General features: G+C 44.5%; 6 protein-coding genes across 7 annotated transcripts in view; 3 read left to right on the top strand and 3 right to left on the bottom strand.

Annotated features, from left to right (window-relative positions):
• Positions 1-1,932, bottom strand: part of gtf3c4 (general transcription factor IIIC, polypeptide 4) — a 7,552-nt gene extending 5,620 nt beyond the window's left edge. Inside the window, exon 1 of the mRNA XM_079178512.1 lies at positions 1,613-1,932. Coding sequence (XP_079034638.1) covers positions 1,613-1,927 — 315 coding nt within the window. The 5' untranslated portion in view covers positions 1,928-1,932. The remainder of the gene's footprint in view (positions 1-1,612) is intronic.
• Positions 1,933-33,421: 31,489 nt separating this feature from the next.
• Positions 33,422-38,269, bottom strand: barhl1b (BarH-like homeobox 1b; the record flags this gene model as incomplete). The annotated part of the gene is made up of 3 exons (XM_079179468.1): positions 33,422-33,713; positions 34,979-35,201; positions 37,819-38,269. The coding sequence occupies 3 exons, from the start codon at positions 38,267-38,269 to the stop codon at positions 33,422-33,424; spliced, it is 966 nt and encodes a 321-aa protein (XP_079035594.1).
• Positions 38,270-72,075: 33,806 nt separating this feature from the next.
• On the top strand, positions 72,076-82,150 carry stom (stomatin). Its single transcript, XM_079178499.1, has 8 exons — positions 72,076-72,228; positions 72,679-72,705; positions 73,032-73,141; positions 73,480-73,552; positions 76,948-77,030; positions 77,180-77,383; positions 79,596-79,730; positions 79,859-82,150. Exons 1-8 carry the CDS (start codon positions 72,168-72,170, stop codon positions 80,045-80,047), a joined length of 882 nt encoding a protein of 293 aa, XP_079034625.1. The 5' UTR covers positions 72,076-72,167; the 3' UTR covers positions 80,048-82,150.
• A 44-nt stretch (positions 82,151-82,194) lies between these two features.
• Positions 82,195-100,828, bottom strand: gsna (gelsolin a). Of its 2 annotated transcripts, XM_079178551.1 has the most exons (17): positions 100,674-100,828; positions 93,405-93,605; positions 91,724-91,878; positions 91,223-91,384; positions 90,848-90,997; positions 90,679-90,768; positions 90,239-90,371; positions 89,404-89,708; positions 89,035-89,168; positions 88,377-88,467; positions 88,156-88,182; positions 86,601-86,771; positions 85,881-86,055; positions 83,651-83,772; positions 83,427-83,504; positions 83,277-83,337; positions 82,195-83,160 (listed from the first exon to the last, which is right to left on the bottom strand). In XM_079178551.1, exons 2-17 carry the CDS (start codon positions 93,598-93,600, stop codon positions 82,991-82,993), a joined length of 2,220 nt encoding a protein of 739 aa, XP_079034677.1. In that variant the 5' UTR covers positions 93,601-93,605; positions 100,674-100,828; the 3' UTR covers positions 82,195-82,990. The 2 variants fall into 2 exon arrangements, with proteins under 2 accessions (XP_079034677.1, XP_079034678.1); XM_079178552.1 differs by lacking the exon at positions 88,156-88,182.
• Positions 100,829-106,805: 5,977 nt separating this feature from the next.
• LOC306710839 (serine/threonine-protein phosphatase 2A 55 kDa regulatory subunit B alpha isoform-like) lies at positions 106,806-119,482 on the top strand. Its single transcript, XM_079179543.1, has 10 exons — positions 106,806-107,112; positions 109,135-109,203; positions 111,966-112,063; positions 112,407-112,572; positions 113,226-113,338; positions 114,197-114,374; positions 114,505-114,669; positions 116,394-116,563; positions 117,293-117,384; positions 117,805-119,482. The coding sequence occupies exons 1-10, from the start codon at positions 107,106-107,108 to the stop codon at positions 118,082-118,084; spliced, it is 1,338 nt and encodes a 445-aa protein (XP_079035669.1). The 5' UTR covers positions 106,806-107,105; the 3' UTR covers positions 118,085-119,482.
• Positions 119,483-119,882: 400 nt separating this feature from the next.
• Positions 119,883-131,563, top strand: bnip3lb (BCL2 interacting protein 3 like b). The gene is made up of 6 exons (XM_079179202.1): positions 119,883-120,330; positions 123,584-123,806; positions 126,528-126,606; positions 126,982-127,085; positions 127,372-127,521; positions 128,761-131,563. Exons 1-6 carry the CDS (start codon positions 120,270-120,272, stop codon positions 128,807-128,809), a joined length of 666 nt encoding a protein of 221 aa, XP_079035328.1. The 5' UTR covers positions 119,883-120,269; the 3' UTR covers positions 128,810-131,563.
• Positions 131,564-144,179: the final 12,616 nt, after the last annotated feature.

Raw genomic sequence — 144,179 nt, 5'->3', positions numbered from 1 at the left:
AGTATCATCAGACCGAGCGGGGCCTCTTTGGGCTCCATCATCTGCCGCTCCCTGCTCAGTGCCCCCCCCCCCCCTATTTACAAGCACTTAATCATATCTATAAATGACAGCAGGAAAGCAACTCTGCCTGTCTGCCACTGTGCCGAGCGGATTATAAAATTCAGCTCCATCCAGCGTTTTATCTGCCAAGTGGATTTTTGGAGTGGAGACGAACCTATAAACAATCATGTTTACACGCCAGAGCAGCTGCGCCGAGACACATTCACCACAGCAAGACTGTTTTTTCTGTTTCCATCAACATTTGTGTTCCGTCGCTTTAATCGTCTTTTCAGTTCAGTTTAGTAAATAACGAAAATACAAAAAAAAAAGAGAAAATTCTGCCACCGCCAAACTAATAGCACACAAGAGAATAGCAGCTTGGCTGCGTTTCTGAGGCGTGTTTACACAGGTTGCTTTAACAAGGAGACAAATAGTGGCAACACTGCTCCAATAGACTCACAGATGCCATTTTGTAATCACCTAGTCTTTAGACACGCGTGTGTTACTTATTAGCAGTGGTATTACCTTACATTTATGGGCACTTTTGTTGCAAAATACAAGCATGTTGTTCAAAAACTTTGTTAAAAACGACTTCACATGAGAAACACTGCACCGTACGCTACTAGGTTCATGTCGGTCCATTGTCCCTCTCTGGCTGAAACAGTTGGCCGCCCATAAATAACACATCTGCATGCAGTCAAACGTGACGGACATAACAGCGGACAACCGAAACAGAAATGCACGTTTTACTTCCGTAGACAAGACAGCACCCTTTATTCCAGTTTGTACGTTTCTCACCACTGAACAATTGGTGCAAATACTATGAAAAATGAAATCTTCAGATAGATCTCTTTAGCCTGAGGAAGTGCCAACCGGTCCCGGGACTGAGCTTCACATGTCCATAATGGATGAAGATTAAAGTCCCCCCAGAATATGCATATTATTGTTTTAAAAAAAGAGTTTAAGTTGATGTCAGACAAAAAACAGACTGATTTCACTAACAGCTTTTCATTTGTCATTATGTGACTATGGTTTCCAAACTGGTGGAGGCATTCATTGTGTCATCTGACTAAGTGTAACACAATGAATAGTTACTGCAGATACCTGAGGATTACTTTTTTAAATCATTGACTTACTTCCTGACAGACAGCTGCGCGTTGTCTAAGGATTGCTATAGAGGCTGAGGACAGTTCATTTAGATGAGTGGAGGATACAGTCAAGTGTGGCATTTAAAGAATTGGTGGCGCTCCCCTTTAACCGAGTCACTCCCTGCCAGAGAGTAAAGGAGCGCCATGCTAACAAGCTCAGCAGTCTGCTGCGGTTGTTGTTGTTGTTGTTGTTTCTGACACTACATTGTATAACTATCAGAGACTTAATGAACGCGGTAGTCGACCACGTGACGACACAGAGCTTCAATAGCACAACCAGCTCCAGGTTGAGCCCTCAGTCTCAATGTTTACTTGCTAAAGTTCTCCCGACAGTCGCACTTGCTAAGCTAACGCCACAGAGCTACCTGGCTCCATCCCGTTTCCTGTACTAAGGAGGAACCAGGTGGACGTTGGTGGATATTTACCCGCAGTTTCATCGCCTCGGTCGGGACGGGGATCGAGGTCCGGTGCAGCGTCAGCTCCTGCTTGCTGCTGAGGACGTCGCACACCAGCTCCATCAGCGACACGGAGCTGGTGGTGCACACAGCCAGGCGGTGGTCCTGCGACCAGGCGAGCGGCTGCAGCCCGCTGACCGGGGCCATGAGCGGGACGACGGGGTCCCGCTTAACCGGCACCTCCTCCGGGCAAATGTGCAGATCATCATCGGCCTCTGGCTCGGTCTTAATGACCACATCTATGGACTGTGTTGGTGCCGAAGCTGACGGACTGGCAGCCGCCATGTTTTCCCCCGTTGCGGTGGAAGTGACGTCGGCGAGCGCGGGAGGAGATGAAGGAGGGACTTCCTCCGCGGAGTTAAATAGTTCACTGTGTTCACTGTGTGCGTCGACAGCAATAAAGTTGACTTCTTCATGAAACTGACACATGTTTCAGTCACAGAGATCCACATAACCGCTGCAAAGACAGTAACCAATAACAAAGTTGAAGACTTGACAAATCCTAAAAGATTGTCCTCATCTCTTACTTATCTAATATTGTATTCGTATAATAATAATAATATATTCCAGTGGTTTCCAACCCATCCCAAGATAAATCTGCTTTAAGGATTAAAGGGATATACAGTATATTCACTTAAATATTGGATACGTTCACCTCCTCGGACCTTTAAATCTTCTTCAAATTGAGTAATATGAGAAAATCTTTGGTTAAGCTGCTCACAGCAGGTCTACACTCTCACGCAGTAACCTGTGATGAAGGGACATTACGTCATTTTAGGGATTCACAAGCCAACAGGGCAACCACTGATTTATTCCATATTGTGGTTTTACATACCTTATTAAATTAAAATCATAATGAATTCCCATCACTTGAAAAAAGAAAGAGGTGATCATCAGTGAACATATTACAGTGATCAACTGTAATCTGTACCCCTCGTCTTTTTTCAACTGGTTTAAATGTCTTCCTGTTTAGCTGATGCATGGGTCTATATCCAGATAACAGACATTAATAGGCTCTGCCTTTATATCGAGCAACAAACAAGAAACATGCTGAGAGCAGAAGTTCAGCTCATTTCCATGTGAGAAGCAGAGGAACGTGTGTTGGACGACTTCTGTTTCAAACATAAAGAGAGAGTTGTAGGTATGTGAACATATGAAAGAGGTGTATCATTTCTATCATAGGGGATTGTGTTTTGCCCTTTAACCCTCCGTAGCTATAAAAACGCGGTAAATACCATCCCTGATCTCTGAAATGAACTCGCCACTTCACTTGAGTGCCAATCAAACTATTACCCGACAGAAGTCTTCACAATCAATAACCTTCCTCAGATATGTTAATGAGCGTTGTAATTACCCACACGCAGCATGGATATAAGCAATTTATATATTTTACATTTTGTATACTGTTTTTTAAGTGTCTTTGTCTCTTTTTATATTCCAATTGCATCGCGTTGTTGTGGGCCACAAACCGAAGTTACAACTAAGATATGATAAAAAAAAACATGGATAAATTATTTTATTCAAGTGCTAAGACAATTAAGTTTAACTGAATTAAGCTGAATGAATATATAAACAGTTAAAGGTATCTGTTTGTTGGTAAATCCCACATTTATATACATGTATGTGTGCCATCCAACCTTTAATGTGTGTGCATCCTGCAATATTTGCATTGCAATATTTGTCTCCATAGATTTTTACCACATTCCCTGTTAAATTTTAGTACTGAAACCGTTGAAATAAAAAACAAACAGTTAAAATGAATGTCTAATGCAAACTGAACACGTCTTTAAGTTTGCTTGAGGTAGAATAACGGTTGTGTTTTGAGTCTCAGAAGGAATCAGCACTCGCAGCCTTGGGCAGTGTGTCAGGACTTGCACATCCACGTTTTAATTAGAGCAGATTAGATGAAACTTTAATGTGTTCCACGGGGAAATTTTGCATTCAATGTGACACATTCACTCAGCGAGATTGGGTCCGTGTTGAAACAGCGCTGGCGCTCCACAATGACACATTCACCACTCCGAGAGAGAAGAAGAATGAGCCTAATCCTTGACAGGCGCCACATCAGTCATTTCATCTGTCCGAGCGCAGCCGCTCGTCAGCGAGAGAGATCATTAATTGTCACATTTCATCGTCAATTACGAAGAAATATGAAAACTGTCCCGTCCGCGCTTGATGGCTCAGATACATATCAGCATGCTTAATGCGACGAGTCCCTGGACGCTCCTGGACCGGTCAAAGGTGGAGCTGCTGCAGTGGGACGCAGAGCCAGAGATTCCCAGGCAGACAGTGATTTGTTACAGCCCGCACATGAAAAAAGCTCCACGCTCACTAGCTGCCTGACTTCTCAGCAAGATGACAGCGGGATTTCAACAGGCAGAGTTATTTGTCACAAAACAAATTGTTACAAATCTGTGAGACAAACACAGAATAGCGCGCCCACCGTGTTTTAATCGCTCATTTTTCTGTCTTTTGTTTCGATAATCGAAATGAATAAATGAACCGTGGTACGTTTCATTCTTAATGAAGCGTGTAGCGAATGAATATTTCACACACCTGCTGTGTGTCTTTGGTGGGTTTTGACTGGGGACCCGATCCCAGCCCGGGAACGCATGAATGTTGGATGAAACATTCATCAAACGCTGTCACAAAAACTTTATCCTCTCCCGTCAAACCACACATGAAGAAACGGGAGCAGGCCCCGGCGCAGGCCAAAGTAATCCCAGCCATAATTTGATCCCCGGCCTTTGGTTTACTTATTGTGTGTTTGTGGAATTATTCAGGCTGCGCTGGAGTCGTGTCTGAAGGCATCAAGGTTATGTAGTGAGGGTTTATGGATATGGATGGGGTCAGCTCAGGTCAATCCCCTGCATCTCTGATATCCACCTGCTGTCTTGTTATCGCCTGCAGGTTCCTCCTCAGCCCTCCAACCCTCGGTAGACCACATCCTCCCGCTGTCTGGCTGCTCCGAGTGACACCGGAGCCGCTTACATGTATCTGGCGAGGGAGCCCGCAGGGACGTTTTGATGCACGGTTCATCATACATGTTTTAATCATTCAGTCCCTCAGACACCTCCCAGGAGGGGGGCCGCTGCAGCACATTACCGAGTACACACAATTAGTGATATAATCATGATGATGATAATGAAATGTATTTAGAGCATATCAGCGTGGTTCATTCTGTTCGGGGAGACATTAGCAGGACTGCAGCCCTGGAAAAAGCCTCGGCGCTCGGGCTTCTGGCGCCCCCCCCCCTCCCTCCCTTACTCCCTCCCCCTCTGGAGACCGGCAGAGCCCGGCAGGTTGCCACGTCAGAGATTAGCAGTCATAGCAGTCGACTTGGCGCTCCTTCTGGGCCGTCAACTGCGAGAGCCTCACCTGACAGGTGTTGCTCTCAATCAGTGCTCCTCGCCCCCCCCCCCCCCCCCCCCCCCCCCCACCAAGCTGTCCTTGGAGTGGGATGGGACAAGGAGGCCTCCCCTCCCCCCTCTGTACATCCTGACAGTCTCTTCAGGCGATGCTCTGAGATGAGAAAAGAAAGAGTAAACCCCCCCCCCCATGAGAAACTATTGATATCACATCAGTGACATCAGCGGGAAACACAGTGCTGCTCTTTTTCTGTATGTTTTTTTAGTTCCCCTCAGGGATGTTCAGTCACCTGTTAAAGGTCAAGGTGATAGCATGTCAGGATCAGAGGGAGGGCTTCAATACAGGAATAATGGTGCATGCTGGGAACTGTTTTAACAGATTGTAAGCCAAAAATAAACCCATGATCACAGGTTAGAAATAACACCAGAGGGCCGATTGTGCATTTGTTTCTGAATATACACTGATTTAAGTTCTGTTAAAATATTGCTGAGGAAACCTCTGACATCTACCTCAATGCCTCCAGTAGTGAGGGAGAGTAAGCAGAACTTGGTTCATAGAGGAAAATGGCCACTTCACATTATCTCTGGTTACTCACGAGCTTCTAGTTTGGTATTGAGTCCTTTAAAGGAATATTGAAGATAAAATTATATAAACACAAAACGTGGGCGGCTGCATCGCTTGCAAACGTTTTAAGTTCTTTTGTATAACATTAGTGCCAAAACAGCCCAGACACATTTAGCTGGCCCGTGTCACATGACTGTGGAAATCTATGTGACATCTTTGTGTGAAGCTGCACACTTTTACACACTTAGCATCAAATGTGAGTGAAAGGAAACCTAGTGTGGTGTGGCTACTTTCCACCGGAAAAAATACAAGAAGATGCTCTATTTGGGACAAGAAAGTGCCACACAGCAGCAACAGAGTAACCTTTTTATAATAATTATTTAGTCATAGTATTTTTGTAAAATATAAAATACTAATTTTTACACTTATTAGCACAACCATTTGATTTATTTTGCAATAAATGTGATATTAATGGCCGTATGTGTTATGTGAATTACCTTTAAGGGAAATTATCTTTTCTTTTTTCTTCTTCTAAAAATGACCATTATTTTGAGAAATCATATACCTATTTAAGAAATGATCAGTATCGGTATACATCATTGTCTTTAAAATTGGAACAAGAAGTATCTATATAATATCGAATCTAAAAAGTGTGATATCGCCCATCCCGAATGTTCAACTCTCCTCTAGCTGCTGCTGTGTAAATCAAACGCACTCTTGCAATAAGGCGGACTATTCAAACGTGCCCTGCTCACTCTTTTGGTGCTGATTGATCATCAGCTGGTGGCACCACGTGGCTTCCACTAGGTAAGTAGCTAGCTTAATTGCTTCTTGCGCTAACATGTATGTTGAGTGGGCGTTTGCTTTGTCCGGCCGCTGTTGATATCCTGAGGAAGTCTTGGTATTTCTGCTCTTATTAGCATTTTTTATTTTTTTTTTAATTGAAGACATTTTGTCATATCACAGTGGGTAAACACAGGTGTGTTAGCAGTGCAAATGAATGATGGGCTGAATTACATTTAGCTGCTGTATGGTGCATGCTGGCTCACTGTCTCACTCGTTAATGTTATTGGTAACACCTGTGCTCACAAGTTCAAACGCCTGGCCTATATTCAGCTCGAACCCGTGGGCTGTTTATTTATTAATTATGAATTGTTTGCTGGTGGTAGCTCAGCTGTTTTCTTGTGGATGTTGTTTGCCATTAAGGATTATGACGCTTTCATGCCGGTAATTTGCATAACATTGAAATATGAGTACTTTAGTTTCAGTGTTTGTTATGAGCTAAATTAGCTTTGCTAGTTGCTTCCTGTTAGCTGTTAGCACACTATAACCTTTGGTTTCTAGTTCTCGAGTTATTGTAGGAATATGAATCATTTCATATTGTCTAGTCTAATAATTGGTTACCTTAAATATTGGAAACTTAACACTAACATTTCATAAGTAGAGACTGTCTTGGACTGTACGTTTCTGTGCAATGTTTGGAGGTGATTTGTTGGAGAAAAAAAGGCCACAAAGTGGTTGGTGCTGCTGGGTGACACTACAGTAGACTTCACATAATAACTGCCGTCAAATGCAGTTTTGGAGAGAATATTGTTGTCACTCTTCAAACACTGCAGCAAACACTCGCTGCGTCCTTTGTTGGTGCTGCTCACATACCATTTCACAAGCTGCTACCAACTGTGGACAAGCGCTTTTTTTTTATTGAACTCCATGGAGGAAGCCTACTAAAGTGAGTTTAACATGAGCCCATACTGTACATCTTTGGATCTTTTTTCATATTTATGTCCATGTTAACAGAATTAGTTTACTGACATTATAAATTAAAAACATGTCTTTTGTCATACCGGTCTTTCTGTATAACTGAATTTAAAACTAGCTTTTTTTCTTTTCTCTTTCCCCATATTTAAAAAAGTAATGGAAAATAATGAGCACTGGCCAATCAGTAGATCACCTGTGGTCATTTTGCATGATAATATTTCTCTGCAGGACTCTCATATATATATTTATATATATATATATATATATAAACTTTCTAGTACTGCTGAATCAAGGGACTATTTCTTTAGTTTACAAAATCCTGCCACTGCCTATTAGCTTGAGGGTATTTTTACCTGAGGCCAGGCCCTAATCTGTAGGTTATTAAGTGAAACATGCAAACCGATTGGGTGGAACTCCGGAGGAAAAGCATCCTTTCTGTTCGGTTCCCAGCGATAATGGCTGAATTATTCATCCTGTATGATGATTAATTAAAAAAGGCCCCGGGTCCTGTGGCAGGTACAGGCTGCCGAGGCACATGCTGACATTCCCATGTGATGTGCTGGATGTCCCCTCCTGCACCCGCCCTCCTCCATGCTTTCCTCTGCACGTCTTTAGGGAAAGTGCCCTCACACGCGTTACATGCCCGTGCAACCAACACTTTAACCTACTTCACAAATACACGAGGTGAAAGACGAGGGCCTGGTAATCGTGAGTAAAAGCAGGCTGGGGGTCAAGTTCAAATAGTTTTCAAGGCTCTAGCCTGTGTGGGGTCTTTAATATTCCAGTTGGTTCATATATAGATCAGATGTTGATGATTCTTATATAGGACTCTACAGTGTTGCAGTGTGTTATTGAAAAGAAAATGCAGTGCAACAGGGTTTAGGCTCCCACATCAGATTGGGTATGATTTCAAACTATTCATGAATACATTTAATCACCCAGTTGTTTTTAAAAACCGACATCGGCAATGAACCATTGTCTGTAGTCAGTAGTCCATTGTCAAAGAGCACAAAGCCTGTTCAAAATCTCACGTGTCACAGTGGAATTTAAAAAATAAATCCAATGACATACTGTTGCAGCACAGTTGGAGAATTTGAATATCCGGAGTCTTGTTTTCCTGCTCCAGGACGCTCTTGGAAAAGTCATTTCAAGTAAGTTAAAAAGAGCCTTAAATTGAAAAAGCAACAAAAATCAAACAATCAAATTGTGTTATCTGAGAGCTAAAAGGACGTTCAAAGGTATAGAGCTACAGTACGTGGACTGTGATAAGTGGTTACAGGTCGGTCCGTGTTGCAGGAAACCGCTTCTGTTTGTTGTGAGTCAATACAGAACAAGGGTCTTAAACCACAGCGGTTTAAAGGCGGGGGTGAGATGGTGTGAAGCATCTCAAACAACAAGCCCCCTTTTCGTTGGACCTGTCTTGGTAATAGATTTTCTTGGCCTCTTATCCACATCGATGCATCTCGCTTCCCTGACTCAGGTAGGCCGCGGCTGCTGTGTCCTCTGACCTAGTGTGGGCAGCTGGCAGTGGGCAGGACATGCCCTGTGGCAGTGCCAGGGGAAGGCCAGGAGGGCTGGGGTCCAGGCCTGCTCTTGTCTCTGCTCAGGCCCCGCTAATGGAATGGGGCTGGGCCGCCCATATGGCACTTGTGAGAAGAACTGGAGGCTCTGGAGGTTGGCACGCCGAGTCACCGGGCAGTCTCCCGTTAGAAATGAAACAGGACAGGCGATCACCCCACGACCACCGAACGTTATGGATGTGCTCGCTGATGGGGATGGAGACACACCTGCACCAGAGGCCTCCATCTGCCCCTAAAGGACCATGACATGGCTTTTGGGATGTTTTTATTCCGTTGACTCTACATTTTAAAAACCATTTTGCAAACCATTTACCAAATCTCCCTTTTTAAGGTTTAAATTATTTTCCTACTTTTCAGCATTTGGGTTCTGTTTTGTTACAGTAGGAAAAACAACTTTCAGACACTTGAAACGTACATTGCGGTTGCACGGTAATTATTATTATTTATTTATTTAAATTAATTTTATGATACTATATTCATCCCGGAAGGGGAAATTTGTCTCTGCATTTGACCCGTCCCTGTATTTAGGGAGCAGTGGGCTGCCTATGACAGGTGCCCGGGGAGCAATTAGGGGTTCAGTGGTTGGTGCATGTCGACGTGCCAAAAACCATGTATTCAAAAGGATATTGTGGGAAAACCTAAATCGGGAGACAAACAGTTGGAAAAACAACAGAATTGTGAATATAATAATGTGCTATTGGTCATGTCTTCAGTACAAATGTGACAGATAAATCAGAGTTGACTTCTAGTTTCACACCAACAGCGGCCTCCTGGGGAAAATGCCGTTTTTTTGTTTGATCAACCCGCCCTGTGTGGGTTTTTGCGATCTTTATACTTCCTGGTTCATGATAATGTGGATTACATACAAATTGATTTTTTGGGAAATCTACGAATTACAGCGCTTTTATTTTCATAGGTAAAGCTTTGATCGCTGTGTGAGAACGGCCTGAACAGACAGATCATGTGCAACGCATTCATTTGGTGCAACAACGGAAATGCAGTTCTGTGCTGTTCAGTGCCACATTTATCTGGACACAGCATCTAGTAAGACATTTTTAGTCAGACTTCCTGCTTCATTTGCAGCAACTACTCTGTGAAGGCCTAACATTTGTTTCTGTGGAGCTGGTCAACACTTTGGTTAATGAGCCAACAACTCGAGGAGAGCGTCCTCTAAGTTTGAGGTCAAGGAGGAACCGGTTTGCCAGGACGTACGCGGCGTTAGCCCCGCGTTCAGGAGCTGGCCAGATAGGCTGTGTGTAGGCAATGAGGTGGACGGGAGGGAGAGCGGCGTAGCCCACCAGCCCTCTCTGGCACCGGACCCACCTGGCTCCTCTCTGAGCTGCGTGGGACCAGGAGAAGGAGAGCCACATGGGACGGCAGGAGAGAGGAGAGTGTGTTAGAGCGGTCTGCAGTGCTGCAGTGCTAACAAATGTGTTCACATATGCACTGTGATAATGCTGACTGTACCACACAGGCCGATGCAAACGGAACTAAAATTACCACTTCAGGGTGACACTGGCAATTTGTACTGCAGACCTAAAAAAACAAAAAGAAGGAGAAATAGCGAGGGTAATTACAGTCAGCGGAAAAAAAACAGTTTGACGTTGGCCTGCCCTGGTTTTCCTCCTAATACTCAAAAAGTGAGGCCAGACTTTTAAAACAGGTCACTCTTACTAACCCTCCCTCCCATCTCCATTTCTTCCACCTCTCTCCTCCTCCTCCTTCTCCTTCCACCACCCACCTCTCTGGATCTGGAACAAAAGCCACCTCCGCTGCCGCCACCTCCCCTCCCCGTCTCCTGCCTTTTCTATTTTATTGGTGACAGCTGCCGCGAAACAAACTCGCGGAGCGAGAGAAATGATGTGTCAGTGGAAGGTCCTTTAGCCCGCGCTGCTAATCTGTCACACGCCGTTTGTTGTTTACTGTTTCCTCCTGCTCGCCGACTGGCCGGCGGTGTGCGAGGCGCATTAATGGCGACAGATGCTGACCCGCGGAAGTGTGAATCTTGCCGATTCCTCCCTGCTGTCAACCTGTAAATTACAGCTATCGGGAGTAATTAGACCCGATAAAACCCTTCCAAGCTTCACCCCCCCTCGACACACACGCAGACCCACGCACACACACAGCTCTGGCCTGCCAGTGACCATTTTGTGTGCCATTTTGAGAAAGATGGCCCTGACTGAGCTGTTTTGTTCAAAACTATTTCAAATCATGTAAAATTAATTTAGGGCGTATATTCATGATAGCGGCCTCTGTAAAATACTCAGCACTCTTCTCTGGTTTAAGGATTTCGTCTCCTGTTATTGGGTCAAAGTCTGACATCTCTCCCCAAAACACTCCATGACTTTGAAGACTCTAAGATCGATGCTGGCAGCGGCTCGGGAGTTGCAGAGGTGAGTCCGTCCACAGCATCCGAATCTGCAGACGTTGCCAGTCGTCCTCTACTTATCCTCGCTGAGGTTTAGCGGGGGACAGCGGGGTCCTGGACACGACCAGAGAAGCCGGTATCGAGGCCATCTCTCCGTGCCCTGGCATCCGTGTTCGGCCTGCCACCACCACGGCGGCCACCACTGCCAAGCATGCCCTTAAAAGCAGGGCCTGTGCCCCTTTAAGTAACTCGCGCGATACCAGAGGTCACGCAGCCAGGTCTTGTCATCCTCTCCCTGACTCTCTGCCCTCGTCCTCCTCCTCCTCCTCCCACAGCCCTCGGTGCCCACTTCCTGACCATCGGAGCCAATCACTTTCCACCCCTCGCCTACTCCGCCGCCAATGCAGAGCGGCAATCTGTCACCCGGGCACTAGGAGATGCCACCCTGCCGGCCGCCTTCCGTACACTGCGGTAATGGCTTCTGGCAGCCCTAGAAAGATAAGTAACCGGCGAAAAAGGCAGGGAAGCGGGACGAAGAGGGAGGGAGGGCCGAGGGCCACAGAGCAGAGGACCCTCTCTCACATCCAGTCTGCCCCCGTCCCGCCGCTGCTCGACCCTCCTCTCCCCCTTTCGCCTCACCCCGCTTTGGCCCGGTCGCTTTGCACGATACTTCAGTGAATAAATGAGTCGTTTTAATCCGACTGACAAGCTGGCATTGCCCAGCCCTGCCCTCCATCTGTACTGGCGGCCAGCGCAGCAGCAGGCCCCAGGCAGCCCGATGTGCCAATCCAACACACAGCTTATCCTGGCTGTAGCTTCAGGGACAGAAGGGTTAGAGCTCTATGCGGCAGCTACCCTCTCCACCAAAAGAGCTATTTATATAAGAAAGGGATTAGCCAGTGGAGGCTTTTGATGAACTGGAAACAAATTATAAATGTGCTCCTGTCTTGCCCTAGTGCACATTTGAAGTCCTTGTCTTTTTAAACAAAAACTGCACTTTATTTGCTGCTTTTCCGCGTGATCAAATAATTTAGTGCAAGTGTTAAAATTGATTTTACACCCATGTTGTTCTCAATGAACAGATTTTCTTTTCAGTTCAGGGTTGATACATTTTTATGTGTTCTTTCCACAATTGCGCTCTGCAACAGATGAACACGTTCTACTCTGCAACAAAGGCAAAACTCAAACGAGCCTCATTTCCATCTGTCCCCATAACTGAGGGGTTCATTTTTTGCCCTGTCATCCTCTGCACAGCGAGAGGCCAAACGCACCATCACTCACGCTGACCGCCGTCCCGACCGAAAAACCCAGAGGGAGAGAGAAGAATCTTGGCCACAGGAGGTGCTAAACCCTCTGCTCCATTTCCTCTCTCCACAAGCTCCCCTCCACTCCCCCACGCGTCCATGTGTCACCTCCAAGTCGTTTGGGAAGGGCCCTGGTAACATTTGAGTGCCCAATTAAGCGCAGGGGCTCAGTCCGGGCCCCCCTCTGGGTTCCGTTCAGGCACGTCACTGATGAGCGGGCTGCCCTCATCCCTATGAATCGCTCGCACACACACACACTTCTCGCATTCTTTTTCATGCTTACTTCCCCCGTCTGTTCTGCCTCTTTTTCACACAAACACGCTCTCCTCTCTGGTTAAAGATCCCCCACAGATCTGATTGCAGCTTATCTTTGGAACAGGAGGTTACGACTGTTTGATCCATGGCTGCCAAGCCCGTTGCCAGTTATGCGCCGGGGCCTGGATGCTGCTTATTAACCGGAGGGGTCGTCCCACTGCGCCGCTGAGGATGCGAGGGCCCCGGTGTTTTGCCGCTTTTGGTGAAAGATTAAGCACTGTTTTCTTAAATTAGCCTGGAAAACATGAAGCAGAAACATAAAAGGAAATCTTCTTTATCCGCAAGGTCAACTATGCGCTCATTATCACCCAGATTGAATAATTACTGAACTTAAGAAGTGTAGAGAAAAAAATCAAACCACTCTGGTTTAGCGCAGTGAGGCCTTTTGAAGTGTTTAAAGGAGTGCTTATTCCCTTAACTGGAGTGAAAGAGCATCGCTGGATAATTTAGGTTACAGACTCGACGGTGACAGCTGGGCAGCATTGAAAGCCAACCAAATCGGCATAAATCACTGACTCTTTTTTTCTTCTTTCAATAAGTAGGTTAATATCTCAGAATGGTGTTTTTAATGTATTATTCAGCGCCAAGGCAGAGACAGTGTTAAGGGACGGCAAGTGTTTCTGAATGCAGATGGGAGGTGGAGGGCTGGGCAGGGTTTGGCATCTCCCCGCGGTCGCCTCCGAGCACGCCGGCCCTGTTACGGGAGCGCGGGAGCGACTCTCGGCCCTCTCGAGCCCTCTCTCCATATTAAACAAGTGCTTTGTAAGTGTGCCGTCATTACTATTCATCACAAATAAATACTTAAGCACTGAGAGCTTAGCACCCCGCTGCTTTACAGTTATCCATTATTTCTGTCACCTGGTCGTCCTTTTTCTGTCCCCTCCCCTCGCTGCCCCCCCCCCCCCCCCCCCCCCCCCCCGTTTGTGACCGGATGTTCCGGTGCCCTTCAACTCGGTAGTGTGCTGGGAGGGAGCTGGTGGCTGGTGCCCACGTGCCAAGCCGCCCTGCTTTGTGTCCCATATTCGGTGCCCTCACCTGAGGCCTTGCCCCAGCAGGACAGCAGGGCCAGAGGCTGTATTGTGCTCTCCGCGCTTCCCAAGACGATGCCCTTCCACTGTTTTCAACACTCTGCCCCTCCACACTTTTTTCTCTCTCTCTTTTTGCACAAACACACCCACACAAACAAACATCCCCCCCAAGTTCAAACACGCACCAAGTCCACTCCTGCCCCAGACACGGGGGCAAAAGTCCACTGCACCTTGTCCTCTACGGCGCGTTTTTGGAAGGTGATCCGATCCTCTTTTTTTTTTTTTTTTTCTCTGCCACTGCGCTTGGCGGGCTGGCTGGCTCCGGTGCAGCGCGACGTGCGCTGGCGTGGACTGAGGCTGGGCCAGTGTGCTCAGAAGCTGATGAATTGCAGGCGAGATGCGGGGCGGCAGCCGGCGAGGAGCGCCGGCGAGCGGCCGTCACGCGCTATCACCGTCTGCCCGTGTGATGGGGGAAATCGGAGAGACAGCGCTGACAACTTAATTTAACACCAGATCTGGAGGAAGCCAGAGTGCCACAGCGCTCTGGATAATTGATAACTCTGCCACTCCACCACGCCTCGCGCCCACAACGCCTCAGCTCATCATCTACCCGAACCAGTGGTGGACACATTACTGCACAGATTTCTAAAGCTTGTCAGGTTGTTTTGCACCATAGAAATGCTTTCTCACACCAGAAGCAAGGGGAGGGAAGTGAAAAGCATGGATGAACTTAATGGTGTGTTAAGTTTCTGCTTTTATAATTTGTATTAACTGCCAATACAGTACTTTAGTTTCAGTACTGGTATTATGATAATACCTTAAAACTTTGGTTTGAAGAATATGAATATCTTTTTCTCCAAGCTCCCTCTCTTTTTAACCAGATACCACAATGACACCAGCACATGCACTTTGGCAACACACAGTAAGGGCTCAAATTAGCTAGATTTATCAGGAAATGTCTGCTCATAGAATAGGTAATTAAGACTAAGAACGATTGCTTGATGGTTTTAGATACTTGGTGTTTAGTCCCCCCCCAAAATGATTGAGAGTCAATACTCAGCCCCCAGTTCCATGCTTTTTCTGCTGCATTACCCCGTCTATAAACTAGTGCACAATCTCTGCCTGGTCCTGTCTTGAGAGCGACTCCGCTGCGGGGGAGCGCACTGCCTGGATCTCCTTCACAGGCTGTTGGAGGCTGCCGAGCAGGAGCCCGGTTGAGTGGTAATGCCTATTAATTACTAATACAAACTGCTAATTAGCAGACCAAACACTGGCATCTGTACAGTTTGTTTTCCCTGCAGCGATGATATTGAGCTCGAACACAAAGAGGCAGTAGAGCTGAGCTGCCTGACGCGCATCACAATCAAACGGGACTTAATGCCATGCACCACAGAGGTCACGCGAAGGGCAAATCCACATTTCACGAGGATGAGGTGCACCTGATCAAAGCTGTTTGAGTACTTTTAGACCTCACTATATCTCATGCGGAAATATGTAGTATAGTATTGCATTATTTATCTTATAGCTGTAGTCGGGCAATACTTGCTACTACTTACAGATTCACATTTTACAATTAATAGGAGATAAGCTCATGAAACCATTTTTTTAATTGGAATTAATTTTCAGGAAAGCATGATTGTTTTTGATCACAATGCATTTTTGACATGGTCTAAAAGCGATTCAGTACTTTCACTTGTAACCGCACTTCAGTATAGCTACTGTACTCTCACTTAATGAAAGGATTTTAAGGCTTTGAAGGCTTTGAATTGTCCTCCCCTCACTGGTAAAGAATAGGGCTGGTATCCGACCTCAGTGCTCCTTTCACACTGGATGAAATGTGTCCGTAGCCTCGAGTATTAAGAACTCAAGTACCGACTGCTGCTAGCGTCAAAGGTGGCCACATTTGTAATCGTGTTTACGTATTCTTTGAACAGAAAGTTCCTGATTTACTGCAACATTTGTCCATTTGTATTCAGTGAAAGACTGGCTGCTTGTGTTCAGACATTTATCATGTCAGACCTTCTTTTGGGGTTTTGTGAAACTTGTTATATTTCACAAATTGTATTTTATTTTTTTACCAAACCTCAGGTGTCGTATATCATAAAACAATATCAAAACATTTCTAGCACCACCCAGCCCTGTTTTCCCAGTGAGGACGCTGAAGTCACTGTGAGATGCGTTTGGCACCTTGGCCTTAAGTATCCGGCCCCAGGCCCCACCCAGCTCTCCACAGCCAAGACAAGACGCCACCCCCGCTCCTCCACCCTCTACGCTTCTCACACAGAAGAAAAAAAATAAATGAGTAATCGGCCACAAAGTGTCAGCCAGCCTTAATCCCCTTTTAATTTCCTTGTGGGGCCTGCGCCAGGGCTCTGGCTGCAGCGCGAAGCTGGCCGCTGATGGCAGCATAGCCGCGGTGACAGGCAGGCAGCGCAGGCCTGGAGGTGTTTACTGGGATCCAAGCAAAGAAAATACAATAACCACACACTGACACCACTGTTTGCCTTACACTTGAGCGGGATTTAGGTTTCCCCAGCACTCTGTCACCAGTATGTGTGTGCTCATGTCCCCCCCCACACACACACACACACACACACTATTTTCATGCCACCAGAATGTACTATGGACATATGCATGCTCTTTTCTTTTTTTTTTGTTCTCGCTGCCTCCCTCATGAGGGTGCACACAAACACACACCTACATGCATATATTAAGCATGTGCTGGAGCACTCAAGCACACCCCTGGTAATACTACCCTAGATGAGGCTATTTATATCTTAATTTATACGGGTTGGTCTCAGCGAAGGGGTCGCCGCCACACAGCTGCCCAATCCCCGGCAATCCCACAATGCCAAGAGTATTATCTCCTTTTTGAACAGCAATTTATTTTCCTCCCTCCTCGATGTTGTTCAAAAGTAAAGGTCCTGTCATTAAAATGTATGCTTTTTTTTTCCCTCAATGCACCTGGAAAAAAAAAGTCAGCCGGCGCAACCACATTCACTTCCCGTTCACGTAATGAAAGGCGTAGACAGCGAGACCGGCAGCGCGTCTTTGTAACACATTTGCCCGAGAGGTGGGTTCAGTGGAACAAAATGGAGAAGGTTAACGTGATTCTGGCAGATGAAGGAATTTTTTCTTGACATTTACACGCAGCAGGGATTTTCTTCCCCTCGGAGCTCCCTCATAACACTCGACGACGCAGCATATGAGCGGTGGCATATGCATTAAGCGTACAACATATTAAAAGCGCCTGCTTGTTCCAGGAAACACAGAGGAAGCCATACGCTATACATATTTTTTACTGGTAGCCGGTTCGATTGGCACCGATCGCAGTGAAGAGATGAGCGCAGAGAAAGGTTAACGCAAAGGACTGAAAGTTTTTTTTAAACGGAATCCGTTGATATTCGTATTTCACAGATGTGCAGTATGTGCAGACGTGTCTCCCAATAGACCATATAGTCTTTACTGTTGCAGTGTGAATGGCATCAGCTGACAGGAAGTAATCATGGACCCAAGCTGTTGCCTACAATTCCATTGAAACGTCCATGAATAACAAGAAAACCGTAGAGCAGACACAGTTTGTCCAGCAGAGAGCACTGACGAGTCCATTTTTAACTGTTCAATATCCCAATTGGTACGGATTTGTAATATATGACCAAATAACAGACAAAATCCATATTGCTTATGTTATGTTGCGTTTAATTGTGACGAAAAGAGCCAAACTGTAGCCTACTGAAACAATAAGTATATAAACCGGCAACAAATTTGGACATCGGCTAACTGCGGTAATATCCTGAATATCGGCCAAAATACACTATTTTAAGATGTCGCCTTGCTTCAGGAAAGTATTTAATAGACTAAATGATCGATTGATTGAATGAGAAAATAATAAGCAGATGCATCTGCGGTTAAAATATTCGTTCGCTGAAGTAGGCTACCCAGCCTCACCAATGTGAGGATTTGGGCTTTGGGTGGGACAAAAAGATGGAGACTCTGGGTAGCTACTTGTGACATTTCAGGCTATAGATTAAGTCCTTCTGTCGCTAATGAAAATAATCATTAAATTCAGCTCCACCTGAATATTAACTGAAATTACATGGAAGCATCTGCTGTGTTGTTTTGATCAAACCCTCCAAGTGGAAAAGAGCATATTCAAAGTGTCTTCTGTCTATAAGAGGTGTGCAAAGGTCTTAATGGCAACATAAGGGGTTAGCCTAGATTTCCAGTCCAGTCTCATTTAAAGCTAATTCCTGTGTGGGTCTGGATGTTTGATCCCTTTGCCCATCTGAAGTAATTAAAGGGTTATTAGTAAACAGATATTCACGCTCGCTCACTCTTGCCAACTGTTTCATGCCATCTGCTGCCGGCGCACGTGCTTTGACATTGGAAATATGCTGCGGAACCGACAACGCATAGGGAATGAACCGAGCTTTCATCAAGTCTAAACACAGTCAAATAGTGTCATCTTAGTGTGTGTGTGTGTGTGTGTGTGTGTGTGTGTGTGTGTGTGTGTGTGTGTGAGAGAGAGAATAAAATAGAAGCAAGAGCAGGAAATTATAAGCCTACGTGTGCTATTTTAAACCTGCTTGTTAATTTCAAACCCTTTTAACTGACTCTGCTTTTGATACCAGCCGACCACTATTCTTATATTTCATCTCCTCTCCCCCTTCTTTCTCTCTCTCTCTCTCTCTCTCTCTCTCTCTCTCTCTGTCTTTCTCTCTCTCTCGCTCGCTTTCTCTTCTCTCTCTCTCTCTCTCTTTCTCTCTCCACCCCCCCACCCCCCGCTCCAGCCCTGCCCTCCTCTCTGTTTTTATCCTTTTTTTATTTTCAGTAATATAGAAGGGATTAACCCTGCTGGCCCCTCGGTGGTTACTGTTTCATTTTATTCTTATTAAAATCTTAAGAACCTGCTTTATTATTCCTGTTTGATACCACCTCAATAATCCTCTCTCTGCCTGCCGGCGTGCGTGTGTGTGTGTGTGTGTGTGTGTGTGTGTGTGTGTGTGTGTGTGTGTGTGTGTGTGTGTGTGTGTGTGTGTGTGTGTGTGTGTGTGTGTGTGTGTGTGTGTGTGTGTGGCATGCAGCCACAGACCCATAGGTGTGCTGTGTGATGGATGTGTGTGCTTGTGTTTGGGGCTGGCAGGAAGTCCAGGACACATTACACACACTTTTATTTTTAATCACGCGTCTGCAACGTATAGATGCACAAACACAATCTTAACGCTGGGTCTGAGATCCAGGAGTTTATCTTTTTGCACATATAAGACCTGTTTTAATAAATCGCTAGTGTCACAAAATGACACGTGACTACATTTCAACCCGTTGTCTCGCGTGTGTTTTTCCTGTAATTCACTACTTCTGACAAACACACCTTTTTTTTCTTCTTCTTCTTCTTTTTCCTCTCGGCATCCGCGTCGAGATGGCTATTACCGCTGATGGGTCTCTCGTGTTTGCTGTGATCTTTCTTACAGCGCGCTGCATTGATTTTGTGAAACCTCTGATAAATCTCAGACAGGAACTAGACAGGAGTGTTGTCACAGCAAAGCTTCCCTGGATCACGCAGTGATTCTTCTGCCGCAGCGCCGCTGACCCGGGGAGGTTTATTTAGAGGAGCGGCGCAGAGTGCCACTGTAAAGGTGTCGTCTGTGAGTGTTTTAATTACATCTACGGCTAAATAGTTCAACTCAACCTCCACTGAACATCAGCTGGAGGGACGGGAGGGCGGTAGTCATCCATTCAGTTAGAATTATCATGGATTTCTTGCGTTGAGTTGCGATTTTTCATGTGAAGAGCAGGAGTCAAGAACAAGGGAGAGGCCCTTGCAGCAGCTGTTGCTCTGTGTGTTTTCAGTTCGCCATATATGAGCAGGCAAATTGCGGAGGGGGGGGTTGAGAAGGAATTACGGTTTGATTTCATCCTACGAGAGGAATAGCAAATGTGGCGTTAACCTATCATTTAGTATGCTTTTGGAGAGCATCTGTCCAAGTCCGTCTGTAAGCTCCTCAACCTGGAGACCAATCATCTCTTCATTAAAAGTGTGATACTGTTCAAGCGTCTCCACAGGCAGCCAGGAGCGCAGAGGATTACACTATCGACTCAGAGAAAGGTCAACTTTATTTGATTCTCTCAAAGGTTGCTATTTATACGTATTTATCGACTGCCGTTTCTTTCTTTTTTTCCCGTCTCATAACGCACTTCGGGGTGCGGGAATCGGGCGCACACATTCATCATCCTCTCTTCTTTGTCCTCCCGCTTCGAAGGGCCGCATCACAGAAACGTGCGCATTTGTAATTTCTCACTTACCATATGCATTAGATTCAGATGAGAGGAGGATTGTTGGGGACAAAGCTGATCACGCTGTGCGAGATGAATCAGAAATTGAACCAAAGTGTTTCATTAAGAGCTGTTGGCTGGCTGCTAAGACAACACGGAGGGGTGTATTCCCCCCCCCCCTCCATCTTTTTTTAAAATCTCTCTTTCTATCCTTTTTCATCACTCTGTCATTGAGTCTTTTCAGCCCTTCACTTCGTCCTCACTTCTTGCTTTCCATCTCCCTTCCTCTTTCCCTTCTCCTTCTGCAAGGCCTGTGAGAGCACCTCCTCCTTGCAAACAGAGACATAACCAAATCCCCCCCCCCCCCCGCCTGTGCACCGGGGTCACGCCGTCAAAATGACTCTTTTTATTACAGTTCATAAACAGCGACTCCCTCGGCGGCCCCGGGAAATTTCACATAAACTTTGATCAAACAGACGTTAGCCTCCCTGGTCCTCAACCACCTCTCTCCACGCGAGAAAACGGCTCCGCTCAATCACAGGCAGAGACAACACGCCGAAAACAGTGCAAATAGCAAGGCAGTCACTGATATATCAAGTCATTATTGACCAGAACACCGGGGGAATAGATCTCATATAAAAACAATAAGTTACTCTTTCTTTTTTCCCTCTCCCCCCCTCCCCTCTCTTGGCGGAGGCGGAAATGTAAGGCGATGCACTGGCAGTAAACTTTGTGGCTTAAAATTAATAGCTTCGAGGGGAGCTCAGGTGAGCGCTCAAAAGTGATAAAAGCATCCAAAATAGAAACCAGCAGTTGATTTAACTGTGTGTGCGTAAGATGCTGGAAGCCGCGCGGTAGTTCTCCCTTTCTCTCTCGCTTCCTCATGCGCTCCATCTCGTTTAGTCGAGCTGTCAGACCAGCTTCTCTCCGCGTGGAGGCCTCGCGGTGCTCCCTGGTTGGTAATCGTGGTCCAGGCTCGCAGTAATGGAGATGAGCAGCAGGGAAGCAGCAGCAGTGTTGTTGTTGTTGTTATTTAGTTGGATTCTTCAGGGTGGAGTTGCCACAGCTTTTCTCGGTTTGTTGCTCAAAATCCGGAATAAAGGGCAAAGGTCATGCTCACTTTTCTCAGGTCTCTCATTCAGAATATCATCTGACGCTCCATACTGAGAAACTCCTGTTTGCGGTCTGTGAAGACAAAACATTGTCTTCAGGGGTAATTTAAGGAGAAATATCATATAAAAAATAACGTTTACCCCCAGAATCGAACAGTTTGGGCACCAAATCTGGAAGCATCAACGAAGTTTTGGAGAAAAGATTCCTCTATATTTAGTTAAAAATCTCAGTTTCTCTGAAATTAATAACCATAAACTCCTATTTTGAGGATACAGTAGGTTCTTTTGTTTGATAAATAATATTGATTTTACTGACCTGCCCCAGGCGTGTCCTCTGCCCATTATTCTAAATCCCCAAAAACACATTGTGAGACCTAAAATATATTTTTGTCTTATAAATGTTGTTTTATAAAATGTAATGTGAGAAATAATTGACCATTATTAGTCAATTTCGCGGTTTACATGATCATGTCTTTCAGTACTTTTACAGCACTACTGCCTGACACTTTTTTTTAGTTTTTAATGAACACACCACCTTGTTACTACACCACTACCTTTCCACCACAGAACTTGTGTTATTTATTCCAGAGTTGTTCTAATGTCGGCCCTCAAAGGGACAGACTCTCCCTCCTCCGCTGCACATCCAGCCTGTCCGTCTGCAGCCAGACAGTGACGACAGTGTGTCACTTCTTTCTATAGGAGCCTCAGCAGAGCATGATGCAGCAGAGCTATAGTTACTCCCCCTGTATTGTGTATGTGTGTGTGTGTGTGTGCGCCTCCTCCTCACCACGACTCTGCCTGGGTCCTCATATCAGCCGGTAAATCTTCCTCCCCCACCCCCCGCCGACTCCTCACCTTTCCCTCCGCTGCATCTTATGACTCAACCTCCCCTTTCTTTAATACTCCGTTAGCCGCGTCAGTTACTCTATCTCTCTAAGCACCCCCCGGCCCCCCCCCCCTCAGCTCCTTCACCTGTCTCCTGGCCTCCTCTCGCTGGCTAATCCTCTCACGGGCCAAATTGAAGCGGACAGCCGCTCCACAGGGTCAGTCGGCGACGCGGCGTTAAAACGGAGAGCCCTGCTACCGAGTGACACGTCTCTCCATCCATATATATATATATCTCTCTACACTCAGCCACTGTTATTGTCTGAGCCTCTCTTTTTTTTCTTCTTTCTCCTCCCGGGGGTCAGAATGCGACCTGGAGCCAGAAGCAGTCTACAAATTGTCAGAGAGAAGCCCAGAAGAAGAAACGTGGGCTCAATGCCTGTAGTTCATTATGACTTGGGATGTGAGTCAGGCAGCAGTATGTGTTGACATTGTCATAGTTATCAGGGGAACATCTGTGTACGGCCTGTCACAGGTGTGTGTGGGTGTGTGCAAAGCAGAGAGGGACATGTTTGTGTGCCTGCATGCATACATACGTATACCGCATAGACGCCTGTGCGCTCTGTGCCTTTCTTTTTTTTCTTCCTGTTTTCATGTGTCCATGTGGAGGCTGATGGTTCCAGGTTTGGATGGCGGCGTCTTGGCACCGGCGGAGGTCTGCTGAGACCTGCCTCTGCGTAGGATCAAGGGGGTGCAGGGGGTGCAGGGGGCTGCTGCCGCGCCCAGCCAGCCTGACTGCACGCCAGCTGCAATCCCTAATGCCTCCGCCACATCCTTGGCAGGCTGCGCCCCTAACCCTTTCCTCCCTCCCGGCTCTCCGTCTTGGCAAAAAAAACAAAAAACAGGACGAGCTTCCTCTCCTGCATTCATTTCATTCCTGCCTCCTCCTCTTCACACCTCAGGATGTGTGACATACAATAATGCCATCAGATGATGGCGTTTGACCAGCGGGCACATGATGAGACACCGTCTCTGCTCGGCCTCCTAAACCGGCCAAAGCAGCGAGTTTATGGGTAATTACGCTGGAAGCAATCGCATAATGTATATAAACCGACGAGCAACATCCTAAATCATGCTGCAATGCTGCGCAGAGAAATGTCTGATTTCTATTTTTTTTATAGGGAGCCTGTTTATCTTTGTACTTGTGTCAATGTTTACAAATATGTTAGAATTATTTTGTACGGCTCATGGTGTTTGTCCTTTACTGTGTGTAAGAGGATGCTGATATTCTCAGGAAAAAGTGTTATGAGAGCAGTCAGGAAAAGTTGATTCCCATAAACAGGCTAACTTGAGACATCTGTTGTTCGAGGCACTTGAATCACTATTTACTGTTTTGCAAATTTTCCACTGCACATCACAACCCGTGTGTTTTTTTTTGGTTTTGTTGTTATTCTCTGGCAAGTGGGAGAATTTGTTGTGTTTTCTCGGGGTGTTATTACGGTGGAGTTTGGGGGACTGTCAAAGGGACGACACGCCGCACAGTTAAACTGGGACTCTTCAGTACCCATCAGGCCCCTGTGAGTCTCTGTGAAGACGACACCACAGAAGGCGCCTTCCAGAGAAAGCGTCACATCCAGTTAGCAGACATCCGGCGCGCTAAACAGGTTAAACTGCTGCGCCTGGCACAGCCAATTGTATTGATAGCCGTTTGAAGCCGGTTCCCTCTCCTACTCTGCGTCACGCTTCACACGGTTTATTCGGCTTGCCACTCCAGACGAAACTTCAAACCTGGGAGAGTGTGTTTCCCTCCACTCAGGTGGATATAGGCGTGGGTGTCTGTGGGCGTCTGTGTTTATATATGTGTGTGTGTGTGTGTGCAGAGCTAGGGGCCTTTGCTGTTGTTTGTTTGTGCTGCCTCCGTTCTATAAACCAGGCCTCTGATCTCCCCGGCATCATGCCTCAAAATTCCTCTGCCGCTCCTGCTCCATGTAAATATATATCGGTGTCAGTTTGTCTGATGATGAAATGAGCATTAGGATCCGGAGCAAGGCAGGGAAACCACGGCGCTGCTTTCGCGATTAAAGCCATCCTCTCGGCAGCGTGAGATCTCCGGCTTCCGCGCGTGTTAGAGAATAAAGTTTTCTGCAAGCAGAAAAGTGTCGCGGCACATCTGTGTTTCCTCTTGACTCCTCGGTCTATTCCTACTCTTGCTTTACCGCTCTCTGATGTCCCCCCCCCCCCCACACACACACAAACGCTCCACCAGTCTTTCCTCATCGGCTTGTTAGCCCGAGGTCCTCGCCTTGGCCCGGAGTTATGGCTCTGTCGGGCAGCTGCTCGGCCAGCCCTGGGGGTCCTCGGAGGCAAATGGCATGTCAAGGAGTGGTCACTGAGGTAGATTGTCTTCCCCACAGTCAGCCTCGCCGCCACCAGTCTCACTTGTCCAATTAGGGGCCTTTTGCCCCCCCCCCCCCCCCCCCTCCCCTTTAAGTCCCCAACCCGTCTACTCTAGACTGATGCTCCAACATCTCTGGCCCCTAGACGAACACACCTGACGCCCTGCAAGAGCACAGGTACATCAATATTGTGTGTGGGCAAAATGGCAGCGTTCCTGTCTGTGCACAGAGCTGATATTTATGTGTTTGTACTTATTATGTTGACTACCATGATCCAAAGTGGAATGGCCTGTGTCTTAATTCATTCATTCATAATTTGATTAAATTCATTAACAAATTTGATAATTGGTTGGACAAAAGCACTTTGAAGATGCCACCTTGAACTTTTAACGATGAATTAGCTAATGACTCAAATCAGCCCTAGTTTGAAACAGTAGCTCACTGTGGTGCATCCCAGTCTTCAGTGATGGAGAGTCTGGCACTGCAGTGACTAATTAGTCAAACTACAAGAAGTTTAGATTTTTACAGTGACAATCATTTGCAGATGACCAAACTTTATTGGCGAGTTGCTTGTCCAATCACGGAGCTCGGAGACGGATTCAGCGGATCTGTTGATGCAACTCTAATAGCTGTGAACTGATATATAATAACAGATGTTTATTTGTGTGCCCCATTAACACATCTGTGTTGGATCCCCTCTGAGTGGAGAGCCCGGTGTGGTAGAGATACATCCGCAGTGTAAGGCCCGCCCGTACTTTGATAATGACAATAATTCAGTGAGATCCCGTACTTGTAAATCAAACCGAGGCCGTGTTGTTCTTCCCGCCTGCCGTCGCTGATGGAATCGATTGTCGCGTGCTTGCTTGCTCCCCTGTAGGCTACAAGCAACATCAATCATCTCCTCCCCGCCAGAACCCACAGAGTCGCTCCCTCGGCAGTTCTGCTACTTTCCCATAATTTATCCTGTGCTGAGACGTCGACGCTCAACACAACCAAATAGTGAAAAGAAAAGAAAGAAAGAGAAAATCATCAGTTTAAATATTTTGGGGGTTTTTTCTGGCAGCTTGTAAAAACAACACGTGTTGACATGTTTATTCCCATAATACAGATCATGGATGTAGATGTATTATTAGTTTAATATTCCACCTACGTGATAATAATTTGACCTAACCTTTGTGTCCTATAAGGATCTCAAGGAAACGCTTTTAATAAATATTTGTTTCCCGCTGAAACCATTGGTCGATAAAAGGATTCATTGTTAAGTTAACCGCCTCATCGTGTACGTAAATGTCAAACTTCTATCTTGTCAAACGTGCGTTTTGGCTGCTTTTCTTTTCTACTTGTGACTTCTTCTAGACTAAAGAATCGTTCCATTAACTGTAGAACTAGTGGAGAGATCAATCCACAGAATTATTACTACTTGCAGCCCTAAAGTTTTGATGTATGCCACAAATGTGCCATGTGGATGTCAGAAGAATATTGATATTCAGTGGTAACACCCAGCCCCACTAGCCTGCACGCTCCATCTTGGTTACATAATCAAAGTGATGCATGATGCCCATCTTTAACTCCGATCGCTTTGTTACTCATGCACAAGCACAACCAGCGAAAGCAGGAACATTAGCCATCGATACCTTTTTTTATTTATCTATTTTTGAAACCACCTGCACCCCTGAGCTACGCCCCCCCTCCTCCCCTCCCGTGTAGAGAGGGTTTGGGGGAGGAAGGCCTAATTCAAAAAAAGAAAATGCGTGGTCCTTCTCTGCTCTCTGCTCTCTGCCCTCCACCAGGAGAGCGAGTGTGAGAGAGAGCTGCCAGACATCACACGGCAGCACCGTTAAAAATACATGTCGACCACTCCTCATCATTTATTGATGGCCTCTCCTCCCTTTATGTTTATGAGGTGAGAGGCCTCCCTGTGGCCCCGGTCAGTGACCCCCAGGGTCCAACCAGGGGTGTCCAAGAAACTGCCTGTTCCCTTTAATTTAGCCGCCTTTCAAATGAGACCAGATCACGGACAGTCTTCACATTTATAAGCTGCATGCTGGGATCACTTATAAATAGTAAATCGCTGCTGTGTTGAAAAACTGCCAAGTTTCTGTAAGAAAATCTGCTTTTATTTCCCCAGTGTTTGGAGAATCAGCATTATTAGATTGTTCACCGTGAATGTGTAACGGGATGAAAATGTATTTTTAAATAGTTTAAAGACTTGTTCTTTCTATCTATTAAGGGCCATGTAACCCTTCAGTTTATAGAAATTTAAAAACCACAAAAACGTCAATTAAGCTGCAGTGGTGAAATGCATCCCGTTGTCTATCAGACGCATTTATCGTCACTGTGAATCACAGGATAGCAGTCAAGCCAACTCGTATCTGTACATCAAAGAGTCCGTGTCTTCACACGGAGGGGTTATTTTTCACTCTCTTGTTTTTGCGCTTGCTGAATTTATCACATTGTGTCTACCGCAGATGAATAGCTTTGCATTTTCTTTCGGGAAGAAGCTGAAATAAATGGCCGGTTTTGTGGTGGGCTTTGCCATTTCCTTCAACGTCTCTAGTCTGGAAGTCATTCACAGATCAGTGTGGGATTTACTCATCGCTCGAGGTTGTCGTCTGGTCCCAGAGGCATTTCCAGGGCCGGTCGGCCGGTGGGGGTCAGGGCCTCGGGGTGTGTTGTTTTTTTCTAAATTCTTTTTTTATTGCCATGTCGTCTGGCCAAAGGGGCTGCCGAGAGCCCCAGTGTGGCAGGCGGCGGAGCCTCCCTTAACACAACAAGGTATTGATTGAATAAGCTCTATGTCATCTGATAGTAATGTGGTTACACAGACCCCCTGCTGCTACAGCCGCCGTCACTCCCTGGGAAACGGGAGAGGCAAGGATTTGTTCGTCAGTGGATGAGTTCTCCTTCTTTTTGGAATTCTTCATGTCTCTGTTTTTTATAGCAAATAAATAAATATAAAAATCATCCAGTAACAGCAATCTTCTGATTTATAAATGTATGTTGTTGTCCTTGTTTGACAATTCTAATGAGGGACCGACCCAATTAACGTTTAACAATCAGGAGTCTGAACAATACAGTTGTTTTTTCTTCAATTTTCAACGTGGCCTCCCGTCTCCATGCACATCGCCAAACTCAAGCCTGTTGTTTCACAGTGACAGCAGGTCTCTGGTTTCAAACTTCAGTACTTTCTGAGTACCACCTGATATGGGCCTTTAACGCCAAATACTGCAAGTTAGCACTGAATACTTGGTTACATTCTTATAGCGGCATTTATTATACTGAATAACAATTTAGCTCGTTTTAGACTGTATTTGATTACGGCAAGGTTATTGCTTATAGTTATTGAGATACGGCTTACTTTTTTTTAATAAAAAAATGCTTTTATGGTCTTCAATATGAAATATACAATATAGTAGTACAACACGTGATCATTTTTTGTAACCCTGACCATGATCAAGTAACGTTAGCTGATCAATCAGCGTCCCATCTTTCAAAAAAATAGATTAAAAACATCTGAAAACATGCTGGCTTGTCCTGTTTACTAGTGAAAAATTGAAAATACAGAAAAATGTTGATGATTAGCTCAGTTGAATGAATGAGGTCATTTCAGCCACTGACAGTGTGCAGGCCTAACGTTTGAAACATTTCACTTATGATCTCAACAGTTACAGTTTGATAGTTAAGATTTGTTTTTGAAAACTTCTTTGAAAAGTGTCTGTTCTGTCTTTTGTTCACTATATACACGTGAAGTTTCCGGCGGTTTTAAGGGTGAGGGGGTCATCTAGAAGCATATCATGCTAATTCCAGTCTGTTAGTCGGGATACTCACCCTCCTCTGCAGTCCACAATGAAAGAATGAGAGGTTTCCAGTGAAGGCTCTATAGATAAGTGTGTGTGGTTGTGAAGCAGCAGCCCCACCTCTCCCTCCCTCTCTCTCTCTCTCTCTCTCTCTCTCTATACCCCACGTCTATCCCCCTCTTCTCCCGCTCTCCTCTCCTGTCTGCCTCCCTAACCCTCCTTCTGATCCGAGAGGAAAGCTTTCATTATTTGCTGAGATTGGGATGTCAATCCCCGCGCCCCTGACCCAAGTTTGTAGTTCTCCCCCGTCATATTGGGGAAATGATTAGTGGGGTTATCTCCCCTCCAGTCGGCGAGGCTTTCATTCCTCCTCGCGGCCCCCCGTACCTCCAGGCAAGGAGCGCATCTCTCACACACCCCCCCCCCCTTTTTTTTTTTACACTTGCTGATACTTCATCATGTACTTCATCTCTCTAAATGTCTCTGTTCATTGCTGAGTCAGATTCATTTCAACACTACAGCCTCTCTCTTCTCCTTTTCTCTTCCGTCTTTTCAGCTATGGAGCCGCAGAAATGTTGGTTATAGTGAATGAAGCTGGCTGACTTTTTTAATTTCAGATTTTAATATGAAGGACAATAAAACATATTTAGAATGTGATGACTGTGCCAGGGTCCGTACACATAGTGTTCCCCGCCTGCTGCATACTCTTAAATATCACAAACCCATACATTCACATTAGTATTTTTTTACCATATAGACTGAAGCAGATGATGCTATATTTAAAACAGATATTTCTAAAACGCCAAACACTTAGTTTGGAGTATTCCACACGGGTGTGTGTGTGTGTGTGTGTGTGTGTGTGTGTGTGTGTGTGTGTGTGTGTGTGTGTGTGTGTGTGTGTGTGTGTGTGTGTGTGTGTGTGTGTGTGTGTGTAACAGAATGGTTTTGCTCTGTTTTGAAACACTTCAGTGTGCTATGATGGCTTCAAAGGTTACTCCAAAATGCCCTAAATACAGGCGGTATGTGGGATATAGAGGCTATAGGCACGTGGGAATAAATTGATGTGATGTCTTCTCTGACTAACAGCCGGTATAATAGCCCATATAAAGGCCCATTTCGCTTCTGCGCATGGAACTACAGAAATCAGTGCTTTTCGTTTGTGGCCATTGTTCAGGAAAAACGGCAAAATAGGCCATGCGTTTCTTGAACATTTTTAATTTATCTATTTTTCATCTCTCCCCCCGCGGATTGTTTTAAGCAAAACGCTGCCAGTGTATCGAAACCGTCCTAATGCACGCGGCAGATTTGCCTCATTGGTCCACTGGAAGGAATGAAAGGAAATCTAAAAGCGTTCACACCACGAGCACGATGCAAATTACGCTTTGATTCACTCTTAATTTCATCAAATGCTTGTTTTTTGTTTAGTTTTTTTTTTCTTTTGAATTATTATCATTATTATTAGGAATCCACGGGATTAAGCAGAGTCACTGATCCTCTGGGTCTAAGCCTTTTTTTTTTCTCTTTTTTTTTTGTCTGTCGGGAGCTCAACCAGACTCCATCCGCACTTCATTAACCCTGAGCCGGGGACAATCCACAGTAAGAGCCGGGGGATTTACCAACAGCCTTTCACATGCAAAGAAAAGAGGGAAAAAAAACCCTCTCCGAGTCACCCAACAAGACACACGGGGGCTTTTCCTTATATAATCAGCTGTGCACTTTGCAAGAATAACCCCCTTTTCATTATCTGAATCGGTCACGGATCCTCATGATGGGACTATAATGATCTTTTGGCAAGTTGGGAGGTGTTTGATTCCCCCCCCCACCTTCCCTCCACTCTCTACTTTCCCTGTTGTCAGAGCTCGGCTCAGCCCTCTGTATTTTTAATGCAATTTTCCGCATCATAAACGCGCCAGTTATCAGGCCGTCACTCTGATATGTCACGGCGTGGTCAGCCACTAAGTGGAGGCCCCAGATAACAGGTGCCATGCGTGGATGACAGCAGGGGGAGCTGGCTATCAGACCCATTATCGACTTTCAATTAAAACCTATTAAAGTCTTTTGTCTAATCGTTAACATCCTACACGCCAAGTCTTGTCCGTCAGCCTGAACTCCTTTAACCCCCAACGCGCCGCGGCCGGATAACTTGGGTCCTCGTCGACTCGGAGGGGGGGTTTGGTGAGATGCGCACGGAGGAGGGAGGGGCGGCGCCGGTGGAGCCGCTGACCAGCTGTCCCCACGCTGATCCCCGGCCTGCAGTCAGCTCCAGCCCGGTCACCAGCTGTTGGAGCCGTTTGGCAGAGGAGCGCGCATCCAGCACCCTCAAGGAAAAGAAGGATGGAAACAATCAATTTCCAAATGGGATCATTTAGGGCACTTAAACAATTGCGCGCACATAACATTAATATTTCATCTCCTGCATTGTTTATGGAAAACGAATTGGAGTTGCTGCTGTTAATTTAGGAGAGTGGGAATGGTGAAGAAGAGGATGGGTGGGGGATCAGGGCCTCCATTTTGGACAGAACACCCTTCTGCTTTGTTGGCCCCTCTCTCAAGACATTAGCTGGAATTGATCTTTGATTGCACTTTTGAATGTGGGAGTGAAAGAGAGAGGATCGTGCGTGTATAGGCCTACGTGTGCGCGCTTGCTCTTTACTACCAATTTCCAATCGACCTTTTTCACGCGATTTGCAATCAAAGCTGTTTTCATGCATTCCTTCAAAAAAAAGGACAAAAATAAAACGTAATAAAAAGAATAATATAAGGCAACATGTGTGTGATCAACACAGGATACCTAAAATTAAACTTAGTTGTGGAATCTTTTTCGAAATCTCTGCTTTTCTTTGGAAAAGGTTAAAAAAAAATGGATGTGTAATGGTACCGGTGACACTTTATATTAACTTTTTTTTTTTTTTTCACGCCCTCATCTCAACATTAAACAAATTAAATCAACAAGACTAAACCAAACAGAGGAGGGAAAAAGTCGTTTGACAGACATGTTCAAATTCACTCGAACACGATTCCCTCTAATAGAAACCCGCGAGCCCTTCAAATTGTGTTTATTTTCCGGAAAAGTGGAGATGTTTAATTAAAGCTCCGCCAGCCATCTCCTCAACCTTTGCTCATTGACACTGACACGTGTTCATATCACTTCTTAATAAAAGTACTCCTATTTTAACGGTGGGCAGTCCTCTACAGGCCTCTACGTTTATGTGACTCCATGACTTTTTGCTTTTCTTCTGATTTGGTCTAATATGGGCGTTTATTCTAGCACCAAACCAGTGGTGAAATATCACATTTTCTACATTTCTATGTTTTATTTTTCGAAAGGATGTTAAGCAGAGTATTTATACATCAGTTACCTGTGTGATCATTTATATATAAATTATCCTGAGATATAATGTCTACATGTGATGGACAAATAATGCAACACTATACGGCCTCACACTGCAGCTTTAGAAGACCAATCAACAACAAGTCTCCTATTTGTTGCAGCTGTATGAGTCCCATCACTAGCAGGTGCTGCTGCTGTTTTGCTACTGCAGCGTAAATCCACGTGTTGATTCCAGTCCCTCAAGCCGCGTGGCGTTTCCGTTTCACACACACACATTCAAGCAGCCACGTGATTAAATGAAAGACTTTTATTTCCACATTTATAAAAGTATTTCTCTTTTACATCAAATCCCCCCCTCCCCTTTTCTGTCCAACGAATGCTGTGAATTTCACACAAAAAAAAAATGAACTTCACGAAATGAGGAGAGTTTTTTTGGGGGGGGGGGGGGGGGAAGCTAGGAACGAAAAGAATAAAAATAAAAATAAATTAAATCAAAACGATCCAGGAAATACGAGAACCACTCCACAAGTTTGATATCTGCAATATACATTTTTCACCAAAGGAGAGTATAACAATTAAGGGTTATCACGGCTTCATATGAAGTAACATAAGTATGATGCACAACGTCTGTTCAAATACATCAAATCAACAGGCAGTTACACCTGCACGTGGACCCGAGTCCGATCGCTTTGTTCATTGCAAAAAAAGAAAAAAGAAAACATTACTGAGGTGATTGCGTCCCCGTGTCCTCCTCTGCAGGAATAAAACTGCTTTTTTTATATAAATTACTTCACATTTTTCTCTCCGCTAAAACTTCAACTAAGAACAAGAAAATGACTTTATATAGATTTATTTTTTTCCCCCGCAGCTCTCGTGTTTGTGCCTGTATCTGGGTCCAGGCTTCCCTTCTCAGACTAATATGTTTATTCATATTTTGTATTATTATTCTGACTCGTTCTCCTGTATAGTTTCTGATCGGATAATCTAGTTTATTATGTTAAACTGGATCACCGCGGTCTGTAAAAGACGCACAAAATAGATCAAACTAAGAAAACAAAAAGGTTTCTTTTAAAATCAGTCTCTTTCGAATAAAATGCAAAATATTCTTATTTACAGGTTTATGACTGCTGATCATCTTGTTCTTCTCGTGGAAAGAAAAGTCAAGAGAGCTTTAGAAAGGGCAAAAAAAGAAATATTTACTAATACCTTTGGATCCTCTACATTATATTCATAGTACATGGAAGGATGCTACTTTGCCAATATCCATGAACATCCACGCAGTAATAATAATGATATAATAATAATAATAATAATAATAATAATAATAATAATAATAATAATAATATTACCAATAGGGGGTCTAATTGGCATTGAACTGTTGGTCAAAGTTCCACCAACAATTGTATCTGTTGTTGGGAAAAACACAAAAAATACTGACACTGGGATCAAATAAATACATAACTTAGAGGCTTTGATTCAGATTAAAAAATAAATAAGTTATAAATAAAGCTCATGTCCCCAAAAAAAACAAAAAACAGGGAAAGAATCCTCCCACACAGTCAGTTTGAGTCACTCCTCTCCGTCCACAGGGTTCAGCCTCAATCGGCCGCCTCGCACCATATAAAGGCCTCCAACAGTTTTCTTTTTCTCTGGCTCGTCCCGTTTTTATTTGTATCTGTCTTTGTTTCATTTCTTCTTAGGAGTCCTGCCGACCTCGGCGTACAAAAAAAAAGAAAAAAGGAAGCCAGCAGGGACCGGCTCACCGCTGAGTCGGCCGAGTAAGCACGCTGGACATGGGGGGAAGAGGCGGCGGAGGCGGCTCGCCGCCCCCCAGGCCGTGCAGCAGGATCCGCGGGACCAGGGGTCTCTGCAGGCCCGGCGGGGGCGCCGAGGGGCCTCTGTACAGGTAGAGGGCCGCTCCGGGGTCCAGGTTGGACACCAGGCTTTGCGGGTAGAAGTACGGGGATGGGAACATCCTCTGCAGGGCGGAGTAGTTCCCGGCCTCCGCCAGCAGCTCGAGACCCACCGCCGTCTGCCTCTTCCACTTCGTCCTGGAAGAGAGGAAAGACGCTGATTTAGCTTTGAGCACGCGCGCATCGATACATACACGGAGCATTAGTGTGTGTTTGGATCTGACACACGCCGAAATATCTCCCGTCTGTTTACCTTGGGTCCAATTACAAATCAGCAATACATCTGTTTATTTATTTTTATTTTTAAAGCACCAAAGTCTCCAACCTGCCACTTGTACTCACACCCAAGGACGTCTGTTAGATTGCCCGCATGCACTCCACGCAGGTGAATAATTCATAATAAAGATAATTGAGTAGATATAGTGGTTTGTTTGAATTATTGATATGCACACATGCAACAATGCATTATTCATACGCCAAAGTGTTGTTTTTATATTTATTTATGTCATTTAGCTGCCTGGGAGTCAAAGCTGTGGAAGAATAAATGCTGAAGATTCAACCGAAAACTGCAGAAAACCGATTTCTCTCTTTTTTTAACATTGATGAAGACGGTTTCTTTTGCAAGGAGTTTTATTTATTTACAAAACGTTTCCCAGCTACATGCAGGCTCATTGTGTGTGTGACTTAAATCGGATGCTGCTAAAGTCATCGTGTTGCATGAAGCTGCTGAAAACGGAGGAGATGAACTCAGACAAGCGTCCCAAACCCCCAATAAATAGAATGCAGCGAAGGAAAACACTTGTGTCCGTGATGTGATCTTGTGTTTTCTCTTCAAGTAAAAAAGTGCTAAAAATCGAAATATATATATATATATATATATTCAATTTGATTTTTTTAGCAGCCTTGTATACAATCTCCAGACAATTCGATGATGCTAAAATGAATAGGATCAATTCATCAGCTGTCAATCAATGCTATTGTGGAGCAAAAGTAAGAGCTGAAACTAATTGAACGTTAGTTGAGTGGAATTGACAGAAAAGTAAATCCTGATTAATTGTTAAAAGTCATTATGCCACTGAATGTATCTTAACACGTTCCCCTTTGTGCTCTGGGTAACGGGGTTGTCCACAAACAATGATGACGTTTTATGGACCAAACGATTAATCGAGGAGAGAAAAAAAAAATCGTCAGATTAATCAATAATTAAAATAACGTTTGGTTTCAGCCCTAGTGGCAGAGGCTCATGTGCAGTTAAGTAAAGTGAACTCATGCCACCTTTAGGGTGAGAGGAAAACATGGCGTCCCTGGGTCCATGGTGTCATGAGCCAGCCGTGAGAAACCAGATTCCCCCCCCACCCCCACCCCCACCCCCTCTTAAGTAGCAGCAGCAGCAGCGTCTTTACCTCCGGTTCTGGTACCAGGTCTTGACCTGCGTGTCGGTGAGGTTGAGGGAGGCCGCCAGCTCCATGCGGTCCTGGACGCTCAGGTACTTCTGCCGCTCGAAGCTGCGCTCCAGCTGGGCCAGCTGGTGGTCCGTGAAGGCCGTCCGGGCCTTCCTGGGCTTCTTCATCCGGACCTGAGAGCTGTCCCTGCTGCTGGAGATGTCCCTGTCCCCCTCCTCTTTCACTGGCGGGCAAATAACGGAGAGAGAAGAAGGTGAAAACAGAGAAGTGGCCTCGTGTGTAATGCAACGCGACATCTTTGTGTGGACAGATGAATCTGTGCAGAAGCGTCACACAAGGCAGACAAATATCAGAGTCAACTGAAATACAACAGTGAGTCTCTTTTATTGCCCTGTAGCTCTTCATTAGGGTGAAGCTGCTTACTTTGATCAGAGAATCGATAAGGGAGGAAATAAAATATGACATGAAGTTAGTTGGATGAAGGCAAAAGAGAATTCTAATACAATTCAGTTTCTTCGTTTTTTGTTTTTTATGAGAAACAATTTGACCTGCATGTCCTGTGTGAGGTGCGCCAAATAAAGGCTTGATTGGTTGTTTGATTGATTGATTAGCTGGATTTAATATAATAATAATAATAATAATAGAATTATTGCTCCCCCTCTCAAAGACGCGATAAAGCCTGCACATCTGGAACTTTACGCGGCGCTGCAATTGTTTTTAAATGTCATGTCAGGTCCGTGTTAAAAAAGTGAGGTCAAATAAAACCGCACATTTTATTTGTCGTCATTTTAAATCGCTGGATTTAACACCACGTGAATCAAAGGTGAACATTTTGCGTAACGCGAATTTTATAGAAAGACTCAAAAAAGGCTTCACACATTTTGTCAAAATGTTTTTTAAAATACACGTCTGATTTTTTTCTTTTTTTTAAAACTATTTATCTACACTTGAGAGCCATTGACAGTTTCCACTGCGGAGTGTGAAATCACGGCACTAGTAACAGTGCCTATAGGCTATATGGAGCTATTTGATTTGGGCTTAAATTGTTATGAAAAGCTCTTCCAATATTCGCACTTCCAATCTGATATTCCTCCCGTCAGCAGAGCCGCAGCCTTTGTTCTCTTTCTGCGTGGTGTCATGTCAGGGCGAGCCTTGATATACAGTCCTTATAGTCAATTCTCTGAGAGAGAGAGAGAGAAAAAAGAAAGGAAAGAGAAGGGGGGGGCGAGGCGAGAGATCTTGGTAGTTGAATAGTTGAATCGTCTCAAGGAGCACAATAATCCGCCTAATTGAGCCACAAGGGAAGGACGAGCCTTTCAACCGCGACCGGGGGAACTTCACAGGACCGTGGAAATGAGTGGAAATCAAGAGCCCGCGCGGCCTTGCGCGGTTACAAATCTGATTAGCGCCGGGGACAAATTGCATCAAATCCCCCGAAATATTATAGGAGGCGGATTCGTGGAAATCAAAGCCACCGTGCAGGCGCGCCGTGGGGCCCCGCGGCTCCCTCAATCAATCAGCGCGTCGATGAGCATCTCCAGCCAACATGAGCGCGCACGGACACACACGCGCGCACACACACACACACACACTGAGTTTTGTCGAACGAATTGATGACGTGACGCCGTATCAATAGCTTCCAAGAAAAGTGAACAAGGAATAAAACTAATGTGAGCCCATGAGTGAATGAAACAAAACAAAACAGTAAATATTGAAATAATAATATTAATAATGCATCCTCACATGTATTGAATTCGATATTATATTTCCCCTCATAGCCTACAGCGGTCGTCGTCCTTAACAGGCGCTGCTTCATTAAACTGTCAATGTAGGTGACATGTCTGTTATGGCTGACATGATTGGAAACAGAGAGGCCCTTGATGGCATTTATCTGGAGGCGACCCTGTCATCTCTCCCGTTCTTGCCTCCCTGACATTAACAGATGCTTTCTGGATATTCCGCTCACGCGAAGGCTTTGAAACGCGCCCGCGCTGATTCAAAATGTCTAAACTTAATGAAAATGAACCCAATAGTCCGTCACCGCGCAGGGACAAATCTCAGGTTTCCACCACCGTGATGCTGCAGCAGAGGGCCGGCTCAATGTGCCCTCATTGATGGCCTCCGGTGGCCGGCTAATAGTGTCAGTTTATTGATGAAGATATTTTTGTCACTTCTCCCCCAATATTGTTCAAGCCGAGTTAGAAAATATTCTTCTTCTACATTATATTGTTGTTATTATTATTATTATTATTATTATTATTAGGAAGTCATCTGAAAAAAGGCCTAAAATACTTTTATAAGCGTATATCCTATTTTTATTATGTTTATATGTCTTTGTGTTTTTTTTATTTTTCATTGTCATCAGCTCATCTATGCATCCATTGTGCCTACATTATAAATTGCAGTTTAGCTTTCAATGTAATTTAAATCTATTGTTATTCCAACGTCATGCATTACTCCAGATTGCACCACTTATTGTATTTAGTACACCTCTGATTCTTTTTATTTTTTATTTTATTGCATTTATTATTGAATTGCTATTTAATGAAGTTTGTCCTAATTAGACATTTTAAAAATACTTTAAAAAAAACGTATAAAGATGCACCAAAAAAAGACCAGCTGCAGCTAAACATTGTACAAAGATGGACCTAGACAAGTCAAATATAGAATAGCAAAAGGACGAGCCAGATAGGCTTCAAACTCTTTTTAAAAATGGGAATATTTTTCTACAAGAGCCAAACGTCCCGTGTGAAAGCAGAAGGCCAACTCAGTTTCACCTCCAATCTCCTCTCCGCCGCAGAGCAGCCGCTCTCACTGTGTCTACTCTTCTCTCTCCTTACCTTTATATTCACTGTCTGACGACGAGTTGCTGTGGATTTTCTCCATAAAGTCTTCCGCTATCTTGGAGACCAGCCTGCCCGCCTCCTGAGTCGGCTGTCCATTGCTGGAGTAGGGCGCGCACGCGGCGAGGGGCTTACAGTCCGCGAGAATGTCTCTGATGAGGAACGACGAGGTCACGGTCCTCTGCTGCGACCCCGCCGATATCTGCGCGTGCTGCAGGTGCGGCGGCAGGCCGACGCCGTGACCTTGCCTCTGGGCCACCTCGTCCGCGCACTCCCTCCGCGGCGACGGAGGCGACGAGCAGCCGCTCTCCGCGTCTGATCTCGGGCTGAACTCCAGCGGCGAGCGGCACTCCCCCACCAGGCTGCCCCCTTTGGACACCGGGCTTCCAGGCCTGCGGGACAGCAGCGAGTCGATGCCAAAGCTGGACCCGTTGGTGGACGCCTCCATTGTCTTGGTCGAGGCCTCCTCAAACTACCATTTGGTATTCAGGACAAGTTTTATTTAAGGGAGGGAGGGAGGGAGGGAGGGGGGGGGGGGGGGGTTGTCTAAGTGTAAGTTGATCCAGCAGAGGAGAAAGAGCCCCCCGCCCCGAGAAAAATGTTCTGGGATACGCTACAAATGAAGATTATTCATCCGGTATTTCCAGTTGCCCAACTGGTTCTTTAAAGAGCAAATATCTCCAGGCTAAGTTGTGTTACAGCAATCGTCCATGCATCCGATTTTCTAGTTGTTGTTTTTTTTTTTTTTTGTCAAGTCTCGAAAGATGTGTCCTCCTGAAATCGATCGTCTCTTTTGGGAGAGTCGCAGTCGATTCTTCTTTTGCTTCCTTCAACGCCAACTCCGTCTGTTGTTGAGTTCAGAAGGCTCGCCGGGAAAACGCACTCACCAGCAAGACGCGAAAAGATGCAGAAAATACACAGTGTATTTGTGGATGTTTGTGGGAGCAGCGGCGCACCGGTCTGTTCGGAGGGTAAGAAAGCGTTTCAGCACCATGGACAGGTACGCGACAGACCTGAGAGAGAGGACCGGAGGAAAACGGTCAGGGCAGCTTCGCCATGTGGTCACACAGAAGACGGGAGGAACGTGTTCGCATTCCTTCAAGTAGAGCAACAAAACCTTGACCAAAAATAATATAGACTCGAAGCAGAGCGAGAGCGAGGAGTCCGAGAGCCGCAGCAGCAAAAAGAAAGCAGCAGACGAGGAAGACGCGAGACTCGCAATCGGAGGGAAAAAAAAAAGGAGAGGTAAACTGGGTTAAATAGTCACAACTGGCAAGTGAGAGGACGATATGCGATGGGGGTGGGAGGGAATCCCAAAAAATTGAACTTGAGGAAAAGTCAGGAGCTAGGTTTTAAGAGCGCCTCGTCCACGTGAGTCCCCTGTGACAAGCCTTCATTGGCTGAGGGGAGCTGGAAGTGGACCTCCCTACACGCCCACTCACTCTGCCTCCCTCCCTCCCTGTCTCTCCCATCCTCCCCTCTCCTGCCTGGCTTATCCTCACTTTGATAAAAGAGACACTGAATTCATCAGGAGACTCAGATCCAACTGTTTACAGGCAATTTTCACACTGTTTGCTTTCATTACATCATTGATGAGGCTTATAATGGGGTTATTATGTGGAGCGGCTCTGTGTTTTTCTTCTCGATTCCCTTTCTTGATAGGATTTGTTTCCCACCTCCACAGCTCCACTTTTTCTTTTTTCTTTTTTTCTTTTTTTACAGATTTGTTGTTCAACCCTTCACTTTTTATTATCATCACAAATTTCATTTTTATCATTCAGTTATCAATTTATTAGATTTATCATTTGTATGGTGCAAATGTTTTGATAGGACGAAATTAATTGATGAAACTGACGAAATAACGAAATGATAATACTATTTTCTCTCATTATTATTTATTATTATTATTGTAATTATATTATTGTTATTTTTTATATAATTAGTAATATCTCCTTCTGCTGGTGGTGCTTTTATTGTGAAAATAATTTGAATTCCTCAGAGGCCTCAATTTCTTTCTATTATTGCAAAACATTGTTATTATTAAACTCTGGAATTTTCATCACTTTGCCCTTCAGTCAAAATCCCCAAACAATATTTGCAGATGCACCGCCACCATAAAAATATATTTTTATGTTGCCTTTCAAATAAGAAAATTAGTGGATGAAGAATATAATAAAATAGAATTAAAATCTTCTAGTATTATTATTATTGTTGGTATTATTATTGAGCACGAACACCATCTCGTTGTTGAACATCCATCATTTAGAGCATAATGACTATCTAATAGTCCCTGGTAATTGTATACAATAGTCAGAGCAGCGTGACGCAAAAAAACTTCAAGGCGCGTGAGGCGCCATTGTGCGCACTTTTCACCTTAACATGCGTGAAATGCCATTGTGTGCACTTTTATAGCTCCACTCTGCACAACAGTTTGCCCCGCGCGACGGCCCCGACAGCCCCTAATAATCTAACTAACCCCCCTCTCATCATCGCCGACACCCCCCCTCCCTCTCCTCCTCCTCCTCCTCCTCACCCCATGTGACCACCAGATTGGAGGCGCGCGTCGGTCTCAGACACCGGCAGGTTAGTGAATCCGCTCCCCGCTCCCATGGGGTCCCATCACGGCTGCAAGCTGTCACATATGAGGCGGGGACAACACAGATATAAGGCAACACACACCCACCCTGACTTAGCGGTTTCTTTCTCCTCTGCTGGTGCATGAAAAGGAGCAGTGGTTTGATGCTTTCTCTCTCTGGCTTCTTTTTGTCTCCTTTTCTTTATCCGCGCTGTTCCGCGTGTCCACAGCTCCAGCACTGCTGTAGTAAATAAATCATAAGCTGATTAAACCGACTTCTTCCGCCTTTATGAAACTTGGAGAGAAGCTTTAATTACTTTGATTTGCTTTCTTTTAAAAGACCCCGAAAGTCCTAATTTATTTGATCTTAATTTCTTAACTCTTTACTACCCAAAATGCTTTGCGTTTATGTGTTTAATTTACCCACATTTGTGAAGTACAAAATAAAGTGGTGAGTTTAAACCTCTGTTTACTGACAAACTAAGCAATAGTTGAAAAAAGAAAATGATTGGTTTGAAGGATGCCCCCCCCCCAAACAAAAACACCATGCCATAGCATGCGTGATTATTTATGCAGACTAAAAATACAACCATTAGTTTCATTATTAAATATTCTATTGATATTGTTTTCAATAATACCTTAGTCTTTGAAATGAAAGAAGAGGGAAGGAAAAAGGTTTCAGAACACGAGGGGACATCCTCACATTGCTTGTTCTGTCCAGCAAACACTCTGCGCCCCCCCCCCCCCCCTATTTAAGATTTTAAAATATTCAATCTACAATTATATATAACACTAAATCCTCAAACTGGATAAATAGTTTTAGAGCGGTGTGAAGCATTTCTGCTTCATAAATGTTTAGTTAAGTTAACAAAAATGTAGATAAAACAAATAATTATTCAGCACTAACAGAGTGAATGTACAGGTTTATTAAAATATAATTATTTTGTGCAGTTAAATGTAAATCTATAGGCTTCCGGTAAAGTTTATAAATCCTTTAAAATCTGAGAAATGTGTGTTTTTCGGCAGAGGACATTGCAGCAAGACAGCTGGACTGGTGTGTGTGTGTGTGTGTGTGTGTGTGTGTGTGTGTGTAGTGTGAGGATTTGGCTCATGCTGCTGATGATTTTGGACAAGTGTCCCTCTGGTCAAGCGAAGCTCTTTTTTTTTCCTTTCTCTCTTTTTCCAGGAAGTGGTTTGAATTTGAGGGCCAGTGCAACTGTTACCCCAATGCTGAAATAAACACACACACACACACACACACACACACACACACACACACACACACACTGATGTTGAGGGAGGTTGTTATTGATCCATGTTAAAGAGAGGAAACAGGAATGTTTTCAGGAAATGATGAACTGCTGCCTGTCTCTGTTTTTATCACATGATGAAATCATACGTTATTGATCCACATTAAACATTCGACCAAAGCAAAGTTGGCACCCTTGGGCCATTTCAGTGAAGATAGACAGCCCCCCCCCCAGGACTGACAGCTGTACAGTTTAAGTTAATTCCATGTATTTAGGTCAATATTTAGATTGTATTATGATCAGACAAGTATTAGAACAATTAGGAGACTATCAATAATATAAAGCTTAAAACAAGATCAACATGGCACCAGTTACAGTTTCATCATCATAACCCATACTGACCTGTCTCTGTTAATAATCTATCTGTGCTGTTTTATTTAGTTTTTAGATTTTTTTTCTCTCTTTGCATTATTGGAATCCTGTCCATGAGCTTTGCTGCTAATAATGCCTGGTGGGCTTCCTCAGCTTCCTGGGCTTTCGTGTGTGGCGAGGAAAAAGAGAAAACATTGTGCTACGTCTTTATTTACTCGCTCAGTCGAGCAGGTGTGTTAAATATATATTTAGATATGTGTTGTAAAAATGTGTGTCGCCTTTGAATAAACTTTGGCATCTCCATCGTTTTGGAACATCGAGGAAAGCATGTCTTTCGAGGGGGATGTATGTTAAAAGATGACTCCTCTCAACAAACAAACAGCATTAAAAAAAGCAAAGAAAATGGCAGTAAAAAAAATAAAAAAGAAGGCGCTTGCTCTGGAGCTGGTGCTGCACCCCGGACCAGTCAGGGATGCAAATGATGCACCTTAACGCCATCAGGTACTGGAGTTGACAGAAAATAATGAGAACCCGCTGAATCTTTTATAAGGTTAACACTCACATTTCCCAGTCAGCTGTCACACAAGAAAGAATTTAGCACATGCATGCGGGCGAAATAAACCTTCATCGTCTCATTAATGCTGACAGGGCCCTGGACCGGCAGCTCCCAGCGCCGGCGCCGCCACCACCTTTCGTTTTGTGTCGGTAATTTGCAGCGGAGACAGACCCCCTTCTCCCGGAGAGAACGAGGAGGAGAGGAAGAAGAAGGAGGAGGAGGAGGAGGAGGGAGACATTAAGGAGGAGAGCAGGAGCGAGAGGGAAAGAGGGGAATGGTAGAGGATCGTGGAGCGAGTGCAGAGGAAAAAAGGGAGGGAAGGTGGGCTGGGGGGGTGGGGGGGGTGGAAAGATGGCTAGCGCGCCAGGAGTCTGATTCTCCCCTAATTGGAAGCATTGGGCATTGTCAACGGAGGATTTTCAGCTGCTCACTGACAGGTAGAGCCGTCAGAATGATAGCCCACTTGTCAGCGCAAAAGACCAATAAAAACAAACCACTTTTGATTTAATTGGAGGCCTAACCATGGTGTGTGTGTGTGTGTGTGTGTGTGTGTGTGTGTGTGAGGTAGAAAGTGTGTGTTGCCTGCAGGGCCATGGGGGAGGTGGGAGGGAGGTGTGAAGATGAGTGGGGGGGGCATTTGTGTCGGTGTGTGTGTGTGAAGGAAATCATCACTCTAGCCATCAACGTGCTCGCCCTGCCTCCATCTTTGTCGTCGTCTCCTCTCTCATCTGGCGGCTCTTTGGGGGCCAGTGGTCACCGGTCGCCCGCGGTGAGAGGGGTTTCAGCGGGGAGGGGGGGGGGGGGGGGGGGGGGGGGGGGGGGGTTGATTCCGTCCCAGGGGGGGCTTCCCGAGCAGCAACATCAGAGCAGAGCCGAGAACAGTTTCTCCCTCTTGCTCATCTCCCCTTTGTTTTTCTTCATCCTCCATCAACAGAGTTGGGCCCTTGTCGCCGGTGCCAGCCCTTCAATACGGGATGAGCAATGTTTGACATTTCCCGCGCTGCTCTGTCGACTGACACCCGTACGACCAGAGGAATCCTCAACTTTTCTGTCCAACAGAGCAAATGTCACCAGCAGAGGCCTCCGTGTAGTCCCTGTAGTCTGGTTTGTCTCTGTGTGCTCGTTAAAGATGCATCAGCGGAATGTTGGTGACTATATGAAAATAATTGATGCTAAAGTTCAAATGGAGTATAAAGCAAAACAAAAAGCAGGTTTGGGTTCAGGAGTAGTTTTCTGAGTCTGAGTCCAGCTGTCAAAGTTGTTTATAGCCTCTCAGGACTCCAGGCCAACTTTTTATTTTGGTTGCACTGTTGCACCTAACTTTTTTCATTTAGTGACACCCACATGTAATGTCTGCTGAAGTTGTTGGGTCTGGATTAAGCGTCTTACCGGGACTTGACTGGCCTGACCTCAACCCCGTCATACACCTGTGGGCTGACTCTGAGCCAGGTCTTATGTGGCAAAACAGGAGCAAATCCCTGCAGCCCGACTCCAAAATCAGTTGGAAAAACCAGAAGAGTGGAGGCTGTTTTACCGCAGGAGCAAATGGAGGCCCATGTTTTTGGAATGACATGTTCAACTGTCACATATGGGTGTACTTTTTGTGGTGTCCACATACTTTTGGCTTGTAATTTAGCAAAATGACAATCTGAATGGTTTGATCTTTGCTAATGAATAAAAGAGGGGGAGGGAAGATTACTGACAGTTTTCCCCGGTGCAGATCTTGTGTAGCTCATTAACGCCCCACATTTGGATTCCCAGGGGGGGCCACTCTTCCACCTTTTTAGTAAATATTTGCATTGATGGTGCTGCAATGTGTTTGGATTGAAATGCCACCCAAGTGCTTTGAAATATGTTCATTCGATAACGACACTACTGTCCTGACAGGGTGGCGATTCGTGTCTTATTACCAAACAACACAGTCGAGCGCCGTCAACACTGAAGCAGCAGCTTGAAATTGCAATTTCACTCGTCGTACACTTTCAGCTTATTGTAATTCAGATGATTTAGAATTAGCTTAGCATCAGGGTCTACACCTCTAAACCTTCCCCACACCATCACAAAGAGCACACACTTAATTCACAGTGGTAATAACCAGGACGCCTCAGTTGGCCCTCTGGACTAATCTGTGCGTGTATTTCATAATTACAGGTCCGGGCCTGCATCTGAATGCCCGCCCGTCCTGCGCTGTCGGCCCTGGCGCGCTTCCCCTTGCAGCCAGCGTTTTATTATTCTTGACAGAGTTCAACGAACACATCTGGTCAGAGGATAAGAGGGGATGGAGGGATGGTGCCAAGAGGCGGAGAGGTGAGTGAGGGTGACAGTGGAGAGGGCTGTGGGCAAGGGGAGGACGAGGACCTACAACCATCCATCATCCCAACCGTCCCCTCATGAGGAATGCCAGCTCCTTCCAGCCAGATCCCTCCAAAAGAGGATGGAGGGGATCTGGCTTTAAGTGATTTTCTTTAGTTAGTGATAGGTGTTAGCACTAGGGCTTCAACTGATTATTATTTAATCAACAATTAGTCCATTGCAGGACTGTCCTCCCAGTTGTTTAAATAACAACGTATTTTTACATTTAAGGGACAAAGACGTCTTGCAGCCGTGTGAATGATCTCTGGTCGACACTCGTGCGTGTGAGGAGCTAAGGAGGAAGCAGCGTGAGGTAGTTCTACAGCCACAGAGGAGGTCGGAGCAGTAGGATGGGTTGACACAAGGTCTGACTTAAATATTGAAAATACCACTGATTGTTGAAAGAAAAATGGGGAAAAGTCATCATTGGTTTCTTTTGACCTTGACCACGTTTTCTCTCTACCGCTGCCGATGAAGCTTCCCTCACTCACCATGTAACAAAGTAGCTATTTCAACCCAAACCATGTTTCCTTAATCCTACATTATTTTTGTGCTTAAACATTACCAAACCTTGAACTGTGTACGACCAGAACACACGAATAACTAACACGAATCATCGTTTTGTTACAGTTACTTGCTGGCAGTAATAACCTTTGATAGTAATGTGATTACTTTTTTCAGTGACGAGTGGTGTCAGAGATTACATTTTGAAGTTCGGTACACTTAACAACCCTAGTGATGCTTTGTGACTTTGACAATTTGTGAGTGGATTTGTTGGCTATGCCCGACTGTCGGTTTGATGGATGGTTTAGATCATTTCTCGCCGTGTTCAGGGGACAGACTGCTGTGGGACGGGACAGGAGGTGAGGAGAGGTAGTGAGCCTCCACCAAAAAAAAGGAAACGTGCTTCCCCGTTAATGAAAAGTTGTCTTACTTACATGTTGTGTCTTCTTAGCTGCCAGCTAGCCACTGGTAGCTTGGTGCCTATATTCGGCCTGTAAGCCTTCAGTAGAGGACGGGACTTCTCTGGAGTCGTGTACGCGGTCAGTAAGTGGAGCTAAGCTAACATTAGCTTAGCCCCAGTTTAGCTTAGCTTCAGAGTTGTTTGTTTCAATCAATTTAATTACTTTTGCTCGGTTTCGTTGCCCAACATTTCTGGAAGGTAAATGTTGGTAACGATTTTGTTGTTTAGTTTGGAGGATCTGTTGGCCAATATGATGACTAAGACCCCTTTTTTTGGATTCTTTGAGGAATATAAACACATTTTTCTTTAAAACCCTGTTTTCGTCCAAAAGATTAAGCCAAAAAAGTCTTTACACAAACCGCTGTGCAAGGACTTTGTCTGATAAAATACAATCTAAAAAGCAAAACTATGATATTAATAACAAAATATTTCTGCCCAGGAATCCAATGTTAATTTATACGACTTGGATACTATTATGTTCATTATTGCTCAATCTTTTACTCATGTATTCTATGTAATGTGAGGATAAGAGCCCAAGATGGTTTCTTCAAAAAGCTTATTTATTGGAAAAATATACAATGATATGAAAAGTAGCCAATTCTGCCGTTTGAGAAACTGGAACCAGTGATGGTGCATCTGAGCAGCCAAACCAGTGCTCGATAAGCGTTGTTTTCCCCACGCAAGGTGTCATAGTTCAATGTTATCCTGTCATGTAGACTCCCTCTGAGTGATGGCGTGTTGGTGGGCTCACATTGGGCGGGGGGGGGTCCCCCGCAGCTGCCACAGGGAGACGCACACAAGCTGCTGGACGGTGCAGAGACTTCCCCTCCAGGTCCAGGTTCGTTCAGGTCCCCCCCCCTTACCCCTCTATACCCTGCCGAGGCAGGCCGGGCCCTTGGCCTCCTCCCTCCATGTGGGGATGCGGGGGCATTGGAGAGGTGCTTATGTCCATGAATCACATCGTGTCACCACGGACACGCCCACACACACACATATGAAAGAGCAATGAAAGCGATGTCCAACTGTTAGTGTCCAGGAGACGGATGGCCTCGGCTCCTCTTTAGGGCTGCAACTGAAACTATCTTCATCATCCATTGATCTGTTGACTTTGATACATTAGTTATTTGTTTACTCAGAAAATGTCAGATTACTGAGTTTGAATGGAGCGGTGTTGCGATGAGATGATTGTGTCTCCATATCGTGGCAAAATTCAATTTGAAACGTGTTGCTGAAGTTTTTATTTCTCCACGTGGAAAGAGTTTGTTTGATGCAAGGCAGTTCATCGCATTGCAAGTTGGTCATTTTAGATGTGGTTTTTGCATTATTTTTCTGTCTGTGTGTTCTTGTTTAGGCGGCGATATTGAATTTTCTAGCCTTGCTGTCCTTGCTGAATTGTACAAACTCAATTTTAAACCTTAAATTGTTTGCATAATTCTGCAAATGTTCCTATAAATGTCCACCTCATACATACGTTGTCTAGTTGCATTTTTAAATTCACATATATCTTTGCTCCTACACCTAACTGAGCGGTTGTTACTGCAAAAAAAAAGAAAAAAGTCAGGCCATGTTCTAGGTTTGTCACACACACACACACACACGCACACACACACACACACTGTGTGGATCATGGCAGGGGGGCTCCAGCTTTCCATTCTGGCCTTAAACTCCCCGCTTCCTAATTTGGCCAATATGCAGGTAATATGTGGGGTCGCAACATCTCAATTATCACACCTCCTGTCAGAGGCTCCCAATCCTCTACTCGCCGCTATACCTTCCCCTCCAACATGCCTTCACCCCCCCCCCCCCCCCCCGCCCTCACCCCTCCCGCAGTGACTTTTATTGCTTCATTAGTATGCTCCACATGCTCCGGCGCACACCCACGCTCCGCGAGCCTCCAAACCCTAACAACGTTTGGCAGATCGGTGCGTGATGAGGGGATGATGAGGGACTCGATCTGCTAAAAGCCCACCTACCTGGCGCCCTGGCTCATTTTTTGTCCGAGCGTGCGCCCGACCTGGTGATGCGGAAAGTAAGGGGAAAACAGCTGGGCGGGATGAAGGGTTTCCGGGTGTCACGCCTGAAATCTCGCAGCAGATGAGATGACCTGCCGAGGACTCGGTGTTATTTAAAGTCTTCTGATGCCAATTTTATGCCTGAGGTTTGGCACCAATACTTCAGGTTGAGGTTTCTTTACAAAACTCTTGTGTAAATGTGTAAAAAATGATGCATCTCTGGTGTGAATACTCAATTCAGTGTCAACAAAATAGAGCTTCAATTAAGAGTTGTAACAAGCTGATACAGAGCACATAAGGGTCCGATAGTCGGTGTGGAATAAGGGGAAATAAAATGGGGAAATTGGACGTTAAGGGGTTATTTAATGTTGTCTCAACGCAAGCAGCCAAACAACTTTACCTGTGGCCTATAAAGAAAAATAGCAAAGTTATGACAGTTCCTATATTTGACAGTGTCTGATAAGAGACGCTACAGACACATTAGTACATCAGTACTGGAGTAAAATATTGATGTGGGGTGCTCGTCCCCACACCTGCCACAGATCACACCTGACACGGATCACTCACCTGCTCTCCTGCAGCGTTGTCTGATTTCTGTGTAAAATACCTGTTGGGATGCATGCGAGCATGTTCTAGTTCCTGTCACAACCATCCATCCTACAGCTAAGCAGGTATGTCCAAGGTGTGTTTAGAGTGTGTGTGTGTGTGTGTGTGTGTGTGTGTGTGTGTGCCGGTGTTCAGCGTGGAGAATAAGACCCCAGAAAATGCTCATTAGAGTTGACCTTGGCACTTGGAGCCTGCGTTTGATGGATCGGGTACAGGGCCAAACAAGCCCCCGGGGAGCCATGATCTTATCTCTTATTGTACACACACACCTCCTCCCCCCCCTCCCCCGTTGACCCTGCCCCCGCTCTCCGCTCACTCACACTCCTCTGCTCTACACGCATCACAGGCAGAATAAATCTGTGTCTGACACCACAGAAAAAAAAAGAGAGTGGGGAGGCCTGAGGGAGTAAAGGAGAGAGTGCTTGAAGAGAGATGGGGGGAGATGGGCGGGGGGCGACAGGAGGAGAGGAAAAAAAACACAGAGAGGGCCGAGGAAAACCAATAGCTCACTGAGGTGTCATTACCTACATAAGTCAGATGTGTGTGTGTGTGTGTGTGTGTGTTTAAAAAAACCTGCTATGCCCACGGAGTGTTAAAGGAAAACTGAGGAAATTGGCTGAGTGGGGGAGGAAGGAAGGAGGGAAGAGGGGTGAGGATCAGTGGATGATGAGTCTGAGATGAAAGAGGAGACTCTCAGGTGTCTCTGTAGCGCGTTCACAGTTTGTTCTGTTCCTTTTACCTGTCCTTCTCCACGACACACACATACACATATATATATATATAGAGCAACAAACACACACACACACACACTATTGCCACCGTCACCCTCGTGCCTCCCCTCCTCTGCTCCCAACCAGGGGACACACCAAACACACAAAGAGACATGAGGCAACATCCACCTCCAGGATGGCAAAGTTTCTCCCCCAACCACCCAGCATCCCCATATTCACAGGGGTGGCATCACAGGCTTGTGGGCTCTTTGTGTTCTCTTCTTCTGCTGCTGTGCTACGGGGAGAAAGTGACACTCTGAAGTCTTAATTGAGGTTTACCTGGTGTGTGTGTGTGTGTGTGTGTGTGTGTTTCTTCTTTTCTTTTCCCCCCTCACTGTTGTTGTGTGTTAAAGTGCAGTTAAACTTTATAATCAAGCCTACAGGGTGTGAAGCGAGGAGAGCGAGGAGCGTGTGATGACATTACAAACACGGTTGTTTACCGGGTTGCTAGCAGCAGCAGCAGCAGCAGCAGCTAGCTCGCTACCTGCGCCTAGCGCACAACAACAACAACACAAAACTCTGCCACATTCTCGCTGTCAGTCAACAGCCCTCTAAACAAACCTCTTAGTGTTCCCAGAAAAGGAATTTGAGTCGGATGCAACTATTTACTGAATCATTGGGCATGTTTGAATGGCTCCCTCGTTTTTCCCTTTGCACTCCGTCCCCCTTACCTGGCTCCTGTCTGTCAGTCTGTCTTTGCAGAGATCTGGGAGGGACTGAGAGACTGATGTCTCAGCTCCTCCAGGATCCCACCAGGAACGCCTTTTGACAGTTGCAGGAGCAGATGGATACAGCGCAAAGATGTTGCTGTAATTGCACCTGGTTGCGTCATGAAAAAGTAATAATTTGCTGTCAAGGACGTCAAGGTGTCAGCGTTCGGCAGGAGTTGATAAGGTATTGACTGCCTCCAGAGTGCTCACTCACTCACTCTCTCTCGTAATGCTTTTATAAAGTTGACTCCCAGAGAAAGAGGGAGACAGCAGAGGTTGGGGAACAGGGGAGAGAAAGAGGGAAGCGAAAGAGAAGGGAGGGAGATGAAAAAAAAAAAAAAAGGACGAAAGGAGAGAGAAATGAGCAACGAAAAAATAGGCTAAAGACAGTCAATCTGCATGCTCTGAGCTCTGAGACTTTAATTGCACTCTATTTGCCACTTCGCAAACCCTGTTCATTTATAATACATGCACAGATTGCCTTAAATTATACATAAGCGATCAACAGGCTAAAGCAGCATGCCGTGCTCCCTGCAAGTTGAATAATACACAACTACCACCTGGCTCACTCTTCTATTCACTTTGATTACTGTCGCGCGGGTCGCGACTCGCCACTGATTGACACTCACTGGCAGGAAAGAGAGCGGGAAAAAACCTGTGACTCCTTGGTGCGAGGCGGACCCCGCCGCTCCCAGTGAACCCCGATCTGAGAGTGAACACAAAGCCTCATGGGAAGGTCGACCTCCTCAGCCGAAAGCGAACACACAGGTGTCTGGTGAACGATTGTGTGTCTTTGAGCGGCATTGAGTCGGGGTCAAGACCCTGAAATCAAAGAGTGTAATGTATGGCAGCGGCACAAATGAGTGCACGTACACATAGGAATAGCTTACTTTTGCATTTCAGAGTGCTCTTATTTTGAAAGACTCAGCAGGGCTAGGTGTAGTTTAAAATGTTTGTTTACTAATTGTCATACGGTGCAAACACCGGACCGTATTTTATGATACCTAGTTTGAGAAATAAATGTTTAATGCACAAAAAACTGCAACAAAAGAAGTTCTTAAAAGCAGCGGTACACTAACTTTTGCCATAAAAAATTGTCAAAATTCATTAAAATAAAATATTTAAATCTATAACTATCTGATCAAAGAATAAGTGATCAGGATTAGGTATCGGAGTGAGAATCTAATGCTTTCTGCACTAGATAGTTTATGATTCTGGCTGCTACAAACACATTTTGAAACCATAAAACGATTGATCCTACCAACAAAGACAAGCTGATGCACTGGCTCTGAAGTTAACTTGAAGCTGCTGGTGGCCATCTGACTCTATGTTCTGATCCTACTGTATGTGAGAGGGAATAACTCCAGAGAACATCACAAGGAGGCCATCTCACCACCTCTGTGAATCTGATTGGAAAGTGTTGTCACATGCTCCGAATACAAATGGGAAAAAAAAATAAAAATAAAACAGTCGCTCTTGGTAATGTAAAGTTTTGCTTAACTTTTCTCTGTTGGTGTCAGCCTGCAGTCTTCAGCTTGTGGAGTAAAGAAAAAGGCAAAAAATAAGGAGAAACTGAACTAAATGGGGGAAGTACCTGATGAGATCAGCTGAACAGCCGGTCCGAGAGCTTTCACCTTATGTACAGACATTTGCAAGTCAAATCATCAATCGTCATTGGACAAAACTAAAGTCGGCTTTACCAAATGCTTTGACTTTTTGCAGTTGTAAAATAGAGGTTGACGAAAGCAGCATCTTGTGAAATTCAGTGGCAGTTAAACACTTTCTCTTCAGCGTTTTAGTGCATTTTAGCTGTAAAAGCCTGCACACAGGGTCACCAATTACCTCTAACACCAATTCAGTTAAAGAAATGCCGACTCTTAAGCACACCAAGCGGCAACCTCCGGTGGTAAAAAATATGGCTGAAGTAGTAAATAACGCGGAAGTACCAAAAACTGCAGTTCCTCAATTGGCCACTTGAGGCTGGTGCCAAAAGCAGGTCATTCTCCATAGACCTCTATGTCAGAATGACCAACTTTAAAGCAGAAATAAACCTGTTTCCAGCCTGGTACAAAAAACGGTTTTGGTCACTTTAGCTAATAACCTCGTTCATGACTGTCCAGGGGGACATTTTTTATATAACTTACCTGTTTGAAATATATTCAGACTTAAAGTTAGAGCATAGTTAAGCGGGTGTGGCCGCTTTGAGTGACAGTTGGGTGTTGTGTCAAGTCACTCGCTGCTAGCTTTCTCCTCTGCTGCGTCACCCGGGTCCACAAACGATCCACCTCTCATCCCATTTTTGGATTAGACGGTAGTGTGGCTCGTCCCTGCCAAGATGGCGACGGCCGGATCCACCCACTTTGAGCTTCGGCCCGCCAGAAACGTGACGTCGGGGAGACCACGTCCTGTATCTTACACGAATGACACCCAAGGGGCAACTGGCACGCCGGTGGCTACCACAGCCTTCATTGACAGGACAATCTCTCTCCAACCAGTATTCCACCCAGCTGCTCTGTGATCTTTGGTCGGGGAAATGCCCTCTGAAGTGGGATGAAGCCCCAGGCTCAAGCTTTGATATCCGACTTCCACCTATCCTCTTGATGTCGCCCATTCATATTATTGTGATCGGGAGATAAAAACAGGTTGACGACGGTGCGTTTGACAGTTATTAACATGCAACACGGCATCCACATGTGTGAGAGGAAAAACACCTGCTTCAATCTTTGCCTCTTGAATGCTCCACCCTGGTTTAGCATAATGAGAATGCCCCCCCCCCCCCCCCCCCCCCCCCCGCTTCAAAGCTGGGGTGACGTGAGCTAAAAGCCCTTTCTGAGCGTCAAGCGAAAGCCACCAATACAGCAATGCAGTGGTTATCTGTCCTCATTGTTGCTTAATGAACCGTCAATGGAGCAGCTTGGACCAGCTTATAGACTTCTCATTGTTGCACAATACTCCCAGGGTTGATGGATTCAGCGTCAAGGGTCAGGATTTGCGGAGCTCGAGGCACAATCCTTCGGATCTTTCCCAGAGATCTAAAAGCCAGTTAATCAGCTCTCCCTTCATGATCTCCCTGGCTGTTCATCTTCCCATGGACGCGTTCTATCAGTCTTTTTACCACCAGCCTCCTCGCGCTTTCTGCGCCTTTCTTCTGCTGTGTTTGTGTTTGGGATTTGCACCAAGTGGCCCCCAGATCAGTTGCCCTGACCCCGGCTTGGTGGAGAATGGTCCGGGTCTTAGCCGCAGCCTCTCTTACATTTTAATCACAGCTCTGGGGGTTTTTTTCTGCCACCGCCACACACACCGTACTTTTTTTCCCTTCCGCCTAGGCAAAAGTGATCCGCACAGTCGACGCTATGATGATTCTCTTTAACCTGTACTTCTAAACTGTGGTGAGATGATCTCTCGCAGCACCTCCTGTAATTAAGCCCGCTGTCTTTATTTATCTTGGATCACCTTGCATTAAAAATGTCCCCCCGGATATCAAGTCTACACACACACACACACCCCCCCCCCCCCCCCCCCCCTCCCTTCGTCATTCCAACTGCATCCCGCCCCTTCCTGCGCAGTTTGTCAGCTGAAGTGATTGCCTCCCTCTCCCGCCCCCTCAGTGGCATTTAGCTATTCTCATTTGCATGTACATGCCCTCGCTGTGCGGCCTGTGGGCTGGCGAGATTGATCAACAGTGCCGTGTTTTATTACATGTCAGTCGTAAGGGCTGGTTACTTGCCGCACGCCGCGGGCTCACGTGTGTGTTGCGTACGCCGGTGGGTCGCATGCATATTTTTGACACTTTACAAACATAATACGCATACCTGCACACTTGAGACCTGGTTGAGAGGTATTGGGAACGCACACATCTTCTTGGACTCTGCACCCCGCGGGAGTTGATTGGTTGATTTAGTTGATGAGCGTGTGCATTCTCGCTCGGCGAAGCCCGCGTCTACGGCTGGTATTTTAGCGTAGCCTAAGCCTTCATCTCCTCATATTACATCCTGAGCTGACAGATATTAATATGGAAAATGGGAGGATGCTGAACAAAATGCTGATAATTAAGCGAAGATGTTCTGGGTAGAATCGCTGCTTAAGGGTGTGCACGTGGGACCCAGCACATGGTAAGCCATATGCCTCTGCGCGGTAAGCGCTATCCTTTGGGGGGGGGGGGGGGGGGGGGTTGGGGCCTGTCTCCACACAGGCACTGTACAAATGGAGCCTGTGAGAGTTGAACTGTATGCTCATCATACTTTTATAGAGTCGTCAGAGGAGAAGGATGCTGTCCTCGCTCTGGTTTTGTCGGGAACAAGATGTTGCTTCATGTGACACCAAGGCGGGGGTCAAAGGTCGGCGGGATCTCCTCACTCTGACGTGGTGTCACTTTATGAACGTCGGACGGCGCCGTTATCGTTCATAAAGGCGCATCTCCCTTCTACCAGGTTGGCTGCCTTACCCACCAGCTCCTTCCTCCCTCCCCTCCCTTCTTCCCTCCCCCGGCTGATCTCTCCCTCCATCCCCCAGAGGGGGTGAGGGAAGTGGGGAGGATTTTCGTGCTGCCGGGGGCGACAGGCTCTCTGTGCCATCCACTTACACAAACGGCAGGATCAGCGCTCCACACAAGAATAATTAGAAGATAATGGGTAGTAATGCGGCCCGATCTGTCCCGATTATCTCCTGGCACCGACCGGCACAGCGCCATCTGGTGCCAGATCTCGGGGCAGCGGCTGCTCTGCCACATGAAAAGAAGGTGGGCTTAGGCTTAATCTCGCACCCCATTCTGTTATTGACTGTCTGTATGGTGCTGTACTCAAAAGTGAGCGCGCGTGTGTGCATGTGTGTCAGTCTGTGTCTGCCCCTCAGAGACGGTCGATACATATCAGAGGGAAAAAGTGAGATTGCATTTATATTACATGTATAGGTGACAGCCGGTGTTGCTGAGTGTCTTGGTGATCGACAGTAAAGCGGAGTGTTGCTGAGAGCCCGGCGTGAGTTTCTGCAGAGCTGTAACATGGACAAGTGTCTGTCACGCTGGGCTCTCTCTCAGCTTAACTCCCACCCTGCGTCTTCTTAAACAGCCTCTCTCCCACAGCTCCGGGCCAATTCAATATGACAGTCCATTGTGTGGCCAGTGTGGCCCCGAGGTTTAGTGCGTTAAGGCCCTTTGTGATTCGTGTTTACAGACGCTTTACGTTCCCGGCAGAATTCAAAAAGCCCTCGCTCGCCCCACACCTTTTGCACAAAACCAAACGGCCTAATTCGCCTAATGCCCCGACTATTATCCGTTAGAATGAACGGAGGCGCGCTGCTTTATCAAATGATCCCGTCACGTATTTCACACACAGTCGGTTCCATTTCGGGGAAGTCGTGGTTTTCACACAGCGAGCATGGATTGACTCCTGTCTGTGTGAGGAGAGAGTTGCTCTGCATCAGTATGTTCTCTAAGTGTCAGACGTCAAATATCCTCCGTCTGACTGATGGTAAGATGAGTAGTCAGAGACAGTCAGACAGACACATACAGTGATCACAAACACTTTCCCCCATTTTTAATCATATCATTGGAAATTGAATATCTTTATCTCGTTTGTCAGGCAATTTGAAGACGTCGCCTTGGGCTCTGCGAAAAAGTGATGTTATTTGATGGACCAAACACATGAGAACACGCGGTTCAGATACTTATACGTCACACTATGACCATTAGCATTGTATTATATATTTTATTATATACTCCATTCAATAGGTGAAAAGATCCTGTGAAGAATTAATGAATTAATTTACAAATATAATTCATCTATTTACCAAAACTACTTGAATATACAGAATACACACGTTATGTTACTCTGTATATAACGTAATATATATTCTTGACCGATTGGATGAGTATAAGTAGATAGAGAGGTCTACTTTCTAGCTTTTCTGAGCTTTCAACTGCATATCAAACTCTTCTTGATCACATGTAGCCTGATATTATATGTAATATGCAGTATATTGCAAATATTTTATATATTTACGCATTCAAATATGGAATGTATGCTTATATGTGCATTCTGCTAGTGTTTATAAATTATTATAATAATATGCATCTTCATTATTATTTAATTATTCTTCTACTGTCATTAATTAGGCATACTAGATTCTTTTTGAATATTAATGATAATCATATTATTACAATAAAAAAGGTCAATTTTGTGGAGCCTTGAATCCTCTCATGTGATTTTCGTCAGCAGGAATTTCTCCGTTTGTCATTGATTCCGACATGTTGAAAGCTCGTTTATGTATCTAAAAGTTGATTATTAATTAGAGTTGGTATAATATTGGGTAAAAAACATCCTTGACCGGCAGGTCACCCCTCTGCGGCCAGAAAAAGTGCCAGACACAATAACAAAAGTTAGCACATTGCGTGTTCTGTAACATGACACCTTTCAGGTTGCCCTGATGGAGCACATGCAGTCTGCAGCTTTTATCGGTACAGTTCTGTTCAGAGTTCAGCCTAACTGCCAGCTACCAGTATCACCCTCCCTCCTCCTTCCCTTTCCTTCCCCCTCCCACAGTCCCTCTAATTTGCTCTCCGTACACAACCTTTGCTGTTTATTGAGATGCTAACTCTCTTTATGAGCACCTAATCCCGGGGCAGGGGGGATAATTTATGAAGCATTTACATGAAGAAGCCCAGCTAATTGGAAGCATGTGTCTGGGTAAGCCTCTCCAACGCAGACACACCGCAGATGAGCAGGCCAGGATTCTCGTCGCCAGTCGCAACGTAACGTCTTAATCACCGCTTCATCTCAAAGTCGAAATTATTCCGAGACCGCGCTAGCCAGCCAGGTCCTGAAGCGCGTGTTACGGCGGCGCCATATGTCAAAGAAGCCAAGCTACCGGCGCAGAGGGTCTGGAAAGCTGTCTTTTGTTTGCCTGGACACGTACGGAGGCAGCATTTTTCTCAGGCTAACTGACCCATCAGCAGAGAAGCGAGCCGGTCAGAGAAGCACTCTGTGCTGCCTCTGGAGGCCTGACCCCCCAGTCCGCTGCGTCCAGGGGGGAGGTCAGAGGTCACGGAGGGCAGGTCTTTGCCAGCCAGCCAAGAGGGCACTGGCCATTCTGATGGCGGATGACACCTCGATTATTTATTTACTGCACCCCAGCATCCGTGGGCCTATTCTCTCCGAAGACCCCGCCTCCCTCAAAACACCCTCATCCTCATTTACATCAGGTCGTTTGTTATGACTTTATGATTATATATGGGGCTTTGTCTGGCTGTGCATGTACCTTCACCACTCCCAGCTGGTCCCCATTAATAACAGGGCCCCGGTGTAGACGGAGCTGGAGAGACGGAGGAGCTTGTTAGCGTCATAGCCGAGCGCAGGGGCTCAGCATGTGAGAGTGGAAGGGCCGACAGAACAGGAGGGAGATGTACAGTACACACACACACACACACACACACAAACACACACACACACCCAGTCACCTGGAGTATCCTCTCACACTCCAACCACAAATTTGAAGTACATGACATGGTGTCCGGCATTTGTCCTAGCAATTGCACAAAGCCATCATGGCGTATTTATGTGAAACTACATGTGTAAATATGTCAGTCTGCTGCTGTTTGTTTGTTTGTGTGTGTGTGTGTGTGTTTGTGGGCCACTGGGCATGTGTTGGGGTGAAAGCATAATGAGGCCGACTGGACAGAGTGGGCTGCCATGCAGACGGGCTCCATTGTGGGCCCCAAACGGCGGCAGAAGCCCCTAAAAATCTGCGTCCCGTGATCTGCGCTCCAGGAGTCGGTTTGGGAATAAAGGCGTGGAAATAGGATTTATTTAGCACGCCTCATCAAAAGGGAATTAGCAGGGGTTTGGGGAGGGAAGACGGGGCTCTGTGTAGAGCTAGGATGAATGGCAGGATCATCTCTGTAATCCTGCCCCCCCCCCCCCCCCCCCCCCCCCCCACCCACCCCCCTCTCTCCCCCTGCACCCAAGAAAAAGAAGAGAATCACCCACATTAGCTCTAAAGGTGCCTTCTGTAGCCGCACCCCGAAACCTCAAACCAGTGATCCTAAAAAGAGAATCAGTTTTGTAAGATCTTAGCAGGTGAGCACCTGGATCCTTTCTTCCTCTCCCCCCACCCATCTCCATCTTTTAATTCCTTCCCCTCCCTTCAAAACATGGCCGCGGAGCTGTCAGCCTCGATGATGGCGAGGCTGACGGCAGAGAGCTGGCGCGTCAACATGCAACAAACAACGAGCGAGCGTGTAAACTAAAGCAAACAAAGCCCCTCTCCGCTCCTCCAAAGGCAGGATCCCTCCCACCTGCCACCCCGCACCGCTGATGAAACATACAGTAACACAGAACAGCCATTAAATGGGCGAGCGGTAAAAGCGAGTTGTACAATGTGAGGGGGGGGGCCTTGTTGTGGCACATCCCGCTCTCAGCCACACACACACACACACACACACACAAACACAAGCTTGTTCATTATCATCCCTGCTCGTGTTTGTGTTTTCCGACTCCTCAGCCCCAGACATGGCGGCTGGGTGCATCATGGGGGATTTGTTACCTGAGGAAACAGTGACAGGCTAAAGGGCGCTTGACTGGCAAATCTCTGTCAAATGAGGCAATAAAAAAAAGTTTTGCTCAAGTTCCAGCAAATCTCATCAACATTCCTCACGATATTTATATAATCCCATTTGGTTGGGGGCGGGGGGGAATCAATAATTGACAGGGAGCTCACTTTCCAGGAGTTGGAACAAAATAAGGTGTAACTATCCATTTTTGAAATGTCACAGAAGAAAAAAACAGCAACTGAAGTAATTTTTCCGTTCGTGTTTTCTGGTCAATCTCTCAATTTCTCCTGTTGAAAAAAAACGACCAAGCCGCCAAGGCTTAAATGAGGCTAAAGTCCACACATTTAGACAAATGAAGTTTTAATTGTGCTAAAATATGCAACGGTATTAATCTACATTTTCTGCTCCCATGGGCTCATCTCGCTCCTGCTCTGCGTCTCCCTCCTCCTCCTCCTCCTCTTCGTCTCAGGAGCAGGGCTGATATAATGGGCTTGGCCAGAATAAGCAATTCTGCCGCGCCCGTATATACATCTCAGCGGCCGGGTAATTCCAGCTCAGTTTATGTGTCCTGGAGGCTGCGCCGGGCCCCGGCAGACCCATAGCTCCTTTATGTAACACCCAGGAGAATCTGCCCCCCCCTGCACAGGTACAGGCCTGGGAGAAACAAACACCATCAGTAACCTGTCTGCTGTACACAAGGATGCTGGGCCCACCTTCACCCCTCCTCCTCCTCCTCCTCCAATACATCCATCCCCTTCTTTTCTCTTCTCTCTCTCTCTCTGCACCCCGCAACCTAATCATCGCCGGCCCCCATTCCCATGATTTATCGTCTCGCGTGCTGCTGAAAACCAATAGATCAGGCTTGCGGCGGGGGGCCCGTGAGGCAGAGAGGTACATGGGATGGGAATGGTGGCGGAGGGGGGGGGGGGGGGGGGGGGGGGGGGGGGGGGGGGGACCTGGAGAAAAACCCACCTATGATGAAGTGCTCTGTGACGCAGAGGAAAAGCAACAGCAACATTACAGCTCGCAGTCGGCGTCCTGCCGTCCCCCTGAGCGCATTCCTCTTCCTGCCTTTACTCCGTCTCTCTGCAGCCCTCCCTCCAGTGTCCTGCTCTGTGTCTCTGTTGCTCTCATCTCTTTTCTTTATGAATAGCCTCCTCCCTTGTTGCAGCTTTTCCCCGTTACTCCGCGAGGACTGAATTTCAACATTAGCACAGTGATCATTTCCACAATTAGCTCGGATCAGCTGGCCTGTGCTCGGTGAATCGCTGAAATGGAACAGGGGCCGTGGCCGGGATTTGAGAAGCCATGAGTATGAGTTCCGCCGATCACTCTCGTCTGTCGGGAGCAAAGGAGGGCGTAGTTTGACGTTGTAGGAGGGAGGAGGCCGGAGTAGTTTGACGGGTCAGCAAAACGTCGACCACTAATCACCGTAGACAACTGTCCACTTCCTACCAAGTGAAACCGTCCTTCTTTGAACCATTACCACCGTTGTTTCCTAACCTTAACCATTCAAGTGTCAGGAGGACAGTTACAAACAACGTATGTTGGAGGATCGTCTGGAAACTTTGCGACACTGATGAGCAGAATACATTTTGTTAGATTTTGTTAAGTGCCTCTCAGCCAAAACTGACATTTCATAAACTAGGTTCTACGCTTAAATCAAATTGCTATGGAAACACACTTTGCGAATAAATTATGGCACAAGCGAAGCATGTGAATTAAATGACCACTAAGACTTCTGTTTCCTCTGAGGAGACGAGTAATGTTGGCAGACAAAAGCCTCCATGAAACAAACAGAAATGTGCTAATTCCCTCGCTTTCTCTTCGGGTTTTTCACTCCATTTGAGGTTTGGCTGTCACTCTTTCTATGAACATCATATCGAGGCACCTTGTTCTTCTGAAATGGTTGAAAGCCACTCCACTGGAGAATTGGCAGCACCAGCTTTTTAGCAGCTCAATGTGTCCAGCTCTTTATATTTGCATTACAGTAGTGGTTTGGAAACTCATGTTCATTTTCTTTTGATTGATGTTTTAGTTGTAGAAGCTAAAACCCCAGTATTTGGATTTTTTTTATTGAGATTTAGCTGTTCGATGTAAACCTTCACAGTCGAGCTGTGTGACCATTGACCCGGACACAAGCTCACCAAGTGACTTTCAATGAGAAAACAAAAACATTGCGTATTGTGTTAATGTGTTAATTAACAATATATTGCATTACGGAAATGTGACCGTGTGCATTGGAGGTTGTATGATTCAAAGAAAATTGGAATCCCGTAAGGTTCGTATTCATGTTTGCATACATTAGATGCACATGGCGCATTTAATTACCCTCCCAGCGATGACATTGGCCATCCATTAACACTGTCAAAAGCCCTTCTCCAGAAATGTAAATCAGTTTGCATGAAGAAGCTTAAATTGCCCCGTTAGTTACTGCGAGCAAGTTCAGACTTCGGTTATTTACCTTTATGATGATTCTATGATTTTAATTTTGGACTAAGAATGGTGCAAAAGTTGCTCATCACAAGTACGACCAACAGTCCAAAATCCCAATTTACTGAATTCACAGTGAGTCAAAAAAAAAACGTAACACTTCAGGTGCTAAAACTAGTTAATTGGCATTGTTGCTTGAAAAAATGACTTAAATTATTCATGAATTATGTTGAATTAAGGTGAAAACGTCTGCGTGCTGTCATCATTAGGTTATTGTTGTTACATTTATTTACAATGTTTCAGATTGAATGACTTTCATTGGATATAGATGCTGGGTAAACTATCCAATCAGACACAGCGTCAGACAAAGTCTTATCAATATTCATCACAACGGTTGTCCTTGGTTTCCTTTAAATCAACTCATTGATTCACCGACTAATTGTTTCAACGCTAGCGTAACTTTAAGCTGCAGTTTTTGCACCAAAATAAGACTAAATAATGTCGGCCTATTCTAGACCATCCCAGGTTGTTTTCATTCCAACTTTGTCAAAAAATACGATGTGTGTGTGTGTGTGTGTGTGTGCGTATTGACCTGTTGTCTCCACACCAAACCTCTCCATCCAAAGGTGGAGGTGCAGCACAACAGAATAATCCCCGGCTTTGGAGAAGCGCTCGGACTAATGCAGGTACGGCCCAACACTTGACCTACTGGCCACCTGGTCTCTGCGCTCTACGACGGACACATGGAGCCGGTCCTCAGAGAGAACACTTCATTACAAACATAGATTGGATTATGTCTTCCCAAACAGACTGACCGTGTCCAATCACTCTAGTGCGCCTTTGAATGAAGAATATTCACCTTATGTCTGGACTGGTGGGTTGGGGAAGGTTGATGCGTACGCACACACACACACACACACACACACGCACTGTGAGCGTGGCCCTCCTGGGGACTGGTACATGGGGCTGACGGGGAACAGAGGGGCATAAAAGGGGAGGAGGGGGGGGGGCGAAGGAGCGAGTGAGAAAGAGAAATGTCTTTTAAATGACATCCCCATTGTGAGCCCGAGCAGGACGATGGCACTTTGCAAAACTGCTAACAATGAGCACAGGAGAAATCCCTTATCCTACAGGGGCCCGGCAGCATGCTCGCCATTACCATAGTCATTTAAATACAGTAATCTCATTTTCTGCCTCAGCCGAGGGGGCATGCTAAATTTCCCAGTGTGACGGGAGGAGGGAGGGAGGGAGGGGAGCGCACGGCGTCCAGGGCATGCAGGATTAGTGACTTCTCTCAATCTGTGTTCGTGGCTGAGTTTGTGGGCTGCAGTGGTGGCACACTGCAGAAAGAATATCCGTTTTAACAAGTGATTGCTGTCTAGTATTGAGTCCTTAGAATCGAATCCTGCTTTATTACGATTTTTGTGCTTATGGTCATCATGCTTTGGTTATAATTGTACTCACGTAATGAATTGCTAAGTTATGGGAATGCAGTGACACCGCTGAAAAGGAATCCGGCGGGTTCTGAAGAAATTTCTAGTCAGGGAGATAAAATAAAGGCTAACTTATTTTTTGTTAAATACTACTTGCCATGCAATGAGATATTATTTATGGTGTGTTCTCTTTCAGTTTACGTCGAGTTTCTTGCCCAGTCACTTTTTTCCCAACATTTCAGCAGTCACAGATTACAGTGCTGTCATGACAAACACAAAAGAAGGACAAAGCCTACACAATGAGGCCAGAGTTGTCATCAACCAGAATAATCCTTTAAATCAAGAGACCAAAAAATCGTTCAGTTTATAAAAGATAAGTTGCCTCAGCCCACGGTGACTTCCTCACATGTCTTGTCTTGTCATACCAAAGGCCCACAACCCAAAGATACTCAATTTACAACCATGTAGAACGGAGAAAAGCAGCAAATCCTCACAGTGGGGAAGCTAGATCCACTGTTGTCAAATAAAGAACCACTACAGCGGTTCACGACTGGCTTTTAGTCCCGAGGATGGATCAAACTCCAAAAACAACGGATATCCCGTAATGCAACGCAATAGTATCTTTTCATGAGACAACCTCTTTTCTTTTTTTAGTCTCTCTTGATGTGAAATACTGTTGAAGTTCCCCATTAATATTGTGATGATTGAATGATAGATAGATAGATAGATAGATAGATAGATACTTTATTCATCCCCAGGGGGAAATTTGTTAAAGTTAAAATGTTGCATTAATCATTTCAGCACCGACATCAAGCGTTAAGTATCGAGTGTCTTGTTTCAACAAACTCAAACACACAAATTCTTGGAACAAGTTGATGTGCAATGGCAGATTTGTTCAAGAAAACACAACTTTTAGGACTTTATTGACAAAAAAAGGGGGGGGGGACATTTTTTGCAGTGTCTATGCATGTGCTATAGTGAGTGTGTGTGTGTGTGTGTGTGTGTGTGTGTGTGTGTGTGTGTGTGTGTGTGTGTGTGTGTGTGTGTGTGTGTGTGCGTGTGTGTGTGTGGGTTGGGGTTGCAGCAGGAGCTTTGGGGATATCATTTCAGATCGAACTACAGAAAAGAGGAGCGGGGGAGAAAAAGCTGTTTCCACATAAGCTGTTTTCATTCTTCTCCGCTTCCGGTCCAGTGGAACAGTTGATGAAGTTTAAATGAAGCAGAATTCGGAGATCAAGCAGACACAGGAGCCGGTGCTGATGGTATCCGTGAGGCCCCCCGCGCGTGGGGAAATCGAAACCGGAGGGGGGGGGGGGGGACAGCTGACCTGGATGAAATCAAGAGGAAGAGAACCACGGAGAGAGAGAAAAAAGAAAGAGTGAAGGCGAGGGGGGCGGGGGGCTGAGTGAGATAAGGGGATGAAGTATCCCCTAAATGTGATAATCTCCAATCACCTCTAACATCAATTCTGCCAAGGCCCGGGTTAATGAGCTCACAGCCGATCAAGCGTTATGCACCGGCGCCCCCAACGCCCCCCCCCCCCCCCCCACCCTCGATTCTCCCTTTCTCCCCCCTCGCTGTCGCTCTCATCATCATTGTTGTTCTTTTGATTTAATCCCTCTTACTTCAGCTGATTTGAGCAAGATGGGAGAGAGGGATGGAGGGAAGGGAAAAGCCTATTACCCAAGCTCCTCTGCTCTCAACTATCTAAATGCTAACGATGTGAGGGGGCGAGAGGGAGAGGAGGGGAAGGATACGAGAAGGAGGAAAATGATGATGGGAGGAAGACAACCGGGGGGAATTGGGAAAAGAGAGCGCGAGCGTGTTGGCAGGAGAGGACGAGATGCAGCAGAGGGGGGCTAATCTGTTGCTGCTCGAGGTCTCCGGGAGCAGTTTGGTTATTTTGAAAGCAGGTTAGCCGAGGAGAAAGCCCGGCGTCCCGTGTGCTGACCCTCCGTCCCCGGGGGTCAAAGCACCTGGCCTTGCCTCTTTGCTTCCGCTCGAGCGGTCATGACACACCAACACCAACACCTCCTGTCCTTGTCCGAGCTTATTCTCTCCTTTTTTTTTAACCTGCTTTCACTTCTCTATTGATCGAAACACGAGGCGAGCGCCTCCGCCTGCTGCAAAGAATTAGGTGTTGTGGATGTGATTCGGCCTGGCTGGTGTAGTTGGTCGGAAGAGACTGGGGTAAAAGCTGCGGGTCACCTTGAACTGAGAGTAATGTCTTGTTTCGATCTGGTTTCTCGGCGGCAGCGCCGAGGGCCCGGGGATTGTTTCGTTATGAGTTCTCGCTCTGCCTCCTGAACAATTGTTTTCTTAGTTAGGCTTCTAGATACAGTACCCAGAGGCCCTAAAAAACAACTGAGTAAATATTTGGCAATTGCTCGAGCTGAAAATGATGATTATGAGCCGAGGTTTGGCACGACCACGGGATGCCGTGTCTGCGCCACCACAATTCAAACCCGCCGCTTTAATTGGAACTACAAATTCTCCGAAGAGAGCAGGCGCGATCCATTGTTTCCCCTTGTTTAATTTAGCTCTTTTGTGAACTTTGCAATTACGCGGCGGTAGGTAGCGAGGCACCTGTGTGTGTCGCGGATTAATTGCCTCGCAAGTTCACACGGCGGCTCGGCTGATTTACATGGCGATATGAGGGAGGGGAACACGCTCGCAATGTGCCGCTCTTTCAACTGCAACAATCATTTTGATTTTTTTTTTTTTCTTTCACCGCCTGGCACTCAGCATTTCAATTCATCTTGAATAACACAAGAACAATGGGGGGAATTTGCTCGAAAACACGCACGCACGCGTTTGGGCTCGTTCGCGTCCGCCCCGGGAAGCACAGTCACTTATTCTTGTGCATAACAACTCTACCCCTCAGATTCTCCTCTTTCAAGAGTCCCATTTGATTTCATATTGGCCAATGAAACAGTGGAGGGTGAGAGGCAAGTGAACAATCAATCTTTGTAATGTGATCCACGGATTGAGCGCGGCGAGTAAATGTTTGCACAGGCAGCCATCCAAGCCTGCAGTCAAACGAATTCTGCAGAAAAAGGAATCTATCCAGGGCAGGCCTCTCTCTTTATCTCTCGCCTGCCCGACGGCAGCAGGGTATCAAGCACATTATATTCCAGCGCTCTGTGCATTTTTCATATAGGCTCGCCTTTTATGTTTTATGTACGCCAGCTCAGGGGAGAACAGCTGTGTGGGCGCCGCATCCTCTGTAAGTTTAGAGGGAGAGGGAGAACTCATTTCAGTGGGAGAAGTGGAGCAGAATGCCAAACGCAGCGAGCGCGGTACCTGCGAACAAACAGGAGCTGCAGACCAAGGCCTGCCTCAGCTATCACATTACCATAATACACGGAAACAACACCTCGCATGCTGTTACCGCAGTAATTTGAAAACAGATTGACAGGATTTACAAGTTCTCAGCTTGTCTTCGCTGTGACCTCTGTGACCTCAATCTTCACTGTCAACTTTTGGAGTAAAATCGTACGTTGGAAGCTTATTCGCAGTTGTTGCAGACTTTTCCAGGATAATCTGGTATTATATATAATAATGGAAATTGATTTTTATTTTTATTTTTTCACGTTGCATTTGGTTTTTGTGGAACTGTGTTTCGATCAAAATGGAAAAGAATATATATATATATATATATATATATATATATATATATATAGTGTGTGATTTTATAATTGACCCTACTTGCTCCTTCATACAGAGTTGATAAATCCCTCAGGCCTGTTGGATTATAAAACAGCGTGTGTGGAAGATACTGTGAACAGATCAACAGCAACATTGTGAATTATAAGTATGTGCCATCTATGCAAAGTGTTGTGTTGAAGCCTTTGCTTCTTTCTGCTGCTAAAGCCTTCAGTAGAAACACATGAACACAAAAGTAACAAGACACAAAGTCGAGTTAGATTTAAGGGTCAAATGTTAAAATGTAAAAGTGTTTGTGGCGGATGCAGTTTAAATGAATTCAAACTGTTTTTTTGGTTGAACAACATCAGATTATATTTAGATAAAAAAATATCTAGAAACTGCAGGAATTAACTCTTTCAGGAAGAAAGATTTAGAAACGACAAACTACTAATAATCTGTATGACAACAAGTCTATACGACCGTATTTTAAATTAATTAACAAGACCCGTTGTAGCGTTATAAATTAATATCTATATTTCATACAGAATGAGTGCATCCCTTACAAATATTAGCAAACAAAACCTCATAGTGCCTGACTTTAAATGTTGTTTGTACAGTAATCATTATGGCCTCAGGCATTTATTTAAAAATGCATAGCACTTTATTTTGTACATTATTTTATTCCTTGCTCTTGTCTGAGTCTAAATGGCAAGATTATGTTGATGCATACTTCTTATGTTGATTCATAAAAGTAAACGGTAATACCCAGTGCTTTAGGTATGGAGGTGAAGTCATTTTTCGGAGTAATCTATTAATCTTCATCTGATCAAACCTGAGTGGAGCTAGCCTCAGAGACTCACTCCTCACAGACTGAGCTCCTCTGCTGGAGGTGAAAGATTTCTGTTTAGAGGGACACACTGCCACCCAGTGTTACAGGCTGAGAGGCAGGATGAGCTGAACTTTGACTAAAGTCTGTCCACTTCATGACACCAGCCACTTCTCCTCACCTTCCTCAGCATGAATGATCCTGTCTGATGTCCGTGTAGTCCGGAGAATCGGAAGTATGAGAAGTACCCACCGCTGTGAGCGATACATCTATGGGGAAATAAAACACACTGCTCAGGGAGCTTCACTTCCTCAACAGCCGTATGACCCCAGGCCCTCAGTCCATATAATAAGCCTATCAGGCATATACAAATCTGTCTGGACCAAACTAGCCAGAGGATCAATATTGACCTGTGATACACTTATATGCAGCAGCTCCTGTCTGCCACCTTGTGTTTTACAAACTAGCAGTGGGGAGCGCTCAGGAGGAAAATGGGGAGGAAGTTCACCTGTATGCAGTAATCGTGATTTATTGAAATATGTTTTTCTTCATAATAGAGAGGACCAGCGTGGCTCTGTAGTTACTGAAGTATCTAGAATGGGGTGATTGTTTCCATCCATTACAGTTTTGTTTTCGTCCTGATTATCCAGAGAGAGCTGATGACTTTTTAAAGAACAACTTAAAGAAGGAGTTTGACATTTTGTGAATGGGAATTTTAATTAAATGAGAATATTATTATGTCTGTAAACTGCATTATGCGTCTATGGATTATTAAACAAGTGAGATTCTGAGATTCTGTTTCCAGTCTTTATGCTAAGCTAAGCTAACTGCCTGCCGGTTCCAGCTGCATTCAGCGTACACGCATGAAAAAAAATGATAGAATCAAAAATGAATTATTGATATCATGTTCATAATACATTGTGTAAATAATCCAGCGCCTCTTAAATCACACTTTTGTACAGTGATGTACAGTTTACAGACTTTCTCTCCATCTACGCTCTTATTTTTTAGTGACATTTATTTGCCAAAAAGAGACAAAATGCACAATGAACAAAGTTAAAGATGAGTTTTACTTACAGCACTGTTATTTTTTTGGGTCACAGTTTCTATAGATCTCACGATAATATCGTTATCAGGATATTTAGGATAGTGACAGCAAGTTTTTAAATGTATGCAGACGATAATGTTGTATATCTGGTGGAACTACTAAGAACCACGAAGACTAATATTATCCCTAAATAACTATTACTATCTTAGATATAATATGATCTGTTTATATATGGGACGCTTTCATACTTGAGCTGAGTTTCCTGAGTTTCTTAATCTTCTTAAATATGACGAAATACTATCTCAATAATTGCTATCTTGCTAGCTTATCTGAGTATGAGATATCAAAATCTTAGTGTCGATCTGATTGCTGATGTCAGTGAGACATACAGTGGGCCCTGAAGGCTATAGTCAAATGTTTGCCCCCTTCAACAGGCGTCCAACCTGCCTCCCACAATGAAACCGGGAGCGTTTCAGAGCAGGTATGTCACAGGTGCCAAATGTCTCCCGTGAAGCCTGAATGGCTCCGGTACAGCCTTCCATCTGTTCGTCGAGATTCCTCTAGTTGTATTTTGACAGACTTTTGAAATTGTGTGGCTGCTTTACATCCGGCATTTTCACATGTTCAATGATTTATCCAACAGGTCATCATTTCTGTACATTGCGCACACTATCTCACGATAATTGATCATTACAACACATGGAAGTTCCACTATGTGGTCAAAAGTCATTGTTCCACCGTGCACGTGCCATTTATATATATATATATATATATATATATATATATACTGCATATACAGCATTCAAATATTCAGAATGGCAACTGTTGTCTCTGCAGGGGAAATAAACAGCTGGGAACAAGGTGATGTACTTTATGCGGATTGTCTTGGACAGTTGTTGTTCATGGAGAAATTATGAATTCACACGTCAACCTCCATCTAGTCACACTATCGAATCCACAAACCCCTCCACTGCACCAACTGCAGAAAGGATATCTGACACCATTTGTTTACTAATATTATTTGAATACCAAAATACATAATGGTTCACATATTACTGGGGTGATAACATAGTTGAATGAAACCCAGAAGGATGAACCTTGTTTTTTCCAAAACTAACCCAGTCTGTTTCTGTTTTCCATTTGTTGACTCCTTATCGGCTCTGATATAACAAACTAGACAAACTGAATGTTCATAAAGGTAATTCTTTTTTCAATATAGTTCAATATATTTTTCAGACTTAGATTACACTAGATCAGTTCAATTGACTCATTGGCCACTGCTGTAGTCTGCTGATTGTTGCACTATGAAACTCACTGGAACCACCCCAGTGACCCCCAGTGGTTAACCAATCACCTTTCAAACATCTATAGGGCCGAGATAGGAGTTCTTTAAGCAAATCTGTGAATACAAAAATATGTCCTGTGGTGTGTCTCCATTTACCTAAAATCCTCCTGAAGATACAGCAGAAACATCTGGGATGTAAAGCTATTTTTAAACTATTACTGTAAAACATATAATTTGCACTGCATTCATCATTTTTTGGCATGCTACTTTGCATGTAGACCTGAAGCACCATAATAATTGTAATCTATATCGATTGCATGACTTTCTTTGTATCGTGAAACATTAAACTGGCTGGTGTAATCCCTATCTGTACATGTTCAAAGATCTGAGTGGGCAGCGCAGACTATTTGGCCGCTAATCGATTCTTTTGTTCACCTCAATCCTCATCAGCATGAGGCTGAGCCTCCCATTATTGACCACGAAAAGAAGGAGAGGGACGGAGAAATGGACAGACAGAGCATGAAGAGAGATAGTTAGGGATGGGGAGAGATAACGAGGAGGGCAAAGTACCCTGTAGGATTAGCAAAAAGGGTGGATAATAGGGAGCAAGTGTGACTGCAGATACAGTGGCCTGTCAAGTGAGGGGGGGGGGGGGACTGGGGATGAGCGAATCATACGCTGTAACTTATCCTCCCAGTTCACCAGAGACCAAAGACACTTTGGTTTATGGAGGCAGGGAGGCCAGACTCCAGGTAGCCGCTGGGAAATAAGAGGGCATTTGTTCACGCCTGAGAGGGTCTTCCCTCTACCTAACTGGCCACACTGGCCACCAGACCTGTACACTGGTCCCAGCTTGGTGCTTTGTCAATGTGCTGTGACTAATCCAGGAGGGGTCCCGCATTTTCTCTCACCCTAATTAAAAGAGGATTAGATGGGATGGAGCTCTGGGCCACTCCAACATGCACGAACCACCATCACTTCACTCTCCCAGGATAATCACACTTGCTGGAATTGCCTGGATTTTCTGTGCAGGCCACCACCTGAACTCCACCGACGGGGCTGCCTCTGAAATAGTAGCTGAGACTAAATGAGGCTTACCGATATGGATTGGTCCACACAAAAAAGGGCACTGAAGCAATTCCCAAATACACACTGCAAATCTGCTTTATTGTATAGCTTATGATTATAAGATTTAATGCTGATGGTCATTTTTATAATAATATCTGCATGTGCTGTGAGGATATCTAAAGGGCTTTTAATTACAGTGAGCTGCTTATTTTATTTTTGAATATACGCTGTTCTTCACAAATTTCCACCAGTCTGCTAATTTATTGTAATTTAGGGCAACTCTTCACAGTTCATTTAATTGAACAGCAACATCAGCTCCATTAGAATATAGTGTAAACTTAAGGAATCAATACCACATCACTTGAGGATTAACTGAATAAACAGACTAATCAACCTGCAGGCATGACTCCAGCATCATGTTACAAAAGGCCTGGCTTGTGTGTTCGTGGGCAGTTTTTGCCCAGCACACAGACCTATAGGCAGCTCGAGATGGACCAGCCCACGGGGAGGTCACATAAGGACTATACTGACACCAGTGGTCACTATAGCTGGATTTCCATCCAAATACTTCTTACTGACCTCATTCTCAACTATGTGTTCATTTACGATGAGTCAAAAGAAACTAAAAAGGAAAAAGCTAATATTCTTAAAGGTTTTTCAAACTAATTGTGATGATGTGTTTTTCATAAACACCGAAATTACACAATAACTAAGATAAATGGGATAGTAATGGAAATTTAGTTTTGAAATTGATAATGACAACAACACACATATACCACCAGGAAAGGTCATGCCCATTGTCACTCCCATGACTATAGTGCTCATTGTGTTGCTCTTAAGGTTATTTGTTTTATGTCAAAGTGTGTATTTGCTTTTGTTATCCACCAACAACATATGTGAGCAGTCATCTTCATTTTTCTTCTTCCCATTTGTTATGTAGCCACTATAGATGTTTTTATTCACTTATCCCCTTATATGCTTGAACTGGTGACATTTGTATTTATTTCTCAAACTTGCTCTGCAGCTGTAAACAGGCATGGCTAACGGTTGCAGGCACCCTGTGCCCGTAGACATGTCTGATTTTGCATTGCAATAGGTTTGCACTTATGGACAGCATTTCACACGATTAACCTTTGTAAAACTGGAGTGACAATAACCATCTTCAGTGTCGAATCCTACCACTGACAGTTAGTTTGGAAAGGTTATTATTGGGAGCTGCTTTCAGCTGTGAAGTCATTCTGCACAGTGGCCTATAAATAGCCATCTCATACTAGCCAGTTTAAAGTGCTGGTGAATTTAGATCCCAGCTGCCACAGAGAATACTGCCCCGCTGGTATGTGGGTGGACCTCTGAGGCCTTGACCTCATCCCAGAACATTGTGTTAGTGCCTGATGTTGGGTGTTGGGTGCAATGTATTCTCAAACCCATTTGCAGCTTGAATTGTCAGTCACAGATTTTGGACGTCATCCAGTTCCAGCACAAACTAAACTGTAAACTTAACTGTTGCTTTTTGATCGGTCAATCATGATGTTTTAGAAATGTAGCCTGGAAGAAAAGCAACAGTACCAGGATGGTTTAAGACTGCATTTGAAAAACAAATGGAAGACTTTGCACGTCTTTACTGCTTCTGCAGCAAAAGACGGACCATTAAAATGAATTGTGTGTATGAATTTGGTCTACTCTGTTGAAGGCTGAACCGCCTGCAGAACGTGCCTCCCTTTCTGCGTCACTGCACCTACAAGTCACCCATAAGGGAAAAAACCCAAACAAGAGGGCACCACCCCCCCTCAGCAGCAGCTCACAGGGACACGGCCGCTCCGGTAAACACAGGGCTGCAACCGCTCGGCTGCAACCGCTCGCCTGCACCGTTACATATTATATCTCTCGTATGTTATGGATACCGACAACGAAGAAGTTGCAATGAAAGACTCCAGAAGACGAGAACGTCAATCGGGTAACGCTCGCTTCACGTTACTTCTTAAATGTGCTATTTCGGGCAGCTTGGCCACAGAGGCCGTCGCAGCTTGCGTTGAATTCAGACACCTAACGTTAACGGCTGTGCAGCCATTGGCTATTGTTTTGAAGGAATACTGTTATTCCGTGAAGATAGCTGGGTTAAACCCTTGACGACCACTGTAGCATGTGTAGCTTGTGCAGCTAGCCTAGTTAGCTTAATCTACCTAAATGACTCTTCGCCACAGGGTGGGTTCAGCTGGTGAAGCCTCGTGCCAATCACTATTGATCATGTCAGTGACGTAACGGCAGGGATGATCCGCAGCATCAGCACCAAGGCCACCCATTGACATGTATTGTTTTCATACCATGTATCCGTTATTCAGCCCTCACTACTGCAACGTTACTGTGAGTCGTTCAATGGCGTTCTGACTTATCACTTTGTCTGTAGGTCACATCACTTTACATGACGTTCAAGGTAGGGATCTCATTCATCGCATGTCCGTACCTCACCCTGACTGAGCTAGTGACCTGCTGCAGGCAGGGTGTGTGTGTGTGTGTGTGTGTGTGTGCGCGCGCATAGGTGACACGAGACATGACTAACCACAACACATTTACAATAAGCAGGTGTTTAGAGATGGATGAAAGCTGCTCTGGGGCATGATTGGATTAGAAGTGTGTGCTTTTAGTAAGAGCTCACATCTGAATGAACTTGCTTCTCTTTAACAGCTGTTTGCACGTGCATCAGATTGGGTGTATATTGAGATATTCCCACGCTTGTGTTTGTCTTCTTTCCCCCCTCAGCTTTGGAGAATTCAGACTCTGACATCGGCTTGTGTGGCTGGCTGTTGGTGTCGCTCTCCATTCTCCTCATGCTGATCACTCTGCCCATCTCCGTATGGATGTGCATTAAGGTCAGCTGCTGGTCAACTCCAGTTCATTTCCCACTTTACAAGCAAAGCTAGCTGGTATTATATATCTATATTATTATCTGTTTTTATTACATTTAAATCGTAGGGTTTGTACAGCAAACTCATCGCCTATATTATGTGTATTTATTTAGGTCATCAGAGCTGGTGAATCATTGTTTAGCCTTTGCTTTACTAAAAGTATCCCCAGTGAGCAGTGTGATTTGTGCTTTTTCTTAAAAGTAGTACCCATCAGCATATCTCAATATCTAACTACATGTAGAATGTCACATAAGAGAAGGAACAGACTCGCATACAAGCCTGCGGTTTGTCTCTGTACACAGATTGTGAAGGAGTACGAGCGAGCCATCATCTTTCGCCTGGGGCGCATTTTGCGAGGAGGAGCCAAAGGTCCAGGTCAGTGTCTTTTTTTTCTTTTTTTATACACACCAAATCACACCAAATAAAATATTGTGACATTTTTTACCAAATACCTCTGTCAATACTGTGATGATAGTGAAGGGTTGGCACATATTCACACAATGAGATTTTGATTCATCAGTAACATGGATATAATGACCAAGTGGGTGAATTAAAACAATAGAACAGTCCAGTTAGTTCAGAATCATAATAAGGCCTTTAAAAACCCAAGGAAAGACAACGCTAAGGCAATATCTCCTCTGATATCAAGATATCGATCTAATATTGCCGTATTGCCGTCCTACTTCAAACGTGGTTCACGTGTCTGTGTGTCCCCTCTAGATTATGTTACACTAAGATGCTTTTTCTTTTTAACGCTGATGGCAGACCGACTAAGATCTAAACCAGGCAGCAGAAACCACAATAAATAATATGACGGAGCACAGATATGATGCCAGAGCTGTAGATAGTGTAGAGTTCCGGTTTGTTTATCATACCAACTTTTAAATATAATCGGGTACAGTGCATCAGTGAGCACATGATCAAATATTCTGCTCATCTTGTTGGTCCTTTGTCTTCAATACAGTCCATTCAGACCACCTCCTGCTCGACCGACGTGTGTCACGATGAGTGTGATCCACAGCACCTTGTGTAGCTGAGGTTTACGTTGTGCCTATAGCCTACTTCATGGTAGTCTAGACTAGAGCTCATCCCTGGTGCTCTGTGTGCTGCCGCTGCTTAACAAAAGTGCTGTGTCGGTGGAACGGAGGTCCTCGGGGACCGCCGGAAGACAATAGCTCTATTGTTTTTTTTTAATGTTCATAAAATGTAACTGATTTCACAAAAATGTAGGATATTACCACTGCTGTCTCCTGCTGCTTAAAAAAACAACACAACATGTGTTGCTGAGGTAGGCTGCGTGTTTATTTGAATATAAAACAGGGGACGTGAGATCCAATCACAAATGAGGAGACGCATCCTGATGCCAGGTGTCCCTGTCTGCCACCTCCAGACAGACTTCTCGACGCAGATTCATCAGCAGACGCTTGGCATTTCCCCAGCAAATGCTCTGCTAAGCCTTCACTGCACCCATTTAGTTCTTGTGCCGCTGAAGAAAACGCGCGTTCGCTTGTATTGAGCTCTTTTGACTGACTTGGACAGCTTTAATAAACCCTGCGGCTGCTTTGTCAGTAAATTTAGGATCATTGTTCTGAAATAGTTTTTTTTTTTTAATACCTACACTTTTCACCAAATACAAATATACACACTAATAACCTCCCTTAAAGCTGAAAGTCAGCCCTTTAACCTCATAGTCGGTGTTTAATTGCAGTGTTGGTGTCCAAATCCTTAAACTTCTGTTCTTTGACAGGACGTTTAGCGGCTTTTTCCTCAGGAAGAACACGAAGAACATGTTCACTTCAGCCTGATGGATACTGTGCTTTTAAGGCTGATACCGATACCCAATATTTAGTATTATCCGATACTTGTCGTCGTCGTCTGTGACTCTTGATTGTCAACAGCCCTAAAATCACAGAGTGTAACCTTTTTAAAGCCCAAATTATAGTGGTTGGTGCCTGCAAGTAATCCCTAAATGTTACATCATGTAAACAAAAGTTTCATACATAATGTTTCACATATCAATGCTCATCAGATATTGTTTGTATACAATCCAAATTCTGTTACCGTCTGTATTTTCAGTATGCACTTCTATTTGAATATTTCATGACAGACATGTTTGCTCTATGAAAGAGTAAAAGAAGACTTAAGAGTCTCCCACCATGCGAGGCTGCACTACAATGCACTGCAAGGCCTAACATCAGCACGTCAAGCAGTTGTGACCATATACACATTCTTAGTTTTGACACTTAACTCTAAGAACGGCTGGGACTAATGAAAATGTTCTTAGTTCTGCAGGTGTTTGAGCTTTAATCGAGCTATTGGGCAAATAAAAACCTAGTGACGGAGCAAGAGAAACAGTCCGGGAATCACCAGAGTCATTACAATTCAACCAGAGGGAGACATGAATATCTCTGCACCATACTTTCACACCCATCCCCTTCCTGCTGGGCCAGGCTGACAAACGACAAGTCAAATACAAATTACAATTACAAATTTAAAAAAACGGAGAAATACGAAGGCCTAATAATAACAAGAAGCAGAAGCTCCACCTCAAAGTTCTGCACAAGTTTAGAAGGGCTCCCAGTCCACAGAGCCTTATTGCTGCTGCTGCTGCATGTGTTTCTGTTCAAGGTCTGAGTGATTAAATCATTCTATTCTCAGCGACGTGACTCCTGTTTTGAGAGGCGGTGGATTTGTTTAAGTAAAACAAAAAAAAGAAATAAAAAAATACCGACTCCCACGAGGAATAATTTGCATGCATCTCATAACTGGCTGTCTTTTCATCTTTGATTTCTTGTTTTACGGGATCTAAAAAAACCAGGCAGTGTCCTCTCAAACTGCTGAAATGTGACTCCTCGGAGTGCCAGGGGACCCCTGTTTATGACAGTGTGGAGTAATTATAGCTCTCCGCCAGCAAACTTCACCTTCCCGAGGAGCTGGAGGAACCGACGCCGTAGCTGAAATCAGCATTTAGTTCCCCGTAATGCCCCTCGCCCTCCCGCTAATAATCTGGCCTCCTCTCTCTCCATCTACAACGCCTCTTACACCGTTGTGACTTGTGAATATTTACTGCAGTTTAAAGCAGGCTTGCTGGGGTAGTTTGTGATAAAATGAAAAGGCTGTGTTTGTGGAACATTTTGCATCTGTATCCACTTCCCCTCTGCCATCAACAGAGGTGTTTATTGGAAACGGGTTTTTTTTTCCCCAGCATTCTTATTTGTGGTATTTTCCACTGGACCACAAGATGGTTTACAGGAGTCTCTTGTGTGTGAGGGCAACTGAGGCCTCTCCTCTCGTCTGACAGGAACCGCAATCGTCGAGAATGCTGGAAACGCCACGAGGAGACTGCCGTTGTCTTCCTCTCCCGCTCCTGAACAGATGGCTGTGATCTCACCATTTAAGAACACAATATCCTGACGGGAAGCCGCCCCCCCCCCGCTAGTCTTTCTTACCGGTGTGGCGTTAATGTTTGCTAAATGATGGCACACCTAGCACATGTCTGTTCCACTCAGGCACATGCCACGTGTTGTCTAATGCACTAATTCAATCATTTGCGACTTGAAACCCGGCGCATGAAAGCTGCGAGTATCCGCAGCTTTGCCTCGCTGTCGGCACAGCTGCAGTCTTACAAAGAGAAGCTCGACGTGGCCTCCTGCCAGAATTCCATTCATCCCGGTGTTTTCAAACATTTGTGAAGACGCTTCCTCATTATTGTGTTTACAGGGGCTTTAGTCTTTGTTTAAAAAACTGTTTGCGTTCTTGTGATTCCGCAGGGCTGTTCTTCATCTTGCCGTGCACTGACAGCTTCATCAATGTGGACATGCGCACCATCACCTTCGACATCCCCCCCCAGGAGGTATGACTCGCACACTTCCAATTACATGAAACAAACACTTTGTCACACTCGCAGACATTCAAAGGACATCAAATTAATTGTAATCACTAAACAATTTCTCCCTTTTTTATTGCCTTAACGTGTGTGTTAAATCCCCGCCCCGCTCTCAGGTTCTGACCAAAGACTCTGTGACGGTGAGTGTGGACGGCGTGGTGTACTACCGGGTCCAGAATGCCACTCTGGCTGTGGCCAACATCACTAATGCGGATGCCGCTACCCGGCTGTTGGCCCAGACCACCCTGAGGAACGTCCTGGGCACTAAGAACCTGTCGGAGATCCTGTCCGACCGGGAAGAAATCGCACACAGCATGCAGGTAGAGTCCAGTAGCTGTTAGCTGTTAGCATTGTGATCCAACACAACACATGCTGCCATAGCTGTGGGGAGGAAGACATACAGTGTGTGTGAGTTGGGGAGTTGTGTGATGCGTCCTTCGCATTAACCTCAGAGCCAAACACTTAGGAATTTATTGTCACTCTTTTTAATTAGTTCAAACTTGACTTTTTGAAAAACGTAACGGATCAAATATGTATATTTGTTGGTAGTTTCATAATTAAACCTTTTAAATACTGCATGCCGGTAAAAGTACTTTATATAAGGTGCTTTCCCCTTATTGGTCAGCTCTTGTGTGACCCTGAAGACATTTGACTTCACATTCAGCCTCCTCTTTTATGCTGCGTGCTGCTTTTCCTCCAGTCGACACTTCTTAGGATACTCTCTGTGAGCTGTGTTCATGTAAACGTTGGAATGCAGAAAATGCTTTGCATGATGCTGTGATGCATATTCCTCGACAGTTCTGACTCATTATGTCAATATGCTGATATTTCTTATATATATATATATATATATGTTGTAAATACGCTGTTCTGAAAGTCTTGACCCCTGCAACAATGCACCCTGAAGCATCATGCAGAAAACCTGTTCATATAAATATGTTAGGTAGTCAGTAAAAATAGATCAAGGCGATAATATGAGCCTCCTGACTGGCTGGTGGAGAAAACAGAATGCAGGATTACAGTGGCACCTTGCCTTGGAGCCAGTTTGCCTGAACTCGGTGTCAGTTAAACTAACAAACTGCAGTTAAAGTGTGTATCCGCTGTAAACCAAGAAAACCTGAGGTAATCCTGTGCTCCGTGTAGAGCACAGCTGTTAGTTTGCCTTTCGGAGTTCAATTATTTATTGATTCATGAAACTTTTACTTCCAGTTTATGTCGAGCTTCTGTCACTGATTTAATATTTATTCCTGATGCACACGCAGTCGGAAGGTTTGTCAGCAATCAGTCGGTAGTTCATTTACATTAAAATTAATTAAGATACAAAAAAATGTAAAATACTGAAGGTTTTAGTTTTGCTGAAATACTGCTCGTGTTTTCAGCCCATGTACATCGTTTACAAAGCGTTCTAATGTGACTTTTAGCACACGGAAAAACTACATAACTCAGTGTAATAATACTAACAGTTATAAATGACACAATGATGTACAGTCTGATTGTACATCAAGACAATATAAACACTTTGCAGTCTGAGGTTTACTCGCGTCACTCTCTTATTCCCTTCCTTCCTTCCTTCCTCTGTCAACATCCTCTTCGGTCTCTTCTCCTCTGCCATGATGTCCATACTGAGAATATGGAGCTAGCTTCTTCTTCTAGTTAGCTGATGGTGTGTGACGTTGTACCGTTAAGCATCACACACTTCTCAGTTCCCAGTTCACCGTCTCCACTGAAGAACGGTGAAACCTCCTCCTCCTCCTCCTCCTCCTATAGTATATTGTGCTGGGGGTTTGCCGCCATCGTCTGGCACAGGACTGAGTTGATAAAGTATTTAGACGTCAACATCTGTTTGAATATGTAATCACACAGATGAAGTCTCTGGTTCAGTGTTCAGACGACTATGAGCGTGTAGTGATGATTGCTTAAATCGCAGAAGCTGTGAACTAACAGTGAATCTGCTGCTGCTGCTCTAAGAGCCTTGATTGAATCACTGTTCAATAAATAACATTTAAACTCAGTGGTCTTTATAGACCGATTCAGAGAGCGTTAGCTTTAGACCTTATAATGATGTTTTCACAGTCGTAGTCTTTGTCTGATTTTAATCAAAAACTAACAAGAACGAAGCTCCTTTCTCCAACAGCTCCACTGTACAGACACCGGACTGCCTTCATGGTCTCAAGGCTCCCGATGTGTAGGTGCTCATCTGCATGAAATACTTGATGCATAACAGGGAAAATAAGTAAACAGTTGTGGCAACAGTTTTGCATGTGTCATTTTAGCTGTGCGCTAATTTCTGTCTGCAGGAGAGAAACATGCGCTCAGGTGGAGCTCCATCTGCTGGACAAATTGGAAAGAGCACGATGGTTGGCTTTGAGAGAGAAAAGAGTTTTGTGCGGATCTTGGTCTCTGATCTTTAGCTTTTTCCTCTGAAGTGTTGACATGTAGCCAGTGTTTGTCAAATGCTGACAAAATGAGATATTCCGACAGACGCTCCGGGAAACTCAAGCAAAACATGTTGAACGCTCTTGTCTCCTCTAGTCCACTCTGGATGACGCCACGGACGACTGGGGGATCAAGGTGGAGCGGGTGGAGATCAAAGACGTCAAGCTGCCCCTCCAGCTCCAGAGAGCCATGGCGGCTGAGGCTGAGGCCAGCCGCGAGGCCAGAGCCAAGGTGAGAGGTGGTTCTGTTCAAACCGGTTTCTATATTTACACCGGTATTCATTCATCGTTTGTAAATGTCGGTATTGATGTCGTGCATGCGGGCGTCCCTCACCCTCTGTGTTGTTTTTCCTCTCAAAGGTGATCGCGGCGGAGGGAGAGATGAACGCGTCGCGGGCGCTGAAGGAGGCCTCTCTGGTGATTGCAGAGTCTCCGTCAGCCCTGCAGCTGCGCTACCTTCAGACCCTCAGCACCATCGCCGCCGAGAAGAACTCCACCATCATCTTCCCGCTGCCCATGGAGATGATGCAGGGCTTCATCAAACGCTGAGGAGGGAGTCTCGAAACACTACTGTTCACATTAGCGATGTCAGTTTCGGTTCATTTTGCTTTCGATAGGCCGACACCCATTGACCAGTAACTAACCGGTTCATTTTTAAGAAAAGAAAAAAACCCGACATGAATTACTAAAGGCGCTGTCCTTTTACTCCGACGCTCTGTTGACTCAAAGAGCTTTGGCGCCGCATTTCAAAGCGCTACATCCAATTTTAATGTTTTGTATTTTAAATGCCTTTTATTCCATCTGCTGTTGGCTTTGCAGACGTTTATTATTATTCTTATTATTCAGGCCTCAGATGCTCCGATCGATCGTTATCAGCTGATATTCATTCTATACAGTTTGATCGGTGGCCTCTATAAAAGCTAACCGTGGACATCACTCGTTCACACACACACACACACACACACACACACACACACACACACACACACACACACACGCATCACTTACACACACATATTTAGGCCTCTGTGTCTATTAAGCATGTCTCTTTGAACCAGCAGTGCTAAGATGAAGCTTAGGAAGTTGTGTTTGTGGCTCCTGATGCACCAAGAACGTTTGGCGAATAACTAACTAATAACTAACTACCAAATGTTAGTTACCACAACAGCTCACCCTTCAAAGACCATAGCTGACAGCCGGCCCGCGTGAGAGGAAGTAACTCTACACCAGGAGGGAGCAGCAGTCTGCTCATTGAAAGTTTTTCTTTTTTTTACTGAATTTTAGGATAAAACTCATTCTAACCTCAGCACCAAACACTGGCATGCTGGCATGAAGATCTGCTGTTGCTCTTCTAGAGGCACCGGATGGATCCACGAAAAAGCTGCAGTGGCGTAATCCTGGTGGATTGCTTTTTGTTTGCTGTATCACAATACTAACCTACACGAGAGGTTGGCAGTTCTCTTAAAGTAGCCCCTTCAGAGAGTAGGGTTTGGACAAAGTGACATGCAAATGATAACACAGAAACACACACACACACATACACACACTACACCTTTTCTCCAGTTGCCAATACTTTTGTAGCAGATTACATAAAACTTGGCTGAGAGGTTGACAGTCAGGCTGGATATTACATGTATATGTTTACAGTATGCTTTCTGTTCATACATAGTATACAATATATTTAGAAAAGTGGACGAAATGTTAGGAACGCCTCACATAACCGTAGAGTTGTCTATGGCTAAAGTGAACACTTATCAGCTGTACAGGTGGCACTGTGTGTTTTCTAGGTTCCTATAATTTCGCCCCCTCCCCCCCCCCCTCCCCCGTCTGGTTTCACTGCTTAGGAGAAGCCTATCTCCAGTCGTTCTGCCAAAAGCCTTAACTTACTGCCATCGATTCATTTTACAGCCTAATATCACGTTTCTATGCACTACGAAATTAACAGTAAGGGACAGTATTTTATCACACGAGCTCTTTCTAGGTGCAAACAAGCCAAATAGTTCAACCTCTTTGTATTCATCTCGTTTCAAACTGACATGTAGTAGTTACATTTGTCCTCCTTTTGACATAGAAAGGACAAAGTGTAAATGTACGTTAAGAGTATTTATTTAGTGTAGGTCTGACTCAGTAGTGTTAATATTTATGTGTATCTATACATGGGTACATCAGTTTATTATAGTTTTGCTGTGACTAGACAGGGTTTCAGGTTCAAAGTAAGCGCTGTCGGCTTATTTATTTTTTTTAAAATACAAAGGCTGTTACATCATTTTAACTCCTGTTTTATTTGAGAAGCCACAACGGAGAGAGCGAGTATTATTTTTGCAACAGCTTGATAGCAAAGAATCTGGAGTAAAGATGGTTACATACATACGACCACATCGTGCTGCTGATCGCCGAGCAGCCACTCGGTCGTGTTGCATCATTCTCGTCCACTTTCTCAGCCGGCGTTGGCGTCTTTTAGCTCACTTCTCTTATGATTTGGCTTTCACTTTAAGAAGAAACCCTGCTCATTGTAGTATGTTCTGTTAATGTTCAACACATCACTTTTATTTGTTTAAGTTTTATTCAGAATTTATGGTTGTGTTTCTGCAGCTAACACAATTTATTTTGTACAGTTTGCTAATGTTTGATATAGTTTTATCCTGACATAATACGAATATACAAAGACTTTAAATAAAGACACTATCAAAAAAACATTTTTTGTTTTCTGGATTTTATTCTTTTCAAATCAGTGTACGTGTTTGTACAAGCAGAGCCATCAAACACTTGACACGTTTTATTGAAATTATAACAAGGGAAACCTTTAGAAAGTGTCACAGAAGACGTATCTGATTGTAAAGCAGCAAAGCGTTGGTTTCCCATTTAAAGTTGGCTACTGTAGCATCACACAAGCGTTCCTGGACATAAATCCAATTTAAAAATTTAAAAAATAATAATAAATATCGTAAGAGGCATCTTAACTGAAGGTGCAAACAATTTCTCTATAAAGGCGTCCTTAAACTGGAACAGGACCTTTTTAAAAAAAAAAAGCAGGTTTTCTGTAAACTAGAGGAAGAAATATTAAGGCATCGGTTGCATTTTCTTGGCAGGTGTCTTTTCTGATGTTGCAGCACACCAAGACTTTGTTTTTATTACATTTCACTAGTGGATAGGTGTTATCAATATATAAAACAAATGTGAAAAAATTGGCTTTAATAAAAGAAGCATAATGGGTTTAGTGCAAAACCTACAGGAAGCCTGAGTATCTGTGAAAGCTCTATTGCTATTGGTTGAGACAAAGTGAATTAAAACATCAAAACATCATCGACCAGCATCCCTCTAAAAAACAACTGAGTTTTCTGGGTGCATTGGCGGCTAAAAAAAGTCTCATGATTGGAGCTCAGTGCTTGCGGCGGAGCAGGGTGGGGGTGGGGGTGGGGGTGGGGGGGGTGGGTGGGGGGGGGGGGGGGGGGGGGGGGGTCAAAGGTCAGGGCCGGTGGGGGAGGTGAGCTCTCACAGGGCCAGTTCGGCCATGGCGCGCTCCAGGGGGTCGCTGGTCCAGTACTCGTGGTCCCAGCCCAGGAACCAGCCGGTGAAGGTGGGCGGCTCGAAGCCCTGCTTGATCTTGACGATGGGCGTCCTGCGGTCCCTGTTGGCCGGATCCGTCTCGATGTAACGGGCCGCTGAGCAAGATGAGGAAAAACACGAATCAGTGCTTGAATCACAAACGCACGCCAGAATAATGTGTGTTTGCTAAACGAGCAGAATCAAAATAGGATTGTATCAAAAATGTTCTTACCGGATGCCATCGCCTCAGTCTTCTCCTCCTCTTGGGCCTCGTTTCCGATCCAGACGAACACCTAAAAATGGGAGAATTTTATACACATTTGTTCCTTTCATTGTGGTGACTCTGCTCTGCATCTGTATGGTGCATCTAAAAGCTATTTACCTGGTCCCAGGAGTCCAAGATCATGACATCATCAGTGGCGAGGTCTTCCTGGGTCATCTCCCCGGGTACCTCCTCAATCTGAGAAGAGGAGAAGGATTTAGTGGAGCTGTATTGATGTTGGGACAATATCTAGGGAAAACTGCCAACTGTGAATTCTCCAGAGTACCATTATTTCTCCTTTAAAAGGCGTGCAGCAGCACTCACAGCTCAAACCAAAGACTTACGATGAAGTTTCCAGTCTTATTGGAGCAGGCGAAGAGTCGAGGTGGGTGAGCGTCCATCTTGTCCTTGAGTCTGGTAGAAGTGCGATATTCCGTCTTTCCTCCCAGAGCCTCCCAGAACTCATCTGTAAAGAGGACAGACACACTTCAAGTTATTATAGTTTTTATATTAACTCGGGATGGGCAGATCGATACTCACAAGCCCTGTGTCACATGACTGTAGAAACCATGTGACGTCAGAAACTTGCATGAAGTCACACACATTCATAACGAACGTGAGAGAAAGGCAAAAGGTAAACGTTGCCTGTGTGGCTGCTCTTCACCAGATAACAAATACAGCAAGATGCACTATTTGTGACAAGAAAGTGACACACAGCAGCAACAAAGGTAACTTCTTCAAACTTAAAAAATATAATAATATATATTTAAAAAATAATGTATTGTTTATTTATTCATAACTTTATATCATTTCTGTAAAATATTTTTACACATATTAGCACAGTAATGTGCCGTATGTGTCATTGATTTTTTTTTAAGGGCTAAATTGCGCTGCCTTTTTTCCCCTCTTTTCTAAAAATGTTATTTTGAAAAATTAAATACCCATTTAAGAAATGACCAGTATATCAGTATTGTTAAAATTGTGTCAAAAAGTACCATATCAAATCAAAAAAAGTGTTATCGCCCATCCCTAATTTAAACAGGAAGGACGCGTATAAATACTTGAAGAGCAAGAGTTTGAGGTTTGGAGTAAACTTATATCTGTCAGTTAAATATAAAGCCACATTCAGGAGACTGCTAGCTTAGCTTAGCAAAAATACAGAAAACCATGGCTGTATAGGCCCTTTTCACAGCAGCCATTTTGACATGTGTACTAAATAACGTAAATGACATGGCCCTGTTCCATTTAGGTTGGCCAGAGTCCTGGTATTCTGCATGAGGGCCCACTGGAATGGCTGTGACACACTAAATAGGATGGGACCATAGTTAAGTTTTTCAATTACACCTGTGTTTACCCGGCCATGACATGTCAAAACTGTTACTGTGAAAAGGACCTATTAAGGAGAAACAGCTGCACTGTCAGAAGGTAAACAGCACATTGTGGTTTCACAGTTTTTAAGCTAGCAGGCTAATGACTAGCTTCACATTTAACAGACATGTGACACTGATACCAGCCTTCTCATTTAGCTCTGCAAGTAAGCCAATAAGCAGATTTCCCAAAATGTCAAACTCTATCTTTAAAGCGTCATTAATGGATATTTTGGTCACTAAAGGGACAGAAGAACTAACTGAAACTGACAAAGTGCCACCTTGTTAAGTTGTTACAGCTAACTCACTAGCATACGGTTGCCTATTTACACGGCAGCAACGCAGCAGCATTAGCATTAATTTGGAGTCACGTCTGATGAATATACTATAATACTAATATAATACTATATTCACCGTTCTGTTAGCTCTGTTTTAAACCCCTGAGAAAATGGTCTCTTTAGCCGCTAAATGCTCTATGTTCACTAGCTAGTAGCTAACTGTGTCTGTGTGCTGTTTGGGGCCGGGCTGGTAGTGTACTAAAACACCCTGTGACCTAAAAGATGCTGAAGTCTCTTTGTCACTACGAGCAACTCCTTTCACACTACATCATTTGATCGACTGTTGATGTAATAAATATTGATACGTGCAGCTTTAAAGATGTACAAAGAAAGTATTGTTTTTTTAATTATTATGAACTTTGATTCCTGATGATTAATGAGTAAAGCTACCATCACCATACACGCATCTCCTTTTTTTATATATTGCATGTATTTTGAATAGGAAGGTCTATACACTACCAGCACAAGCTCACAGAAATACAATGTTGAAGTTCTGTTCTGTTCGGTCCCAGTTAAAAAAATGTACTTTGTTGTGTTTTAGCCTCAGGTCTTCTTTCTTTGTTTCAAATTGTGAGCAGAGAATCCAGTTTCTTCTTGAGCTTTGAGAGCCAACCACAAGATCACTGATAACATCTAAAGGAGTGATGCAACCAAGTCTCCTTTGTTTTAATATAGATGAACACAAGCACCTACTTTAGCTGAGATACAAAAAGAAAACTATCGAGCTTCACACTAAAGCGCTATTTTAACAGCTTGAATGCTATTTTAACAGCTTGAACGCAGTTTGTAACTGACTCGGGAGTATATTAACTGGTAGTGGGTTTCAAAAGGAGAGAACTTGTTATTCTATGTTCATCGCTCTTCCTCACCGGTCTCTCCTCCCTCAGACAGCTCAGAGGTCGACACTCCCAGGATGTCACACAGCTGCTGGGCTCCCTGCTTCTCGGTGTCACTGGCACCCACGCCCACCCACAGGAAGGAGCCTCCGGCGGTCACCAGAATAAAAGCGTCGTTGGAGTTCAGGTTGGATGACGCTGCGTCAAGCTGCAGGGAATGTGGAGATATCGTTGGGTTAACATGCAGAACAAATGCTGTTTTACATTTCCAAATTCTTGCACTTGTATTGTAAGTCTCTTAAATAGACTGTTTGTATTAGGCAGTAATTATATTTGATTGTGGACCTTTATATGGTTGTAATGGTAAAAATAAAATCTTTTTTTCTATATTTTCCTTATTGTTAGAATTATCCCATTTCTAAAAAAAATTCAATAAAGGCTCATTAATTTCCTAGAACAGCTGGTTGCTGTTGACTTTAGCAAAAGTTACTGAAACAGGAATAAATAATGCCTTTGTGGGGACTATTTTTCTAAGCTGCGGATTAAACTAGTGAGTATTTCAAGCAGCAGGAAGGTGCTTCTTGGAATGAGTTAAAATAAACTACAGTGTGTGTGTGTGTGTGTGTGTTCATCATAATGAAGGAACATGTGGAGCCAGTGTGGCTCACTGATGTTATTTTAATAGTCGTTGGACAACAAAGGAGCTCGATGGCACGGGGGAAGAAGATCTAATCATGGCGTGTGTCCTCTTACCTCCACAGCTCTGGTGTGTCCTGCGGAGTTGGAGCGCACCTGGAACAGTCGCGTCTCTGCAGGAGCGGACTGACCTCCCTCTCTGGACGTTCCTCCCTTGTACACCACCATGGGCTGTCCTCCAAACAGACTCATCAGGTGAGCCGGCTCCTTGCCCTGCACCACCCTCACCTGGTGCACAAACGGCAAAAGTTAAAACACAAGAATGAGAAGATGCTTTTTTGTTTGTTTTTACAGTACGTCATGCGTTTTGACGAACCACATCACATCAGACAGATCGTCCCTTGTTGTGTCTCGTGAAGTCAACAATATGTCAAGACATGTCTGCTGCAGTCCCGACTACGGACACAAGGTGGCAGCATGGGACTGAGCCACAGTCTGTGCCACGAGCTGGTGAGAGTTTGTGGAATCAGGACACAGCGATGACGCAGGTTGTGTCTAACAGTATTATACACAGAATAGTCTCTCTGGTCTGCAGCTTCTCTCATAGATATTTATGGCTGCCAGCTCTCCTCCCTAACAAATCAGCAAATTATACTTATCCTGAGAGAATGGCGAAATTATCAAATAATCATAGATGAGTTTACGGTCCAAACTACACACATGCCCAGCACTCTTTGTGCTTCCTCTGGTATGATATGAAGCTGTCTCTCTGGCAGTCAGCAGGATTTCTTGTCAGCCAGTTTTTCTCATCTCTAAATAGCACAAAAGTTGTATTTTAGTTTTGTTGTTTTGGTTGCTAAAAGTCGGCGACCATTCGCATATCCCCACAAAGCCACAAAACACATTGTGCCTTTACCACACAAAAAAAAGTCAAATTCCAAAAGTTGAGCACAAAAGTGTTGGGATCTGTGCAAAACAGCTGTTCTCTACTTTGACAGTGAGCAAAGGGAAACATCTGCAACACTCAAAGGTGACATCTGCAGATGTTTCCACACTGGATGTACTCATTCTGTATAATGCTTCAAAGTTTGACTAAACACACACACAGTGATGCCACCGCACACACACACACAACATGAACATGAAGGTTGTGCGTGCAGAGTTAAGACACACACGAGGAGTGAAGTGCGAATGCAGACCACAGAAATGAATGAAGACTCACATGAGTACAGAGCCAGGGCTAAATGGCTCAAAGCTAACCGAATGATCTCCACAGACCTTTCCACACTCTTAACAGGAGCTCTCATCGACAGGTTAAGTCACGATGCTGCACTGAGATGACGTCAGGGCAGAGTTTGGAAACAGGGCTGTTATTTATGTGGATTCAACAGAGTTGGCGACAGAGGAGGGGGAGAGGGGGGGGTAAACTCCTGCTAACATCCACATCGGAATGTCCTGTTTGTTTTTGACCGAGATGGTTTCACTGTAAATCAGATTGGACTCATGATCGCATTAATTAAGCCAGAAAACTGAGGACAACAGGCCCTTTTTAAAAAATCACGTTATTCACATTTACTTGTGAGGAAAACAAGAAAATATGAACTGGCTCTGGACAAAATCATGTGAGTCCTTTGTGTGAAGTTGAGGAGCAGGGAAGGGAAGGGGAGAATACCTGAGTGGTTATAGGAGCACCAACAACCTGGAGACAGAAAAGGTCGGAAACCAAGAAGGAAGCAGCGGGGGGGGGGGGGCATCAGGGAGAGGAGAAACGGTTAGAGGATGTAAAGATCAGAAAAGAGGTGACTGAGCTGAGTAAGCCAGAGGACGACAGACTGTATCAACATGACGGATGAGATGAAGATTCAAAGCCTCTAAAGGAGCCGTGTGTTTCACCTGCACAGGACCACCGCCGAGCTCGTCATCCAGCTGGGCCCCGAGGATCGCAGACGCCCCGATTTCATCGGGACTGGAGTCCGCCCCCTGCCTGGGAGACAGTTTGAACGCATCGTCATCACCCCGAAGACAATAGGAGGCACAAACCGGCCTCTTTTCAAGGTACAATAAAGGTTGCTTATAAAATTTGGACTTTTTTTTATTATCAGACTATAAAATGACTATTCCCTTAAATCATTGATGTTTAAACTTGAAACAACTATTTTAACATCGTTGGAGATTCAACTAACCCATTTTATTTCTAACAATGCATAATATATATATTTTAAGAAACGATTGTATGTTTTGCATCTCAAGCCTTAATCTACTAATAAAACTCCACTCATAAAAACGTTGCTCTTTAGCGCTACTAGTGGACATAAACTCCACAGGGCACCTTTAACTTCCAAATCTAACACATTTCCAGTTCTGACTCCTCTCAGCAGAGTCTCGATCCTTTTCACAGCTCTTGTTTGGTTCAGGCAAACTTGTATTTTGCTCTTATAATTTGAAGACACCCTACTTTGTAATTCGGCCAGTTACGACAGGGTTTACTCCTCTACAAATAAAGCTTGCCTAATGCAGCTTTATCCGAACCGTTTGTCTCTCGTATTCTCACCACATGTAGATAATGTGTCCCTGCCGGCCCCCATGACTGTAGTTATAGAGGATGATGTAGCTGTCTCCCCCGTAGAACTGTCCGTGTGTGGACGGATCCACCGCCATCTTGTCGGACGCCTCAATACGCCAGATCTGTCAAGTGAAAACTAGAATTACTGCCTCCGCCAACCAGTCAAGTTGCAGTTTACATACATCACTGTCCAACAATGTCATCACTTCATTTTATCTTATTCCACAATTTTTTGCAATTGTCAAAATTAGCACATGAATTCTTGAAAGTTGAAAACTTGACCCCCCCCCCCCCTCCACAGGATGATAAAGTAAAAGCAGCATCAGCTGAGACCTCTATCCATTTCTGTCCTCTCACCTGCTTCTCTCCGCTGCCATCATCCACCATGCCGTGCTGGGCGGCCATGGCGGGGGAGTCGTGCAGGCCGGCAGCGTCGAAGGGCACCTTCTCGATGTTGGCGATGCTGTTGGCGATGTAGGCCACGCCCAGGCCCACCGTCTGGTCCCTGTCCCGCCAGTTTTTGAAGAACTGCTTGAAGAGCGGCGTCTCGCCCATCTCCGGCAGGATCTGGACTTGTGTGTGTTTGGGGTAGCCCATCTTCTTGATGAACTCGTCCGCTGCTTTCATCGCTTCCTTTCGCTCGTCCATGTTGGCGTCTTTGCCTGTAAGAAAAGATAGCGAAAGTGAGAGTATATGTAAAGATTTTATTTAATTAAAAAATGTCAGCAATAGTTGTATGACAAGCTAACTTTGGGAGTGACTTCTATGACTGTAAATAAGCAACATTATCTAGTTTTTCTCATGAATGAAGTGGAGTTAAAATGACATGGGGATATTTCGATACCCCTCTCATATCTGTATGGTAAATATGAAGCTACAGCCAGCAGCTGGTTAGCTTAGCTTAGCATAAACACTGGAAGCAGTGGGAAACAGCTGGCCTGTCTCTCTTCAAAGGTGAATAACATCTGCCTAACAGCACCTCAAAAGCTCACTTATTAGCACAGCTGTATCTTGTTTGTTTAATCCGTACAAAAACCTTTTACAAAGTGTAAAAATAAAATGAGTGTCCGATGTGCTACACCACAGCTCAAATTCCTAAATTACAGTTTTTCAGAGACCTGGCTATGAGCTCTAATTCAACCTGGACTCGCCATGACTGAATGATCTGCTAAGAGATCTGCACTGCACCGACCTTTCCAGACGAAGATCTTGCCATCGGAGCCGTGGTCCAGAATGAAGCAGTCGCCGGACTCCAGGGCGCTCTGGGCGAACGGGTTCTCCGCTGCCACCAGTGCGATGGTCATGCCTCCACTGGCATTGGACACCTGCATCGGGGCAAAAGAAGAGAGAGGTTGATTCGAGGCACCAGGTGTCAGGGCAGGTTGTCCTGGGCTTCTCAACCTGGTAAAGTGGAGATGTGAAGTTCTGCCATGTTTGTATTTCGAGACTATGTTTCATAGTTTGTCAGTAAAATGATAAAGTTGAATTGAACAGATTTTTGGCCTGATCTGATATTCAAAACAAAACCACACACATTTACACATTTTTTATTTTATTTTCATTCTAACTTAAAATAGAAAATGAGAGAAAAAGACAGCGTGTGTGTCTGGGTTGTTCCCACACTCGTCTCACCTTGTAGAGTTTGGCCATCTTCCTGTTTGAAGCGTCGGCTTTGATGTCATCAGAGGCTCCGGGAGGCAGATCTGGTTTTGCTCCTAACACCTGAGGACAGAAGCAGCTCCAGTTTGAACTCAGAACTCAGTTTGAGACTTCATTTGTTCTCGCCACTCAGTGATCTCACCTCTACCATCTTCTCTCTCTCCGTCCCCTCGTCGCAGACGTAAACCCGGGCCCTCCCATTGCGCTCGTTGTCACGGATACCCTTGGCAACCTGCGTAGCCTTCAGCTTCTCGAAGCGGTTGCTCTGGGAGCCGCACCACTGGTAAAGCTCCTGTAGAGCGACAAGGAGAGCAGATTGCAAAGGCAGTGAAGAGAGCTGAACTGCAGAAACATATTGTGTTTTACAAAAGGCAACACCACTTTTCCCTCAACCCTCAAACAAACACACCATGTGTACTTTCGGCCATGTAGTGAATGTCTACTGGTGACAACAGCAGTGACAATCACACCGTGTGATTCTGTGTCCCTAAAGATTGATCTGCTGAGTGTGACTCACAGCTCCCAGGTCCAGGATGAAGCAGTCTCCCTGGTTGAAGCTGTCCCAGCTGACCGCCACCTCCGTTGCCCGGACCGAACGGCGACCTTTGACCTGGAGCAGCCGCTGCATGACCACCTCGTTGGTGACCACGTGCTTGAACCCAGAGGCCACGCCCCCTTTCTGTAAGAGAAGAGTTGCATTTCAAAATACTTGCCTTTTAAGAAAAGTGGCTCCAAGTTACATTTTACAAATACTTCTTATACATTTTCGGATGGATAATGGCAAAATAATAGTATTGTAACAGACTGACTCTTCTATCCTAATGGATACTGTGAATGATTAAATGCAGTTTATGTTTTCAAATATGACAAATATAACCTTAAAAATGTCTAGAAAATCACACTTCCCATTTAAGTTTATGTTTCGGTTTAAAATGCACCAAAAGAAAACAAATCCCACAAACCACATATCTTATTCCATGTATGTGGATGTTCTGCAGCTACAAACATGCCATCTTACCATGTATTTGATTCCAGACTTGAAGTAGCCAAGAAAGGTTTTGGACTCGTGTCCCTGGACCTCGCGGTACTGGATGGGTTTCCCCCCCAGGAAGTCGTCCATTTGGACTGTAAAGATGGCCGCCGAGCCGCGCTCATCCTGGGAGCAGAAATCCCCTGCACCAGAAGAACCACACACGTGCCCCACGTTAATCCCCCCGTCCTCATTCTGTCTCAGCAGTCATATATACCCAGAGAGTTACATTATGTGTTTGACGAATTGCCTCACTGAGGACTCGTTGAGTCAGGAGATCGATGTGCGGGAGCAGCAGCGGGTCAGATCCCAGCAGACACATTAATACATGCAACATTAATCTATTTCTGGCCGCACACAGCAGCTCTGCCGCATGTGGGAATGTTGCATCAAATCCGGTTTATTGGTAAATGCTGTTTCCTTGATCAATGAAGCTAAATAAAAGGACATGAAATCCACAAAAAAAGACACGAGTCAGCTTCTCGCTTCCCTGTTTGCTTTAAGTGAAATCCTTAAAAAAACGACCCAGTCAGACAAACTGTCTTCTTCCAATACTCCGCTACAGGACCAACCTTTAGGTTTCAGCTGCTCTAAATACCAGTCTGACCCGAAGGTCAATTTGGATTTTATTTTGAAAGTGACATTTATGTCTCTGTCTGTCCGTTGAAAACCATGTATGATAACATGGCTGAAAGATTAAATTCAATTTAATGATTCTTAGGTAATAAAAACAAAACAAATCTCACTGAATTATCTAACAGGAAGTTTACCTTATATCTTATTGCATGATAAACGGGCCATTCTGTTTTACTTCTTTATAGCATTTTGCAGATAACATTTCATTTTAAGTCAAATATTGATTCCAGAACTTTAACTTGTTATGTTTTTTGTTTTTTTTGCAATGTTGTATAACTGCTTTTTCCTAAAGATCTAAATACTTAATCCACAAATGACAATTGTTTGTGTTTGCCGAATGGTGTCAAATGTTCAGGACAAAACCCCTTGTACCGACACAAAAACATCATTTAGATCGTTGGAATAAAAAATGTCAGCTATGAAATTCCGCTGCGTCCTTGTCGGCCTTTCAAGTTCGATCACAAAGCACATCTGTCCCAGGACATAAGGCTTGTCACAATTACAGACGCTGATCTAAAGCGGGAACATGAAAACGCAACGGCAGCAGTAAACACGGCTTTGTCTTTTAATGACAGTGTCGTCTTGTTTTTCTAAATTAAAGGACGGAAGGCGACAGAAGGCTTTTGCCAACTTTTGTTTTTCAGTTCTCATCCCACCAGATTCAACACGTCACATGCAAATTGTCACATGCAAAATAAAAAAGGATCCAGAAATGTTTGTCGCTTCTTGCTTTAAACATAGATTTGTTTTGTGCTGCCTTGAAGTAGACATTGTTTTCATTCTCCCAAGGATCTTAGCTGTGTTTTTCATTGTTTTGTGGAGATGACATAAGTGAATTCCCTATTTACTTAAAGTTCACTTTAGTACAGTTGTCATTTGATTTTACAAAAAGACAATAATCACAGAAGGAAAAATCCTGCAAATTAGCATTCAATATAATGTCGTCTTATAGAAAAACAATATTCAATGTTTCCTTTCCCTCTGCTTATTTCTCTGTAGTAACGCATCATAACGTCCGTCTCACTGCACTCACCCAACCAGAAGTGGAGGTCGTACTGCAGGTTCCCGGAGCGTTGTTTGATGGTGTTGAGGATGAGGTAGGCGTCTCCCGTGTAAAATCCCCCGTACAGGTTCGCGGGGACGGGCACCAGGTCGAAGTTCTCCACCCTCCACACCTGGAGGCCCGGCTTCTGTCCGGCCAGCTCGAACTGTGGGTGGTGCGCTGCCATCCTGCCTGCGGGGGGAAATAAACACACACCTGATGTTTATTGCTTTTCTACTGACCGGGCCTAAACATACAAGTGTACCCGTGGCAGCGCGCTGTGATTTTACCCTCTGGATCAGCAGTCAAATACGAGACGGATGAGTCTGTGGAGCTTTGTAATAAACTTTTTAAAAAGGGAGACTGGGACTTCCCATTTGTGAGAGGTTTGCTCTGGAAAGCCGCTCCCCTTAAGGCTGAGTTGTTGCCATAGATACAAAGATAAAGTTTAGGGTTATAGTTAGATATTAGTGGTACAGCAGGGTGAGTCACTGTTTTCCTCCAGAACAGGAAGAGGAAGTCCTGGCAGTTATGACTCAGGCGTAGTCATAACTGGTGAAAGAAACCCTGTGTGTGATTATAGATAGGAAAAGACGGGTGTGTAACCAGACATTTTACTCTTCAACCCGTCATAACTTTGTCCCCCACGTCACATAGCACAGCCCTAATGAACACATCCGCAGTCAGACATCGGTCCAATCGCAACCAAATCCATACACGTTTATGCACACACATAACACACACCTCAGCTGTGTCTGAGAGCCCCAATCAAGAGTTCAGTGTGGGCGTCTGACTGTGCTGCGTCGGATTACAACCCGCTGGCCTCTCAGTAGCATGTGTGGATGTTTATAATTTTTAAGACGGGGGTTGAGCATCCTGTTATCTCCTCTAGTTATGGCCGTCTGGGAGCTGTCTGCAGAACAACAGTTTATGAATCGACAACAAGGCCATCAGCTGATCCTGTTGGTTTGGATGTGTTTCACATGTCGATCTTAGATCGTCTACAAAGAAGTGATTGTTTGACATGAGTTTCAAAAATGTGTGTTACGCTTCATATTTGCACAATTTCTATTAAAGACAGCATGATAAAGAAAGTTTCAGTGGTGAAAAGGAACTCCCTGTTCTTACTTACTCTAAGTACGAGTATTGATATCAAATGTTTGAAAATACTTGTAATTACACTTCACAGCTAAGTTGCAAATATTGCACTGTTGACTCCCCTACATGTGTTAGACAGCTTTAGTTGCCAAGATCTTAAATGCAAACAACATATAAGATCTTATAAAATATTATTATCAATTAACCCAAATGTGTATAAAGTAGTTCAAATTAGCTCCACCCAACCACCACCACCATTAAACAGCTTCTTTTATGTTTATACATCAGTAATAATACAGTAACACTCTGACGGGCTTTCACTTTTAATCCTTGGTTGGTGGAGACCAAAGACGGAGCCAAAAGAGAGTGAACAGTGGACTTGGATCCACTAACAAGCTAACAAGTTCACTACAGCAAGCTAGCATGGATGTAAACAATGTAAGTTTCTTCCAGAAGTTGGCTTTGCAAACGATAAATGAGGAAGGAAATGCATTAAACACATAACTTTGTCATAACGGGCAGGAGGAGCCGGGGATCAAACAGCAAACCTCGTGATTAAAGGACGACCCGCTCTAACCCCTGAGACACAGCAGCCCAGACCAATTCAACATGGTAAGCACATTTACAAATAAGTAAATACAGAATTCTCCCTTAATACATTTTGTTGCAGACACGACTGTACTTTACTCTAGTAAACCATTGAATACAGGACTTTTACTTTTAATGTATTGTTTCTACATTGCCGTTCTGTGGTTAGACTTTAATGTTTGCAATGTCAGATAACGGCAATCAATTTCATAAAATATGCAAAAGTAAACAGATGCGTCTCCTGAGATTTTGCAGCGGACTCTGAACCACACTGACTCCACACCACATATTAATTGCTCGCACAGAAAACAGAGAGAGAGAGCAAACAGTTTCTCTGAAGTGAAGCAGTGTTCCCAGATTAGAACCCGACCTGAAAAGGGCTTCTGTGCGCTTTCATGGTGCATTTCTATCCTTTATTTCACTCGTGTATTTGAATGACGACGTTGCTTATAAGACATTCAACCCCTCAATGTCCTTAACTTTGAAGAGCTGTTAATGAAGCTCAGGTTCGATCGACCTCCAAACCGGAGGTTGTGCAGTTCAGAATGAACACAGCACCCAGTTTTCCACAGGAATGCAGTTTGGACCGGCTGCCTTTCAATCTGCATGACTAACGTCCACACTGGAGCAAGAATTGCCCATTCTTCTGCCCACAAACATGACAGGAATCTGCTCCTGACCCTGGACGAGTGAAGTGGCTCAGCATTCATGGAACCAGCCCAACAAATGTGGGGTTCCCCCCCCCCCCCCTATTTCGGCTCTCCTCTTATGTAACAGACTCACTGCGTAGTGCTTTTTCAGCTATGGAGTGTTTCAGCCATTTGACTTTGTAAGGAAAGGAAACAAATGCATTCAGGTGTCGGACTATAGAGTTTATGCTTTCTGCGTCCGCGAGGGACAGGTACCCCACATCCTGTTACAACAACTTTATTCATTCTATAGGCACAGGAGCTCCTCATCATCAACATCAACATCCAGGGCTATCAAAAGTAAGAAAAGGATTATAAAACCACAATGGGCCACAGTGCTATGTATGCCTGGCGTGCATGAGAGGTGCCCACACCGGCCTGCACAGAATGCACAGCCACGGGAGTTTAAATCAATTGGCGGCGCACTCAGTCAAAACAGCCAATAAAAGTAGCCAAAACAAATGGGTACCCTTGAGTCATGCGAGGTCATGCAGCGTTTGAACTTCCATCACGCGTCCAGGTTTGGCCAGACAGAGAGAAACTGAGGCAGCCGGGCGATTCCGCTGGGATCAACGTAACCTGACGGATGATGTGGAAAGCTGAGTTTTCCTACAGAAGTCTGGTGGAGTTTTCCAGACTGGAGAAGCAAATCTGCAGCCTCTGTGGCCACACGGGGAGGTTTAACTAAGCCTTAAGCGAGCTTTAAAAATGTGCGATCCCTAACTTGTCAAGCCTGAAAACAATGATGCCAACAGATAAATAGCAGTTTTAAGGGAAGTAGGTTAACACTCATATATTCAAAGGATTTTCACAAGGAAAACACTGAGCGCTGATATTTCGGGACATGGAAATGATCAGATATGGAAACTTTCAACACTGACACGTACAGTTTTCAACTGTGGATCGTCTGGCTTAAATGAGATCAATCTAAACAATCAGCAAAGGTTCCTGTTGGTTATTGGACAAAGTGGACTGGATGATCAAGATGAGATGGTTCAGCCCTTTAGGTAACCAGAATCTGTGTGTTTAACGGTGATGTTCGCAATGCTACACCGGAGCACTTCAATGTAGGTTGCTCAACATATATGGGTATGGAGCGCCCTGTTATCGTCATTTTTAAATTCAGGTAAAGAGTTTAAGATTTCAGAGAGTTGGATGACAAGATTGAGACCACTCTTAGCTGTCAGTGCTGGAGCCAGGAAGCGATTAGCCTAGCTTAGCATCAAGACTGAAAGCAGGGGGAAAGGGGGGAAATGGTTTGAACATCTCAAATGCTAAAACGCTTATAAAACGGGACAGCTAACCGCATCCTCCAAACGGCTACTTCCTCAATATCTGAGGAACTATCTCAAACGACAGCGGCGAGAAGAAACAATAACTTCATGTTCCTTGACAACTGGTAATAAATCAGTAACTTCTGCTTGAGTTTATATACAGCCTACCATTAACTCAAACTGACACACCCAGCTATATGAGAACAGCTTGCGTGCAGAGATCTGAGCTGAGCTGACCATGGGGATCCTCATTAACGCTTCAGTTTGAAACCCTGAAGGTGACATCGGGCGTATTAACGTCTAAAACTGTACTCATGCCGCACACATACAGTGCGGGAAAACTTGTCGCAAACACACTTGGAGTCAACTTTACATTATTGCTTCTAGAAATTCAATCCCCACGATAGACATGCTGCATACGTTGCTCTCTGATCGCTTGAAAGCAGATCCTAAAAAGTTGATTAAGAAGTCTATTTCATGCAGCGGCAGCCAAATACCTTTTACTCAGAAGTATTTCACACATTGAAAGACATCCCTTCATATTCTGGAGGCCTTTGTTTCTGTGGCACTAAATAAATATGACTGCCTTTGACTGTGATCTTCTCGTCTGATGGAGAGGAATGTTCCGTACCCCTACTTAATAAAGCAAACATCAGAGCGGATACGCAGCATCCCGTTCACCTCACACTCTGAAGAATCAAAGCCTATCTTTAAAAATGTGATAACAACTGTGACAAAAGGGAGATAACAAGAAAACAAAATCTATCAGGAGTGAGGGAGAAGGTTAGAGGACGATTTGTGATTGTTTTTTATTTTTTGTTTTATTATTGTTTTATAAATTAAATCATTTTGTGCAAAGTTTTATTGAATGAATAAAGCAGCATTTGGCGAAAACAAGCAAACATTAACTGTTAAATGTTCGAGGTTGGATTAAGTGACTCAGGGAGGGGCGGTTTGTTTGACTCAACACACACACACACACACACAGAGCTTAAATAGAACTGGTCACATGACCACTGGATAGTGCTTCTTCTCTGGCATGCTGGGAAAAGCATATGGTGTCTGCAGGCCGCCCTGCTGCACCTCTGCAGAGCCGGAGGTATTCGTCCAGTCTCGGCCCCCTTCACTGCAGTCTCTTTAATCCCAGCCCCCCCCCCGCCTCCAGACAAACACGGAGTGAGTGTGTCATTCCAACCTCAGTTATTCGCTCCCCTCCCCCATATTCACCAGCCTCTCTTTGTGTCTGCCTTCCCTTGAGGCTTCGACGCTTGAACCGTGGAGTCATATGATAACGAAATCGAAGCCCTTCTGATTTGTCTGCTGCTTCAAACAAACCAAACAAACAAGCAAATGTGAGTTTTATCTGTGAAATCTGCGTCTCATGGGCCCCCGTTTGTGCATCAGTTTTCTTTGTGGTGTTATCTGTCCCCGTTTGTACTCGTATATGAAACTTTTTACTTGCTGCCCATCTTGACCCGGCCTCGCTGATGGAGGAGATCACAATGGGAACTTTTTGGTAAAGAAAAAGGATGTATTTTCTGAGTTTCTCCCCCCCCCCCCCCCCAAAAAAAAGAGATTCCTCCTTAAAGAGGAGGAGTTCTTGATGACTCATTTTCTCCACGTATGCTACTCTCAGCCTCTCGGGGGCTGAGCAGCTGTCCTCTACCTCGCTCAGGACCGATAACGCTCTGCTTCCCCTTCATCTGTTTACACAGTGTCAGACTAAGACAATCAAAATGGCTGCTTATGACTTAGTAAATAACCGACCTGATATATGGACGGTTATTAAAGGAGAGAGTTGATGAGGGAAGGATTTATCTGAAACCAGCATATATATTTTTCAACAAAATATCAGTGTTTCATTTAAATGTACGATACAATACACTCTTATTAACAGAAATGTATGCGTATAACAATTTGCAACGTGTTACAATTAATATGATACAAAGTTTCTACCGTTGCCCTACATGTATAAACCCAAAGCAGCAGTAGATGTGTGTCTTGAGTGAGAGGTGTGGCCTTTTTCTTCCTCGGCTGGAAACACATTGACTATTGAAGTCAATGGGAGAAACCCACAACGTTTGTCCTTAATTACAGAGTCGGTAAATATTTTCCACAACAACTCATGATCTCGGTCGCTAACTTCATCTATTTTTGAGAGCTGCTGTCTCATGAAGAAGGGAGTGTCTGAGGTCTTCTGTGATTGCCTCCACTCAACAACATGACCCACGTAACCGTCCACAACACGAGTCCTATGAGTCCTATGAGTGCCACCCTGATGGTTGACATCTGACATCAACTGAAACTATGTGGGTAAGGTGTGTCATATGCTATGTTTCAATATAGTTAGGACGTGATATACACTATAATACTGTGATTCAAATGCATCGAACACAGCTAACCTCGACAGTTTGCTGGGTGTGTAAGCCAAAACATCCACCCGACCTCCTCCCTGACACTTTTCCAGTCACGCCACCTCCACCTTTGCTACCGAGAGAGGAAATGGAGCACCGCCATCGCTCGACAGCCTCAGCCGCATGAGGCTGCCTGTCAAGAGATGTAAATATAACTTGTGTTTACAATTAAATATAGTTTAAAGACCTATGCTGTCATTTTTTCCGTGTGAGGACAGTCTCCCAAATTTGGATTTTCTGGCTCCAGCAGCTGACAAACAAAACGGTGAGCGGGAGCCTTGAAAGCTCAGGCTTCCAAATGTCCCCGTTACCTTACTATGTTTTTCTTTATTTCATTTGAGACCTAAAGGTAAATATGGAGTATATGTTCACATACAAACACTCAAACCCTTGGACAGAAAGCGTGCACACAGCTGTTTGAGGCTCATATCTAAATCTGAAGAGGGGTGCGGTACAGTCGGTGTGTCCGGGCCTCCTGTAATCGCTGACAGCTGAGTGTGGATGTGACACAAACTTTCTGATTGGCCAACAAAGACCTGCCTGTATCTCTAACACTCACACACACACTCGTCACAGCTGCTTTAACTCATAACCACATAGGGGATGTAGTGACTAACTTCCTCAGTGGACAGTTCCGCTGTTTGGTTGTGTGTTTCTATGGCAACCACAGATGTCTCGAAATAGAGAGGAGCATGTTTACAGCTGCTGAGAAAAAATCTGTTTTTAACTGAGATGCTCAAACAACTTTTTTTTGTTTTTCTACTGTAATGCAGCAAAATACAGGATGCTGCATTGGGGTTTGTGGGTCACCTCATGTCAGCCTGAACTCACTCCAAACTGTGCAGGAAGAGTGTTGCCAAGTGTAAGTGGAGGCACACACACCGCATTTTTGAGTCCTCATGCAGGGTTTTCTCACCGCCTGTCCATATATGGCAGCAGCTGCGTTGCACTTTTGACAATAAAAGCTGTTTACACTTCTTTAAATGAGCGCGAGACGACCCCAAGTAAATCGTTTTACATGCAGAGAGAAGCCCAGCATTTCACCATTACAGTCTATTATTCAAACCATTGCTCCATGTCCGGAGAGAAAGTAACGGTACATTTCGTTGTTGCTCCAATTAAGGCATCAAATTACCGTCCCGCAATCTGTGCAACAGCTTTGCGTTGTCTCATTGAATAAAGCGGCTTTTAACGTACCTGAACGCGTAGTAGCTCGTGATAGGTGACGGACGGACGGACGGGTGTACGGTAGACCTGTCTGAGCCGGTAGACGCTTCGAGCTGCAGCGGGAGCAGAGAGGCGTCGAGTCGGCGGGGCTGAGGAGTGCGGAGAGCCGCTGTTTATGCTTCTGTCCCGGGACACTCCCCGTTTGTGACACTCCTCCTCCGGCCCGGCTGCTGCACCGCCCGCAGCGGAGGAGCGGCCGACGCATGGGCGCGCACACGCACACTGATGTCTATATTAATCTAATCTAATCTAATCCATTTTCAAACTTTCTAGACAACGACCGGAAGACCTGCCGGTGTTCAGCTTTTGATGCAATCATCATCATTTTTAGATGGATTTATAAAAGGGGAGCGTGTTGTTCTCTGTACTGGATTGGATGCCAAAGTGTTCATGTTGGATATTTAATAAAACAGATTAAAATAAAATGAAAAATTTGAGATTTAGCTCGGAGATTTAGCTGAGATTGTCTGTCTCAATAAATACAATGATACATGGTGTTTTTTCTTTCAGAGTCGATACTTCCGGTTTTTAACAGAGCATGCTCAGACCAACACTGCCCCTGCCTGGTCCTGGTGTAGCACTAGATGCTCACAAGGCACACCTTGTTAGCACGCTACTGTAATGCAGGCTGCACGTTATTTTCCATGATCTCACAGAGGGTCAAAGGTTGGATGTCCTCGTCAATGGGCAAAGTGTGTGAGATTCAAACTTGTGTTAAAGAAAAGGAGATTAGTACACACTGTTTCCTAGCAGCGAAGACATTTACTGATTACATCATAACAATAAAACCATACTTACCACACAACTGCATGAGAAATTATTTTTGCAAATTCATAATCTGTTTCCTTTTTCCTGTTTAATTTAACAATAATGTGCCTGAGAGCCGAAAAGACTTAGTGTAAGTTCTGAGTAATTACTGAGATGCTAAACTCATCCAAGCCGTCATCTTTGTTCCACATTTATGTGCAAAGAAAGTTCACTTATTTATAATGTGATTTTGCATAATACCAGCCAATCCGGAAGTGACGTGTGCATGTCATTTATACAGAAATACTCTGAAAGCATATTGTAAACAGTTTTTAGGCCTTGAAACACATCCAATGATTACCAAAGTTAAAGGGGAGAAGGAAACACAGTGTATAATGTATGGACTTTGTAAGAACATGTTAATTATCATTTTAAGATGTTTTTCCATCTTCTAAAAACAAAGAGGTGTCTTTTTGAAAACCTGCCCGGTAGGAAACCCAGCACTGCACTGTGTGGCTTGACAACATGTTGATGGTAATAAAGGTATTGTCTATGGATAATAAGAACATGCAGCCATCTGCAGCGACTTAAAGAAGCAAAATGCTTTTCAGAAGTCAGTGAACAGTCCCTGTGGATCTTTTTGGATGAGGTAGAGCCACGCCTCCAAACATGAAATCATGGGCTGCAGACAGTCGGTTGACTGTAGATGAAATGGCCGAGGCTTAAATGTCTTTAAACTGGTCAAAGCTGTCAAGCAGACTCTGGAACCATGGTTTCATCTTGTTAATGTTCCATTTCATTGTCCGTTTATGTGCTTACTGCTTACAGTAATGACACGATTAGTGATAGTTAAGGTCTACAAGCATTCCAAATGAGTAGCATTTAAGTTAATTGTATCAAGATGTCTGAAACTTAGTGAGCCAGACATTGAGGATGCTGGTTAGCCCTGAGTGGTATTACAGCAATATGTAACATATAGTTCTATTTTGAACCTTTTACCAGGTTTGCAAGGTCACATTCAAATATTTCTAGCGCATTTCCCTGGACATTACATTTGTTTAGTCGACGCTTTTATCCAAAGTCACTTACAATAAGTGCATTCAGCCATTTGGATACAAGCCAAAAAAATGCAGGTATCATTCATCAACTTGTGAAACATGCAGAACTGCTTCTATGTGCTACGTTTAGAGACACAACAGAGAAAGAGGTTCTTTTTTTTAATGAGTTTTCACTACCTCCTGCATATCTGACAGCAGAAACCCACCAGTGCTCCCACTGGTCTCGCAGGTTGATCTGAATTGTTTTGGTTTGGTTTGGTTTGGTTTTTACAGTAAATTGATTTGTAAATCCCATTTTTAATCCATCATTGTGATATTCAACATAACAGAACATCTATTGCATAATGATTTGCCAATCACAAATTCAGACACCATCCTTAAATTGTGTTCTTTTTTATGTTTTTTTTTTTTAGATAAAAATAATATACAAACATTTAAAATATGACAGGGAGGGGAATTGATTGAGCCCCAACATTGTCCAGGTGGCCCACGCCTTACTGTAAACTATAAACCCACATTTGTAAATCTTGGTGGCCCTCTGGTGGACAAAAGATAAAAACAGAATAACAGAGGAGAATGTGTGTTCATCCTCACTGGCACATTTACTGGACAAATGTGAGATTATTGACAAGAAAAGTAAAACAAGGTAACATTATCAGCTTATTGCTAATGTAACTTAACAGGATGTAGAAAAGTAGCAATCAACTGTCAGTGGCTTTTGCCCTTTTACTTCCTCTATGTTATTAACATTAAACCATATAAATGTATGTCGTGGCAACGAGCAGCTGTAAAGAACGTAGAATGTTCTCCAAACTATATCTGATCACGGCACATTACAACATGCTGCCTCAGGGCTCAGCAGAGACATTTGTTTACTCTCCATGAGAGCAAAACGTTGATAACATCAGATTTAAGCATATCACACGTTGCCTCGCTGTTGCAGATGTCAAACTGCTCTCACTCATGAACATCGTCCAGGTCATTCAGTTTCTAAAAATGAGGAGCTGTAATTTATGCACACATTGAAAGGCTTCAGTCATGGATGAAAACATCTTAACAAGAAAGTCTTGTTTTTTGGGGGCCTCGCTGTTTCAGACAGCAACACAAGCTGCATTCAGCCTGGCAGGAAGTCCGGCGAGCCTCAATAGGCCGAGCTGTACTCTTGAGATTCGAGCATTGGACTCAACCGAACAACAAAAATAAAACATATTTTCCCAAGAACGCAGATTGGGAGCCTTGAGGATAGTCTTATCTTTATTTGGCAGAACACCATTAGCCAGCCCACAACAGCGTTATAATTCGTTTGTAAGCATTGCAACAGCCTGTTACTTTTTTTCTAATAATTGATGCTTCCCTATTTGTTGTTGGCCATGCTAGCAGCATTGCTGTGGGGATGGCAGTGTCGGTCAGACCAAAATATCACAACAACTAGATTGATTGCCATGACATTTTATTCATGGTCCCCAGAGGATACAGATTTAGATGTATTGTCCCAGAGGGAGATTTATTTCCCAGCCAGTGCAACACAGAAACAGATATAGACGATGCATAAAGTCTACATGAATACTTTCATGATCCTTCCAGTATCCCAGCTCACAACAGTGTCAGCGAGGCAGTTTGTTCAGGCTGCCATGGCAGAGGGCAGAGACGGGGGCTTAAACGGGGGTCGGAAAAAACTTTGGTTTATGACAAAATACCTGCAAGAACTAATGACATCCCCATCAGCCTCAACTGTGCTTTAGTGCTGAGTAGCAAATGTTAGACCGTGGTTAGGTGGCTCTGCTAGTCGCATGCTGCAAGTCGCATGTCGATGTGTCCTTGAGCAAGACACTTAACCTCAAAAATTGCTCCCGTAGTTGTGCCAACAGTGGGATAGAATCTGAATTGTGTAAGTCTGCTAAATGACTGTAATGTAACACACTAATCTAAGATGGTGACCACGGTACCTGCTAAACGTTAGCATTGTCATAATGATGTGCTAGCGCTGGCATTCAGCCCAAATGCCCAAGTGGAATCTGATTTGTGAACCTAAAAGCATTTAAAAGAAAGACTGAGTTTTTCAGGAATAATCCACAGACCTCCCTGTGAACAACTGTCCTTAGAAACTAACAAAGACATGTAGCAGTCCCAGTGAAAACCGCTGACAGCAAGCTTTGTGGCTCATCCTTCAGGATGGATGCATGAAACTCAGGCTGCCAGCTCGTCACAACATCTGAGCCTTTTGACAGGGGGTGTCTCCCCCCCCCCCCCCCCCCCCCCCGGCATTCCTTTTATTTCTTTGCTGGAAGTTTTTTGTGCTGTCACAGTGATTAGGGGCATTTGCTGGCCCAGCAGAGGGGCCCACTGCTGCTGGTGTTTGAAGAAGACTTGGGGGAGGGAGGTGTGGGGGGGGGGGGGGGGGGGGGGTTCTTGTCTTTGGAAACGTCAGTTATAGGATGCCAAATCATTGACAGGTGAAGTGGGTCAGAAAGCAGTGCCTGGGAGTGAATTGACAGCTTCACTGAGTCTAATCAGATATTGCAGTTGGCAGTTTTGAAAGTTCCCCTCCAACTGCACAAGCTCCTGGCAAAGGAAATATTCCTCCTCTTTTCTTTTCTCTCTTCTTCTTTTCATTCTTCCTTTTTTTTTGTACCAAGGAATGCTGGATTTCTCTTTACTTCAGTGGGCTGACTTCTTCTGAACGAGATGAAGGATCTGAAGTGTCCACGTGGGCGGTGAAACTATCACTTGCACATCTGAAGGGCTCCGTATTTGTGGTGCTGGGACATATTGCAAGCTCTTAAATCCCCTCCAGAGGCCACCAACAGACTAATGTGAGGACGTGAGAGATATCTTGTTCGGAAATTCTGACAGCCAATTATAGACAGAGCAGAGCTCCATTTTGGATCGCAATAGTCATGCATGGAAGTAAATATTCAGAATGTGCATAGGCTTATATATACACTGCTATTATATGACAGTGATGTGTCAGATAACTTTATTATCAGATTTTAGTTCAAGCGTGCAGCCACAGCCTTGCTATGTGTAATTTCTCCTCTTTTTCTAGCTTTAGGTCAATAGTCTTGCTACAAAGCTGTTGTTGAAAAAATCATAAGCTGGATCTCACTTTTGGGGAAAAGCATGAAGCCAACAATTCACATTTTATGTTTTTTTGTATTGTCATTTACTGTAAGTAGACACAAATGTTTAGTTAGAATGGAGTCATTCTCTTATTGCTCTGCTTTCCCTTGAAACTTTAAAGGTAACTTTCCTTTGTATGGCCTCATTTATACAAATGTCAGTATGGCTCAGAATCGATACGGTACTTCCAGCGTGTTACTTTCGGTTTGGAGAAGAAGAAGATAATGGTGCAACAGTGATAAGGACGATGAGTAAGATTGGGCTCATGTTTCATCGCGAATGAAAAGTAACTGACTGCGTACACTAATTTAGCTGAGTATGTCTTTTCCTGGATGTATACTGTTTCAGTTACAATCTGACATCAGGTAATCTCTTTAGTTATTCAAGTCAAGAAGATTCTCTTTTTTCTTTTCTCTCACATCTTAAAGAGCATGCAAATGCGGATTTACAGCGATGATAACAACATTTCATTTGTTAAATATAAAGAGATAAGTTGGGCAAACATACATAAAGGCCTATACACAGTATATACTATAGTGTTATGGTAGTGCAAGAGTGCATGTCGGTGCAAAGGAAACAAATACATATGTATAATTAGTTACTGCATAGACAGAGGTGATTTATGTGCATACATTAGTGGAGAGAGTATAAATGCAGTACATACAGTCTGCTTAGACATAATATATTCATTCATTTTGAGAAAGCTTTCGTACAAAAAATACGACCACAACTTTAGAAAGCATCCCTGAATTGGTTGATAAGTTGTAATGTTAGTCTCATTTAAATGGATACTTAGAGATGCCACATTGGTCCTTTCACTGTGACCAAATGTGCAACAAATACGTACTACATTGTATTTTGTCTTGAGTGCTTTTCATCACAAGAAATATGAATACTTCCGTAAAAACGTGGCTCAAGCGGCAGTATTAGGCTACTGCTTCATTCAGTAGGATAGTCTGACACACTCTCCATCCGTTCTAGCTAAGTGTTTCTTCATCTACGTGCACGCGCGTGCCTGTAAGTCTGCCATTATGTGTGCGCGTGCATTCTAAAAAACCCTTTGGTTCACGTGTGGAAAGAGAGGGGTGGGGAAGAAGTGACTTGTGGGATGCGGCAAGAGAGAGAGAGACCGTGAGAGAGAGAGAGAGAGAGAGAGAGAGAGAGAGAGAGAGAGAGAGAGAGAGAGAGAGACCGAGAGAGAGAGAGAGAGAGAGAGAGAGAGAGAGAGAGAGAGAGAGAGAGAGACCGAGAGTGTGACTGACACATAGAGTGAAACAACAGCGAGGGGAGCGGGAAAGAGAAGGAGGAGAGCATTAAACTAAATCGTTTGCGGTTAATTTAGCGCCTGACATTCAGGTTTGCGCAGACAAACGGCGGAGAATCAGCGGAAGAAAAAGTTCAGACCCCACTAACCAGCGCGTGGGAGTGGGAAGCAGGATCGTGACTGACTGAGACAAGCTCCACTGTCTGTCTCGTCATGGCAGGTAATTCATTCTACCAGTACACACACACAAACACACGTAAACACCACGAACAGGCCGGTGTTTTTACAACAATCCGCTCCAACGAGCTCTCTGGACGGCTGCAAGATTTCGCTAGCCCAGCCTAGTGTCAGTTAAGCTAACGGTTGCTAGCTAACACAACTTAGCAGCTAGTGCTAATGTTAGCCAGTCAGGAAACTCGAGTGTCATCGCCCATCTATCTGGCCTGTCTTTGCCGGCTACAGCTAGCTAGCGATAGCTTGTTTACCACCGGCCGGGACCAGTCTAGCTAGCTAACGCTGCAAACCTTGTTAGCCAAACATTGCTATCCGCAACACCAGCCCTAAACCGCTAAGTTGTGCTTCTCAGACTTGTGCACGGGATTTACAAACTACTATTAAGTATCCTGATCTGCTGTTGATGTTGAAGCAAATAGCTCTGCGGTTTTTCGCCCCAGTGCACACATTTCTCAGACATGCCATGACTGGTTTGACAAGCCAGGCTAGCTAACGTTAGCTCAAACTTTGACATTGCCCACATGCAGGCTAGTTCTCCAGGCCTGCTGCAGACTGAACAAGCTGTTACATATTCTGTGCAATGTCTGACTAAAGGGACTGAAGAGTCATGTGAGCCAGTATTGGGGACATAAATATGCATAAGTGGAAATGTTCTCCTCTCAAGTAAGATTCAGATAGTCGAGGTTTTTGGTTGCCCTAACGTAACGTTAGCATTTCAAATTTCATTCATCAGCTGATACTTGTGCAGTGAATGTAGAGTTGTTGAAAATGATATGCGGCTTAACTCCACTGTATCCAATTGAGATTGTTGGCTATTTATTAATTTAGCAAATAAATGGTCACTACTGGCATGTTTAGGACGTGCATTTGGTCCATTTGGGCGGGGAAATGTCACTGGTCTTAGGGCAGAGGCATTGCACCTCATCCTTTTGTTGAAACTGACTGACTGGGATGATTTGAACATTAACACATCTGTTTACTGTGTGCGTTTTCTTCTGCAAGGAATGCAGGCAATCTATGGGAGTGCTACATTTAGTCCTGACCAGCACCAACCCTGTCCTGGCTGTTTGCTTTAAAATCATGATTCATCTCAGAATACAGTGTATGATGAAGCCACGGTGACTCATAAATGTCCTTGATTATACTGCAGAGCTGTTCCACTATGTTATATCGACAAATCAGACCAGTTTACATTGTGTAATAACAAATGATCACGTGTTAAAAAAAAAAAAATATATGCGGAATTTATCTAGCTATGTTGTGCAATGAGCTGAGTTGAGGAATAACCTGTTGAGGCGAATGATGGAGGTCATCAAACAAGCCAGCATGTTTATTCTTGTTGATGTATTTTTAACTTACGAGTCTGGCGTAAGAGCATCTCCTGCCGGTATAACAGTGGCCCAGCCTTAAAATGAGAGCTGTTTCAAGACTGCCATTACCTTTTATTACTATGATCTGGAGCTAAGTACATGATTTGCAATCAACTTGTCTCTCAAAGCGATAAAACCACTGTGCTTAGGCTCAAATTTAGTTTCTCATTTAGTAGATGCATTCATTCTTATTAGTTTAAAGATCTTTGACATCCAAGTGCCATGTTTCTTAATATTATAAATGTTTTTTTGCCTCTTGATGTGCCCATAGCATAGCTGGCCTTGCAGGTATCATGTGTGGAACACTTGAGGAAATATCTACATTTTGAGTTTAGTTCTAGAGAGAGAGACCGCACATATACGACCACACATATTCCGCAACAGGTCTACCACCTCTCCGCAGTTCCAACTTCATTTCAATTATCCCACACTGCCTAAGAGAGCCAATTTGCTGAAACAAGAACTTACAGATGTGCAACTATTTGCAAGTATCAACGAGGTAAAACATTGTGTAGTTAATTACTGCCGAGGCACTCTGTCCCTCACATTGCACGGGAGCGGGATTCTTGCGATGTCACAAGATCACGTGATCACATATCACGTGATTGTATAAATGTTGATTTACTTTTTGTCTGCAGGACCTGGAGGTGACATGCAGTGGTGCTTCTCTCAGGTGAAAGGAGCCATCGATGATGACGTAGCTGAAGGTATGAGCTCTGCCAAGAGCTAGTATTTGTAAAGCACGGATAGGGAGAGTGTGTAACAGCAGCTCAACGTCTTCCACATTTGTTCCTTTCCCGCCGGCTAGCTGTAGCTCAATTTACCTGTGACGAGCCGTGATGCAACTGTGCACTCCCTGCTTTAGGACGGTAATACGACGGGTCTTAACCCCTTTAACAGTCTTAACCCCTAACAGTCAATTGACAGGTGTGGTCATCATGTAGATGACTAGAGAGTTGGTGCCATTTTTCAAAAGGCTCATTATGTTAAACTCCCACGTCATATAATTCTCTGTGGTGCCACTTCTGTTTTCGCATCATACAGCAACCTTTGTTTTTATTGGAGCCGTATGTGTTCAAGTAGTCTTAATGCAAACCGATCTCCTCTTCCTGCTTCACATTCACAACTTTACCACCGGAAAGTCACTGGAAGGTTCTTATTTCTACAGGAAGTGCAGCCTTGTTTATCACTGCGGCTAGTGACCGACTACTAAGTCTTTTGTAGATCAATTTGGAAACAAACGGCAAAATATGGATATATTTTTTCCCCCAGAGGATGCTTTAGTATTTCATGAATGAATGGTGAAAGAGTCAGCAGCCACAGTGAGCTGGGTAGATGAAGAGCATCAGATGACAGGTGCCACTTTGGCTCTGCCTGCATGATGGATTCTGTCCCGACTATAAGGAAGTTCTGCAGCAGAGCCTTCAGCAGGCCAGATGGCTGCTGATGGACAGAGGTTCACAGATTCTGAATAATAGGTCCATGAGTGTGAAGGCTTATCAGACACAGCGGGTAGAATTGTTATTAAACACAGCGCTTCACTGTATTTTACCTCCAATGTGTGCGTACACATGTATCTGGCCGGTGCTGTGCGTTACCTGATAATGTTGCACTGAGTTTGCACTGAGTTGCCAATTTGTTATTTTGCCTACCCTCGTTGATGTAAATGTGGCGGACAAAGTGATACAAACACCACAAACGACTGCCTCCAAAATGCAGCGCTATTGTTGGTCCTTCTGCGAAACTGTGGCTGCACCCAAAGAGAGAAAATATTTCCCTCATGCACCTTTTGGGAGAAAATGTACGTAAGAATAGTTCTCTTGATTGTATTTCATCGCATGTTTATTTTCGCCAGCTATTCAAATTGCCAGGTAATTCTAGGTTATTGGATCGCGCCACACTTTTGAGTGAAGTCTGTTGTTACGAACACACAAAGGTTGGCCATGCAGCTGCAATCTAAACAGTGACAACCAGATCAAGACAGTAATGTTCAGTTCATAATGCTGCGCAGCAGTCTGGTATGTTTCAACCTTTTCACACATTCCGACAGTTAGGGAGGCCCCCCCCCCCCCCCCCCCCCCCCCCCCCGAAACCCGTTTCTAAATGAGAACCGGTTCTAAATGAGTAAAACCATATTGATATGATCCGGGGTTAAGGGTTCTGCTTTCAGTTCTTTAGAAGTTACAAAATGAGAAAATAGCAACGTCGCCAACCTCCCCTCTCTGTCTCTGTGCCTGTCTTTGCACAAGGGGCGGAGCTGTGCTTTACTCTGACACACACACACACACACACACCGAATCCGGCTCACTACAGCATGAGACACACTTCATGTCAGCGAGACCAAAAAGGTCCAAAGTGTGGCTACATTTTACTCCAGTAGATGCTGATGACTCTCGTCTCAATAAAACCCTCACAAGTAAGAGAGGTAACAGCAGCAGGTTATCAGAACATTTGGCCAACAAGCATAACATAAATGTAGAAATGCTCAGTTTTCTACTGTTTGTTGAGCAGCCGTCCGTCCTCGTCCACTGCAGGTAACACTAGCGATGCCATGCGGAGTTTGCAGATAAGAATAGGTTAATGAATGAAAGCTAATCGCGTAGCTAATTTTTTTAACCGTGAAAGATTTTGGAACTTTTTGTATTGCTGCTCAAGAAAGACTAATTGTTAACAAGGACAATAGAGCAATGTTGATTCTTTTGTTAATTGTGTAGTAAGAGTATCGAAAAGAAACCGAACCGATGAGCAGTATCAGTAAGAGTACTGGGATACGATACCCATCCCTACTGACAGTAGAGTGACAGTAACATGGTACATTATCCTTGGCCTACATTTTCACTCTCACTGTTCTTGATTTATGCAGCGTCCACATACAAAGAGGGACTTCCACTATCCATTAATATGTAATGCATCTTAGAGATGCGGGCAGTTGCTTTGCTGTGAGTTTTGTTTTGTTACACCTGTGATGGACATTCCTCTTTAATAATAATGAGATGGTTATTTGCTTCCCTAGTAGAAGAGCAGTTTTAAGTATGTGTATAGTCCAAATATATTGCCCCCTACGTTTGGCCTCAGGGTACAACGTTCACAAAGACCTCCTCCTACAACCTTTTGCAGCATTGTCCTTCTGCTCCAGCGGGTAACAAAGGGTAAAATAAGTGTGTACGTGTGTGTGTGAGCGAGCTTCTGTTTATAAAGCAACATACTACTGCTGGGGGAAGCGTGTGACGCTGGGGGAGAACTAGTTTACTGATCCTTTTCCATCTGCTCTACATGCTCTGGCACCTCTGGCCTACACACGTGTCCATCTAGTGCACTCTGATTCTAGCACAGATACATCCAGGGTTAGTTGGGATTAAATGAGTGGCTCCTCATGGTCTTAAGTATTTACCCCCTCTTCACCAATTTTAAAGGTCTATATCATATGTGCAAGTTTAAATGTCCATGTTTTTTTGTGTTTTTTTTACAGCGGACATCATATCCACAGTGGAGTTTAACCACACAGGGGAGCTGCTAGCCACAGGAGACAAGGGTGGCCGTGTAGTCATCTTCCAGCAGGAAATAGAGGTACAAGTAATATAAAAGCAAGAGAGAGTTGTGTTTAAGACGAGGATGCTGTGTCGGCGTATCTCTAGTGCCGTAGACTATATGAATGGAAACGCATCCAACATCTGCAACAAACAATCGACCCAGATGTGCACATCACCCGGATGAGGAACACACAAACCCTGAGCCAAACTCCTTATCCTCGCTGCTTTCTTAGTCAGACATCTTTGTCACCATTTTCCCCCTTGATGTTTGCATGCCTGAATTTAGAACAAAAGTGGTCATCACTGGCTTCTTCTTGTCCTAACGTCTGCTCCTTTCATCTTTTTGTCTGATATTTTGCCCGTCTCTCTCTCTCGGGCAGAATAAGAATCAGCCTCAGTTCCGGAGCGAATACAACGTTTACAGCACTTTCCAGAGCCACGAGCCAGAGTTTGACTACTTGAAGAGTTTGGAAATAGAAGAGAAGATCAACAAGATTCGTTGGCTTCCTCAGAAGAATGCTGCTCAGTTCCTGTTGTCAACTAACGGTACGTTAGTCATTTCTAATTGAGCACACGTGCCCAGATATTTAACGGCAATCTGTCGTGACTTTCATTTCCAATTCATACCGGTGACATTAAAACCATAATTAACAGAGAAACTAAAAATAGCCCGCTCCACACTTCACAGTCAAATGTGAGCAAGAACTGGAATGATGTCAGAAAACGTAAGGAGAGTTTTCTCTGCAAGACGGCAGAATTGCCGGGAATCTTCCTGGTAGTTTGAGTATTGATGAGTAATGTTTTCTGCTGTCTACCTCAAACACAATATCCAGGCTCTCTCCTCTCTTTTTCTTGGACCATCATATCACAGTGACGCAGTCATCCCATAGAGGATACGTTACTGGTTCTGTGTGTGCAGAGCAGCTTATGGGCACATCTAATGGCTTTATATAGTCTGTGGCTGTAGACCAGCTACTCGAAGACCTTAAGTGCTTCTTTTTATTTTTTTTCAATCAATGCCAAAAGGCACTAATTAACCAACAGCTCTCAATTGTCACTGGAGATTCAAAGTTCTCAGAAATATGCAAACTGAAAACATCACGTCCTGAAAAATTCTTTTTAACCTTTCTAGGCAAAGAGTGTGCATTTGTCCTGGGTGCTATATTTGTTATTTACATATTTATTCTTGTCTTTGACAGATAAGACAATCAAGTTGTGGAAAATCAGTGAACGAGACAAGAGACCAGAGGGCTATAATCTCAAAGAGGAGGACGGACGCTACAAAGACCCCAACGCCATCACAGGACTGCGGGTCAGTCCCTGAATCAAACGCAGCCAGACCAGCTTCCACCTAGAACTGAAAATAATCTCTGCACAATGTATTTGATGCTTGGTATATTGAGAGAGCGGTGCTGCCCAATTTGGAAGGTTTGCTTCGGGAGGTAATGCAGACTGCATCTCATCAAGCGTCGGTATAACCACGTGGGCGGGTCATCTGAGCAAACCGGTTAAGTGGTTACGGTTATTCTGGCTCTTTTGTAGGCTCAACCTGGGTGCTGGCAGTTTGCTGAGATCACCAAATTATGGATTTCAAAGAATCTTACAGGAGTACGTTTTCCTGCCTTAACTGGAACAGGTGTGACAAAACGAACTGAGTCATCTAATAGGACAAGCTAAATGTTAGCCAAGCGCCGTCTTTATGCCGACATTCCTGAGATCAGCCGAAATACCAATAAGACAACACCTTTTGTGGGTGTGACATGGGTGTGTGGTGGCTTTAACTAAGGCTGCCTATCAACGTGCATCTACACAGGTAACAGTTTAGTACGATCTACAAATTATGAATGGGTGGGCCTCTAACTCGGAAGAGAAGCTAAATTTACACTGACTCTGCAGCCAGCGAGTGCAGCTTATCTGTAATCTTCTTATGACCCGTCGTGGAAGCACATCTCTTCATTAGACTGAAAATTAGAGCGTGTGTTAGTGCTAACTTAGTTAATTAAATACATAGACTACTGCGTGACACCCTACATGCTCTGGTAATAAAAAGTCTATGAAGAGCTTTGAGATGGACTAGAAGTTTGTGCCACAAGGAGCTTTCAGGGCTTCACAACGTCTTCCTGTCTTTTATTACGAGTTTCAGATCATGTCCCGTCTGTGCTCCTCTCAGGTACCGGTTTTAATACCCATGGACCTCATGGTGGAAGCCAGTCCACGGAGGGTGTTCGCCAACGCTCACACCTACCATATCAACTCTATCTCGGTCAACAGCGACGACGAGACTTACCTGTCTGCAGACGACCTCCGCATCAACCTCTGGAACCTCGAGATCACCGACCGCAGCTTCAGTATCCTTTTAAATACTCGTCGCTGTTTATAATCCGTGAAACTCCTCTCTGAATATGAGATCGTCTAATGCCGGGCGGATCTAGGCACCGTCCCAAACAGGTTTGTTCCCTAACCCCTTGCTCTTTTAAGACATTGTTGACATCAAACCGGCCAACATGGAGGAGCTGACGGAGGTGATCACAGCAGCGGAGTTCCATCCTCTCCAGTGCAACACCTTCGTCTACAGCAGCAGCAAAGGAACCATCCGTCTGTGTGACATGAGGGCGTCAGCGCTGTGCGACAAGCACTCCAAGTGTGAGTGCCCACTTTGGTCCCTTTTTTAAATCACCATTCCTCGACAGATGGCTTAAGTACCGCATTCATTAAGCTCAGCCCCCCTGATTGGCATTGAACTACACTCTCGCTCATACTCTCTCTCTGGAGACTAGAGGAGGGTCCCATTCACAAACAATGGAGGATGTGCACGCAGCAGGGAGCCACAATGTCATGATTGCTTATATATGTGTTCAGTATTAAGAAACAAAACAACGTGCTTAAAAATAGTACAATTTACTGTTTAGAGGTGAATCTGTATGTGGTGGACATTTGTTAACTCTAGCTCGCTAACATGATGCACAATATTTATTTATTTGCACAATTCAAACAATAAAATTTCAAAACAAACAAACATAACAGAGATAAATGAATATCACAGTGCAGGAGGAGGCAGAAAGCCAACTGGGCTTATTTGAAGCCTCCACCTATATAATATTAAAATTTTTCAAAATTACAAACATAAAGTATGAATAAGACATTACATTACAACGAAAGAAAGGAAGAAAGAATGAAAGATAAGATAAAAAATAATGTAATTGTGTCAAGTGTGTGCGAGCATGTGTGTGGATGTGAGAGTGAGCATTGTCCTGTGTTTGTTCAGTGATGTTGGTTTATACACCTGCAGTAGCTCATAAGCAATAGTAATACAAGTCCCTATGAGTGAAACAATTATAAATGTAATGTAGCAGACAAAACAAGAAAGACATGAACAATAATACATAAAAGACTGTTACAAGACCGCAGTTAGATGTTCTTTTAGGCACCTTTTGAAACATTTTACAGAGAGACATTTTTTAGTTAAGTGGGAAAAGTCATTCCATAATTTGGTTCCCCTGAACCTTATTGAAAATTGACCTCTGCTAGTCAGTAATTTAGGAGGATGAAGATGTGAGGATTGGCGAGTTGAGTATGAGTGAACCTGTGAATTGAATTTGTAGTAAGTCTTGAAATGATCAGGAATATTCCCTTCACCAGAAAGTATCTTATAAATGAAAACACAAGTTTGGGAAGTGTTGATGTTATAAATATTGAGAATCTGCAATTTCTGAAATAGAGGAGCAGAAGATGAGTGTGACTGTGATCGGGTTGCGATCCTAACAAAACGTTTCTGGAGGACCATCATTTTTTGCAGAGAAGTAGGGAAAGTACTTGCCCAAACTATATTATGTCGCTGCATTAAAACGTCTGATATTGCAGTTGTCTCACAGCTAGAGACCACTCACAGTTGCTGGTTGTTATAGTAACACATCACGCTTTCTGACTCTGGAGTTTGTCAGGAGCTCAGCAGTCAGGAAAAAGTCACCGCCGGAGCAGCGATGTTGACGGGGCTCAAAGAAAGACACAGTCTGAGGTGGCTGAGTCTTAATCGATGGCGTATTCACTGTGGTATTACGAGCATCGCGTGTGCTATGTGGCTCTCTGGAGTACATGAAAACAAGACATGAATCCATCACCATCTCCCCCTAAACTGCAGCGTTTTAAGGATGATATCTTCAGAAATCATGCTCTGCCTCTACGGCGTCGCCCGGCTGAATCCCGCGTGTAACGCAGCCTCCGGATTCAGCACCGGCTTGTTCGTGTTTAGCCTTTTCAAAAACAGGAGCAGGCTCACCTGATAATGCACTGTGGAGAAACCTGTCTATGCTGCATTCAGACTGCATTTCATCTTCGTGTTTGTGTCCTGTTTCCTTCCTCTTGTCCAGTATTTGAGGAGCCGGAAGATCCCAGCAATCGTTCCTTCTTCTCCGAGATCATATCCTCCATCTCGGATGTGAAGTTCAGCCACAACGGACGCTACATGATGACCAGAGACTACTTGTCCGTTAAGATCTGGGATCTGAACATGGAGAGCAGGCCGGTGGAGACCTATCAGGTAAGACTGACCCAAGTGTCTATGTGTCGGGTGTAAACGGGTTATGAGCAATTTGTCATTAGCACGTAAAAACACCGGGTGTTTAGTTTTTGTGCTGCACAGCAAATGTTTTTATCACGCCGATAAAGATGTGAGTTTAAAGTCAGCGTCATGCATCACTCCACTTGAATTGAACCTAAACAAACTTAATTTATTAATAGAACTAAAATTCACCTTGGCTTGTAGGCTGAACATTTAGATTTTTTCCTTGTTTAACATCTGAATTAAGTTCACATTGTTCAAAGTCAGATGAGTAATGTTTTCTTAAGGTTTTAACAGAAATTACACTAAGGTAGTATTTATTCTAAATGTGATTTTTACACTAAACATAATTGTATTCTTATTTCAAATGTAATGACCAATGTGCATTTGTAATGTATAATGTTTATACTGTGTTGTAGCTTCTAATTTAAATGTAAAAGCAAAGATTTTCTTTTTTCCCCTCTTTACAAATAGTGGCCACACCTTGTTTTGTTTCTTACTTGAAATTCCACACAGTGACCACTCGGTGGCACCATAAATTCATGGTGTTGCTGTTCTCTGGCCTTTGCATAGACTGCAGTCTGTTCCGATGTGATCAGCTTCTAGATTATGCGATAAGCACATTGACGTTAACGTGCACAGCGCGATGCTCACAGCGATGTGCGAGTCTCCTGGTGGCCCCTTCACACCTGCCTCTGATCCCTCCAGGTCCACGAGTACCTGAGGAGCAAGCTGTGCTCGCTGTACGAGAATGACTGCATCTTTGACAAGTTTGAGTGCTGCTGGAATGGCAATGACAGGTGAGGACGTGCAGGAGGGCGGACCAACCAACCCCTCAGGGGTACAAAAGGCTTTTAGGAATATCTTTTGAAGTTGGACTGTCTTTCTTTACTTTGTTGGTGCTGTGTTTGAAAAATAATGTCACTATTTTTATTTTTACTGACTGTGCCTACAAATTAGTCATAGTCTTGTAACTATTAACTGAGATTTAAATGTGCTGCTCGCAAGACCTACTTTTAGTAGTCTGTCTGAGTTTTAAAAAAAAGAAGTTGCGTTAAATATATTTGAATAAAAGCAGCGTACCAATGGTGCATTTACATTAAGCCTGTTTCTCAGATTTACACCTAAAACACGTGGATCTTGTGATAGTGATCATTATTCTAAGGTCGTTCATGTTAAAGGCTCACACATCTGTCTCGTGCCCCCCCCCCCCCCATCAGTGTGGTGATGACCGGCTCGTACAACAACTTCTTCCGGATGTTCGACCGCGGCCAGCGGCGGGACGTGACCTTGGAGGCCTCGCGAGAAAACAGCAAGCCCATGCAGGTCCTAAAGCCCCGCAAAGTGTGCGCGGGCGGCAAGCGCAAGAAGGACGAAATCAGCGTGGACAGTTTGGACTTCAACAAGAAGATCCTTCACACTGCCTGGCACCCCCAGGACAACATCATCGCAGTGGCGACGACCAACAACCTCTACATATTCCAGGACAAAGTGAACTAACGACGCGGTGAGCTGAACGTGAGATCTGGCGCGGGTAACGTCATGTGTACCCCCCACCCCACCCCCCCCCACCCCTCCCTTGCAGCCTCATCCAGGGTGATCTGCTGTAACGCCAACAACCAGCATCCCTGTCCGTCACTACTGGGTGACCAGACTTTGCCACTTTGTTCTAGATGTGGACAGAGGAAGCCTCGCTCTTGCCCATCATCAGCCTGTTCGTGGCAGAGTAACACCTGCCTTGTTGTTTAAGTGATGTTGTGCCAATTCTCCCACCCCTCCCCCTCCCCACTTTGGTATGGCTTTTTTTTTTGGCCAGCCCACCTGCCGTTTTCTCCCCCTGGGGTAACATGGGTAAACAAGTTTAATTTCCTTAAAATTCTGAATACAGACACCTTTATTTTTATAACTTTCCCCCCCATGGCCCTGTGGTAGAAAATGAAAAACACTTAATTAGTATGTCCCCTTCTTGTCCTGTGCCATTGTAGTGTTTATTTTTCTAAGAAAAAAAAATGCCACTTTTTCTTTTTTGTATACACCTTTTTATTAATTCATCTGTTGTACTGTCATAGTTTTCTTTAAGTCTCTTCACATGTCTCCCCTCATTCATTAAACCATGCGTACTCAACAGTCACAGTCCCCGACTCACTCGCCGCTCTCACTAACGGGACAGCAACACCTCAGCGGTGGCCACCGGCAGTCTGAGAAGCACAGTGCACTCGTCTGTATTCACAGATTGAGGAGTCGTCCCGCCCACTGCTGCTGTGCCTCAGGCTCTGGGTCGGTCAAATAGGTCCAGACTCAAGAAGACACTTCTTTTTTCTTTTTCTTTTTGAATTGGCTCTATGTCTCGTCATCTTCGTGCATTGGTTCCTCTTCCTCCTTTTGTTTGTGTTCGACAATAGTCAGGTATAAGAGATGGCCTATTCAAAGATAATTATTATGATTGTCATATTTATATTAAAGAGAAAAAAAAAGTTAAAATGTCACCAGATTTGTTCCGTCCCATTTTGTGAAATGAAACTGGACCGTACACGTGTTTTTGAGTGATCTTGAGTATTGTCTTCCCATGGTGCACCACAGCTCCGAGGCAGTACTGCGCAACAGGGAAACCCTTTTGATTTGACACTGGACTTTTGCGGCACCAATTTAAGTACTTGGATGTGTTGGAAAATTTAAAAGAAAAGATTTGAGGCATTAAGTCACTTAAAAGTGTTTAAACTACTGCAGACGTTATTACTGCTACTGTGTGTACTGGTAAAAGAAGCTGCACATGGATTTGCAGCAGTTGATGTCTCCACACGTATTTAAAATGTGGACAGGTCAGACTATGATGATGCCGCTACTAATGTATAACTACAATTTTAAACTATGACAGTGAAGATAATAAAGGAAATACTTTTTGCACCCTTGTGATTGCCTGATCGTTGATGACGTCTCATCTCTGTCCTCTAGCTTTGTCCAATGTGTTCCCCATGTTGATGCCTCTCAGGTCCCAAATCCATGTAAACATAAACAAAATTTAATTGATTAGAACACCTTCAGCTGTGAAAGAGATGAGGGTTTTAAACAAGGAGTGCCATCCTTCTCCATTCGGGTTCCTGCTGGTTTTCAATCATTAAGAATTGCGAGCACCTGGTCCGTTTCCACCCGGATTGGTACCACTGGGGGATTACTGCAAACAGCTGATGTGGTGTCTGGTTGGTTGCGAAAATGTGCCACATGTCCCCCCCTTGTCTCCACTGGCACGCATGAGCCGTGTAGCCTACGTGGTCGCACACACGCCCCCTCATATAAAAGCATCAGCTCATATCTCGTTTGATGTTGTACTTTCGATCAATGATCGATGCTAATAGGTCATGCACGCCGTAGCCCGAGCGGGTGTGTTTTTTCCTAACCCGTTATGTAACCCCGCTCCCTCTTTTGTTATCGCCGGGACAGTGTGACGTCATCACCCAGCTCCGGGAAGGTCTGAGCGGCTCGCGGGCGCTGCTGCTGCTTCCAGACCAGCAAACGACTGGAGAACAAACCGCCGCGGCGCGTTAGCTTAGGTAGACTCTCTCTGAAAAAAAAAACAAAGTGGACTTGCGCACGTCTGAATGTGTGCAGATAAGGTTGTGCGAGCTTTGCACTGACTTGAGCCTTTTTTTTTTTTTTATGCAACCCGCCCTGCTCAGCAGCCGCTACGATGTCCGACGCTGCTAACGCGGTTACTTCTACAGACAACAACGGAGACTCCGGGCTTCACGGTAAGCTAAATCACCAAACTACTGAACTGGAACAGCCTGTCAAGTGTGTTTTCTGTCAGGAACGGGTCGGGGTTTCACGTGTATGTGTTTAAAACATGTTTTTTTGAGTGTTCTTAATCATTAAATATAGTTTATTCTACCAGTTTTGTCTTTTCTTTTGGCCGCGAAGCTACACTGACAGGGGGGCAAAGAGAACGCTATGTTCCGTGTTTATTGACAGTGGCGGAGCCAATGGCGTTCCGGCATGCTTGACTGACGGTCAAATGAGCCAATCAGCGACTCACGCGAGGAGGTAGAGGTGGGTTCAAGCTCTGTCAACAAGCTGAGGACGAAACAAAAAAAAAATGGGTGAAGAGAAATTTCGACCATTTACACGTAGTCGCTGCATTTTACAGTCAGTGATATCTAAAGACATAGCAGAAACATGACCAGATATCAAACGTTTGTTCCCTCATTAGTCTTTTCATCTTTAAAAAAAAATATCCCTTTTAAAAGTAATTCAGGATATCTACATAAATCACTGACTAAATTATCATTTGGCAAATAGCATGTTTCCCACAGTGCGCTCACTGCATCACATGGACATTGAAATAGAACAAGCTACATGCCATACCTCGGCTTGCTAAAGCCGTTAGACACGTATACAAAGGGCTGTTTATGAACCCTGCTGCACTGAGTCAGGGGCTCACTAAGTAAAGTTTTACAACACTTAGTGGGTCCGTGACTAGGCATGCTATTTATGGCTACAGTGACAAGGGGACAGGCGGTTTAGACATGAGGGGGAGGGGTTTACAGCACTTATTTTAAGAGATGCATGGATTATCTTTTTAATAGGATCAGATAGCCAGTGATTAATAGTTGTGGAGAAAGCAAGTTGCCAGTAATACGCTGTTGGATGGAAATAGTATTCTACCCTGACTCGTATTCAACAGCATGTTGGCTCATATGAGGTGGAAAGCAAGCAACATGTGTCATTATGTTCAAGTCTGGTATTCCTCTTGTATATCTTTAAAACAGCCCAACATCATTGTTTCCCCCCACTACCTCTGGTGGGGCCCCATAATCCCTTGCTGATTGAGCCAGGAATAACCTAAGTTATGAAGTATATGATTCACTTTAGATTTTATTGACAGTCTCATGCACCAGGACATATTAGGCCATAAAAGCATGCTGACACACCGCTTTTGGGGACAATGAGACCATGCACAGATCCGATGGAGAGGCCTGCAGCGTGATCTGATATGTGAGACTGTGTTATTTCTGGCATTTCCTGGAGCTCTCGCGTCATGTTTGTCTAACACTTGGGAACTTCGGGCAATAGGGCAGCCTCGGCCCTCCTCCTTAGCCTCCGGAATCAGTAGATCAAAGAGGTCACGGCGTGTCCGCTTCCTCTAAACCCACCCAACAGCTGATAACCGGCCCTGTGGCCAGAATGTTCGGATGCTCCAGCGCCACAGCGATGTGGTTTTGGAGACAATGGGCTGTCGCCAGCGGCTTGGCTCGCAGTCCGCTGGGTAATCCGCACGATGAGTGCAAGTGCTGAGTCGAGGCCGGTTTTATCGGGGGGGTTATGACTGGCCGGATGCCTGAACTGTGCAACTCAGTCCCCTGAAAGCTCATGTGGACATGGTGTTTACTAACCGTTATGGGGTCATGTGACCTGCAGGAGGCCTTCCTCTTTTTTTAGGAGGACAGAAGGAAAAAGTGATTTTTTTACGAGGTATATTAAGGACCCCCCCCCCCCCCTCCAAATACTTGCCCTTGCTGCCCCTCCTCTGTAGTTGTAACTTGTAACCCGCCTCTGACAAGCCGTAACTCCTCAGCTGCCTTCATCCCTGAGTTCACGTACAAACACAGTGGGCGTCGTATATCAGTCAAGGTCCACAAGACACCACAGCGCACACGCAGACAGGCATTTACTGCCCTTTCACCACACAGCATCATATAGAGCTTTACTCGTGGACTCCTCTGACTGCCAGGCTCAGGCTGTCGTCTCTTTCCCAGATGAGGAGCAGGAAATCATTTTGATGCCTTTCATCTCTTTCTCATCCAGCCTTCACCTTGGTACACCTGGCAAGACTTTAAAGGCCCCCAACTGTAACGATCTCTCCCCGCACTGACAGATTTCTGACATATTGTCTGGACTATCGCTCTGCAGAAAGGAAGAAAATAAGACGAATACTGTCACCACATAAATAATTCAAAGTTTATTTTTCTGAGTAATACATTTTTTTCCACAATATACATCGAAACACAAATGCAAAAGCATATGTGCAATTAATATAATGATGGGTCATATTTGCTTTATGTGTGTCGGTTTAGGGTCCAACTGTTCAGGTTTGCTCACTGGGACACTTAACTGTAACCTTCAGCTTATTGGAAGCTTTTCGCTCATCCAAAAGCTTCTGGTGTGTGTGCATATATAATCAAAGGTGAAGCTTGGGAAAAACAAATATCAGTGGCGGTACCAAAACATAAGATTAGGTAGGCAGTGCATTATCCCCTGCTGTAGAGGCACAGACGGGCTGCTGTTCTTCCAAAAGGCTGGTTAGACGCACCAGAATGAAAAAGAGGACACGGTTAAATGATGCAGCTCATTTGCACACTTCTGGTTTTCGGGGCCAAGGTAAGCAAATGGACTGCTCCTCAGGGCATACCGGATCTTGGGCTGAGCAGGATATTGGTTTATTGGCTTTTTTTTTTTTTTATATGACTTTACACTGTGTCAGCCGGCCCCGACACTTGTATGTAACAAACCTTTTGAAAAGCAATGCTACATTTTATGTCTAATAATGGTCTTTACTCATGAAGTCCAGCTCTTTTACATAAACTCAGTTGAAGGACTACTTTGTAGAACAGTTTGCTGCCATGCCAAATAGTTAAGAGTTTGTGTCAGTACCTCAAGTTGTACTTAATATCATCTGAGAATGGTTTTCTACCACAATCACTGTAGTGCTTATTTTTCGTATGTGTGTGTGTGTGTATATATATATATATATATATATATATATATATATATATATATATATATATAAAAAGTTTATTTTTGGAATATTAAGATCAAGTGAAAATTGGGAATGAATTCAAATAAAAGCACAGGAATGTAAACTTTTTTTTTAATCTCCTTGTTGCAAAGGAACGATGCGTAATAAATTATGGTGGTTTGTGTTTTCTTGCTTGTGAATTTTTTTTTTCCGCAGCACTGCTGTTCTATGAACGGAAGTTCGACGTTTGTCTGTTTTTTCCCCCACAGGGTCCTGGGTGGAGTTGGAGATGAACAGAGGCACAGCCGGAGCAGCCCTGTCGTCCTCCACGGCCCCGGACCTGCTGCCCCTCCCTCAGGTGGAGGAAGAGGAGGCCATGGTGGGGGGGCTGGAGCACGTCCCGTCCTCGTCCTCGATCCACAACGGGGACATGGAGAAGATCCTGCTCGACGCCCAGCACGAGTCAAGCCGCAGCAACTCCTCCTGCGGCAGGTAGTGTTCGTGGGGAGTGCTGCTGCATATTGGGTAGAAACGTTGTACAAAGACTTCTGTGGCTCCAGAGGAAGCTGTGTGAAGTCTGATGAAGTTTAATTGGAGGGGTGTAATGAGAGAGAAGTGGCTCAAGGGTACATTAACCGCCACCGGCACAACACACCCACATCTCCGACCGAACTGTCAGTGGTCAAATAGTTGCACTATGTGTAATGTAGGCACCAACGTTTTAACAAGGAAGAAGAATATGTGGAAGGAAAAAAAAGACTATCTCGGGTTCTGCTTCATAGATTTTGATCCTTAAAAAGATTTTTTTAACAATGAATCCGGCAATAGTGCAATGCTGAATCACTGGAGTACTCTCCAGTGTACTGAACCTGACCTCTGTTCTCCCTCTAGTTGTACCTGTTATTGAAAAAAAGAATTTAAATGCAATTTTAAGAATTAGAATGCATAAATAACTTAAAAGTGTAATAAACCATATGTAGGTATCAAACTCTTTCTTTTGCTCTGGGATGCACTAAATAATGGCTGTTATTCTTCCTAACATTAAATGCAGACGAGGACACAGGAATCTTCACCTTCCTGTAAAAGTTCAGAGAAAGTCACGAGTTCTTGGGTTCAGACCAGTCTGTGCTCGTAGTTGTGGAAGACTGAGAGCACGTGGTGGAGTTGGTTGCTCCGTTCTAATGTTCCTCTTAACTTTCCCTCCGTGTAGAGCATCCTGCCTCCGAAGTTACATTCTGTTTCAAAAGCCGAATCACTTCCACGCTGTGTGCTGAGATGATCATAAGCCTTGATCCGATATAAAAGCTCGAGGATGTTTGGAAACCTTTTTTCCACAAACTGTTCTCTCCACTTGATAACGATGCCTGTATAAAGGTGTGAGCTTATGAAACCACACAAAGTGAAACACACACCTGCCTCTCTGTTCCCTTTGCTAATGGTAGAAATGAATTTATGGAATTTGAATGAAGGGATGAGCATATATATTAACATATTAGACGTCTATAATACATTTTAACATAAAGGGCTGTTTTTTCACTCGCTCGTCTCACACAACCCATACACTCATTTTAATCTGTGCAGATGTCTGCACTGGCTTTGCACAGGTAGCGTCTCCTGGCGGAGATGATGATGATAATAATGAAAGAATATACCATTTTGCACTACAGCCACCCTGTAGTTGAACATCATCTTGATCCGATCTTGCTCATTTAAAAACATCTTGGTGAGTTTGAAAAAGAATCCGTATTGAAACAGTTATTGTAGTTCAAATGAGAGAACAGCAGTCATGAGCGGCGTGGAGTTAAACTGAACTTTTCATCCTCGGCGTAGCTGCCCAGAGGGCTGCTCGTCTGCTAACCACCCCATAAAAACTCACGGGGGAAAGTGAAACTTAATATCCTTTTATCATGAGAGCCGTTTAATATTGCTCACATAGCTTCTACAAACCCTCAACTTTCCGTAATATGTGGGAAATTGGCCCATTAATCAGGAGTGGCTTGTCTTTCGTAATTGCCCTCTCAGCGCGTTGAGTCAGCGCTGACTCTCACTTGACAGCTGCTCAGGAGTCGAGTCGGCTTCTGCAAATTTAAAGTGACGTCTTTTTCACAGCTTGCCTCCCATTTTAATGAGGACGTGAGAAAAAACACAAACATCCCGACCCTTCAGACTCCCGGCCACATCGTTGTGCGCGCGTGTAATAAACTGGGAGTGCTGAGATACAGCAGAGCCTATCAAGAGAGCCGAGCAGTCAGCTGTCAGCGGGTCACCTGAGGATGTTTTCGAGAACACAAGACCTCTGCATCAACAAGCTGCCCTGAAATAAGCAGGAACGCCAACATCAACACGGTTCCGTGTGAATACTTTTAGAACAACCAAAGTGTCCTATTACACAGATTTAATTAGGAACATGTTTTCTTTACTTGTCCTTCCAAGACACACACACACGCACACACACGTACACACACACACCTCAGAGGTCAGAGTACGAGAGCAGCAGGACTTCACCACTGGGTCAACGTTCCGCTCTGTCCTCGTCGAGGTGTTGTAACGTCACGCTGTAGTGAGGACTCAAGTGTGCGTGAAGTCATCAGACTGGAGTGAAACTGAAAATATACAATACAGAATGACTGTTTTGTCACAGATATATATATATATATATATATATATATCCCATTTTAAACAATTAAATGTAGCAACACTAAATATAACTTATAATAAACTTCATGGACGAATATCCATAAAGCGGCAACATTACATTCATTAGATTCTTCTTAATATCTTTAGAAAAGCTCTTGAACAACAATATTTCATCTTACTGGCTTAAAGGAAACTTATTGGCTCCACTTCCTGACAGAATAATCATTGATACCTGTGAGTCATCAATGATTAACATTTTTTTTAATTAAGTGAATAATTGCTCAATTTCCAGAGCCAAATATGTCGTTGTATATTTTGTCTGATCACCAAAAATCTTAACATTTGTGATGGTGCAAAATGATGAAAGACCATCTAAAGACCATTATTTGATCATCAGAATAGCCGTCCATTCATTTTACATTCATTGATTAAGTGACTGGTCTTCTTATTACACCAAAGCCAGTCGGCAAGTGTCTCAAGTACATAATGTAGCCAGAAGTATTGATGAGTTCATGACTTTGTAAATAAACGAGGCCTCTGATTTGTTGTTGTTTTCTTTTAACGTTTTGCACACAGCCCCCCGCGGCCCCACAGCCCCCAGGATGACGGACAGATCATCTTTGACGTGGACGTGAGCGGCAGAAGAGACAGCCAAGTAAGAGCTCGTGTGCCTCCATCAGTCTGTTGTCATGGCAACCCCAACCACTGGCCCTGAAGTGGTGTCTGTGTGTGTGTGTGTGTGTGTGTACATGAGAATGACAACTGCCGTCTGCCTTTTAGTTTCCATGGAGATGGCTGCCGCACCCGATGTGGATTCCTCTTTGTTTTGCCCCAGCATGTGTTGTCACTATTAGTTTCACTCTCTCTGTCTCTTGATCTCTGCCAGGAAACATGACACACACACACACGCGCCATTTAGCAAACTCTGCCTCCAGGGTTTATGTCCATGATGAGCATTCTTTCAAGTCAAACAAGACACAGTCTGTATGTTTATGTGTGTGTGTGTGTGTGTGTGTGTGTGTGTCTTCAGTCAGAAGAGGACGTCTTGGACAAGGAGAGGGACATGGACATCCTGATGAAGGACGCAGACTGGGTTGCTGACTGGTCCAGTCGACCGGAGAACGTTCCCCCCAAGTGAGTCTCAAACTCGGTAAACAGCAGCGTGATGTTTCCAAGGCAACTGAACACACACACACACACAGCTGCTCGTTAGTCATTATCACGATGAAGTTTGGTCTCGAGCGCAAATGTAAAACCAGCGGCTGGACAATGTGCACCAAACAAGTTTTGAAGAGAAGACGGTTAATCGACGTACAGAGTGAAGCCGTAGAGCTCATAGAATGAAGTACACGACAACAGCAGATGTGTTTGGGGGCGGGGCTTTGCCGTGTCGTGTCTAAAGCGACTGAACATTTTGCAGGGAGTTTCATTTCCGTCACCCTCGACGTTCAGTGACACTAAGCATGAGGAAGACCGGGGCCATGAAGAAAGGAGGAATCTTCTCCGCCGACTTCCTCAAGGTCTTCATCCCCTCGCTGCTGCTATCGCACATCCTCGCTCTGGGGCTGGGGTAAGAAAACAAACACAATCTGACAGCAGTTTAATCAACAATCCACATCAGTTATGTTCCTTTTATTCTATTTCTTCTCATTACCTGTCCTCCTCCCCCCCGTTAGAAGTTCTAATGTGTTTTATTTTGAATATAATATTTAGTTGTACGTAAAGGCCACTAAGGGGAGCTGTAGAACCGCAGACTGTGTCCTCCCTCCGTTCATATCGGTGCGGTCGAACTGGCGGAGCAGCTGCCAGACAGAGAGGCTGCACACCTGCTGTCTGGTTGTTGACTCCCATGAGCCCTTTCTGCCGGCGATAACGCTCGTTAGGACAATCAGATAATGTGACAGGAGGCCGCTCTTGTACGTGACGCGGTACGCGATGAGTGTCGATAACAAAGCTTTAGTCAGTAACAAAATCTCTGTTGGCCATTCAGGTAGTTCATACGGTGACATAATAAGTCACTGTGGGGCTCTCTCTGATATGTAGCTGTTGGTTATGAGAAAAAGGGCTCGCTGTTTATTATTGGTATTTGTTCACAGTATTGGTTTCTGTCTTTATCAACTGTCAAAAGCTATTGATATATTTTATATATATATATATTTATCCAATTGCTAAATTAACATTATGGGGGTCTATTTTTTTCTTAGTAAGTCCTGTAACTTGGACCTGGACTGGAGGCGTCTGGACTTATCCAAAATAAAATAAAAGCATGTTTCATGCGTAGTCAAAGGTTTAGTGACATCTGACTGGAGAATTAGTGCCACCAACTCTCGATCTCAATCTCGATGCTTAACTTAATATTCGCACAGCAGTAGTGGATGGAAACTAGGGGTGGGAATCGCCACAGGCCCCACCATACGATATCATCACAGTCAAACATTTTGCGATATGCTTAATATTGCGACATCAAACATTGCGATATGTTGCGCTTTATGATCTATTTTCAACTGCAAATCTGTTTTGACCTGATAAGATACAGTTTTCACCCAGTCCATCTCACTTCAGTCCATTTCTAATAGCAATTCATGTTACTATTCAAGGATTTAAAGATTATTTATTGTCATTATGCAACACAGGGATGCACAACGAAATTCTGCCGAAGCCCATTTGTAACACAGCAAACGCAAAACAAACACAGTAGTACAGTCCTGTAGTGCATTTTTATAAAATTTGCATCGTCAGGAATGTAAACGGCAGCAACAAAAGTCAACCCGCACGGTGATGTGTAACCTGCTCCCTGTCCTCTCCACAGAGTGTACATCGGAAAGAGGCTGACCACGCCCACCGCCAGCTCCTTCTGAACCTGGAACTGAAGAAAAGTGCCTGAGGAGGGGCCACGAGTCGTCGTCGTCGTCGTCGTCGGAAGTTTTGTTGTCGCGAGAAGAATGTCTTCTCCCTCTGTCCCGCCTGCCCCCCCCGCTCCCCCCCCCCTCGTCCCTGAGATATGACATGTTCTCAGGAGAGATGCATCCCCCCTTCGCCTTTTTTTGTTCTCTAACTGTCTGTAGATACCCCCCCCCTCTCCCGCCTTATATCCTTCACTCATTTGCGTGCGCTTTTTTTTCGAAAGAATGAATAAGGTCATGTTTCACTTTCTCGATGTTTATCAGCGGGTGGGTTTCCAGGGAGGGTCGCAGCATCAAACCAAACTCTTCTACTACACACTGCCCCTTGATCATGTGACAACAGGGGAGGGCTGTCCAGCTTTAGAACTGACCACAGACTGGGCCGCCTACGCCAGTAGCCCAGCACTCGATTCTGAAAAGGGTTTCGACCAAATCCCGCCGTCGGCCACGCAAAACCGAAAATGTGAGCATGCCTTTTTTTTGAAAGTAGCCATTTTCTTTTTAGCTTTTTAATTTATTTTTACTAAAGTGGTGGTTTATTGAGCGGGTGCAATGATGACAGTTACCATAGTGGCCATGTTAAACCGACGCGCGCTCATGAATTGCACTGGGGAAGTCTCTGGCTCTGTCTGCCAGACGGGACAGATTCATGGGACCTTTTTTTTTTTTTTCTGCGATGGGAACTAGAATCTACTCAATTCTGCATCTGAATGAATATTTAGCAACGCGAGAATAACTGGATGTAAGGGTGTAGGTGTGTGTCGTGTCCCTCTCTGCGAGTGCACTAACAGTATTTCTTCACGGTCGGGTCCTTCGCTTGCGGCGCTGCACGTTCCACAAAGGTCCAGGCGTCTGTCCAAACGGTGTCCACGTTGTCTTTCCAGGGAGCTTCCTAGTGTGTCTGCAACATATCGTGGAGCTGGTTTGGTCCCAACAGATCAGTTGTCACTTATCTTTATGATACTGTGGTCATTGTTTCATGTCCGAAGTCATCAAAAAGCATTCGTTGCCTAAAAGCTTTCTTTTTTTGGCATTTGTTTTGAGGATTTTTGAGTAGTTTTATTTAAAAGTCGAAGTATTTCCTGAAAGATGAGTTAAATATCAAACTGGAATCAGTTGACTTTTACTTTCCAGATGTTGGTTGGGTCAGGAGAATTGATTTGTCTTTGTATAGGAATGTGCAGTGGTGGCCCGGCCCTGCTTTCTAACACTCCAACGCGTCCACAGAAATACTGGCACCAAGCTGCAGATGAAGGGAACTGACTCCAGGGTTTTGACATTTGTCGCGGTGACACTCCAGATGTTCAGCCACTTCCAATCGACTGGGGGGAAGGTTTGTTTTTTACCTAAACGGGCTCTACTTTATGTGTAAACACACGTACTCGTCTAGTTCAGTGAGGTCCACAGCGTGATGGAAAAGCTTCATCAGACTTCCGCTTCTCGGCAGTATCTGAGGTTGGACTGTGGCCAGTTTTGTCCCAAGTGGACCTTCCACAGCCAGACCCGGGTCAAACAATATTTGATGTAGAAGTTCAGATCTCCTTGAACACCCATCCAGAGGATAAGAACTCCTAGAGATCTGATATTTGAGTTACTCAGGAGTAAATGAACTTTATTTTTTCCTTCCACTTGATGGTTCGTTTGACGACTGCTTTGATAGATGTACAGGTTTTGACTGATATGATGACACAATGATTTTCAGTTTAAAAAGGTGAACACTGTACTACCCGATGTTGCTTTGGTTGCCTTTTCAAAAGAAACTGCTGAATGATTTTTATGATTGCTGCATTTCACGGAGCAAGAAAAGAGGAATAACCTCTCTGAGCTCTGACAGTGTTTTAAATCAAGGGTTGAGTGTCATAGATGTGAAAGTATCTGAAAACAACACTACGTAACTTTTTTTCTGCTATCGACAGCTACTTGAAGCAAAAGTCCAATTAGCCGCTCTTTGATATCATTTAGCTGCAAATACTATTTGACCCGGCAGGTCGACTCAGGTCCCGTTTTATCTTTTTAGTTTTCATCACATCCAGACGATACATACAAGGTGCTGGACAGAAAAGCATGTAAAAGACGGGAAAATAGAGTCGGCGTGCGAGATGATGCTCCAAAGAACATTTAATCGATGACCAAAGGTCACGTTTTGAGGGTCCAGCTCTTCTTTGAACCGTCACTGGTGGTAATCAAATGCATGTTCACGGATGCGTTATCGAGTGTGCAGACTCTATTTCTTCTGTCTTCTCTTTTAGTTTGAACTCTTATGACGGACTCATTAACTACGACGACCTCCATTTCAAGCACACAGGTACTTTTGTGTGACACAACCCGGTTCCCTGCTTGTCAGCAGTATTGTGGATCCCTCTCTCCTGTTTTAAGTGTTTTTTTTGTTTTGTTTTTCCCTGATGTTGCAGAAAGATTGTGAACGCACAGAGAAGGAGTCGAGTTTATAAGATGTGAAAACAGGAACCCTCATTGTTGATGGCAGAGCCTACTGTGAATAGGAAAGGTGTGCAAAGAGACTTCCCTCAGCCTGCGATGGTCTAACATTAGTTATTGTAATGATGCGTTTGCTTTGATTTTCTTTTTCCCACCACATTGGAAGATTTAATCAAGATTTTGTCATTAAAAATGACCTGAATGAAGCTTTTCCCTGAGTGCGCCCTTTCTTTTTAAATGTATGACAGTTCTGAATAAATCACTGTAAACCTGTTTAATACTTCAGCCTTTTTAAAGATTTATGACTGAATATCTTTATGATTAGAAACAAACTGTGGAATTTAACCATGCTGACAAATCCTAGGGTGTGTCAAATCGTATTTTGCTAAATGCTGCTTTGAATTCCAAAATGTAATTAACTTTTTAATTGAAAACAATTTCCCCTTTTGTTGGTGCTTAAATGTGTTCAAACTAATTATAATTTTCATGTTTTATTCAGTCATTTTTCAGCTTCTACTTTGAAATAATGATCGTTATAAATGATATAAGTTATCAGAACTCTAAAGTGATCAATGTCCTAAAAATGCTGGTTTTGTTTGACCAGCAGCCCAAAAATATCTACAATATTCAATTTACCATATTATGGAACTATAAGAAGCATCCCAGTCTCAAAGTTCTCTGAACAATACAACCACAAAAGTCCTTAAAGAGGACAGACGTATTAACATTTAGAAGAGTTTTGGTAAAGAGCTAAAAGCGAAACGCCCAAGCATGGTTCACGCCGTGAATTAAGTGTTTTTTTTTTGCGTCTCCTGAGGCATCGGACTACTCAGTTGTTTCCCAAACTCGCTAGAAACTCCTACGAACTCTGCTTGACGCTTCATATGAAGAAGATACTCCATTCACTCTAGGGTGAAAAGAAGCAGAGCTGGTCCTTTTTATGAAATGTATTTACTAGACAATGGAGAGCCAAAACAATTACATTAAGGCTGAAATGTTACCAGACGATGCATTTCAATGCTTACGAATGGCCCAGTTGTCCAGAGAACACCCCTTGCATCTGTGCGTGTCCTCAGTCGCCCTGCTGTTGCAAACCTCTTTGTTCGTCCTGTCCCTGTCAACAACACTTCGACAAGTGTCAAGTTGTTCTTCGCAGAAACCTTTAACCTTGACCTGGATGTTTTAGCTGCTTGAAACCAGAGCAGGGAGACCTTTAAGAAGATGGGAGTGCTGACATCTAACTATTTGAAGCTGAGACGCTAAATGCCTCCCAGCGGGTGAATCTGCTGGCTGAGGAGGCACTGCACTCCAGTGGCAGACGCTCTGCAGTGTCCTTTAAAAATGTTTCCCCAACAATAACCACGGACGCCGAAAGGTATTCAAAGATGTATCAGTCTATTAATCTTGCTTTCTCTTTGACATGTTACACAAGACGTGTATCTATCACGAAGACCAATTGAAACAGGATTAGAAGACGTATTGTGGATGTAACCTGTTCTGCATCAGGACCTTAAGCGTGACAGGCTTTTTGTAACGCACAATCTGCACCATTCTTTCCTCCAGAAACTGACTTTAGTGCCGCCATATGAAGAACATCCGCTCAGGTAATGTGGGCCACTTTTCCCTTCGTTCTCCGGCTTTATGAAGCTTGAAGTTCTTTGTTTTTCATCACCACACGGGGCCTTCACCTCTCTGTTATTACTCAATGTCATCACCGGGATTTGTTTACAGGCTTCCCTCTAAACCAGCTGTCGGATATTAAAGCTGCGTCTCTGCTCGGCCCCTCCACCTCCACACTGTCACCGCTGTTAAGACCCCATATCTAGTTCTCTCTCGTAATGAATAATAGTAGTTGGATTTTACTCACCAACGTTTGTGATTGAAATATACTTCTGGTCCTCCACATTTTGTACTTCAGAGCCTGTTTGTTGTTGAAGGAATATTTTGTAGATATGCTAAGTTGTGTCAGATGAGAAGATTGAAGATATTTAGCTCAGTTTAGCATGAAGACAGGAAGCAGGGGAAAACAGGTAGCCTGCACCGGTCTAAAGGCGACAACATCTGCCTACCAGCACCGTGAAAGCTCACTAATTAACATGAACTTGTTTGCTTAATCTGTTCTGTCAAAAGTAATCCAAGCATCATGCAAAGTAGAACATGTGACATGCAGGCAATTAATACAAAACAATGTTTAGCAGACAGATAAAATCAGAATATATTACAGAAGACGGGTAAAACCAGAAGGGATGCAATCTGACAGACAATCAGCCAAGGACATAGAAGCAGAAGCGTACGGCTTCAGAGTATAATGACAGAAGCAGGCTAACAGTTTCCCCCTGCTTTCAGTCTTTATGCTAAGCTAACTGGATGCTGGCTGGCTGGCTGACATGAGTCAGTCTGTCTTCTCATCTAACGCTCAACAGGAAAAAAGAGAAATACTTCCCAAAATGTTCCCTTTTAAGATTTAGAAGTATCATTTTGAACAGGTTGAATGACACTTGAATGATCCTCTTTTATAAAAACCAGCTCCAGAGGCAGGTGAAGCTTTTGTTATTGACATTTGAACATGAATTTGGTTAAATAAAAGATAATGGGTTGAGCCAAATATAACAGACAGCCGTAATTAATGGAAGAAATCATAAAGGAAAGTGCAAAAACTGCTAGAGAACGTTTTAAACCAAAAAAAAGAGCAGATGAAGCTCTGAATAATATGTCAATGATGAATTATGTCACTGATCTGAGCGTGCACACACACACACACACACACACACACACACACACACACACACACACACACACACACACACACACACACACACACTCACTCTGAGCCCTACCTCATCCTCAACAATGCCTCCTCTGGTCCTCCTCCATCTTCCCTATATGGAACCTCAGGACACCTGTTCCCGGGCCAATCCGGACACGGTGTGACACGTAGCTCCTCCCACTGCAGCTGATACGGCGTTACCATGGGTTACAGGGTGGTGGCCAGCTCCGTCTCCATCCCTCTGGTGAGGAGACTTTTTCCCTCCTCATCTCCTCAGGCTTCAGCAGCAGCACCACAGTGCTGCAGCAGCTTTAAATCAGCTGCGGTCAGAGTGCTGACAGCCCGTCAATAATTAGTAATAATTCAGTGTGCTCCGAGTGTGCATGATGAGCTTCTTTGGATGCTGTGTCTGCACATCAAGACAGCTGTTGCAGATGTCAACCATCGACTGTGTTCATGCTTTATTTATAAAGTCGACTGATCAAACAGCTAACACAAATTGCAGACACACGAAGCCATGAAATATAGAAGAAGCAATTTATATTTATTTATAAAACGAAGTCAGAGGCATACAGTGCGTGACAGAAATGTCTTTTCCTGTTGTCAGGCGGGTTTGTCCTGTTTGTCTTTCCTCTCCTCACTCACTTCCACCCGTCTCCTACAAGGAAGAAGCGTGAGTTTTTGCAGATAAAGATCGTTGTCAAAGTGATGAGATCAACTTTAAAATTATTCTTTAATAATGAAAGAGAGGAACAAGCCTTTGAGTAAATATTAGAAAAGCTCCTTTCTCTCTGGGTGGGCGGGCGGGTGTAGCTACATGTTTGAGTGACAGCACGATGCAAACAAACATGTAACTATATTTTACAAGTCAAGAGCAGTCGTGTTGAGGCGTTAGGACGACAACATTTAGCATCTAAGCTATGCTACAGCTCACCAGCTAATTAGCCATCTATCAGTGGTTTTAGTCGCTCATTTGTTCATTTAGTAATTGTGGTCCATTTGGAGTAAAATAGACCATAAAGCAGGGCATGCTTCAGTACGGGGCTGTCTTGTCACAGGTCTCTACCCGGGGTTGCCCAGTCTGGGAGTTGTCCGTGTTTCCTTCTTAACTTTAACCCTTTCACAATGTGTTTTCAGTTAAGGAAAGTTAATCGTAACCTTTTGGTCGGCTAAAAGTAAAAGACTTATTCAGCGTTCGGTTGTGCTTAGCTGCACCCTCTCGTGTTACTTCTAGTTGCACATTAAACAAGATGGCGACGGCCAAAGGGCTGAACTCAAGGCTTCAAAACGACAGTCCACGAACTAATGTGTGACGCCACGGTGACGTCCACTTCTGATATACAGTCTGTGGCAGCTGCCCCAGGGCCTCAGACAACCAGGGGCCCTGTGGTAAAGTCACAAACGTGAACACTGCTTCTATTCACTTCTGTTTTATTCTATTCTCTCAAATCTTCACTTTTCTAGGCTTTGGCTTCTTTTCAAAACATCAGCCCCGGCTTCATCGTAAACGCTGATTCATTTCAATTTCCTCCACGTTTGGATCTATTCTCCTGCAAATACCAGCAAATAATAAATTGGCTTCATTCAGATTGAGGAACCGCTGTGTAAACTGAACTGGACAGAAGCAATAATCATATAATAAACTCCACTCATGCTGCTGATCTCACAACATGTCCTACATCTGTTCCTGGATGCCAGGGCCCTGCCCTTCCTGTCCAGAGACCTCTCTCTCTCTCTCTCTCTCTCTCTCTCTCTCTCTCTCTCTCTCTCTCTCTCTCTCTCTCTCTCTCTCTCTCTCTCTGCCTCTTCCAACTGTACATCGGGCACGCTGCCAACTTTCCCCTTTATTAATTGTCAACCCCGCACCGCCCCCCCGCCCCTTCTCGGCGGGAGACCTTTGCTTTGTTTTGTGGAGCTGTCTCAGCCTTTGGGCGTGGCTGCACCCTCAACATTTTTACTTTTCAGTATCCACCTCTGACATTCAGACATCAGACTGTTGGCTTCCCCTGCAGAGATGACCACCCACCCACACACACACACACACACACACACACACACACACACACACACACACACACACACACAAACCGGCCCTCACAGCCCCCTGGGAGAGGAAACAGCAGCAGCAAAGCCATTTGCTGCCCACCATGTTGTTATGGCAACTGTGTGGACATGGACTCAGTGCTGAAATGTTTTTAATGGACATTTGTGCAGAAGAGCTTTTGTCTGCTGCAATGTGAGTCAGTATTAACAATTTGAAGCTGTTCTCATTGATCATCGTGCAGCACGGATTCAACTGAAAAGGTTATGTTTATTACAAACCATCATTAATGCAGATACATATTTGTCAAACGACAATCTATAGCTTTGAATCCACATATGTAGGATATTATTAGTTGTCATGGCTCTTTTCCTATGTGACTTTAGTTATTATTTATAATATACACTGCTCTTGCTCGTGTGCGCTGTGCATGATAATATTCATGGCCTGTTTTTGTTTCTATAGTGTATATACAGTATATATATATATATATAGAAGATACATTATTGCTTATGAGAAAATTGTTCCGATACCCCTATGATGTTATTCTGATGTTAATGTGTTAAAATAAATACGATAACCAGACTCCAGTAACAGTCAAATGACACGTCCGCATCAGATTCATGTTGCATGCTCACACCGTATATTATAATACTTTTCGATCCGGCCTATGATTGCATTGATAAAGTTCTCACCATGCACCAAGGCCGTCACAAACTATGATTACAGAAGCGTTACAGTAGCAGTAAGAATGACAAGCCTTGAGAATGCTATCACAGTTGATTTGTGGCTGAGAACAGAGTTGTGTGCAGAAATGATCAAGCCTCTGACATGCTTTTAACAAAAGTTTCGGAGAATTTGGACTCAGGGCTACTGATTTTCTGTAGTGAGTTTCTGTCAGTAAATTAGCAATCGTGTATTTTATCTTCTTGGATGCAGAACATGATAGACTTTTACTAACCCCAAGTACGATACATTTTCAGCTCGTGTTGCTGACATATTGATGGAGTTGAATGTGTATTTCTCTTAGTAAAATGTCAATGGAACCCATGATGGACACTGGTAAAAGGGTTTAAAGAGGGGCAGCTTCCTGAATACATTGAGTACATTGTGTACTGTAGCCACAGTGTGGTATACTGTGTGGTGTATATAGTAAGTGACACAGGCAGAGCATTACTCTGCTATGCGACAGCAGAGAGTCAAAAGCATGAAAATAATTAGAACATTGTGGGGAGAAGAAATTCTGATGCTGGAAAAAGTGTCAAGTTTGCAAAGTCTGAAAACAGTTGACTAAGCAGAAGTTTACAGTGCAGGAGTTTGCTGAGGTAACAGTCAATATAAGGATAGCAGTGGGTGTGTATTACTGGATACAACAGATTCTATTTACTTTCAGTGGCTGTGCTTTTGGTTGTAAAACTCAAAGTAAGGTGGAAATTTAACTAAGAACATGATGTTGAAGTGCAGTCATGGCCCCAAACAGACTTTTATCCCCCTCTAGAGGAAGCCTGTCGGAACAGAGGTTTCCAGGCAAAATATTCCACTATATTATATTCTACCTAAAGGTCTGTTAACTACTACAGTGAGTACCCCAGCCATAAAGTTGGGTGACTGACATGAAACAAATTTAAAAGAAACAAAATAGTCAAAATTGAGCCAGAAATGCGGAGATATGTCTTTTGGTCCTCAATATAGGGTCAAACTCCATAAACACTGGCTATACATTTCCCATAATGCAACTTATATAGGATCATTTAATGTGACTGTCCTTGCATCCGTTTTTCTTTCATGTCCAAGCTCAAACACAGATAACCCCGATGACGTCATCGGGGTTGATAAGCTCCCCCTATACACAACATGTCACTGTTACATGTCTAATTAATGTTTACTCTTGGATAATAAACTTTTTGTTTGAAAACTGCGCACTTTGCTGCCATTTTTTTTGGCGGGTTGTTTTCTGTCCATCACCCTCACCTGTCATCACTACATATAATCTGTTCATGATTCAGAGTCTTCTTTACCTGTCCTATACCTGTCTCCCTCCAGCGCCACACGCGGCGGAGACAATCAGGCCGCGTGTGGTGCTGAAGGGACAGCTCCCTTCAATGCAGGACTGTGGGTGTGACTTTTTGGGGAGCTCTCCGTGGTGCTGAACGCTTCTTGACCTTAAACCTTGTGCCAGAAACGCCCCTCCGACACACACGACAGACACGGAGACCCAACTGTATGACATGCTTCACTTGTTCGATTACTCCGCTTTTGGACTCACTGACAGGCGGGTCACTGCACCCTGATGGATTAGAGCTTGATCAAACAGGTCTTTAGCGCGGGACAAGAAATTACCGATCACTTCCGGACGCTGGGATCAGACGCGCTCCCGTTCACCACCGGTCTGTGGACGAGTTCACACAGGCTACAGGTAATCCCTCATCCTCCTTCCTCACAGCCCATTGGATCTTTAATAGACAGTAGGTCTCTCTCTCATATGCCGAGACTCGTGAAATCGCACGAGCACATAGGCTGGAGGCTAGCAGGGCTAATCTAGACTCATGAGTAAGCAACTCAAAACTGTGTGCCGATCATAGACCGGGAGAACGGCGGAGGATTTTCTCACATCGTGCCCTGATATCTAAGAATATATCACGGTGCATATCTCTCTCTCTCTCCCTACAGTGGGAGGGTTTTCACGCAGCAGCCTTTTGTCAAAGTGCGACCACCTGCGCGTGAATACCGGCAAAAAGGCGGTGGCTGTCCAAGTCTGCGGAGCTGAAAAAAAAAAAAAAAAAAAAACAGAACAAGAAAAGAAAAAGAAGCATCTGAGAGACTCTTAGCTTCTGTGCCGCTACTTACCCCCCACCCCAGAAACCTACACAGTCCCACACCCCCCACCTGCAAGGCATGTCGACCGCGGGGGAACTACCAGACTTCTTCAAGAGCTTGGGCTCCGACAGCCCGTCCAGGCCCAGGCAGAAATTCTGTGGCATGTTCTGCCCGGTGGAAGGCTCCTCGGACAGCAAGACGCTGGACTTTGATGCTCTCTCGGCGTGCAGGGGCAAGAGTGACGGGCGAGTCATTGACCGACAGACCGACATCGCCCAGCCGAGGAAGGTGGAGATCAGGGAGAGCACGGGGAAAGAAGCTCTACAGAACCTGGACGATAAAAGGGTAATTTTCTCTTATTTGTCCATGCTTATTGCGCATGTTCTTTTTTTTGCGCCCCTCTTTCTCTCTTTTTTGTTTTGTCTGTCTTTCTCTCCACCTTCTCCACCTTCGCACAAAACGGCGCCATTTCCATTTAAAAGGTATTTCAATTTACAGCCTCCACTCATTTGAGTTTGTGTAAGCTTGCAGTTCAATGTGTGCCAGACAACTTGCCCCGACTACATTTCCCAGAAGGCAACGCGATGCAACGGAGTCGATGGAGGGGCCCACCATGCAGAGCAACCAGAGGGAGTGGCTCCTGTTAGTTGAAGCTTGTGTTGGTGTTGGTTTTGCTGCACAGTGCAGCTGATGGTACAACACTGTTGTACTGTTCATGAAGTGTCCTTGAGCAAAAAACGCCTGCTCAGTATCAAAAGGTCTGAATGAGAAAAATCAGAGAAAACCTGGTTCTGAATGGGACACACAGATGATGTTATGTGGTTGCTGCATTATTGTGCTCGTGCATTAAGTTATTCTCCACCAGCGTTGAGGGTGTGGGCCTGATGGACAAGACCTGGCAGCTTTGACTTGCATGACTTGGAAGAATTCATTTTTCTGCTGGTTCAAACTCACCATCCAGCTGCAGCTGGGGGGTGAACCGTGGTGCTGACATTACCAGCACCTTTACTTAATATCTACTCAGGGTGCTGTTAAGAGCTTCATAGTGTTGCAGCCTCATGTTACATATTGATTGGAAGCATTAGCCAAGCTGCTCTTTACCTCCTCGCTCTTAAATCTAATTAACTCTTATACACATATAGTTCGCTCTGCTCTTCTCTGATGAATGAATATATTTGAAATTAATTGATTTGTTCTTGCATATTATTGATAAGACGGACACAATAAAATTATGGGATGTTTAAAGGCAAGCCTGCATCTTAGCATCCGGCTTGCTCATCACATCAGCAGACTGCAGTGGTAGAAAGTAACTGAGTACATTTACTCAACTGTACTTACAGTACAATGGTAATTTACTTGAGTATTTACATTTCTACTCCACTTCTTGTCAGATGCAAATATTATCTTACTCCACATTTATTGACAAATGAGTTACTTTACAGATTCCGATTCATAATACAAAATATAATCAACAGCTCATTTGTGAAATAATTATAATGAAATGTTTTGATCCCATGGTAAAATTCCCAAGCTGCTGCAGCTGTATATAAAGATATTAAACACATTAAATTATTAAACATCTTTACACATTAACGTGTCACTATAAATATATTTGATGCTTAAACTTTTAAACTTGTTTACAAAGATATATATATATATATTAAAATGAAAAATAAGAAGTACTGAGTTGGCAGAGTGGTGCAGTGGTTATCACTTCAGCCTCACTGTTAGAACGTGTGTGTGTTCGATCCCCGGTCTGTCTGTGTAATAAATAGACTGTATATAAGAGGGTGTAACTGACCAGCTGAAAGCAAAAAAAGGAATAAAATATTGATAATATCCTCTCTCTTATAAATGAAAAGTTGAATCTATAAGAAATGAAAATGCGTTTTCCCAATTAGATAAAACCAAGGGGTTAGCTGTGGCAGCTTCACTTGGCCTGGTGGTCAGCTCATACTAACAAACTGTCTATTGCTCTGTAACTGCTGAGTCAGTTTACTGAATCTTCTAATGTTCTGTGAGCAAAGAAAGAAGTAAGCAGACGTCCATATTCCCACATTAAAAAGAAGAAAAAAAACATTGCAGTTGTCCGCAATTTGCCATTAGATGAGAGATGCAGTCCATTAAGATATTTAATTTAACTAACTCTAAAGTGAACGATTGTGAATCTTAATTCTGAGAGAAATTGGGGCATCCATTCTGTTATTCAACACAAACCAAATATAGTCTTCAGGCTTCTGCATATGGAAATATTCTTCAAACCCCATCGTGTCCTATATGTGCTGTCTCCTCTGGTCCCAACAAGCGTCCCTTCCTGTCTCTAGTCACATCTTAAAACTATCTTGTGGGAAAATAAAAATCACCAATAAGTTGTGATTCAAGAAAATGGCTGAAACGAGTTCATCAGAGCTAGAAGCAGGTGAAGTGGTCTGAGCACCGACTGAGATTTGATTCATTCTCATAAAAAAAAAGGTTTTTAAAACACAACACATGAAGAAGAGTCAAGATGGCTGCTGGCTGCGCCTTCATCTGTTCAGCTGGTGCACTCCCTGCCTTCACTAATCCGAAGGAGAGCAAATTGATGGCATTAGTGGCTCTTTCCTGTCAATGGAGCAGGGCGAGGCTCTGCGCATGCTCCGTGGTGTCCTTTCATTGGGACGAGGCTCGCGAGCGGTCCCTCCCCTCCCCTCTCTCTCGTCTCACTCCGTCTGGGAAGGAAAAAAAAGAAAAGGTTTGGTGCATCGGCGGAGACCGGGCGGCTGCCAGGACGCGATCCGGAGTTGAGAGACAACTTTCTTTCCATCTGTGGCCTTCCGAGGATCAGCTGAGTTCTCCTTCTTCATCGTTTCAACCACGCGAGCAGCGGTAATCCGTAACATCCAGTCTCATTGATTGCGGTGCAAGGCGCAGCGCGAGACGAACCACCCGCGAACATGTCTGGCTACCAGGGAAAGAAGAACATCCCCCGCATCACAGTGAGTGTTTTGTGTGTGTGTTTTTGTTAACGTCGAAGTAGCTGAGAGTGTAAGCACTCGGGTGTCCCGGTCGAGCGGGCCTGCTGCTGCGGAGGGTGTGCGCGAGGGGTGCAGGATGTCACCGGGGCGGCATGGTGCCGCTCCCCTCCATTACAACCGGAGCTTGGAGCTGTTGAAGGGCACGGCCGCTGGGATGGTCGCTTCCTGGGATGCTTTTTTTTTGCAGACGCCCCTCGGTTTATTTTTTAAGATGAAATCTGCTTCACGGAAACTGAAACCGCACGTTAGGATCGATTAATCAATGTGGCCGCGGATAGCGTGGTGTTAGTGGTGGTGGGGCTGGAAAATGTCTTCTTTCTTCTTTGCAGCATCTTTGCGACAATCGCTCGGCTCCGTCTGCTGAATAAAATGCTCATAAAATATATCACCGCTGCGGATTCCCGCTCGAGTCTGCCGGTCTCTCACCGGGGTATTCATGACAGTGGAGCGTTTCACGCCGGTAGTCTTTGTTACGCCGGGGCTCTGGGAGCCGGGTATCGGTGCACACCCACTGGTGAGGCCAATGCTTCCCCCGCTGTAACACTCAGCACCCGGGCAGGATTATTCTCAATCTCTCCTTCTCACTTTGGCACATTGGTGGATGTTACTGTGGGCCAGGTTATTTCCCTGAATTCATAGCGGTATCGCAGGGATGGCTGGTGGTGGTTCAATGGAAAGTAGAGGATAGGGAGGGGAAGGGAGAGGGGAGGGTGGAAGGAAGGGGAGGGGAGGGGGTGGATCCTATTACCTTCCATGTTTCTCTCTCTCAGCTGTGTAACGAAGATGAAGGAGAAGATGCAAGTGCAGGCTGGAGGAGTAGTGAAGTGACTGGGCTGAATTATTAAAGGTGGGTCCGAACATGCAGAACAAAAGCCACATTGGGGGGGGGGGTCTCACTGTGGGCTCTCGATGCCAGTATGAGTCGATGCTTTGGTGCAGATACTAAATTAATCACTTGGTTTATACTCTAACCAGGAGGGGGGCGGGGGGCCGAAGTCCTTTTAATCAAATCAAATCCCCTTACTTCAATAAACTATAATCAGGACATTGGCATGATGAGGGTGGGGTGGCGGCTGCTAGGGGGGACGAGGGGCCTTTTTAAAGCGTCCATTCCCAGGGGCCCATCGTCTCCTGTATGCTCTATTAGCAGAGGCCCTAACCTGGCCGGACGCCAGACAGTGCAGCCAAGGTGACCACCGCCAACGTGTCCCCGCTCATGCACATGTTCCGAAGTTGGCATCGTAGTGCTGCAAAGATGCACGCCAACGTCTCTGTGGAGCCGCGCGGAGAGGGGTGTTGTGGGTAACTGTACCTCCCAAAAGGTGTCCCAACAACGCCGTGTGCCTTGTTCGCTGATTTATTTGTTCCTCAGGAACCACGTTTCAGCCTCGACTGTGCATTTGTTGGGTCAAGCAAACAAACCAAACGTTCCATTTCCCACTTTTTGAATTTCTCTGGTTTCGGCACTCTTAGTCAGATAGTCTTAGTCTATACATGCTGCTAGGAGAATAAACACAAACTGACATTTGTCTAATTACATGCAAATTAATCTCACCTTTTGTGTTCCACTAGTTTAATTTAAGCTTAAATGTATTGATTGTTTGTAAAGACAGAGGACGCTGAGACGACTCGTCTTACTATTTACTAGCTGGTGTCATGGCGTCCTCAGTGAACACAGCAGCCAGCCTCTCAGGTGAATCCTTTTCCTCCTGGACTCTCTTGCAGAGTGCTTGCAGCCAGTTGGCAGAGAGCTCAGAGGATTAGTAAAGGTTCTAGTCCCAGTAGTGATTAAGTCAGACCTAAATGGATCCAAAGCCTATTCCTGAACAGTGCATGGAAGAAAAAGAAGGTCATTTCAAACCGTTTATTTTCCTCCTTCTCTCTTAAGAACCGAGCATGATACATGATGTGTTGCGTGAGCCTGCGGCCCCTGAACAGGAGAGTCCCTTGGTGCACTTTGTGGACGTCGTGTTTCCAGCCGGTCCCGGCTCAGAACCACCTGCGTCACCACTGGGCTTCTCCCAGAGTGAAGAAGTGGATGAAGCTTGTTAAACCAGACAGATGAGCGGAAATGAGGTTGAAGCTAAATTGGAAAGGCTGCAGCAGTGACAAAGGAACCCTGTGTGCTCACGGCCAATCAAATATCAGTTTTCATCATAATGCTGAATCTGAACGTCTCCTCCAGCCATCCTCAATCATTAGGGGTGGGGCGTCCTGGTTTGTCTTGGACAGATGGAGTCGGGTCAGCTT

The sequence above is a fragment of the Pholis gunnellus genome (genome assembly GCF_910591455.1).
Source record: "Pholis gunnellus genome assembly, chromosome: 18".
Taxonomy (NCBI): Eukaryota; Metazoa; Chordata; class Actinopteri; order Perciformes; family Pholidae; genus Pholis; species Pholis gunnellus.
Note: the sequence above shows the minus strand (reverse complement) of the source record. Positions and strands in the feature narration are given on the sequence as shown.

Coding starts and splice junctions, on each gene's coding strand:
- stom (XM_079178499.1), top strand. CDS start 72,168: ATGGATACCGACAACGAAGAAGTTGCAATGAAAGACTCCAGAAGACGA. Junction 72,229..72,678: donor AAGACGAGAACGTCAATCGG/GTAACGCTCGCT, acceptor CTTTGTCTGTAG/GTCACATCACTTTACATGAC. Junction 72,706..73,031: donor CACTTTACATGACGTTCAAG/GTAGGGATCTCA, acceptor TTCCCCCCTCAG/CTTTGGAGAATTCAGACTCT.
- gsna (XM_079178551.1), bottom strand. CDS start 93,600: ATGGCAGCGCACCACCCACAGTTCGAGCTGGCCGGACAGAAGCCGGGC. Junction 89,709..90,238: donor CAAGATCTTCGTCTGGAAAG/GTCGGTGCAGTG, acceptor CTTTTCTTACAG/GCAAAGACGCCAACATGGAC. Junction 89,169..89,403: donor ATGGCAGCGGAGAGAAGCAG/GTGAGAGGACAG, acceptor TTCACTTGACAG/ATCTGGCGTATTGAGGCGTC.
- LOC306710839 (XM_079179543.1), top strand. Junction 113,339..114,196: donor ACGCCATCACAGGACTGCGG/GTCAGTCCCTGA, acceptor TGCTCCTCTCAG/GTACCGGTTTTAATACCCAT. Junction 114,375..114,504: donor GATCACCGACCGCAGCTTCA/GTATCCTTTTAA, acceptor TGCTCTTTTAAG/ACATTGTTGACATCAAACCG.
- bnip3lb (XM_079179202.1), top strand. CDS start 120,270: ATGTCCGACGCTGCTAACGCGGTTACTTCTACAGACAACAACGGAGAC. Junction 120,331..123,583: donor CGGAGACTCCGGGCTTCACG/GTAAGCTAAATC, acceptor TTTCCCCCACAG/GGTCCTGGGTGGAGTTGGAG. Junction 127,086..127,371: donor CCGGAGAACGTTCCCCCCAA/GTGAGTCTCAAA, acceptor AACATTTTGCAG/GGAGTTTCATTTCCGTCACC.